Below are 144,179 nucleotides of genomic sequence, written 5' to 3' on the forward strand. Positions count from 1 at the left end.
GAAGAATTAACATGACACAAGCCCAGTTAGAGGCTCTTGTTCAAGCCCAAGTTGCTGCGGCGGTTGCAGCAGCTCAAGCAGGTAGTATACCCTGCAGTATAGACTCACACTAGGATCTTTAGATCCTACGATAACACTCGCATTTAACTTTCTCCTATTCGTACACAATAGGTCAACACGCGCAGCAACCTGTCTGCACTTTAAAGAACTTCATGGACTGTCGTCCAAGTACTTTCAGTGGCACCGAGGGGGCAGTGGGACTCCTCTATTGGTTCGAAAAGCTAGAGTCAGTATTCGAAATGTGCGAGTGCCCTGAGGCTCGCAAGGTCAAGTATGCAACTGGCACCTTGGAGGGAATCGCGTTAACTTGGTGGAACGCGCAAGTACAGATACTCGGGTTGGCAGCTGCTAACGCCACACCCTGGAACGATTTTAAGGAACTTATCAAGAGAAAGTATTGTACGCGTGAAGATATTCACAAGCTAGAAGACGAGCTGTATAATCTGAAAATGGTTGGGTCAGAGATTGAAGCATATACTAAGCGGTCAAACGAGCTGGCCGTGCTGTGTCCAACTATGGTAGACCCTCCATACAAGCGTATCGAGATGTATCTCAAGGGGTTGGCACCAGAAATCCAGAGCCACGTTACCTCGGCTAACCTCGACAACATCCAGGAAATCCAGCGTCTCGCTCACCGTATCACCGATCAGGCAGTGGATCAGAATAAACTGCCTAAGCGTGTCAGCGCTACTGCTACAGTCACTCCTTCAGCTACTCCCGTTACCCTCAGTGACAACAAGAGGAAATGGGAGGGGGATTCAAGCAAGGCATCAGTTTCGGTTCAGTCCCAGAATCAGCAGCGAAAGACTGACAACTATCAAAGCCCTAACCAGCAGTCGTCAAGTAGCCACAGGCAGGGTGGATATCGCGGAAATCTTCCAAAGTGCAACAACTGCAACAGGCACCACAACGGCCAGTGTACCAAGGGTCGTTGTCAAAGATGCCTCAAGATGGGTCACGAGGCCAAAGACTGTAGAAGCCTACGTCCTGCGAACCAAAATCAGCAGCAGCCTCACGCTCAGCCTAACCAACAACAGGGCAACAAGGGATGCTACAATTGTGGTGCTGAAGGCCACATCAAGAGACACTGCCCACAGCTCAACAGGAACCAGAACAACAACAACAACAACAACCAGGGCAACGGCAACAACAACAACGGAGGAAATAACAACGGCAATGAAGCTCGTGGTCATGCATTCATACTAGGTCGAGGCGACGCAGTGAACGATCCCAATGTGGTTATGGGTAAGTTTCTCCTCGACAACATTTATGTTACTGTTTTATTTGATTCGGGTGCGGATACAAGCTATATGTCTGTGAAAATGTGTCAACTGCTAAAACGTGCACCAACACTTCTACCCACCAAACATGTAGTGGAGTTAGCTAACGGTAAAAGTCTAGAAGCCACGCACGTAGTTCAGGGTTGTAATCTTATCCTAGCTGGTCAAGCCTTCTCTATTGATCTCATTCCCATAGTTTTGGGAAGTTTCGACGTCGTGATTGGGATGGATTGGTTATCCCAACACCAGGCAGAAATCTTATGCAGTGAGAAGATCATTCGTATTCCACGTTCTGGTCAAGAACCTCTCGAAGTCCAAGGCGACAAGAGTGGTGCTGTGGTTGGCATCATCTCATTCTTGAAGGCTCAGAAGTGCTTACGTAAAGGTCACACAGCCATTTTGGCTCTTGTTACAGACGCATCAGTAAAGGAAAAGAAATTGGAGGATATTCCAATTGTACGCGATTACCCTCAGGTGTTTCCTGAAGATTTACCCGGTTTACCTCCTCATCGCCAAGTCGAGTTTCAGATTGAGTTAGCTTCTAGAGCAGCACCTATAGCCCGCGCACCGTATCGTTTAGCTCCAACCGAACTGGAAGAGTTCAAAGCAGCTACAAGAGCTCTTGGAAAAGGGCTTTATTCGTCCAAGCTCTTCGCCTTGGGGAGCACCAGTACTTTTCGTAAAGAAGAAGGATGGCACTTTTAGGATGTGCATCGACTACCGTGAACTGAACAAGGTGACAGTGAAGAACCGTTATCCTCTTCCGCGTATAGACGACTTATTCGACCAGTTGCAGGGGTCGAGTTACTACTCCAAGATAGACTTGAGGTCAGGGTATCATCAGCTGAGAGTCCGGGATGAGGACGTCTCCAAAACCGCTTTCAGAACTCGTTACGGTCACTACGAGTTTCTTGTCATGCCATTTGGGTTAACGAATGCGCCTGCCGTATTTATGGATCTTATGAACAGGGTGTGTAAACCCTATCTAGACAAGTTCGTCATCGTTTTCATCGACGACATTCTGATTTACTCCAAGAGTCAGGAGGAGCACGAGCAGCATCTACGATTGATTCTGGAACTCCTTCGAAAGGAACAGCTGTACGCCAAGTTTTCTAAATGCGACTTCTGGCTTCGTGAAGTCCACTTCTTAGGCCATGTGGTGAACCAGGATGGGATTCATGTTGATCCATCCAAGGTAGATTCGATCAAGAACTGGCCTGCACCACGTACACCAACAGAAATACGCCAATTCTTGGGTTTGGCGGGTTACTACAGACGATTTATAAAAGACTTCTCCAAAATCGCACAGCCGCTTACGCTACTGACACAGAAAGGGGTCACCTATCGCTGGGGAGAGCCCCAGGAGACCGCTTTTCAGTACCTAAAGGATAGGCTTTGCAGCGCGCCTATTCTCTCATTGCCTGAGGGCACAGATGACTTCGTGGTTTATTGTGACGCATCGATACAGGGACTTGGGTGCGTATTGATGCAACGGGATAAGGTTATTGCTTACGCTTCACGTCAACTCAAGGTTCACGAACGGAATTACACGATGCACGATTTAGAGCTGGGAGCTGTTGTTTTCGCGCTTAAGATATGGCGACACTACCTGTACGGTACCAGGTGCACGATTTACACCGATCACAGGAGTCTCGAGCATATCCTTAAGCAAAAGGATTTGAACATGCGTCAACGAAGATGGGTCGAACTACTAAACGATTACGAATGCGCTATCAAGTACCATCCAGGCAAAGCCAATGTTGTGGCTGACGCCCTCAGTCGGAAAGACACTCTACCTAGACGCGTACGAGCCTTGCAGCTCACTATTCAGTCCAGTCTTCCTGCACAGATATGAACTGCTCAGATAGAAGCTCTAAAGCCCGAAAACGTCAAGGCTGAAGCCTTACGTGGCTCAAGGCAACGAATGGAACTAAAGGAAGACGGCGCCTACTATGTAACGGGCCGGATTTGGGTCCCTCTCTATGGCGGTTTACGCGAACTTGTAATGGATGAAGCTCACAAGTCTCGCTACTCGGTACATCCAGGGTCAGATAAAATGTACCACGACATCAGAACTACATACTGGTGGCCTAGTATGAAGGCCCACATCGCTACTTACGTCGGCAAGTGTTTGACCTGTGCGAGAGTCAAGGTTGAATATCAGAAGCCAGCTGGTCTACTTCAGCAGCCTAAGATACCTCAATGGAAATGGGAAGAAATTTCCATGGATTTTGTTATAGGCTTACCTAGATCTCAGCGTGGGAACGATACAATATGGGTCATAGTTGATCGACTCACCAAGTCTGCACACTTCCTGCCGATTAAGGAAACGGACAAGTTCTCCACTCTCGCAGACGTCTATCTGAAAGAAGTTGTTTCGAGGCACGGAGTGCCCACCTCTATTATTTCGGATCGCGATGCACGATTCACGTCAGAGCTATGGCAAGCAATGCATAAATCTTTCGGCTCACGATTAGACATGAGCACAGCATATCATCCTCAGACGGATGGGCAGTCTGAGCGAACGATTCAAACACTTGAAGACATGCTTAGGGCATGCGTTATCGATTTCGGCAACGGCTGGGAAAAGCACCTCCCATTGGTGGAGTTTTCATACAATAACAGTTACCATACCAGCATTCAAGCCGCTCCATTCGAGGCATTGTACGGACGTAAATGCCGGTCACCTCTCTGTTGGGCAGAGGTGGGGGATAGTCAGATTACGGGTCCAGAGATTGTAGTGGACGCCACAGAAAAGATTGCACAGATACGACAACGCATGGCGGCAGCACGCGACCGTCAGAAAGCCTACGCGGACAAGCGTAGAAAGCCATTGGAATTTCAGGTCGGGGATCGGGTTTTACTTAAAGTTTCACCCTGGAAGGGTGTGGTTCGTTTTGGCAAACGAGCCAAACTAAACCCGCGGTACGTTGGACCGTTCGAAATCATAGAAAAGGTTGGCAAAGTAGCCTACAAGTTGAACCTACCAGCTGAACTCGGTGCAGTTCACAATGTATTTCACGTGTCGAATCTGAAGAAGTGCCTGTCAGATGAGACCCTCATAGTTCCTTTTAAGGAACTCACTATTGACGAGCGGTTGCAGTTCGTCGAGGAGCCAGTTGAAATCACAGACTGGGATGTTAAGGTCCTCAAAAACAAGAGAATCCCTCTTGTTCGAGTTCGTTGGAACTCCCGTCGTGGCCCAGAGTACACCTGGGAACGCGAAGACCAGATGACAGAAAAGTATCCCCAGTTATTCGGAACCAATACAACTACTGCTGAGGCTGAAGCTACTACCACGGAATTTCAGGACGAAATTCCAGATCAACGGGGGGAGGATGTGACACCCCAGGAAAACCAGTGAACGTTGCAACCTATCTGGCTTCCTCAGTAAGTACGTACCAAATTTCGGGACGAAATTTCTTTCAAGCTGGGGATAATGTGACAACTCGACTTTTCGACTTACACTAGCGCATTAAATGCACGTTGACTTTGACCGTGTAATATTTGACTGATTTGATTTGCAATAATATACGTTGTGTTTGAATGAAACGTACTGTTTGTGTTGAATGTGTTATGCGCTATGTGGAAAAATGTATGTGTTAATAATATCATGTGACATTTGAACCTAGTACCACACACCCGAACTAACTAAGCCTTACACACCGTCATGAATCAACTCGACGAATTTGGAGCATGATCCGTCAACCTAACTGTCACACCCCAACCGATGGCGGAATCATCGGGGCGCGGCACTGAGCGAAACAGATTGTTCAGAAGTTTCCACAACAACTATTATACAATTCAGTTATATAACACGTCCCATACCGTGTCCCAAATAATAACCAGTTATCATAGAAATCAACTAAACAATATGGGAACTGTTCCGACAACTCAAATTCTTAATTATTACAGACCAAATGTAAATATTGTTTTAAGACCTCTAGACGACTACTGTGGATCTTACTGACTACAGGTGCCAGTGCAAGATCTACAGATAATTATGGCCCTGGAACAGGTACGTGGACACTGTCCTAAGGTCACAGGCTCCTAGAAGTTTATTATTGCCTCGCTTCCCTAGCACGCTAGTAGCTTAAACACCTGTCACATACGTTAAAATAAAAGTCAATACATATAATGTAAAGGTGAGTACACAAGTTTGATATAGCATATAGAGTTCGAATAGTTTACGCATAACCAAGCACGTACACAAGGGCAAACGATGCATGTAAATTATCAACATGGGACCATCGATACCAATGACTTCGGGTTGACTGTCCGAGACAGTTCGCAATACATGATTACCACCGTAATCCATGCAGGTAATTGTCCTTAGCAACCCCCGTGTGAACGGGTGCTGAGTCCAAACTATAGTACTACGTTGCTAAAGCAGGTAGATAGCACTCCACGTGTAAACATAATAAACAGCAATCATTTAGACAAGTAATACATGCAAGTAGGTTAGCGTTCAAATAGTTTGAGTTGTTTGTGAATTTGGTAGATTACGTATGTAACACCCAAAAGTGCAGAAAGCAAAAAGGGATCGAGTATACTCACAGTGATTGATTGTGGATTGAAGGGAGCACTGAGAATAGATTAGCCTGAATAGTTCGATAACACAATGATGAGTAACGCGAAAAAGGTAAACAATGTTACTTGGATCGAGTAGGCCATTCGATCGGACAGCAGTTCGATCGAGTGGGCTGTTCGATTGGTTTGAAAAATCCGTTCGAACATCCATTCGATCGGCTGGCTGACCCGATCGGCTGGTTCCTTCAAGTGGATTGTTTCTTCCTTTGATGTGAAGGATGTGTTTGTGTACGATGGTTTGTACTACCTTTCAAGTTGGCCGATCGAACAGCTATTCGATCGGTTAGCCCAACCGATCGGTTAGCACTTCGTTGTTTTCAAGTATGTCACTCGATCGGCTGGCATGTTCGATCGGGTGACATTCCAATGTTTTGAAAAGTCTAAGTGTTGAAGTATAGTATCTCATGATTCGAGCAGTAATGTTTACAATCGAGTGGCTCGATCGATCGAACAGAACCTCGTCAATACTACACTTTTGTGAGTTGGTGGGACTAAGTGGTAGTCGATCGGTTAGCCTAGCCGATCGGCTGGCGTAGTCGATCGAACATCACTTTGTCAATAATACACCTTGAGTTTGAGGGCCTAAGTGCTAGTCGATCGGTTAGCCTAGCCGATCGGCTGGCATAGTCGTTCGGTTGGGCTGTTCGATCGAACAGCCTAGCCGTTCGGCCAGCTTCTCGATTCGGTTAACCTCTCACTTAACACTTGGTTATTCCCGTTAATTGTGGATGCTTTAGAGATATTTTGATTACGAGTTGAACCACAAAGCTGAAGTCCCTACTTGGCCTACTGACTCGAGCAGGAATCACCCAAACCCGGTCAGAGACGGTTTGGAACCTAAGCTTAACGTTTAACCCGGAATCGGTACATCTCTCGGCGGAACCCGAATCTTGAACTCTGTGTTTGTTTAGATTGATTTATAAATCGGTTCAAGCTCGTTTTCACCGGCTTGAGTGTAAAAGAGTTGAAAGATAGGTGAAAACCCATCTTCCAATCCTTTTCCACCGTGAAATGTTAAGATCCTTGGAAGATTTTAGGTTATTGATGTGGAAATCGATTAGATCTAGCTTATTCATGGCTGAATGAAGTCAAAAAAACATGAAGTTCTTGATGAACACCAAGAACACCATGATGACATCACTCAAGAACGCCTAGATCTTGGTGATTTCATGGATGAAATCCAGATTTTGAAAGATAGAAAGATGGAGAATCGATTAATGAACAAGACGTACAAAGATTAGAGTGAAATACTTACAGGTTTGAGAGAAATCTTGGATTTTAGTGAGAAGAAGAGGCTGGTCGGTCAGAGCTTTTCCAAAAGTGGAAAGTATGACAAAGACAGCCCTATTTATAGGCTTCCAAAAGAGGAAAGGTCAGCTGATCGAACAGCATTCCTGATCGAGTAGCTGTCCGATCGAACAGTCCTGTTCGATCGGCTAGCCTGTTCGATCAGGTTGCCCTGTTCGATCGGCTAGCCTGTTCGATCAGGTTGCCCTGTTCGAACGGCTTGCCTGATTTTGAGTGTTTCGCGACGATTTTCGATATTTCGAGTTCGATGAACGATGATTTGAGGATGATAGAATTCCTAATCAAATTACTTTTAGTCCCAACTACTATATCTAACATACAAGCATCCTTACAACTTGTTTCCAAAGTCGGTTTCGATTGAGTTTGATTCACCTTCGAGTCTTGATTGATTTGATTGATTCACCACACACTTTAACATAAAAGTAAACATGCACAAATAACACATAAGGCACACACACACGTATAAAAAGTACTAAAATCCCCACACTTGCGTTTGATGATTGATTTGATTAGCTTGATTATTGATTGACTAGCTTTATTGCGTTGTTACTTCCTATCACTCACAGTCGGTCGTTGATTCTCAGTTCGATTATCGGTCGATTAGTTTAATTATACAACACTTACTCCAAATAATACGAAAATCAAAATGAAACTAAAATGAAATTAATCTTTATTAATCTTTAATTCCAATAACAGTCAACACTTGACTTTGACTTTGACTTTTGGAAAACACGGGGTGTTACACTAACCTCGGCGAAACAGGAGTTCTGTTTCGCCAAAATCATCTTTCTGTTTCGCCAAAACCATCTCAACGAAACACCCTGATTCGCCGGCCCAACAGTTTCGCCAAGCCCAGTAAGGGCCCAAAACACTTAACCGCGTATAAGTTATACGTAATCTCTTCATTTGTCACACTTTAGCAAAAACAGAAAAACCCTAGAGTCCTTTTGTGTGTGACAGCAATTTGGAACTCTCGAAGCCTGCCCTAGCTTTCGATTCACCGTTCCCTTCACTTCGGTTAGCATCTAAACCTTGCATGATCATTTAATTGTTATCCTTGCTAGTTGTTAATCGAAAACATGATTCGTTGATGTATATAATGCCTGATCTCATGTTTGAATCCTTTGCTTATTGATAATGTTGATCATTGTGAACGGAAGCGAAACAAGTAAACACGGTTCGGTTAGTTTAAACACAAAGATCTAAACCTGTTGTCACTTAGGGTTTTGGTATTTTGATCGGATTATTAATTAATATTATGGATTGATTGTAGTGAGGAATCGTGCTCGTATGATACTCGTTATTTAGATAAACTGTTAAGATTGGTAATTGTTGTGATTGGTTGAATATACATGATCTAATGATGGTGATGATCGATGATGGTTGTTGACGGCTATTAGGGTTTTCTGGGTAATACTGTAACTGACTTGCATGATTTTCTGTAACTGATATGTTGACGAAAGTACTGCTTAACGAATCTGAAGGTTTGGCGAATTAGAATGTTGACGTAATAGGATCTTGACGAATGTGAATATTGGATGAAAGAGAACTCTTGACGAAACAAGATGTGTTTCGCCAAGAGTAATTGACGAAATAGAAATTGTAATTCGCCAAAGAATGTTCGACGAAACAGAATGTGTTTCGCCAAATAATATGTTTCGCCAACTTGGATAACCTGCACAGTAATCTGATGTAATCCTGTTAAGTGTTAACTGAGTTAATTAACTGATGTTAAACGCTATGCATGATTTGTGTAATGATGAATAGTGATGTGTACTACTTGATGATCATTGTTGATGCTTATACGTGAACCATATGAATACAAACTGATTGTATACGTGCATACCCTAGGACGTGATTGATTTACTTTGAGCACATACTTAGCATACCGAGCAAACCCAAGGTGAGTTCACACTTTTACTAAGGCATGGGATTCCTGGGTCGTGGGAATGGGATAAAGGTTGCCATTGACTAAGAACGTACATATGCTTTTTCCTAGACTATCACCTACCATGATCCTCGGATGTCAGGACGGTTCCGTAGGTTAGGATAACACCTACGTGGTCATATGCCAATTACTGCCTCGGATGTCAGGCACGCACGTAAAACCTACGTGTACGCATTACTTACTTCTATCCTCGGTACAAAGGATACGTACGTGAAACCCATGTACACCCCCGCGTCTCCTATCCTCGGTTGTGAAGGATACGTGCGTAAAATCTACGTACACCCCATACGCGCTACTGTTCTCGGAAGAAGAACAGGGATGATACGAGTAGTTGATACGAATAGTCTAGTGGTCACATAACATGGGAAGCCCCCACCTGTATAACTTACTATCGGCCCAGTAGAGCCACCCGTTACTTACTGTTACGCACTTACTTACTGTGAACTCGCTCAACTAGTTTGTTGATCATTCTGTTACATGCCTTGCAGATCGTTAGGTACTTGGAGCTTGCACTGGAGAAGCGGGTCATTGTGGTCAAGGATCATGGTTTCTACGTTGAACTATTATGACATTTAAAACTATTAACTAGTGTTGGATTAATTACTATGCTTCCGCTACACTTTGAAACTATGGTTATGTTTTGAACACCTATCGTATTGGATGAATGGTTTACATTTATTTTACTTAATATTAATTACATGTTCAATATGATTGGTGGCTTGATCCTGGTCAGTCACGCCTCCAAGCGGTGGTACTCCGCGTGTGGATTTTGGGGGTGTGACACAAAATGCACCAAATTACTAAGTTACAAAATCAGACCCACTGTCTAGCATATCTAAGACCTATACTATCAGCATGCTTCTCGTGTTTCACTTGAGGTATAGGCTTAGTAAACGGGTCCGCTAGATTTTGATCAGTATCAATTTTCTCTACTACGATGTCTCCTCTTTCCAAAACTTCCCGTATGTAGTGAGATTTTCTGAGAATATGCTTCGTGCTGTGATGCGACCTTGGTTCCTTTGCCTGAGCAATTGCACCTGTATTGTCACAAAATATCTCGATAGGCTTCTGTATGCTTGGTATAACTCCGAGATCAGCAATGAACTTTTTCATCCAAACAGCCTCCTTAGCAGCTTCTGAAGCCGCTATATATTCTGATTCAGTTGTCGACTGGGCCACCACGCTTTGCTTAGAACTCTTCCAAGTTATAGCACCACCATTTAAAGTAAAAAACATAGCCTGTCTGAGATCGTGAATCATCACGATCCGTTTGGAAGCTTGCGTCAGTGTAACACTTTACTCTCATCTCTTCTTCCAAACCACCAAATATCAGAAACATATCCTTAGTTCTTTTTAAGTACTTTAGGATATTTTTCACAGCAATCCAGTGACTTTTACCAGGATTCTGTTGATATCTGCTAGTCAAGCTCAGAGCAAAAGATACGTCCGGTCTAGTACATAACATGGCATACATGATGGAACCGATAGCAGAGGCATATGGAACCTTTTTCATATCCTCTTTATCTTTGTCCAATTTGGGACACTGATGACTATTCAGTACAGTTCCACTTGCCATTGGCAAGAGACCCTTCTTGGAATCTTGCATTGAAAAACGTCGAATAACCTTATCAATATATGTACTTTGACTAAGTCCAAGTAGCCGCTTAGATCTATCTCTATAAATCTTTATTCCTAGAATATAAGCAGCTTCTCCAAGATCCTTCATTGAGAAACATTTACCAAGCCAAGATTTAACGTCCTGCAGCATCGGGATATTGTTTCCAATGAGAAGTATGTCATCTACATACAGGATTGGAAAAGTAATAGAACTCCCACTTGCCTTCTTGTAAACACACGGCTCATCTTTGTCACACCCCCAAATTCCACCTGCGGATAACACCCGCTTCGAGGGCGTGACTGACCAGGATCCAGCCACCAATTATACTGAGCATTTAATTAATAGTAGAAATATTTAATATCCGAAGTAATTAGCAACATTAGAGTTTAGGTTCGGTAATTAGTTTAATCAAAACAGCGGAAGCATAAACCAGAAAAGTTTTAAAGGCAGTTCATTGTTCAAAACAGTTATCCCAACACACGGGTTTGACGAACACTACACATCCCCAAGCAGCAGCTCCTGTATCATGGTTACCTGCAAAGCATGCAGTAAGGAGTCAACAATAATGCTGAGTGAGTTCACTAGTTGTCCAGTTTTAATTACCAAAAACTTGTTTCGCCGGTTAATTTACCCGTTTATACATGCCCTGGGGAGCTACCCCAAAAAGTTAGCGACTAAACTGTTTTTCCAATACCGAACACTAGGTAACCGTTGCGTATCCGCAGGATGCCCCGATGTCAATGTTCTATCATCATTGACGGATTTCTGAGTACATTAGTTCACGACCGTCCCAAAGCAGGGCACGGTGTGAGGCTGGTAAACACCTAAATAGCGCTATCAACTAATAACCCGCTCGCCTAACCCGGCGACTAATCGGTATTTGTAGTAGGGACTTGAGTGATAGAGTTTCGTTTAGTGCCGTTAGTTGCAATCCGTATAACCAGTAATTAACCAAAAGGTTTCCCAATACCCGGGAAGGAAAAGTAAGTTGTGTTCCCAATAACCAGGGAAAGTATGTAAATGGTATCCCCTTTTACCAGGGGATAGGATTGTCCAAAAGGTTTCCCAATACCAGGGAAGGAAAAGTAAGTTTTGTTCCCAATAACCAGGGAAAGTATGTAAATGGTATCCCCTTTTACCAGGGGATAGGGTTGTTAGTCTCGTGTCCCAAACCACCGGGACGCATGCTTTTAAGTTGTGAACTCACCTTGGGTTGCTCGGTAGGTTTAGGTTACTTGGTCAAACACGCTGGTCACCACGTCCTAACATGGTTACCGGTATAGGTCAGATACAAGTATTCACGTAAAACACATACTGGCACGTAACATGCAAAACAATACAAACAGTCATGGGGTTATTGGGCCGGCCCTAACATTCACACATTCAAACAGAACACAGTGACACATAGTCCATTTAACAGATAACCCATGATACACATAATGGCCCAATAACCAAAGTGAGCAGCCCACTCGCAACCAGATGGTCTCGAGTCGTAACCAGGAGATCTCGGCTTGTCACGTTATGGTTGCGAGTCGCAACCGTGCGGTCTCGAATCATCATGCTGTGGTTGCGAGTCGCAACCGTCGTAGTCTCGAGTCGCAATCATGAGGTTTCGAGTTGTCATGCTATGATTGCGAGTCGCAACTATGTGGTCTCGAGTTGTCTTGCCTTGGTTGCGAGTCGCAACGACGCGGTTGCGAGTCGTAAGCTGTCCCTTTCACGTACACGTGATGATGCAGAAGCAACAGTCCGAAATTGTACCATGTATTCAGACCCAGATTAGGAAACAACCAATAACATTTCACTAACACTTTTCCTAATCTGCCCATATACAACAATAGATCAAACATTACCCTTTTTAAAATCTTCAAACCACATTCAAACAAGTTCATCTTACATTCATAGTTTTCTAGGGTTTTCATGTCACATATAACCATATTTTATGAACAAAAATCATATGTTTATAACAAGATTATCATGGCAAGAACAAAGAAACATGCATTACATAGCCGAAATCTTAAGTTCAACATCAACATTTTGCAAGAAACAAAGAAGTATAGTTTGGTTGGCCATGAACTCTCTTAGACTACCATTTTCTAAACATGTTACCAAATATTGTCAAACTTTACAAATCAACCTAAGAATCATGCATAACCATTCTAACCAAGCATTTCTAGTTCATACAACATACATAAATCTCATGCACATAGTAACAACACTAACCGGTTGTGAAGAAGGAGGATGAGCCGAAAGAAGGGAAGAAAATGAGAGAAGGTGAAGTGTCCGAGTGATGGTCTTGACCGAGTGTCTTGTCCGATATGCTCCAAGCTTGAACCGAGATCAAGGAGAAGGAAAGTGGTGTTGTTGGGGTTTTCTAGTGGGAGAGAATAGAAGAGTCTATGTGTGGATTGTTTGGTAACAAATGAGAGAAATGGGGAAAGTTGGGGATTATATACCAAGGGGTCACGAGTTGGGCTAGGGATTTCGGCCCAAATGGTTTCGGCTCAAAGGCCCACTCGAGACCGAGTGGCCCACTCGCAACCGAGTGGTTGCGAGTCATGGTCTCGGGTCGTAGTCTCGGCTCTTATATATTTATATATAATACACATACACAACACATATCATGTACTAAAGTCACGTTTTCATTTAATAATAATCATATATGCACAAAATATTACAAGGTGTTCGTTCGGAAAAACCTCGAGTGTCACATTATCCCCAAGTTTTAAGAACTTTCGTCCCGAAAGTTGAAGCAGCCACTGCCAAGCTAACGTGTTTTAACGGGGTGTCACATCATCCCCCCGTTAGTTTGGAATTTCGTCCCGAAATTCGGTTGTAGCTTCAGTGCTGGGGTTTTCGTTTGGGAATAACTGGGGATACTTGGACTTCATCTGGTCCTCCCGCTCCCAGGTAAACTCTGGGCCGCGACGTGAGTTCCAACGAACTCGAACAAAAGGTATTCTAGTGCTCTTGAGGACCTTAACATCCCGGTCCGTGATTTCGACAGGTTCTTCGACGAATTTCAACTGTTCGTCGATCGTGAGTTCCTTCAGAGGAACTACGTGCGTCTCATCTGACAGACACTTCTTCAGATTCGACACATGGAAAACGTTGTGAACTGCACCGAGTTCTGCTGGTAAGTTCAGTCTGTAGGCCACCTTGCCTATTTTCTCAAGGATTTCGAAGGGTTCAACGTACCGTGGGTTGAGTTTGCCTCGTTTACCAAAACGAACCACACCCTTCCAGGGTGAAACTTTGAGTGATACCCGCTCCCCAACCTGGAGCTCAAGTGGTTTCCTGCCCTTATCGGCGTAGGCCTTCTGACGGTCACGAGCGGCCGCCATGCGTTGTCGTATTTGAGCAATCCGCTCAGTAGTGTCTACCACGTGTTCTGGACCAGTGATTTGACTATCCCCCACCTCTGCCCAACAAAGAGGTGACCGGCATTTACGTCCGTACAATGCCTCAAACGGAGCAGCTTTAATGCTGGTGTGGTAGCTATTATTATACGAGAATTCCACGGGTGGCAGATGCCTTTCCCAGCTGTTGCCAAAGTCGTTTACACAAGCGCGAAGCATGTCTTTTAATGTTTGAATAGTGCGTTCGGACTGCCCGTCCGTCTGTGGGTGATATGCTGTGCTCATATCTAAACGTGAGCCAAAAGACTTGTGCATTGCTTGCCACAGTTCCGAAGTAAAACGTGTATCTCGATCAGCGATGATAGAGGTGGGCACCCCGTGCCTCGAACAACTTCCTTGAGGTATATCTCCACCAGAGTGGAGAATTTATCTGTTTCTTTGATTGCCAAGAAGTGTGCGGATTTCGTGAGTCGATCCACGATCACCCAGATAGTATCGTTTCCGCGCTGTGATCTAGGTAGGCCAGTAACGAAATCCATGGAAATTTGCTCTCATTTCCATTGTGGTATCTCTGGTTGTTGGAGTAGGCCTGAGGGTTTCTGATATTCCGTCTTGACTCGCGCACAAATCAAACACTTGCTGACGTAAGTTGCTATGTGGGCCTTCATGCTAGGCCACCAATACGTAGTCTTAATATCGTGGTACATCTTATCCGAACCAGGGTGTACTGAGTAGCGAGATTTGTGCGCTTCATCCATCGCAAGTTCTCGTAAGTCGCCATAGAGTGGGACCCAAATGCGTCCTGTTACATAATAAGCACCGTCTTCCTTCTGTTCTAAGCGTTGCCTTGACCCGCGTAGGGCTTCAGCTCTAACGTTCTCTGGTTTCAGTGCTTCTATCTGAGCAGCTCGTATTTGCGAAGGTAGACTAGAATGGATCGTGGGTTGTAAAGCTCTTACGCGCTTGGGCGTAGTGTCCTTTCCGACTGAGGGCGTCTGCCACTACATTGGCCTCGCCCGGGTGATACCTGATAGAGCACTCGTAATCATTCAGCAGTCCGACCCATCGTCGCTGTCGCATATTCAGTTCCTTCTGCCTGAATATGTGTTCTAAACTTCTGTGGTCGGTGTAGATGGCGCACTTGGTTCCGTATAGGTAATGCCGTCATAACTTAAGTGCGAAGATCACTGCTCCCAGTGCCAAATCAAGCGTTGTGTAGTTCCTTTCGTGCGCCCTAAGTTGTCGAGAGGCGTAAGCAATAACCTTCTCGCGTTGCATCCGTGTGTAACTGGGATCCTGATTCGAAGCATCATGGTATACCGCTAGATCACCCGTACCCTAGGGTGAAGATGATGCTCAGAGCATTACAAAGTTGGGATTCGAAAGCTGAAGAGACGTCCTCCTGTTTTGGTCTTTCACGAACACAACACCCTGCTGTGCCAACGAGACTTAAGCTGTGCGACCTTCGAAAATCTTGTGATTAAGCTGCGATAGTATCTAGTGGGACCAAGAAACTCCTGTATCCTCGAAGGGATCTTTGATGTTGATCAGTTCCTAACAAAATGGATCTTAGCGAGATCCATGTGTATTCCCACTTCGTTGTTTGATAAAAAGAAAATGTGTACTTCCCGAATCCTGAAGTCATACCTAGGTAGACTTCGCACGTAGACGCTCCTCCCCTAGAAGCTCTACAATGGAATACCAGTGTTGTTCAAGGTGCCCCTTTCTCCTAGAAGCGATTCAAAACGTACTAGATAAACACAGTTGCAGTGTGATCCATAAAGCAGCTGGTGGGTTGTTCACCCCAAAAGGTCACGGAATATTTCATCCGGTGTCTCCTGGAAATGGCCTTATTGCGTTCACTATGCCGTTTTAGGAACATCCTCCCTTTGGACTTCCATCTGATGTTAGTTCGTTCGCTACTCAATCTTCACATAGGAGCATGACCCATGTAACTGGTCAACAGGTTGTCAATACAGGATCGAGACAAACGGTTATGGGCTGTCACCTTGATGAGTTCTTAATAGTCAGTATACACACGAAAAGGCCCATCTTCCCTAGGATAAGTGGGGCTCCCCCAAAGCGAAGAACTAGACCCTACAAAACTCCTGTCCCACGGTTCCTGTAGTTGCTTTGATAGACCTTGCGACCTTCCTGGCGCAAAATGGTAAAAAGTACAAGTAATCAGGGCTGCCTCAGACGTGAGATCAAACTGAGATTCCGCCTAACAAATTTTCGGAAGAAAAACTGAATGTTCCTCGGATAGCACGCCGAGAGAAACAACGAACAACTGGTGGATTCTCGATCCACTTTTCCTTAGCCTTAACATCCGTAGCGGTTGCTAACACAGCGGAGTAATCCCTCTGTAGACGCTTCTGGCCTTCCCAGCTGAAATGGCGCTGACTATTGAACTACTCTGATGCTTTAGAACAAATGCCGATTCTCCACACAAGGTTTTCTCCTCACTGGGTATATTCGCGTGATTCCTGGGTAACCAATTCACACTAACTACTGCGTTGTAACCATCGAGGGTGGTAGAAGGAAGGTCGACATCGGACACTCGTCCCATAAGGTCGTGTTTACACCCTAACAAACTTTTGAGATTCTATATGACTTGCCATCAGTCGATTCCACATCTGGTTCGGTTTTAAGAAGTATCAGGGTCAAGCAGAGTAGAGATGAAGCAAACAACTACCCATACAAGCTACCATGTTGCTACTATGCCTGGCGTCGCCTGCGCCAATCCTAAATGCCCTTCCACGAGCATCATTTCCAATGTTGTTGTTACGGTTGCGAGGATTCCCTATTATCATTCCCCTGGTTGTTGACCTTGATGTTGTCGCGACTGTTGTTTCTGATGTCGTTGCTTGAAATGGTGCGCTACGATCCTTCACTGACAAGTCCATCTTGTCGCGTTTCCGTGCCGCGTCCCAAGGTGTACTTATTGAGCTGGCCGTTACGCATTTCCGCACCATTGTCGATTGTCATCGCTTATGGCCCGACTGATTCGTAAGAGCTGGCTCCTATGAGCCGCTGACTAGGGTCGTTCAAATGCTGAAGCCAGTAAGGTACTACGTTTACCCTCTTGTCCACCGTTCTTGCAAGTTGACTGAGTAATACACGGTATGTTGAGATAGTGTTGCAGAAGTGATCGCACTTCGGGATTTAAGACGTCAACACGTTACGTTCCAGCAAGCGAAGAAAGGTGAGAAGGATATAGACCAATCATTGTCGTTTCAACATCCATCCCGGGGATGTTCGTACAGGCACCTAATGTTCCACACAGTTTGCTAGGCGTTCATATGGGTGTTCAGGTAATACTCGATAGCATCGAGGTTCGAAAGGGGTGCAGTGAGAAGTGAAAAGATCGTGTTCGAGTAAGAGACAATCACTGCTACGGCTCTTATGGACGGTTGTGTTTCTCATCATACAGATAACGAAACGGAACCCCTTTTTCACTTGTTAAGCCTCACTGGGACTTACATCCACCCCACTATATTATTATGTGTGCACCCACAATAATATTGTGATTTGCATGTTCATCTCAGCTCCTCTTAACTCATGTCAAATGGTTCCCCACACTCGAGTAGATTTCAAAGAGTATTAAGTAGTGTAAGTCACGGAGGTTTAGGGAATTACCACCCTATCAATCACATGATACGAGAAAGTGTTCATGAATTCATATTGGTGTGCTAACGTGCAATCACATGCAATATCGTATGTGGGCGTTCACTAGTTAGGCATACTAGTACGTATAGCGAAACAGGAAACATAAAGTAAGCAAACAAGTAAACACTGGTCCGAGCTATGAGGTCAAAAGTGTTGAGCCTTGTACTTGGAGTGTAGTGTCGTCACGAGTCACGGGTTATAGTCTGGTTTTCTCCAAAAAGATTTTCCCCTTTTTAAAACCAAGTTCACTATAACCAATGGCTCTGATACCAATCTGTCACACCCCCAAATTCCACCTGCGGATAACACCCGCTTCGAGGGCGTGACTGACCAGGATCCAGCCACCAATTATACTGAGCATTTAATTAATAGTAGAAATATTTAATATCCGAAGTAATTAGCAACATTAGAGTTTAGGTTCGGTAATTAGTTTAATCAAAACAGCGGAAGCATAAACCAGAAAAGTTTTAAAGGCAGTTCATTGTTCAAAACAGTTATCCCAACACACGGGTTTGACGAACACTACACATCCCCAAGCAGCAGCTCCTGTATCATGGTTACCTGCAAAGCATGCAGTAAGGAGTCAACAATAATGCTGAGTGAGTTCACTAGTTGTCCAGTTTTAATTACCAAAAACTTGTTTCGCCGGTTAATTTACCCGTTTATACATGCCCTGGGGAGCTACCCCAAAAAGTTAGCGACTAAACTGTTTTTCCAATACCGAACACTAGGTAACCGTTGCGTATCCGCAGGATGCCCCGATGTCAATGTTCTATCATCATTGACGGATTTCTGAGTACATTAGTTCACGACCGTCCCAAACCAGGGCACGGTGTGAGGCTGGTAAACACCTAAATAGCGCTATCAACTAATAACCCGCTCGCCTAACCCGGCGACTAATCGGTATTTGTAGTAGGGACTTGAGTGATAGAGTTTCGTTTAGTGCCGTTAGTTGCAATCCGTATAACCAGTAATTAACCAAAAGGTTTCCCAATACCCGGGAAGGAAAAGTAAGTTGTGTTCCCAATAACCAGGGAAAGTATGTAAATGGTATCCCCTTTTACCAGGGGATAGGATTGTCCAAAAGGTTTCCCAATACCAGGGAAGGAAAAGTAAGTTTTGTTCCCAATAACCAGGGAAAGTATGTAAATGGTATCCCCTTTTACCAGGGGATAGGGTTGTTAGTCTCGTGTCCCAAACCACCGGGACGCATGCTTTTAAGTTGTGAACTCACCTTGGGTTGCTCGGTAGGTTTAGGTTACTTGGTCAAACACGCTGGTCACCACGTCCTAACATGGTTACCGGTATAGGTCAGATACAAGTATTCACGTAAAACACATACTGGCACGTAACATGCAAAACAATACAAACAGTCATGGGGTTATTGGGCCGGCCCTAACATTCACACATTCAAACAGAACACAGTGACACATAGTCCATTTAACAGATAACCCATGATACACATAATGGCCCAATAACCAAAGTGAGCAGCCCACTCGCAACCAGATGGTCTCGAGTCGTAACCAGGAGATCTCGGCTTGTCACGTTATGGTTGCGAGTCGCAACCGTGCGGTCTCGAATCATCATGCTGTGGTTGCGAGTCGCAACCGTCGTAGTCTCGAGTCGCAATCATGAGGTTTCGAGTTGTCATGCTATGATTGCGAGTCGCAACTATGTGGTCTCGAGTTGTCTTGCCTTGGTTGCGAGTCGCAACGACGCGGTTGCGAGTCGTAAGCTGTCCCTTTCACGTACACGTGATGATGCAGAAGCAACAGTCCGAAATTGTACCATGTATTCAGACCCAGATTAGGAAACAACCAATAACATTTCACTAACACTTTTCCTAATCTGCCCATATACAACAATAGATCAAACATTACCCTTTTTAAAATCTTCAAACCACATTCAAACAAGTTCATCTTACATTCATAGTTTTCTAGGGTTTTCATGTCACATATAACCATATTTTATGAACAAAAATCATATGTTTATAACAAGATTATCATGGCAAGAACAAAGAAACATGCATTACATAGCCGAAATCTTAAGTTCAACATCAACATTTTGCAAGAAACAAAGAAGTATAGTTTGGTTGGCCATGAACTCTCTTAGACTACCATTTTCTAAACATGTTACCAAATATTGTCAAACTTTACAAATCAACCTAAGAATCATGCATAACCATTCTAACCAAGCATTTCTAGTTCATACAACATACATAAATCTCATGCACATAGTAACAACACTAACCGGTTGTGAAGAAGGAGGATGAGCCGAAAGAAGGGAAGAAAATGAGAGAAGGTGAAGTGTCCGAGTGATGGTCTTGACCGAGTGTCTTGTCCGATATGCTCCAAGCTTGAACCGAGATCAAGGAGAAGGAAAGTGGTGTTGTTGGGGTTTTCTAGTGGGAGAGAATAGAAGAGTCTATGTGTGGATTGTTTGGTAACAAATGAGAGAAATGGGGAAAGTTGGGGATTATATACCAAGGGGTCACGAGTTGGGCTAGGGATTTCGGCCCAAATGGTTTCGGCTCAAAGGCCCACTCGAGACCGAGTGGCCCACTCGCAACCGAGTGGTTGCGAGTCATGGTCTCGGGTCGTAGTCTCGGCTCTTATATATTTATATATAATACACATACACAACACATATCATGTACTAAAGTCACGTTTTCATTTAATAATAATCATATATGCACAAAATATTACAAGGTGTTCGTTCGGAAAAACCTCGAGTGTCACAATCTTCATTTTTGATAAAACCAAAGTGTTTGATTTTCTGATCAAAACGAAGATTCCAGCTTCGAGATGCTTGTTTCAATCCATAAATGGATTTATTCAACTTGCAAACTTTCTTAGGATTCTTAGGTGTAGGTCCCTCTCGGAGGATCGAGAACAAACCTAAACCTTGTTATACAAACTCACTAGCGAGTGCGGAATCCAAGCTAGCGAGCAAACCGGGATGATGCAAGAACAAACACAAGAACACACAAGACTCAACGATTAACACCACTTGTATTAATACGTAGAAAGTTTCCGGTTACAAGCACAATGTTTACAATCAGTTTGCAAACTCTCAAAGTGTGTGTGTGTGTGTTTCGGACAGAATGCTCTCAACTTCCTAACTCTCTGTCTGTGTGCATCTATGTCTCACACTACACTGCATGGGTATATATATACCCAGCCCATGATGTCTGGTCGAAGGATCCGATAGATGGTCCGAAGGATCATCTTTCGGATATAGTGCTTTCGAAGGATCAGCAAGGACCTCGAAGGATTGTCTTTCGAGGTCCATCAATCGAAGCATATCTTTCGAGGTGATCGAAGGATCTGCATTATCCTTCGATCACTCATCCTTCGATGCAGACAAACAACAAGCATATGTTAACTGTTGGCCAAGTCAATCCGGAGGATGGTTGACTTGGTCAACTTACAGACTAACTTAGGACATCGTTTACATACAGACCGAATACAGACAAAGTACAGACACAAGTGCACCAACAAACTCCCCCTTGGCTGTAGCTTTGTCTTTATCTTCTATAGTTGTAGACTCGTCTCGAACTTCGACGGTCTTTGGTCTTCGAGTTCCCAAAACTCTGATGTCCTTTCAAGTCTTCAATGTCGGAGGATCTTCAAAGTCTTCACGTCTTGAAAGCAGAGAGTGTATCAACAAACTACCCGTATCATGTAGGAAGTGTGTTGACAAACTCCCCCTTAACATAAGCTCCCCCGTTAGCTGTGCTCGTGAATGACTTGATCTTTATGAAGTGAGATCCTTGTGGTGTTGATAATGGTCAGCGGCTACTCGATCATCTTCATCCTTTGAGCGCCTTCTCGTCGTGTCTTCATTCCAAGGCTTGTCATCGACCATGTTCTCCTTGCCTTTAGAATCTGCACATGCAAGAAATCTAAACGTGTAATGAGAACAACTGCTTGTAATATAGTATAAACAAATGACACACGAATGACCATGTCACAATCAAACACCGTCCGACAGTTTGAAAGTTTAATAAAATTTTTTAATTTTAGTCTTTAACTTTCAAAACATGCAAGTTTCGACCGTTTATGAAGATTTAGTCAATTCGGTTTTCGTTCAGGTTTCAGGTAACGAAGACTCGAGCTCCAACATCGTACGATCGAAAATAAAGTAGAAAGAAAATCTTTTTGGCTTTTATAAAGTTTATATTAAAAACAGATTTTAGGTGTGTTTTAATATTAAGAAAGACAACAATTTAAAATCCTTTGAGTGTTATCAAACGACATCACCGCTAATGTCGTGCTGATATGCACCAAACGACGAAACTGTTTAAAAGAAAACAATAAAAGTTAAGCAGTAAATAAATATATACAGACAATCTTTTTGCAAGTTTCGAGGGTAAGAGAATCATATCAGTGTACGGTCATGCCAAAACACTCTTGTTGTTCAGTTAGTTAACATTAAGATAAGCATCCTATAACAATTATCGGTATTGTTGTCCACTTAAGCTCAACTTATCAGATGTAATCATGGCGAGGGGATACGTTAAGGTATGATTTATACTTACCGACCGGTGTTCATCCACATCACGACACATTCCCGTATCAAGGTATGCACGAGAGTTCATCTTACCGGTGAGTATACCGATTATCATCTGTTTGACCGTATAAGCTGTGAGATACTCACTTATTTTGATTTGAAAACAAGCCCTATGTGATATAATCACTTATTGATGAGGAACTTGATTTTCATATGCATGAGGGCACAGGTGCAAGTCCGTGAACAGGTCAGTACTTCCGTACAGCAGAGAGACGAACTTGACACCCGGATAGATGTGATATAATCACTTATTGATGAGGAACTTGATTTTCATATGCATGAGGGCACAGGTGCAAGTCCGTGAACAGGTCAGTACTTCCGTACAGCAGAGAGACGAACTTGACACCCGGATAGATGTGATATTTTATCACTTATTTGTTTTGGACATGTGATTGTTTATCACTTATTGAGGTCGAATGCAGTATGTAATATGTACACGTATGTATAGTATCATGGAAGATCTAGACTTGCGTCCCCGTTATCTTTCGGTAAAAGATACAACCATGATACCCAGATGATAAGCAGCATAAAGACCGAATATCTCAGAACCTCGGCAATCTATCAAACGAAATTTCGGTACTAAGACCATATGCCAATGAATGGTTCCCACCTGGTCTTCAGTCGATTAAGATTTATATCACCCTGCACACTTTAAAATGATTGTGAGCCTACCAATACATCTTATATAGAGCTGCTTATCGTTTTGCATTTAAGGTTTAAAGAGGTTTGGATAGACCACTGATGTACTATCATTTTCTCTTTTGCTCGCCAGGAAACTCATTTTTGTTTTTCTATGTTTTTGTGTTTTTGAAATATTTCGATGTTTTTGGATTTTCAGATTTTTGGATTTACTCCCCCTAAAACCAATAAACTAAGATAAATTTAAAAACACACAAAGATATTTACAAAAATGATTTTCCGATGCTGGTTTACTCTTGCTTGACCTTAATGCCATTTACCAATAATAAGAAGTCAAATCTAGATTTGTCAAAAGCTTTGGTAAATAAGTCGGCACGTTGGTCATCGGTGTGGACCTTAACAACATCGATTAGCCTTTTCTCAAAGCAATCACGTATGAAGTGATATTTGATTTCGATGTGTTTGGTCTTTGAATGCTGCACAGGATTTTTAGTGATATCTAAAGCAGCAGAATTATCAACGTAAATAGGAGTAATTAGGAATTCAAAACCGTAGTCCCGCAATTGTTGTTGGATCCAAAGAACTTGTGAGCAACAACTTGAGGCAGCAATGTATTCAGCTTCGCATGTTGATGTAGCGACACACGTCTGCTTCTTGCACTGCCATGTGACTAGGCGATTTCCTAAAAACTGACATCCAGCCGTTGTGGATTTGCCGTCGATTTTACATCCGCCAAAATCAGAATCACTGAATGCGACCAAGTCAAAGTTATTATCCCTAGGATACCACAGACCGGTGTCGGGGTAACCCTTCAAATAACGAAAAATCCTTTTGACAGCTGCAAGATGTGAGGCCTTCGGATTAACTTGATATCTGGCAAGTAGGCACGTTGGGTACATTATATCTGGCCTTGATGCTGTGAGGTACATAAGGGATCCGATCATCGCGCGATAGTATGAAGGGCTAACAGGTTCACCCTTCAAGTCAGGAGTTATTCCGTGATTAGTTGGCAATGGGGTACCAATGGGCGTTGCATCGGACATCTGGAACCGGCTCAAGATGTCACCAACATATTTAGTCTGATGGATGAATATCCCAGACTCCGTTTGTTGCACTTGTAGGCCCAAGAAGAAATTCATTTATCGAGAATATAAAGATCATTAACTCTCGGAGCTGATAAGAGAATCCATTCTTGTGGAATTTTGAATCCAGGTTTCAGCACATAGCAGCCAGCGTCATCAAAAATCACTGAGAACTCTTTATCGCAGATTTGCGACACACTCAGAAGATTGTGATCAATTTGTTTCACATAATTGATCTTATCAAAGCACACGATACCATTGGAGATACTTCCTTCTCCAGTGATGTACCCACCTTTATCACCCGCAAAAGCAACATACCCTCCTCTAATGTTTCTCACGTCGTATAGGAGCCGTAAGTCGCCAGTCATGTGCCTGGATGCTCCACTATCAACAATCCAATGACTATTAATAGTTCCTCCTAGAACATCCTGCACATGTCATTTAAACACATCAGTTGAGAATGGGGACCCAAGCCTTAGTGGTCTTGGGTCGTCCCTTAGCATCACGAAACGTGAGCTCGATCTCTTGATGATTTTTAAGAACAACTGCTCCCCCTGAATTGTCACCCGACTTAGGTAACCAAGTTTGATTTGGCCTGCCAGATTTATTTTTATAAACAATTTTTGAAGTTTCTGGTTTTACAGGTTGTGATACACTTGGTTTCCTTTTAACTGTTTGAACTTCAGGTTTTAAAGCCTTTTCAACAGTTTTTATGTTCTTACGTCGTTGTTTAGTTTCTTGTTCTTTCATTGTTCGTTTATCATGTTTAGGTGAAACTGGTCGACATTGAGGGTGTGCTGTTTCAGGTGGAGCTTTTTCAACAAGTTTCTTCTTTGGAGCATTTGGGCAGTTTCTGATGATGTGCCCAATTTCTCCACATTTGAAACAAGTTCTCCTTTCAACAGACTTAGGAGAACTTGATCGACTACCAGATGTTGAACCTGTAGAACCTGAGGTACTTGCTCTTTCATCACACCCGTTTGTGTGTTGGGTGTAATTGTTATCACTGTTACGTTTCAAAATCTTGACTTGTTGTACAAAATCAGTGTTTGATTTGTTTTCGAAAGGCTCAATTTTATCTGTACCTTTTGATGCTACAAATTTAACATCTTTTCCTTTCTTCATGTAATGAGCTCCTTTTGATTCAACCTTAGCCTTTGGCTTTGGAGCTCGTTGTCGTTGTTTACCCTTAGAAGCAGTAGGTTGTTGAGTGGTTGGAGATTTTTGATTACCAAACTGTTTTCTAATCTCAGCCTTAGGAATTTGATCACATTGTGTTACCACAATTCCCGGAAGTGTTTTTCCTAAAAATTTGTTTGTATTGTCTTCAAAGACTTTGTCAATCAAAGATTTATTTACATTTTTAATTGGAAAAACATGATCTGAGTAGATTTTATTATCTCCAACCAAGGTGTACAACACATTACTGCTTTTAACAGTAGACACACCTGTCTTATTAACCTTGACAGGATCAATCACTTGCTTCTTGAGAGATGGAACAGCAGGAGTATCAGGATCACACAGAATGTGATTCTCAAGAGGAATGACTACTCCTTTCATCTTACCAAGTGATTTATCCTGATCACTTACATCCAACTCCGGTTCATCATCCGATGACTCACAGTCCTCGATGATTGGAGGACTTTGTTTCAAGGATGTTGAAGCTTCCTGTTGCTTTGTGGATGTATTTTCAGAATTTTCCGGTTTGAACCCTAGGCCAGTAGCAAACTCCTCAACATCAAGAGGCACACTGGGTTCATACCGAGGCATTTCTTCCTCATCAGGCATCTTGGTGTAGTTGTTCATCAAGGGGGGCGGACATTTGTTATACCCTATGCCTTTCTGATTTCCCTTTAGTTGTTGAACATCGATGATGTGATCAAGCACAAATTGGGAGTTAGAATAACTATCCAATTTCTGTTTGATCGCATCATGTTCGCATTGGGCAATGGCTAATTGTTTTTTAGTTTCTTCCACAAGGTTAATATATTCATTTATGCTTACTTGCTTGTGGTAAACTACTTTGTTAACCTCGGACACATATTTCTTTAATGTTTCTATTACGGATTTAAATTCTTTTTCATTCCGAGTTAAAGCCATGTTTGCCTCTTTGCATTTCGACAGTTCAATAACCAAATTCTGGTTATGACTATGAAGCTTTTCTGATTCAAGCTTCATCTCTGCACATGATTTACAAATACTAGGAGCAGGAGGTTCAGAAGTTACCTGACTAGTAGAGGCTGAGCCGTTTGCCATAAAGGCAGTTTGAAAAGAAAAAGCTCCATCTTCAGAGAATAGCTTTTCCATTTCCTTTGATGCAGTATCCGCCTTTCTAATCAGAATTGATTTCTGACATTTAAGCTCATCAGCTTCATTCAGAAGATCCTGAATATCTTCACCTTCTTCCTCCTTTTCATCAGGCTCTGAGTGATTATCCCCAGAAACAGAGCCTTCTTCATCCGAACTTCCAGAATAACCAGAACTGTCATTGCTTCCACAAGATTCTTCTTTATGAACATGCTCGATGACCTTAGCATACAGTGCAGTTCCACTTCCTTGATCACCTTCACCAAACTGAACTGACCAGTCACATCCTTCATCAGCTTGAACAGCCAAAGCCCGATTGTGATTTGTAGTTCCAGGCTGTCCCTGATTGTTATTCACTGCCACCATCCTCCGTTCACGGTTTTCTTGTTGGGCATTCACATTCGTCTGGTTTCTGAAAGGGTTGTGATTGCCGTGTTTTGTTGGTCGAGTGCACTCACGTTTAAAGTGCCCTTTCTCGCCACAGTTAAAGCACGTGACGGCATTAATATCAAACCCATACTTCGTGTTTTTCTTTCCTTCCAACGAAGTTCTTCCAGTTCGTGCCATGAAATCTTTTGCCCTTCTAACCGCACTAGCAAAAGCCCATTTAATATCCATCAACTCCATTTCTTCCTTGTCGATCTGATCATAATCTTCATTGGTCATGTTGATGTTTCCAAGCTGACCTGCTACCAAACCACAGTATGCACTGACCATGGTGTTGATAATCTCCATATGTTCCTTAGCAACTTCAATGCTAAGGTGTGAAAGATTTGAGTTGTCGACTCGGATTGTGTGATGACTTTGGGGTTGAGGTTGAGGATTGCTTGTATAGTGAGCTTGCTGTTGTTGTTGTTGAGGTTGTGGTTGTGGTTGTGTTGGAACAGGAATGTAAGACCTCGGATCGAATTGAGGTTGTGGTGGAGCAGCTGTTGACTGAGGAAACGGAAAGGAACTTGAACTTGTATTGGACACAAATGCAGTCTGCAGCTTAGGTTGCTGTTGCTGAGCTGCAGCGGATCTTGCCAAAGCATCGAATCCTGGAAGATACATTTCTGTATTCTGAGGAGCTGGAGCACGTCTTGCTTTCCTAATTTCTTCATCATTTTTATGTTCCAGCTTTTGAATGAACTCATAGATGTTGACTTGATCTAGAGTTCCAGTATGCTTTAACAGTTCAATGAAAGAACTCCACTTTGGAGGTAAGGCGTCAGCAAATCTACTCACCATGTCTTGTTGAGTAGAGACAACTCCATAAGCACACATCTCACTAATCAGATGATAGAAACGTGTGATCATATCATTCAGAGTCTCGTTTTCCAAAAACTGAAAGGATTCAAACTCTTTCTTCAACAAATCATGCCGAGATTTTCGAGCAGCTGCATTGCCTTCTCCTCTAGCAACTAAGGCATCCCACAATGCTTTCGTGGTCTTGCAATATGAGAACTGATGGTAGATGTCTTTGTTGAGTGCTTAAGTAAGTGTGGCAAAGGCCTTTTTCTCCAATTCATAAGCCTTCTTGTCATTTTCAAGCATATTGGCATAACCCTCTGAAGTTGACGCAGCAGTTTCAAGATTAGTATTGAATGCATTGATGAAACACGTCCAAAGATCAGTGCTTTGCCCTTGAACATATGTGTGAAAACGGTTTTTCCATGATGGAAAATCGTTCATATGGTTCAACTTAGGTGGACGATTGTTGCTGCCAGTCTCACTCTCACTAATCAGAAGGTTCTGAAGACTTTGACTTTGATTGGATACCAAAGCCCATTGACTTGGACTGATTGTTGTAGGTGGTAACATACTCTTTGCCCAATCTGCAGCAGTGACTAGCTCTTGATTGGATCGTGAGTCCAAACTCCAATCCCACGGACTAGTACAACTCATTTTGATCAAATATTAAGAGAAAAACCTACACAACCACAAACTGTTAAGTGCAAACAAGTAAGAATTGAAAGATACAATCTGTTCGAAAGATCACGACCTGTTCGAAGGATCAACAATGTTCGTAAGATCACTGTTGAGTTTCGAACAATCACTTCGAAAGATTGACTGTATGAAGGATCCTTATCTTTCGAAAGAAGATTTCGATAGATTCTCCTTATCTTTCGAAGATCGAAGATTGAAAGATCCTTATCTTTCGAACAAAGGTCTCGAAAGATTCACAACGAAGGATCCTGATCTTTCGTACAAAGATCTCGACAGATTCACACTTGAAAGATACTGATCTTTCGAACACTAATACGAAAGATTCTCCTACACGAAGGATCCTTATCTTTCGAAATGAACAGTAACTCGAAGGATGATCTTTCGAAAAGATTCCTTGACTCGAAGGATAACACACTGACTTCGAAGGATGTTCGAAGGATGGCTATCTTTCGAATCTCCTTGATCGAAGGATGATCTATCGAGCTCGAAATGTATCTTTCGAGGTCTGACACACTGACAGAAACGTTGACGGGTTGGTGAAAAGGTGATGGGTTGGTGAAGTACTTTCGGCAGAAAGGATATGGTCTGCCAACAACTTTTCACCAACTTTTTGGACTTTCAAAAAGTTTACCCAAAATGGACACAACCTTATCCAAACCAGTCACCGGAGATATGACCGGAAAAATGGCCGGAAAACACAAAGTTACTTAAAAACAAGTTTTCAAGCTACCCAACCCAACCTTGAACACTCCCAAAGGTTTAGAAACCGTTTTTCAGTTTAAACAAGCAAGAAAACCACCAAAAACGGGTGCTAAACCAAGTGTTCAAACACACCAAGAACTTGAACAAAACCCGGTTTTAAACAAGGTAAAGAGCCAAAGCTCTGATACCACTTGTAGGTCCCTCTCGGAGGATCGAGAACAAACCTAAACCTTGTTATACAAACTCACTAGCGAGTGCGGAATCCAAGCTAGCGAGCAAACCGGGATGATGCAAGAACAAACACAAGAACACACAAGACTCAACGATTAACACCACTTGTATTAATACGTAGAAAGTTTCCGGTTACAAGCACAATGTTTACAATCAGTTTGCAAACTCTCAAAGTGTGTGTGTGTGTGTTTCGGACAGAATGCTCTCAACTTCCTAACTCTCTGTCTGTGTGCATCTATGTCTCACACTACACTGCATGGGTATATATATACCCAACCCATGATGTCTGGTCGAAGGATCCGATAGATGGTCCGAAGGATCATCTTTCGGATATAGTGCTTTCGAAGGATCAGCAAGGACCTCGAAGGATTGTCTTTCGAGGTCCATCAATCGAAGCATATCTTTCGAGGTGATCGAAGGATCTGCATTATCCTTCGATCACTCATCCTTCGATGCAGACAAACAACAAGCATATGTTAACTGTTGGCCAAGTCAATCCGGAGGATGGTTGACTTGGTCAACTTACAGACTAACTTAGGACATCGTTTACATACAGACCGAATACAGACAAAGTACAGACACAAGTGCACCAACATTAGGATCTACAAAACCTTCAGGCTGCTCCATATAGACATCTTCTGTAAGATGTCCATTTAGGAACGCGGTTTTAACATCCATTTGCCATATCTCATAGTCATAATACGCGGCTATGGCAAGTAGAATCCTAATAGACTTAAGCATGGCTACTGGCGAGAAGGTTTCCTCATAATCAACTCCTTGAGTCTGAGTAAATCCTTTAGCAACCAACCGAGCCTTATAGGTTTGCAAATTTCCATCCATGTTTGTTTTCAACTTGAAAACCCATTTACTTCCTACAGTCTGACATTCGGGAGGAAGTTCAACCAAATCCCAGACTTGGTTGTCATACATGGATTGCATCTCGACGCCCATGGCTTCAAGCCATTTTTCAGATTCGTTACCTGAAATCGCAGCTTTGTAGGTTGAGGGCTCTTCTTGATCAATTATCAAGACGTACCTATCAGGTGAATACCGATTAGGTTCATGACGATCCCTCGTACTTTTGCGGACACCTAGTGTTACATCAGATTCCTGAATCCTATCAGGTTCAGGTCCAACAACATTTTGTTGAGAGGCAGATTCGACTATTGGTTGATCAATTTGTGGTTCTCGAATTTCCTCAAGATCCACAAGATTATCTCCAATTCCTCGCCCCATAAGCTCATCCTCTAGGAATGTTCCTCGACGCTTAGTGAAAACTCTATTTTCAGCAGGATTATAGAAATAATAACCAATCGGATATGCATATCCAATGAAAACAACTTTTTCACCGCGAGGATCAAGTTTGTCCGAAGACTCACTGGTAACATAAGCGTTACATCCCCATATGCGAAGGTAAGAGACTTTAGGTCGTTTACCATGCCACATCTCATATAGTGTCTTTTCTACCTTTTTAGTAGGAGTAATATTAACAAGACGTGTAGCAGTTTCAAGAGCATAACTCCAAAAGGAGTGTGGTAAGTTTGTACGACACATCATTGATCGAACCATATCTAATAAGGTTCGATTTCTCCTCTCAGACACACCATTAAGTTGTGGTGTTCCGGGTGGAGTTAGTTGGGATATAATCCCACACTTCTTGAGATGTTCATCAAACTCTTGATTAATGTATTCACCACCTCGATCGGATCGAAGTGCCTTAATCGTTTTCCCTAGTTGATTCTGTACTTCATTTTGGAATTCTTTGAACTTTTCAAAGGTTTCATGTTTAAACTTCATAAGATAAACATATCCGTATCTACTATAATCATCAGTAAATGTAACGAAGTATCTTTCCCCGTTCCTTGACATAGTCCTGAATGGACCACATACATCAGTATGTATGAGTCCTAACAGGTCTTTGGCCCTTTCACTAGTTCCGGTAAAAGGGGCCTTAGTCATCTTGCCACTTAGACAACATTTGCATAAATCATAAGTCTCTTGACCCGTGGATTCTAGAATCCCTGCGGTCTGGAGCTTCCTCATGCGATTGATGTTAATATGGCCAAGACGACAATGCCAACGATATGTTTGATTAAAGCTAGTTTTAACACGTTTAGAGGAAAGAGAGCATACTATATTATTTGATCTATTGTTAGAAGTATCTATTTCATAGACACCATTGTGAGGCTTAGCCTCAAAATAGAACACACCATTTAAAAATGCAGAAATGCTACCATTAACAATATCAAAAGCATAATTAAAACCTTGTTCTCTTAAAGCAGAAACAGAAATAATATTCTTAGTCAAACTAGGAACATAAAAAACATTGTCTAAAGCAATAAACAATCCAGAAGGTAATTCAAGAATAAATTCTCCAACTGCCTTCACAGCAACATTCTGCCCGTTCCCAACGTGTAGCTCTAAGTCACCCTGCTTCAGCTTCCTAATCCTTTTTAGTCCCTGCAAATCATTACAAATGTGAAAACCACATCCAGTGTCAAACACCCAAGATTTGCTCGAAAAGGAAAATAGATCAATAACATGTATACCTGAGGATTCTCCTATCTGCAGCTTCTTAAGCTTCAACTCAGCCAGGTACTTGGGACAATTCCTCTTCCAATGCCCGATCTCATCATAGTGAAAACACTTGGCATCTTTATGAGGCTTTACCTTTGGAGTGGCAACCTTTTTGCCTTTGCCCTTGTCTTGCTTACTCGCCTTGCCTTTTCCCTTGGATGACTTCTTCTTGGTAATTCTTCCTTCCCTGATCGCCAGCACTGGATTGCCCTTAGTTGGGATGTTTGTCTCAGCAGTTTTTAGCATCTGATGCAACTCTGGGATCGTTCTTTCCCACCCATTCATGTTATAGTTCAATACGAACTGATGATATGAATTGGGTAGCGAGTTAAGGATCACATCCGTAGCTAACTCATTACTAAGGGGTGCATTCAGACGCTCCAGTTGATCAACGAAAGACTTCATTTTCAGTACATGAGCACTGACCGAAGTACCTTCCTGCATGCGACATGTAATGAGAGATCTCATCACCTCAAAACGCTCATGACGAGCTTGTTGCTGAAACATGTCTCTCAGCTGCTGACTCATCTCATATGCTCCTAAGTTTTCCAGATTCTTCTGAAGTTCTGGAATCATCATAGCAAGCATAAGACATGTCACATCTTGGGAATCATCAACATGTTTTTCCCATGTCCTACGGGCTGCACCCGTATTAGCAGTAGTGCTTCAGGAATTGGTCCTTCAAGGACATAAGCCTTTTTCTCCGCCCTGCGAACAATTTTCAGGTTGCGGTACCAATCCATGAAGTTAGAATTATCAAGTTTAGCATTTTCAAGGATGGACTTAAGCGAGAATTTGGTGTTATCAGAATTGTTTGTAGACATCTGTAGAATTTAGAAGAAAATTTTATTAGTAATTTTCATGCATTAACCTAATTCAATTTTGACCCAAGATTTGCAAAACTTTAGGAATTAGGATGAGATCCCTTCTCCCCATAACTCAGTGAATGGACTTAGCACTCTTCACTGGCATAAATTGAAGGGTAGGTGACGATCACCAATTGTGTCAGCTACACAATTCTCGGTTTGGGGTCGCATGACGAGTGTTGTCAAGCATTGGTACGTTAACCCCAACTACGCCCACTTTCACAACCGTAGAAGACGAATGCAGGGTAAACACTAACATTCGCTCTCGTGTCGCAAAAGTGATATTTGTCCTCAAATCAGAACTGTAGCCCGGCCCATGTAAGCATGGAAATCGCGGAACTACCCCTAACCAAAACCGTAGGCCTGGATGCAGGGTAAACACTAGCACCAGGGGTTCGGATAGATCAGTTCGGGTGTTCTTAATTTAGGGTGGCGTAGGATATCGATTTTAATTTGGGTTATATTTTAAAATTACCAGTTCGGGTCGTTTTAAAATACTTGTACGGCCTATGGCATGAACATAGGCTATACAATTCCTTTGTAAAAATCAATTTTACGTTTTAATTTGTGACGACTTGAAACACCTTTCAATCACTCGACCGATTAATTTTAAATACCCTATTTAATCTAAGTTGGTCGTGTCGCAAATTTATTTTAATTAATAACTTTTATTAATTATGGTTTTCAAATTAACTTTTAATTTTTTGAAAAACCAATTTTGATTTTTGTATTTTAAAATAAACTGTTTATTTTAATTACCTATCCAATACTTAATAAACCTTTTATTAAAATTGTCGTTTTAATGATCGTGTATTAATTATTAATTTAATGTACGTAAAAAACATCTCATGGCAAAACGCATAATAAAATAAATAAATAAATATGCAATTCCGGGTTCAGAATATGTTCGATTCATTCGAGCCCAAGAATATGAACCGAGCCCATTAAGTGTAGCACAAACCCTTTTGTGCTCCCACTTAATCTTGGATCCAATCCAATAAAAAAAACTTTAATAAAAAGAAAATCTAAATTTGTTTCAAATATTCTAAACGAAAATTCTTAACAATAAAGTTTGTTACATTTTGTCTAATACTTAAAGTTTGATTATATTAAAATCATTATCTTAATATTTCATATTTTCTTTAATTTTAACGTGCGCAGCTTCAAAAACTAATTTAGTACGCGTGTTATAAAAAAATAAGTCTTTACCCGGATTTGCATCGTACGATCATTAAGCTAAACGAAATAGGTTAAGGCCAAGTATTTTGTCAAAGAGGACTTTGACAAGTGTTCATGTTTGGCCTTAATAAAAACTTGCCTATAACTATTATACGTGACAAATTCCTATGCCAAATCTACTCGATTTTAAGCATGCAATCCTATAACTATTTTATAGATCTATAAACACATTAACCTACTTTGATTTGTAAGGTGGCTCTGATACCACTGTTGGAAATTTTCGTGTAACTTTTAGAAAATAATTTTAATCAATTTGTCAAACAAACTAAACGCAGCGAAAACATGTACACGAGGTTCGGTTCTAAACCGATTCCACCAGTGATCTCATTACAATCAAAATAGGTTAAAATAAAATAAAGAATCGTGACATCCAAGAAAGACATCTTGGTTCAACGAACGATCACGCTAGATGATCGTTGACCACGAAATCAGATTTGTTCGTTTGAAACGATTTCAAACGAAACCTTAAATCTAGAGAAAATAAAGTTCAAAGCTTTTGCGTAAACGAAGAAATAAGAAGGTTTGTTTGTACTAGCCAATTAAAACTTCTTGAACTATTGCCTTCTTTATTTTGCCCAAAATAAAATCCCTTGAGAAATTCTGTTCTTGTTTCGTCAGAGTCTTCGGCCAAAAACCACAATAAAATTATGAAAAACTTTTTTTTGCCTTTAAAGACCTTATAGACCCTTTGGAATATATCTCAAAAGAGATATTTATGGAGGTATTAATTGGATGAAGTTATTCAAGATATACATAGTGTTTTACTTTTAAAACTAAACTTAAAGAATTGTAATTTAATAACAAATCTTTTCATCATTATCTTATAATTATATTTAATTATCTAATAATTAATAATATATATATTATAATTAACAAATTAATTATAATATTAATTTGGCTCTCTGTAATTATTCAAAATAATTAGCCATTTCTTTTATTACGCTTATTATTTCGTGATCCGATGATTAACAATTAAAACACCGTTAGTAGTTCGTTGCCCAAAGTGTAACTCTTTGGGTCGTACCCTGACAGCAACCTCGAATTTTAATCAGACAATTGAACATCATATCCAACACGAAATAGAATTCAACATGTACTGAATCAACTATGCATAATAATATCATGTATTAGACGAAACATGTGTAACCATCCCGCCTTATCCACTGAAGTTGTGGAAGATAGAGTTTATAAAGGTCATTACTGCTTCGACTGGTGAGAAGGGTAACAAGACTAAACTAAAAACACATCACTATCATCACAAAATGTTTGTAGAAATAGATTTTTTAAGAACAACCGTTACATATATAAAATACTTTAAAACCGAAAGGACAACGTATGGTTTAAGAGTAGCGGAAGACAAATTGTAGGAAACAATTCATTCCTCCGTCATGCGACCCGGAGTAGGACACACGAATGCCGAATACACGAGAGCGATCCGGTTGAATATTGATGACATCATCAATGCATGATATTATCGAAATAGAGCATATGGATATTGAAAGGTTCTGTTTTAATGCATATATCGAAATAGCTGCTTGAACATGTATTTCGATAATAGACATGTATATTTCGATAATATACCATGTATATTGAAATAGACAAAGTCTATTTGGATAATATACCACGCTATTTCGATGAGTGTAAATGTATTTCGATATGTTTCATTTGAATGTCTTCTGTTTCGATGTAACTCTGCTGGTTTGAGTATAAATACTAGCAGAGGCTCTGTTTCTAACGAGGGAGCACATTTCAGAGAGTTTGTTGAGAGCATATTATTGTAAACCTTGTAATGTTACTCTGCCGAAATCAATACCATTGAGCTTTGAAGTGAAATTCATTTGTTATTAATTGTGCTCTTGCTTGATTTACATACAAACTTGGATTCCGCACTTGTTTATGTGTTCAACAACAAGGAATAGGTTCTCTAAGATCCTCCATAGGGACCTACACATATTTATGAGTTTGAATTTGATTCGGGTTGGGGAGTATGGTAGACTCATCCTTGGTTTGATAATTTAAGGCTTCGATCAAAGCCAGTTTAGATATGTGGTTATCATTGGTGAGGGTAAGTCGGGCCGCTTGTGAGGTACTAGAGATGAGCCCGCTAAAAGTTCAAATTGAGCTTTTAAATAGGCCAAGGCATAAAAATAAGCTTGTTTAATATATAAACCCGCACATGATTTTGCTTATTGAGCTTGAGTGGGCTCACAAAACTAGAGGAGCCTATTATTTATGCAAGTTAGGAGGGGCGTTAATTGTAATTAGGATTGTTATATAAATACATCTCATTACAAAACCTAGAGCAACCTAGACAACCCAAACTGTCTCCCCCTTGCCTTGCGATAACCACCACTATCACCGTCCCACCGTCGACCGCCGCCACTACTCTGCTCCACTCCACCACCAAAACCGGACCGCCCCACGAGGGGTCGCAACTTGTGATGTCACCGCTGCCTGCCACTGCGCTAGACCACCCGCCGCCACTTCTGTTGTATTGGTTCGAGTGTCAAATTGTGTTTTTTTCATGAACTTGTCTTCTAGCGGGACATTTGTTGGTCCTTAGTGCGGGTCTTTCGGTTTTTCGTAAATGGTATAAAAGCCCTAAACCGCCTATGGTTGATTTATGTTCTTCTGTTGGGAGGAGTTCTTGTTTCGTGGAGAAGACTAAGAAAAACAACCTGTTGTTTCCCGATCATTTGCTATCTGCTGAAGCGGAATATCGTGTTATGGCTTACAAATTTGTGATAATTCTGCTACTCATCATATAGTCAACAATTCGGTCTTTTATGAGCGCACAAAATATGTTGAGATGGATTGTTTTTTTTTCGAAAAAGAGTCGAATCTCAAGAAATTTTTACCCCTCTACATTGACACCAAACAACAAATTGTGGAATTACTCACTAAACCTTTGAGAGCTCAGCCACTTCATTATCTACTTGGCAAGTTGGGCGTTCAAGATCTTCACGCTCCAACTTGAGGGGATTAAAGGATATTATTTATTATAGTATATTAAATAATTTGTGTTTATCTCTTTCCTTTTAGCATTATCGTTTCCTTATTTATTGGGACCCTTTTTTGTATTTAAAATTTTAAACCCTATAGTTTAGGGGTGTTCGGTTTTTTTTCCTAGGGTTTTTTGTTCAGAAAAAGTGACCTGATCCCGACCCATATAAAGTTCGGTTGGTTGGTTTCGGGTATTCGGGTTTGGGTTAGTTCGGGTCGGGTTGTCCGGTTTTCAGGTTTATATGTAATTCAAACATCAGTTGACAATATAATATTATAATATTCAATAGTTTCAAAAGTTAATGTTTCATATACTAGATCCTCCAAAGCAAAACACATTTGTAAAGAAAAAGTCAATAAATGTTCAGGTTTTTTTCGGGTTTCATGTTTCGGGTTTTTCCCTAGGAAAAAGTGATCCGATAACCGACCCATAGAAGATTCGGGTTTTTCGGGTTCGCGTGACTTTGAATTCGAGTCGGGTTTTGAATAAAAATGGACAGCCCTACTCCAGTTGAATATCATAAGTTTTTATATATAGATATATTGTTTACTAAAAACAGTTTTATGAGGAACAACATGCCCATCACAGATTCACAGAGTGCACTAGTTCTGTTTGCTGCAACTTCTTTTGATTTTAATATCAAAACATTACAAAAGTAGGTAAAATCTTCTTAAAGAATTAGAAGTGCCTTTTTGAACCAAAATTAGTCCCAAGACTTAAACTCTTTGAAGTGAATCCCTTTTGTAGCGGACCACTTGCTTCCCTTGATAACAGGGCACCCACCTATGCAACAAAAGAGGTAATGCAAATTAATTAAGACAAAATCACGTTATAACTAATACTTTTATTATATAGTATTGATTATTCTACAGGTACTTTGACCAGAAAATGGTCATCTTGACCAATGAGTTTGATAAAATAGCTTTTATCATTAAAGATTTTCAATCAATCTGACTAGTGTCTTTTGGGGTAACAGATTCCAATGTTGGTGTAGCTTATCCCCTCTCTTGTGCTAGAAAGAAATTCAATTTATTGAAAATCTAGCAAAAGAAACCCCATAAAAAAAATTGTTGATCGATGAAGTACCAATAGCTTTGTTATTGGTGTTTACTCGGAGGCTTGTTTGTTTGTTTTGATATATATATATAAATATAAACATTAACTAACCATAAAGACTTGAAAGATCCATAGTTCCATCAGGTTTTATGTTCCAGAAAAGTAAGGCATCCCCCATTTTTGGTTTAACAGATAACCCTCCACCACCTTTTCCATCATGTGTTGTATATTTTCCATTCCAACAAGCTAAAGCACTAATGTTTCCCTTTGCCAAAGGGAATACTTCCTCACCCCCTTCTTCAACATCTGATCTGTAATTCAATGCTAATAGAAATTAATTATGACATGACAGGAACCAAACCAAATCCATGAGATAAATATTGATTAAGAAATCGATTGTTACAGGTATATCACAATTGTAGCCACCGTATGACCCCCGTCCTTGGTGAAATGTTCACCAATAGGATAGTCATGATGAATTACAAATTTCTGACCTACTTCATACCGGAGAACTTCAAATCCTTCGCCATACTCTGAATACGTACATATTTAAATCAATTTATTATCTATTAAAGCCTAACTATAAGCTGGTTGGTTTTCATATAAGGGTGGCTAAACGTACATGGTCTTAATAGTTAATACATGGTCTTCAATTACATACCTACAGGTAAGAAGGTGAGGTCTGCAATCCTTTTCTCAATAGCTCCAATGGTTTCATCTTGTCCTCGCTCAAGATTTGTAATATAACCTGTACGAAACCTGTTTACAAGGCATCAAATCAACTTAAAATGAATTCGCAGGTGTGGGTTTAGCTTAAATGGGTTCAGGCCAGTTCCGAGTTAAACTCGTGAACACCATATAACTTACACTTTGAGAAAAGCATGCGTTTTAAGATCAAAAATAAAATTAAATAAAAATTTGGGTTAAACCATACCTATAGGCCTATAAGGGACCTATACTACACCTATAGGCTTATAAGGGTGTTGTATGGTATCCTATACTATATATCGTATTGCATCGTATCGTACAGTAACATATCGTACATTGTGTAGTATAAGTCTCGTATTGCATCGTATCATACAATAACATACTACACCACACCTATAGGCCTATAAGGGACTTATACTACACCTATAGGCTTATACGCGGTCAATACGTAACCTATACTACACCTATACGATACGATATTTATCATATAAAAATGATTAATGTTGTAAAAAAAAGTTTGTAAGAAATACTTACTTTTTTATTTATCTAAAATAGAAAACATTTTTTATAAAACTTTACTAAAACGATTAATATTGTATAAATGTTTATAAAAAAAACCACCCGTTATATACGCTGCATATAGGCCTACACGCAGCGTATATAAAGGGTCTTTTTTACAATTTTACCCTTGTTTTGGTCTGCATATAGCCCCCAATCTAGGGGTAAAATGGTTTTTTTACTATACGCCACGTATAGCCATGTATGTGGCGTATATGCGGGGTAAGTTTGGTAAAAAAAATACCATTTTACCCTGGATTGGGGGCTATACGCAGCCCAAACCAGGGGTAAAATTGTCTTTTTGACCCTTTATATACGCTGCGTATATAGGCCTATACGCAGCGTATATGAGCAGCCAGACCAGAACTGAACTCAGTCAGACACTAATTTTTATGCAACCCTATACGCTACGTATAGGTCTATACACAGCGTATATAAACCCTAAAGTGTGCAAATAGACACCTTTGGTGTGCCAATAGTTTGAGCCATTTTAAATTTCAAGTGATCCTCACTCTCTTTCATTGTTTGTTAACAAGTTCTATTTCAGGTTGTGTCGTCCGAAGGATCTAAGAATCCATCTGTTGTGATTCCATTTTCTGTTGAACATTGTGCAGAGGTAGCTTTATTTGTACTATGCATAATCTTTCACAGTTGTTAAGCATTATATTGTGATTATAGTTTGTGTCTTATTCAAATTTATCCATATTCAATATTTGCAGAGAGTTATTCCTACCTTGATATTGCTGGAAGACAAGTGGTTGTCTTGGAAAAGGAAAGATTTATGTTTACTTTTTTCGGTTGATTTGGCATGTAAAACTTTAGGCGACGTCATTTTGGTTTCTTCAGTATGTTGGAAATTGGAATGCATTGCAGTGGAGGATTGATTAGCATTCGAATTGGTTTGCATTATGTATGAATAATGAATGCAAAAAACGAGTGTGAATGAAAGGATCAAAAGAAGCAACTTAATGGACAATTCTGGATAATAACGAAATTGTCTTGATACCGGCATAAGTTTTCCAGTAAATACATATATTTACATATGTTAGTGGCAGTTGAATAACGGCAGTTGAAGGATGGCGGGAATAACCGTTTCATGAGACGGTGCCATGGTTACATCAAACCGTTTCAACTAAAGTCACACCTAATCGAATTATAGTATAATACATAATATTAATAAACTACTAAATAATTAAGTTTATTGTCTAATACACTCTCCTAAACTTAATTAGGTCTTGGTGGATATCTGGAGTACACTTTGATTAGCTTCATCCACTGCTTTTGCTGCTTGTTTGAAATCGAACCGACGCCTCTTCTGCATCTTCTTCATTCCATGCCAGTCGTTTCCTGCAAACAAAGCATAATGTTGGATTGTCTCTTCTTCTTGAGCATTGCCTTTGCTTTTACTCCTTTCTCGGCTGTTAGTAGAGGGACCTTCATCACTTCTTATCATTTCCTTTTCTTTAACATTTTCTTGGATCGTTTTGAACTTGTAGTAATACACCAGAACATCCAGATACATTGCAAAAATAATTCTCATTAACTCCCCATCATTGTAATCATAACCCATATCCTTAGCCACCACCGCCCAGAGGTTGTTGGCCGTCACATTCTTATACCCTCCATCATGTTTCACAACCATGTATAAATCAAGCAAATCAATCTTTCTATTATCAGCCGAGTAGGGTGGAATTGGTCTAGTAGATATTCCCAGTTTGATCTTTATGAACCATTCTAACATCTCTTCGAACTTGACCTCTAATTCATGCTTATACTTAAACACGAATTCCCCAACTTCTAACATATCTAATAGTGATTTACAGTTAGTGAAATCATGAAATTCCATTGCTTGAATGATCATGACGTTCCAATCCGGTTCTAGTGATGATAAGTGTAGGTTTTCGAAATAAGAGTTTAGATAATTTGCCTTGTATTCTTCATTTACGGAACTATGACTTATCACCTTTTGTTTTTCTTTCATTCCTAATTCATCTTCCTTCGTTAATCCGGTGATTTCATTCTTAGTATTAGAAACAAGAGCACTAAACATCGAATATATCTTACACTTTTCCCCATTCATTTTAACCGTGTATCCTTGTAACACTAATTGATCCAAACTTAAGACATTACGATCCAATTCAGGAGTATAAAATACACTTTGAATACGTAACGACCCATTCCCAGACTTAACTTCTACAACCCCTACACCCCTGATGAATAGAAAGTTATCTTCCCTAGTTTTTGTTTCTACCCCAACCATATGTTTGATTCGTTTGAAAACGTTCAGATTTCCGGCATAGTGATGTTTAAATACTGTACTTACATACCATATATCTCCACATAAACCGCCTTCGGTACCGGTGACAATCAGTTCCATTGGAAAATCATCTTCTGCATTTTGTCGCCGAATTCCGGTGTTGATGGCTTGTTGGATTAATTGAGTCGCTTCATCATTTTCCTTTACTTTGCACGAAATGATCCGGTGTCCGGGTTCATGGTAGTAATAACAAAGTTTAATGTGTGACTCCTTCCTTTGCTTTTTGATCTTTTCATCGGTGCAGTGCTCACATGGCATTATCGTTGATGTAGATTGCATGATACCATCTTTCTTAACCGTGGCTCTGATACCACTTTGTTGGAAATTGGAATGCATTGTAGCGGAGGATTGATTAACATTCGAATTGGTTTGCATTGTGTGTGAATAATGAATGCAAAAACAGAGTGTGAATGAAAGGATCAAAAGAAGCAACTTAATGGACAATTCTGGATAATAACGAAATTGTCTTGATACCAGCATAAGTTTGTCGGTAAATACATATATATACATATGTTAGTGGCAGTTGAAGGATGGCGGGAATAACCGTTTCATGAGACGGTGCCATGGTTACATCAAACCGTTTCAACTAAAGTCACGCCTAATCGAATTATAGCATAATACATAATATTAATAAACTACTAAATAATTAAGTTTATCGTCTAATACAATAAATATTACAGATTAATTATGGCAACTAAAGGAAATCCACAAGGAAGCTATATATCATTTTCTATATTTATAGTTTATGTTGCTTCTTGATGCTTTTCAACAACTATAGATCAACCATTCAATTATCATTGCAACTAGGTTAGCTGGGTTGGGCTATTAGCTAAGAAATTTACAAAATTGGGTTACTCTTGCTTCTACACTCATGCTAAAATGTTGCAAGATCACAGGAATAGGGTCTTACATGATTTTCACAATGCTTCCTTGCAGGAATTTGTTTGTAGTGGTATACTTTTGATGCTTTTTTTTACATTGCTAAATTTGCTTTTGTAGTTTGTTTTTGTTTGATAAGAGGAGGGATAGTTTGCATAAACGTATTGGTTGTGAACTTGTGATAGGCTTAAGTTTGATATAGATCTCTAGTGGTTATATTGTTGGCTTTGTGTATCTTATCCATAGACCTTTGACAGGCCTGTGCTTTTTGAGTTTACATCACATGGTGAAATAAGCTTTCATTGGGTTCACATGGAGTCAAAGTCAAACATGCTTCTTCACTTGAGGCTTTATTACCATACCCGTCCACCGGATGGGTATAGAACTAGTTTCTACAATAATATTGCAATTGGTCTTAAAATTTAAAAGTAAAAGAGATAACAACTCATACCATTTATCTTCGATCTCACCCTTTATCTTGTCAATAACTGTCGACTTTTTCATATGAGGTTTAGCGATATTAATTACGTGTTCGCACTCGTCTTTCGACTGTCATAGAAAAGGAAACCATTTTAGTTCGATCTGTGTGATTCCACAAAACAAAAAATCCATAACCGGATCTTTGTTCAAACACAAACATAAGCGCCGTGTGTGTTAATTCGTTAAGTGACTTTTTTTAATCTCGAAATGGTAGATGAGTTTGAGCATGTAATATCATGACCAACTTACCATTTTCCAAAAGAAGCTAGCAATAAACACAAAAGAAACTAAAAACAAACGAAACAAAAACAATACTAACCAGGAAATTATGATAGATGACGGCTCTAGGCTCCCATGAGATCATTTCAACCGAACGATCTACTCTGCCATCACTTCTACACTCACCCAAAAGGCCAAAACCAAAGATGTCTGAGTCCAATACAAAATTGATACAGAACAAATCAACAAACTTTAATCTAAACGCAAACTGACCTGCCAGTAATGCGATGAACAACGGAGCTTAGATCATAGTGGATGTTTGGAAAATAACTTGGAATAGAATGAACTTCAAGAACGAGAAGGATCAACATAGAAAACAAACTGATAGTCGACATTGAAAAGATCAGAATCCTAAACAACCAAACAAAGACAAAAGATTTAACTATTTAAAGAGGGGGGGGGGGGTTAGAATAGGAAATAATATAAGGATAAGACAAACTTGCCCAGTAAAATCTCACTCATAGCATTTCGCTACTCGTAGGGCCTGGGGAGGGTGGGACGAGGCCAAACCTTTCATTTATCCCGGAAGATAGAGAAGCTTGAGACCCTAGGCTCTAAAATCTCCTTTTTTTACAACAGTAAACAAAAAGTGTAGCTAAGATAATCAAAACCAAAAACAAGACAATGAACACTAATCATAGTAGAAAACTATCAATAACATAAACTGGTGAGAGAACCATATTAGTAACATAAAGGATAACAAGTTAAAGCTAAGGCTAAAGGCTAAAGCAAATGAAAGTGCTGGAAAAACATGTCAAATACTTGAGAATATGCACCTCCCAAGTGAATCGAGTAATAACCACTCAAGTTTTTTACTCTCGGCTTTAATCAACTTGACTCTCTATTTTCCCAAAACACCTTGTCACTTGGTGTTGAGCCAAGAGCGCTTAAGGAAGACATGAGAGCCAAGTCTATAAAACCGGAGAGTCAATGAAAATTGGATTTGTCGATTAATTGATTTGCGACTTGAGAGTTAGATTTGTTGTTTTTATTTTCCCACAAAATTGACGCATTGGTTTCTAAACGGGGTATTTGTAAACATATCCCCCTACTCTCACACGCTTAGTGGGCCTCCCCCCCCATTAAAAGGTAATAATATCCCTCTCACATGGAGTACGTTCATCCGTTCAGGAAATGAGGGGTACCTTTAACTACCCCTACTAAATTTTGGAGGGTGGGTCCAATTAGTAAATATATGTGTTATATAATAATTATTTCTAGTTCTACATCAATAGTTTGAACTTTGGAGTGGCCGCCCCGGCCCTCAATTGTGCCGCCCTTGAACAATCTCTTGTCTGGTTTGTTATCTTGAATATATTAGTTTAATAACTAATAATATACTATTAATCTGAGCAGAAGGTTTCAATAGATATTGACAAAGCTTTGGTTATAACTTATGCATGACACACTGGTACTTTGTGTATTCAAGATGTTGGTTTATTGGGTTCATGATGTTGCCAATGTTTTTATGTTTACAGAGATCTGCAAAATGATTGCTGAAACCTTGTGACAGTGCTCGAGTGAATTCCTTCGGGCCTTAGTGTTTTTAATTGGTTGCTTACATATATGCGTAACAAGGGCGTAAACTGGAAAGCTGTCCAATCAAAATTCCATCAATGCTAAGCAGTGTCACATATGCATCATCATCATCATAACCGAATCCATTTGTGTCCTTGATATCCCTTGTATTGTTCAAACTTACAGTTTTATATTTACAGCATTGATTGATTACAGGCGGGTTTGACGGCAAACAGTGCCGTCCCAGATGGACCACAAACCCGTAAAAACACGAAAATGGGAATCCCAAATATGGAAATAGTTAAAAAAAATTCACAATCAGTACAACAAAGGAATATATTTTGAATGGATAAACAAGAACATCTCAATATTTTAAAGGACATCAAAATTGGTGGATGTGAAGAAGAAATTACATTGTTGTAAAGGATGAGTGTTGTCGTCAGATGTGAAGACTTTTGAACCAATATTACACCCTGTATTCGTTCACACGGATCCATTTTGTAGAAGACCACTTGTCCCCTTTAATAACCGGGCACCCGCCTACGCAACAAGAAGAGAAAATCCAGATTAATAATGCGATAAACCGATATAAGTCACTTGATATTAACAAAATTAAGAACTGACCATGCAAACTTGAAGGATCTGGAGTTGCATCTGGTGTCATGCTCCAGAAAAGTAATGCATCCCCCATTTTTGGTTTAACAGATAACCCCTTTTTACCGCATTCGGATAGTTCATCCCACCAAGGTACAGCACTAATGTTACCCTTTGCGGAAGGGAACACCGTCTCACCCCCTTCTTCAACATCTGATCTGTAAATGTTTCAAGACGTCAGAAAATACCATAAAAATCCATGAGACACAAAAGCTCAAAACAAAGTAAAGATATCGCTTACAGGTACATGAGAACGGTAGCCATCCGTTGACCGCCATTCCTCGTGTTGTATTCATCGAGAAAGTAGTCATAGTGAGAATCATATTTCTGACCAATTTCATAGTGGAGAACTTGAAGTCCTTCACCATGTTCTAACCAAAAGTGAAATCAATTAATGTTTATGTAAGAATTAAGATCATGTGCTTGTGTGCAAGTAAGTTTCTTTGACAATGCTTACAAAAAATCCATACCTACAGGTAAGAAAGTGAACTCGGAAATCCTTTTCTCAATAGCCCGAACCGTTTCGTCTTGTCCCCTGGTTAGAAATGTTCCGGAACTTGTTCGGACCCTGAATAAGAAGATGTGAACTTGATCTAAAGCAACCCATTGATAGTAAAAAGATTTATTACATAGCAATAACATTAACACCTACCAAAAGAAGTGAAGAAAGTGCATACCTACTATCTTTGCTCTGGCCAGTCTCACTATCAACAACAGTTGACTTTTTCATATGAGGTTTAGCAGTGTTGATTAGATGGTCACACTCTTCTTGTGACTGCCATGAGAAAGGAAACATGAATGAAGATTTTAGTTTTCGTGGCCATCTTACCATTTTCCAAAATTATCACACCTCCAAAAAGAACAAATTGCACTTGTGTTTTGCTATTTTGCATAGAACATTACTCCAGTTTAATGGATTGGGATCATTAAATGGAACAGCAAGGATCTCTTGCATCAAATGGAACTTTGTTGCCCCCCCCCCCCAATGGACACTTGTCAAACACTGGTTGATTGAAAACATTTAAAAGTCAATGACTATTTTCTCAAACTCAATGGTCACTAAATTGTGAAGAGTAATCTGATTGTGTGATTTCCGCTTGACAGTATGAAGTTGTGGTTTAACTAATAATTAAATAAAAGAAAAAAGGAAAGAAAATTGGTGATTGCTTGAGGTGCACATGTGCCCGTCTCTTTTCTCCCTCACGGGCGTTAAGGGGGTAACGCCTCCCCTCTTGGTGCCCCCCTTTCACCCTTGCGTTTTGGTGTTTAACGCCCATCGTTAATGATGTGGTTTTCGAGCTGGTGGGCTTAATGCCCACAACGTTGAGCCTTATACAACTAAAATCAATAGAAATATAAAAATTGACACACTATATAGACACCACTGACATGTCATATAGCTCGTATGACAGGGGGCAAAATGGTCATACTAGTTGTATAATGTGTTAGAATGACACATAATACGAACCATAATGTTTTAAAACAAGCAGTTGGAGTTGTTATCATTTAACTATACGGGCTGTAAGATGTGGTATACCGATACAACCAGGGGCGATGCTTTGAAGGGGCCGGGAGGGGCGCCCGACCCCCCGAACTTTTCGGCCAGTAGTGTTATATATGTAGTTTTCGTATATAAATTTTTGGGTATATACGTTTTTGACCCCCCCGGTTCTATAGAAATTTTTGGGCATATACGTTTTCGACCCCCCCCCCATAAAATATTTCAAGCTTCGCCACTGGATACAACAGTGAGAAAGACATTCCATGTCATACGGTGATGACTCACCAGACATCGGGGTGGTTGTATAGCATGACCGGTGTATCTATCCTTGATGAAAACAATACTAACCAGAAAATTATGATAGATGACGGCTCTAGGCTCCCACGAGATGACTTCAACCCAGTGATCTACTCTACCATCGCTGACCTCACTCCTACATTCACCGAAAATAAATCGTGTCAGATCACGACAACAAATTAATCTAAACGTAAAAATTACAGACCTGGCAGCGTCGGTAACCTGTTGAACAATGGAGCTGAGATCATTGGCTTTGGGATAATTGATTGAATTGGTTGGAATCGAAAGGATTCCGAGAGCGAGAAGGATCAAAATGAAAAACAAACAGATGATCAGCATTGAGAAGATGAACGTTGATGATGAGGATTTACGTGATGGACCCCGAGGGTGTAATCTCCCTTTCGGCCCCATTTCCGAAACCGTAGAATTCTGATCCAACCGAACGGTGAAATGATGTTTGAAAAGATCAAAACGATGAATGTTACCGATAATTTGTATTGATTTTTGATGATGAACTCAGAATAGCAACGGCCAACGGAAAGTCGGGAACGCTGTTCGGTGATGTAATAAATCGGTACGAATGTCCGAGAAAATGGAAAAAAAAATACCTTGTATTTGATTTAGTTTTTAAGAAATTATTAACTCACACTTTAGTATATGTAGGGGAAAACTTAATCACGCGTGTTATAAAAAAAATTACTCACATTATAATTTTCTATCATACGTTAAGGAATATTGTATTTTACATATTCACTATATATATACACACACGTATCATCTAATTTTCTTTTATTTGTCCAACATATCAACGTGTGGCTTTAGGGGTCATATTCTCCATGTGCGTTCCAGCATATCATTATACGTAATTTGGTGATATGTATTTTTTTATGTGTGTCAACTCAATGGAATCAAGGTCGTTCCTGAGAATTCAGAGGCTTTTAGGGTCCTGTGGGCTTTGGGAGTAGAAAAATGTGTCCCTAAACAGACACTTTTGTATAAAAAAAGTCCGAGCCCCCTCAAGTTCAATTAGCTGACTTCCAAAGTTCATTAATCAAAATAGCAAACTTGCCAAGTCCGCTTATTAGGATTGCAACCTTCTGCCATAGTTTACAAGTTGTTTGTACCTTGTTAGAATCAATTGAATTTCGTAGATCAGAATAATAGACTACCTACTTTCACCTTTAAACCATTAAAACACGGAACACTTTTAAAAATCCTAAGGGTGAAGGGAGTGGTCACCAAATAGTGAGTGTTTAAACTATTTTTAATCAATAATGTCATGCCATGTCAAGTCCTCACTCCACTCCTCATTTTGCACTCAATCACTAGCAATGGTCAAACACATGAAGAGTGGTAAACAATTTTTTTTTTAAAAAAGAAGATAAATTTGTGATTGGTTGAAAGGGTTGGACCCACCATTAATTCTCTCACCCTCCCACATCTCTCCTCTTCAAACACTCGATGAATACTCACCAATCTCCCTCACCATTCACCAAAGAGGTGGCAATGGTTCCCCACTTCCCCACGCGGCAAACTCAACTCCCGGCTATCATACCGTCCACCCTAACTCACCTACTAAAAATTCCAAAAAAATAGGGTCACAAATCATAACTCACAACCACCTTATTTATTACTCTTGTCTTTTGACTAGTTCTTATTAATATTTTTATATATCATGTTTATAAAAATATAGAATCGTTTTTTCTATTCATAAGAAAATGACGACCTCAATTGTTATTTGAAAAAGATAATAGTTTAAAGAGTAAATTACAAGTTTTGTCCTTTATATTTACATCATTTTGCAGGCGGTGTGCTTTAACGTAAAAGTTGATAAGTTCTATACTTAATGTTTCAAAATCTTGCACGTTCTGTCTTTTATCCAAACCCAATTAGATTTTTTGGTTAAGTATGGTCATGTGCCTTGCATATGAGGTCATTCTTGACATTTTACCCTTCCAAGGGCAATTTTTTAAAAGAATTTTATTTGGGGACTATTTTATACCAAACTTAAAAAAGTAAACTCTCTTTTCTCTCTTTACCACAAAAACATTTAGGGTTCATACAATGATTCATTTATTTGTTGTTGAGAGCAAACCTGAAAGGGAACAAAAAATGACACAATTTACGACCTGCACAAGAACTACGAAAATAATCTTCGAGTCTCTACAGAGAATGAGGTGTAACAACCCGCACTTTCGCGCTCGTTACTCTCGTTACGCCTAGCACCAGAGATTCGGATCATAATGTGAGCTATATCGCTTACTACGCTACATCGCACACTTTCGCACTACATCGCTTATTTCAACACGCTATATCGCACTTCACAACGCTTACAACGCTTTCACTTACACTACGTGAGTATCTAAACTACTCGCTCTCGCATCAACGCAACGCAAACTCAAAACGCAGTTACTTATTGTCACACCCCGATATTTCCACATATTTCCGGTGGGCCCGGTGGGGAATATCGTGACGTAGTTGACATCATCATAGACAATTAACACAACTATAGCACAGCGGAAGACTTGGAAGTTTAAATACTATTACAACCCATAATGTCCAAAGTTCAAAACAAAAGAATATACAGACGGATTGTAATAAAGATCCACAGGCGGATCATAAAAACAAATACATAAAACTGAATTTAACAGACTTCAGGCATCTAGGGATTTGCAAGATCCTCTTATTATATGCCAAGTTGCTCCAGCCTAGTTTCGAGAGGTACCTGTCACTTAGTCTTTGGAAAATACGTCAGTTTTCATTGGTAAATACAATTAACCGACTCATTTGAAAAGAGTTTATGAAAATTGGTTTAGGCGCACAAGGCACAAAATCTTTTATAACTTGGGATAATTTTTATTAAAATCTTGTATACAGATTTACATGTTTGTCATACAATTGGGGCCGGTTTGGAAGCCGGTCATGATTAACCGACTTACCACTTATAAAACCTACAAAGGAGTTATCCCCAACTTGTGGGTAGTTTAATATTTAGCATTTGCATCTGTCAGGTGTATGCCTACACCCTGTGCATAGGTCGTGGCCATTAATAACTTAAATGAGCCGAGGATATCCAGGACACGGTCGTTAACCCCCAATGTGTCACACCCCAACCAATGGCGGAAACATCGGGATGAGACGAAGTGTGAAGATTGCTCGAGACATCATAACGCTAATAATTGTGACAAGTATTTAAATAATCATTTCATTTCATTTCTAAAGAATCAAGTACAAGGTTTTGAAACAAAGTACAACAACATGAATAATAAAATGATACAATACAAATACAATTCTTTCTAAGTGTGTATCTAAGCATCCTACTAGATTCCATGCATCGTCAACATCCACCTGTAACATGTTAAAATAAAGTTCAATGCAAAAGCAAAGGCGAGTATACAAGTTTGATACGTACATAGCAAAAGATAAGTTTTGAACAATTCCTCATAGCAAGCATGTGATTCAAGAGAAGCCTTTAAATATGGTATGTGTCTAACATATCAAACCAAGGAAACGCAATATGCTCATGACATAACCGAGATAAAGGGGCGGGTCGTTAATCCTATAGCGCTACATATGTCACGGTTTGGCTCGTACGAAGTTAATGATAAATTCAACACATAAGATAAATCCAAGTTTAAAGCATCAAGCCATCACGTATACAAGCATGTTATAGGAATGTTCATGTGTTTAAGCAAAATGTTCTTGTGTAAGTTTGTTGATAGATAAACATGCTACACCCCAAAAGTGGTAAAAGTAAAAAAAGGGAATACGAGTATACTCACAAAGTTTGCATATGTTTTCCGACTATCCAATGTGACAAAGTTGACGAGGTTGGAAGGTTGAATGCGTAAAGGTTTAAGTTCAAGCATGTTTGGAGTCGAGATTCGGAATGAAAGTGACATGAAAATATTATATCAAAATATTCATCTTCACACATAACACTTGTATGACACTTGGTAACCACAAGGGTTATAATGATTTCATGAGTTGAACACCCATAAGAATCATAACAAGGTTTAGGTCCTTAGATGATAACCTACTACTTTGACAAATGAATATGATTTCAACATCAATGATTCGAGTGTACATAGATAGTATTTAGGTTGTATAATATACACATATTATTAAGTCCAAATGTTCAAGTATTCAAGTAAGAGGTAGAATATTACATCTTCATTTAGGTACCTCAAGTTGAGTCATGGGTGTCGTGGATGGGGTAGGAAGACAAGGCTTCCATTTAGGTACCCCTTTGATGTTCACCACTACACTTGATGTAAAAACAACCAAGGAGGGTCATGAACTAAGGTCTTTACATGTATGTAAAGTAAACTAACTAATAGAAATCATCAAATCATGTGAGGATTGTATGTTTGGACAACCCAAGTTGTTCCATAATCACTCATGTATCAAAGATTATGTTTGACATGATTTGTGGGTTGAAACCCTAGACAAAACACCAAGTTTATGTGGTTTAATCCTCTGATTTCAAATGTCTCAACCTTGTTTTTAAGCTTAACCAACCATGGGATAAGTTGTAAGCATTAGGACATAGGCATGAGATGTGTTAGACACAAGTTGCATAGGTTTAAACAAGTTTTGAAGAACATAAAAATCAAACAAAAAGTTTATGGACTATTTCGGGGCATTTCCAGGTCTGATTTCTCCAAGGAGAAGTCTAGGAATCGAACCCCATGATTATCCAAGCAAGTAGGAAAAAGAATCAAGTGAATCGGATAAGAATTGAGTGAGTTATGCTCATTTTCGTGAAGGGGTGTCAATCTGCTCGAACCTTTGCTTTCAGCTACGGTTTGGAGGATGTTTTGAGAGTTTTTAGTGTTGCAAAAGTGGTAGGGAGGCTGGTTATAAGTGGTATTTATAGGGGGAAGGATTAGGGTTTCAATGGGTTGGGCTTTGGAAGTGTTTAGAAGGGGTTACACCTTGAAACTAGCCCACAAAACCCAACTATATGGGGCTGAATTTTGCTGAATTGGGGCTGCCATATTTCTTTATTTTTTTTATTTTTTAAAACATTATAATGAGTAATTTTGTTAATTAAGTTGTGTAATAATATGCAACAATGTTTCCCCTAACTTGTAACAAGGTGAAATATGAAATAAAACATGATTTAACTAGGTAAAAAGTGTAATGTACAAGTATGTAACATGTTTGTAAGTGACAAGTATATGTCACATATTAGATGATTAACCGTTGTATAAATAAGCATATTATTAGGGGTTTTTAGGTATCAACAATATAAGGACAAGCATGGACATGCATCGTGAATAAGTATAAGTATGAATTACAAATAAGGATTCGATGTACAATGAATTCGAACGTATGAACATGTATGAATATGTAGATGGTGAATTTAAAGAAATACGAATGTTATTTATGATCCAAGTCTCGGATTTTACAACGAAAAGACGACTACAATAATACAAGATTTCCAAAAATAGCATTACAAGGCGAGCTTTCTAATTATGGAAAGTATGAAAAAGCAGGGCGTTACACAATGTTTATGTTATCAAACAATACAGATTAAAACGGGTTATGCAGATTTATTAAATCACAATCCGATTAAATGATCTCATACCCAACCAAGCGGTAATAATTTACCGTATCCCAAGCCCGTATAAGGGAAAATAAGTTAAAAGTATTTACCTGAGTTAATTATGCAAAGGATGCTACTCAGCCGTATATTCTTAAGACTTTATTCAAATATCTTACCGAAGCTACTTAATCTGTAAGGAAGGTTTGATTCACCTATTAGGATACTAACGGGTCTTATTTAAGTCAAATACTTAGACCGGTTAGTTTTAAAGATACTTTACGGTTCAAAACGCTAGATTAAGCGGAGACCGGAATGGAATGTAATTTAGACGCAACAAGTATGAATACTTGTATAATATGGGTAAATTAAATACATTCTGGATTTTGAAGTTTGAATGACAAGGTTAAACCCGTTTCGTCTAATTTATACAAACTAGTTACATAAACCGAACCGAACGCGTAAGCATAACGGGTAACCGAATGAACCATATACAAGTCCCATATATTATCATGCTTAAAATATGTTAAGACATCAGTAGGATGTCAACATATATGCCCAAAAAGAATTTAAAATCGAATTAAGCCTCATAAGGGCGTTTTGGTCATTTTAGGATTTATAAAAGACGTTTATAGGTAAACTGATATTCTGGTCAAAAACATTCTGTAAAAATATTTATTTTATGATGTTATAACAGTAGGATATCATACATATGTGTGGTTTACCATTTATGGCCAAATTATGCCCCGGAAGGGTATTTTGGTCATTTCACATATGCATTAAGGACATAATTGGAATTCTGAGCTCATGACTTATACCTACTGTAAAAATATTTAAAATCATTTATAAATTCAGTAGGTAATAAGTCTTGGGTGCTAAATATGGTTTTAAACCATACTATGCACCTAATTAGCGTAAAAATCGATAATTGACGATATTTGCCAAGTTTATGTGATTCTGAGATAAAATATTTTATTTTTCATATTAGATCAGTAGGAAATGGTTTTGCATGTTAATCATATGTAAAACACATTTTATTTGCAAAAAGGGCATTATCGTCAATTATAAAATTTATACAAGAACTCAATGTTAAGGTCAGTATATAATCTGACCCAATATTCCAAAAATCCCTAAAAATAATATCACAACAGTAGGTAATGAGTTTTGAGTCAAATTTATGTTTTAAACATGATTTATACACCAAACGGTATTCTTTTATTGGTCCAACATATCAACGTGTGGCTTTAGGGGTCATATTCTCCATGTGCGTTCCAGCATATCATTATACTTAATTTGGTGATGTGTATTCTTTTTATGTGTTTCAACTCAATAGAACCAAGGTTGTAACACCCCAAAAACGGGCTTGGTAATTTAGAACCCGGTTAAGATAAAGGAATGGGTAAAGTACCGTTAGTAGTAAAAGTGAACCCATAAAATAAAATAATTAGGAATAAACTAGCCTAGTGGTGTCATGTATATAAGTAATAAGATGATAATTTTTTAGTCCCGTATGCAATCAAAACGAAATTGAGGGACCAAAACCGTTAAAATGGAAAGATGGGTTTTATTTATGAAAGTTAACATACACAAAACACACACTTCGTGTGTGTTCTAGATCGAGCAGGAGACTCCCATGGAGCGAAGAACCCTAACTTCATCATTTTCATCAAATTGAAAGGCTAAATGATGCTTAAATCCATGAATAAACACGGATTAATGATCACCTTCACAAGAGGATCGTAAGGTATGTCTTAAAAGTTAGATTGGTGATCTTTCACGAAGTGGGTTATGATGTAAATTGCGAATTTGTATGAAATTGAGAATGGGTGTGTGTTAGAATCATCATATTGAACATGGGTTATGCATGATTTAGGTTAATTTGATGTTTAAGGATGAAACCCATTAGTCATGGTGAAAATGATGACTTGAGTCATCATCCATGTCTAATTCTTGTTGAATGTTGATGTATTATGTGAATAATATGGATTCTTGTTAGATGAATTGAAAGAAATGTGATACTAGTATGTTTGATGTTTATGCATGAATGATTCATGTTGATTAGAAAGTGGAATTTGATGAATTATGTATGAGATTAGGAGATTGTGCCTGAACTAGTTGTACTCTATGTTTAGAAGGTAGTACATACACCAAGGGTATGATGATATTATGAAGAACTTAAGTTTAGATCACTAGTAAGTGATTAATAATGTAGTTATGAAGTGGGTTTTAGATAATGTGATGTAAATTGATGATTTACTTATGTTAATGATGTTTGGAATCAAACATGTGTGTGAATGTTTAAAGAAATCGGATAAGAAATGATAGATTAGCATGTTATAAGGTTGAATGATATATTCCATATAAGATCCGTGTAATGAAAAGGTTGTGATGAATGATGAATAATCTAACTATCTTGAGAATGATATATGATAGTTGATGCTTGATAACCGACATGGAAGCTTGGGAAAGAAGCGGGTCAAATGGAACTTATGTGCACGGGAAGCGTACTCGGATGCCAGGTAAATTAAGCTTACACCCTCCTTGTAGAATACCTATTCATTGTATAGATTATGAATATGATAAGCTTATAAATGAGGTATGAAGTTCCGACAAGTTTTGATACGGGTCGGAACATGTGTTCATGACAAGAAACTAAGTTTGATGGTTAAAAAGGGATAAAAGGGTATTATGGTAATTTTGGTTGTGAATTAACAAAGGAATAAGTTACATGGATGGGATGATAGATAATTAAAATCCCACAAGGATACAATGGATATTTAGATAAAACGGGTCAAATGGTGAAGATATCACCATTTGGCGATATCGACTAATGAATTGTTTTGTCAAGCGTCGTGAATTCACAAAATGAATAGCGAAAGGAAATTCGTTGCTATTAACGAGCAATTTAGCGGATGAAGTATTAAAATGGTTCATAGCTTTGATCCGGGCCAGGTATGTGTAATTAGAGTTATAGTTAAGTAGTGAGATTGGCTAAATATGCAATGAAGTCCTTTGTTGTAAAGGATGGAGCGAAGTTGACAAAAATGCCCTTGATAGGTATATCGGGCGAATGACTTTAAAAGGTTGTTTAGAAACAAGCCATTAGATTAAATGATTACTTTGGACATGTATGAAAGCGAAAAGTATGATCTTTGCGAGTCAAAGTCCTTAAAAATGCGTAAATGCCCTTAACGGGTCAAAATAACATTTAAGTGGAAATGGGTTGGGATGTTGTAAGAAACCCGTGTTTGGAACCTTATATGATAGACGACGTTGAAATTATAAGGTTCATGAGGAATTTAGGTCAAACAATCAAGTTATGTTGATGAATGCATGAACGGGTCAAAATTCGGTAAAAGGGTAATAAGTCGGAGGCTTAAAAGTCATAAATTTCGGTAGTCCAAATATTGGATTTTCACTCCATGTGATGGAGAATTAAATTACGGTCGCGTAGGAAAAAGAATCGGGTAAAACGGACCAAAAACGAGAAAGTTATGCTCGTTTCCGTGAAATCGAGTCGTGCTGGGAATCATACAGCACCAGCTGCAACAGTCTGATGAAATCAGGCCGTAGCGTAGCGCGACGGGGAAGGCCCCCGGCCGTAGCGCTACGCGAGGGGGTGTTAGTTTCGCGAAAATCGTTTATTTTAACCGTTGATGCATTGCGAACCCGTCTGGACCGTTTTTAAACGCGTATAAGCTAAGAATGACTAACTTATTCCTTGTTTTAGGAAATGTAGATATGTATGAAGGTATGTATGAATGTAAGCGGTATGTATGAATGAATGTATGTGTGTGTGTATGCAAGTAGTTATATATGAGCATATGCACGTATGTAGACATGTGTGAAGATATGTATGTATGTATGTAGGTGTGTATGTAGGTAGTATGTGTATATATATATCCAAGTGAGTATGTACGAATGTATGCACGCATGTAGGTTTGTGTGAAGGCATGTAATAGGTATGTATGTAGTCATGTATGTATGTATGTATGTATGTATGTATGTATGTATGTATGTATGTATGTATGTATGTATGTATGTATGTATGTATGTATGTATGTATGTATGTATGTATGTATGTATGTATGTAGTTATGCACGTATGTAGGCACGTATGTATGTATGTAGGTACGTATGTATTTAAGTAGCTATGTGTGAACGGATGCATATATGTAAGTATGTATGAAAGTATATACGCATGTATTCAATGAAATTGAGTATTGACGATGATAATAGCGTGCCTTGTGAACGAAGTGTAACGCAGGTACAACGAGAAAGTCTCGCCACGGATTGTATAATCAGATGGAAAGCTGGAATGTAAAGAGATAATGAAATGAAAAGTCAGCAAGGAGGAATCTTATTTATGTTATAATGTGTGCTAACGTTATGAATGTATGTGGTGAGCGCAGGTTGATCGGGTCACGGAGGATCATCAAGGAATAGAGATCGAGAACCGAGTCACAACATAGATTGTACGGGAACGTCGATGTATGTAATATAGTAAACAGAAGCCATGTTTTTACTTAGTAAATGAGTCGATTGATAATTTTATGTGAAAGAGTTATGTTACAATGAAATTTTAAAGTAAGTCAAGGTATTTATAAGGAAAGAAATTTTATGGCATGAACTTCCGCTGCGACTTTTTGTCAATTACGTGTTAGGGTCTTACAAAGGTCGTTCCTGAGAATTCAGGGGCTTTTAGGGCCCTGTGGGCTTTGGGAGTAGAAAAATGTGTCCCTAAATATAGACTTTATATAAGAAAAAAAAAGTCAGTAATAAGACAATAAATGAGTCAAAACTGAACATATTACATTTATTAACACGTTATCATATGTTTTTTAATAACCCCCAGAAGAGTGGACCCTGTTCGATGACACACCTTGCACATGGTCTAGGCCGGCCTGAAGAGAAATGATACTCTATGTATCTAATTTTCCATGCGGTTAAGTTAGTTGTGTAACAAATAATGAATGGTGTATCTTTATATGTAGTCTCTTAAGCACGTTACTTTAAAACTTAACATTAACGCTTAACATCCCAAAGTAAGTTGTAATGAAAAACAACAGTTTTATTGAATTAAAAGATAAAAGCATTACAATGAAAAACATCCCAATATCTTCTAAATACTTCTATATTCTTCATCATTCCTTCCCCCCTCTCCTAAACATACAAAACACCGTTTAAACAAATAGTCACAAATACCCTTAAGCTTGACTGATATATAAACTAATCACATACCTCTTACATAAACGATAAATCGTTTAAACAAATAGTCACAAATATCCTTAAGCTTGACCAATAAGGGAAACTCCATCCTTGTTCGTCCATTTTGACCTTTCGGGCATGAAAGCCAAGTTTCAGTCCCACTATTCATAATTGGAACATTTAAATTGTGTTTTTAACGGCTAATGATACATAACTCCTACTCATTACTCATTTACACCAAATTATCACCTTTGTTTGGAATTAAACCCAAAACCTCATACTAAGAGGGAGTGTGCTAGCCCCACATTAACATAACGTTTAAATTGTAATTCTCTATAGCTCCATGACATTTTTGGTAACAATGAACATTTTCTCTTCAGTGTTGGCACATATCGGTACTGTATCAAACCGGTATAAATGAAACATCAGTCACAAAACTAATAATTGTTTTACATGTTTTTTTTTATTTTGGTATTTTCAGAACTTACATTGTGGACCGATAAAATTCGCACACTATTCGGTTTATACTTTTACTTGTCGATACCGATCTAATTTTTAGTTAATACCACAAAAACCACCAAAAATTCTGATCAACTCTACAAAATAATTCGACCCCTTTTAACTTTTGCAGTCAAAATTGCACCATAACTTATACAAAAGGGATACCATTAAATAATCACAATCCATACACACATATCTCTACATAAGTATCAACAACAAATAAACATAAACATCATAAAAAAAAAAAAAAACACAAATCCCCAAGAAAAGTGTTCAAGTTTCAGAAGTAATCCTTAAGGCCTTAATCTTAAAGCGATACCTAGGAGCCCGAGGAATGGCCTGACTGGGACCAAACCCAAACTGACCGGTTCCAGTCATCATGGGCGGACCATCATCATAAACATGGCCGACAAGCGCCCCGCAACTATTACAAACAAGTTTGGTTCGTTTCCTCTGAATCCCCCAGTAATTAAGGGTCTCGAAAAAGGGTTTGATCTTGTCTTCTTTGACAAATCGAAACTTAGAAGAATCGATGTCGGCAAACGAGAGGGTGTTCTTGTTGCCGGCCTCGAAGTAGTAATCGGGTGGGAAGAGGTTGGATGTGTGGAGGTTGAGATTTGTGCCGCAAGTGGTGCAGGTGTAGATCGATGCCATTGATGATCTGATGAGATTGGAATGGGGGGTTTGATTGATTGTATTTGAAGATGGTATCGTCAATGACTTTTTGTAATTTCTTGTGGGACGCGTTGAAGAAACTTCTTTGTTTCTAGAATTTTAATATTTTTGTTAAAATAAAATATGTTTTCTTTCTAGAGAAATGCAATGCAAAATCACATTTGTTAACCTTTTTTATGGCTAAAATTTTATTAAAATTAACTAGCATGAAGCTAGATAAAAACAACAATACGATCCTGAACCACAAGACCAGACTTACAAATGTAAGGGAAAACAATAAAACCTAGTGACTATTAAAATTTTATCTACTTTATTATTTATATTATCACTAGGTTAGAAACTAGTGATAATAGGAAACGATGATTTAATTGCAAAGTAAAATAAGAAAATGATGATTTGATTGCAGAGGAAAATAAGGAAGCAGTTAAGGATTTTTAAAAGAAACGAATCGTAGGTCATGGATTAAGCTAGGTTAATAAAATGAGGAACACAATGTTTGAGATCTTGGAATTGTGTCATGTGACACCGGATAATAAGTATAAATATATCACATTTTAAATATGGACGTAATTTATCGGACAAACTTTATTCTATTTTAAAATGATAAATTTGTGTGGCATTATTGATATATTTCATTTTGATTATTGTAAAATTTGAACCAAAATATCATAAGTTATTAAATTGGGACTAAAATCGTGAATGTTAACTTTGGTGCCCAAAGTCTTAATTAAAGAGAATTGAACAGCCCTTTGTGGTAATACTTTAAATCGGTATTTTAGAGAGGCATGCATGCATTCTTGAGGGATAAATATTAGTCTTTAGGCTTTCTTCTACCCTTCTTAGGTGACTAGAACAAAATCAATAAATTATCAAGTTTTCGTTCATCCAATTTATCTATTTCTACGATTTCAAGCAAATATGTGAATCAAGTAAAAACTTCTAGAAACAATGGTTTCTAGGGCAGTCTTTTGCTTAAGATAATATTTTGACCCATTCATTTAACCATGTTGAGTTGTATCTTCTATGTTGGATCCTTTACTCGCCACATCTAATACTTGGTTCTCTCAAACAATGTATATTCCAGCGATCCGATCAGCTCAGCATTTTGAACGCTTCACTTCTACACCTTCGAAAATTAATCAATCATTTGCTGACGAGAATGTATTTCAACACTCTAAATTGTATTGCAGTCTTTTACAAGTTCATTTATGGGTTTCGGATTCCCAAAAATCAAACAGGTTTGTGGGATCTGCCAGCATTAGTCAAAGATCTTTGACTGGCCACAAAAATAGCCATGGGTTTATATCAACTACATCACACTTTGGCTGCAAACATTTATGCACAACGAAAATCGCCTCTACTTAAAAAGAGAGTCGATTTTCAATGTGCATAAATCATAAGAAAATGATTTCCCTATAAGAGAAAGGCAAGCCATGTTAAAAGTTGCATAAAAACCATGACAATTCAAACAAGTATCAGCTAAAATCACCTGCAATATCCTTAACAAACCATAAACTAGATGTCCACAACAACAAACAGTTCAACATCCGTCAAATTCACCCCTCTAGACAAACAAACACAAAAAGCATCTTCCAAATGCACTACGACAACATTTGGAATCACCATTCCGCAACGGCTCATAATATAGCTAGCGACGACCATAGTGCCTTTCAGGACTCCTGTATGGAGGAGACCTTGTTCGCTCCCTCCTTGATCTGCCACCATAATAAGGCGAGCGCCTAGGTGGTGAGTAATCACGCCCGCCACCACCTCTATACGGTGGAGGAGACCTCCTTGGAGGAGGAGAGTAATCACGACCACCACCACCACCTCTATATGGTGGCGGGGACCTCCTTGGCGGAGACCTACGGTATCCATAGTCATCACGTCCACGATACCTGCCGCCTCTGTCACCACGATACCCTAAAAAGGACACCAAACTACATCAATATCACGCCAAATGTATTATTAATAGGTCAAATAAAGTTTGACTTACCGGTGTCCCTAGCGTTTTTCAGTCCTAGGTAATGACCAGGTGTAGGTGTCCTAGGGCGTTTCCTTCGTGACTGAAACAATCAAACAAACAACCTCAATTAAAAGTTCTTTTAACAAGCAAATGGCTTAGAAATCATATAGCAACATAAGCATTATAAACAAGCATATTATGAGTGAGAAAATCATAGTTAAGTTATGATCATTATAGTTTTTAATTCCAAAGGAGAAAATATCTCTAAGGGAAGAAAATAAAAAGAATGCATGTGGCTAGTACCCATCAACTATTAAAGCCTGGCTAATGTTGATAATGACGGTCAATTAGTTGACAGTTGAATAAATTTGCAGTTGATAATGACCGTTGAATTAGTTGATAGTTGAATGTAAGCCGAGGTTGGGTATGTTTAGTTGATCAGATGATGAATGTGAAATGATTGATGCTGTTTTAGCTGGCCATTGAGATCAAGCCGTTTAAGAGTTTGCATTGATGAACTCAACTTTGATTGCTGCCAACATAACTGATCCAATATGTAGCAAGTAAAGTAAACCTTAAAATTAAAACGAAAAAAAGTAAAACATCCTAACTATACTAAAAGTTGTCAGTAACTAATTACGAACCCTCTCAACAGTTATTTGACGATGCTCCAGAACCGACTGATTAAGATGCTTTATGCAGCGGTTGGCATCTTCAACAGTTTCCATTGTTATAAAAGCAAACCCACGAGAGATGCGTGAACGAGGCTCCACAACCAGAAAGCAGTTGGCGACCTAAACAGTGTTATAGTCATTAGTAATTATGTTAGCAAAAAGCATGCTATGTTCATTAAAGTAAACAAACCTTTCCCTCTTTTGAAAAATGATCTTGAAGCTGCTCTTGAGTGACGCGTGTAGATAGGCCAGTTACATAAAGGGTATTTCCAGGATTTTCAATCTCCTCTTCCCTGCCATGGTTGACGGAAGTAACGTAAACAAACATCCATCGTCATAATGAAGCTAATTATCAGTAATTAGAAGATTAAAAAAGCTTAAGAAAAAACTAAAACCATACCGTCCACGGCTTCTGGATCTTGACCTAGATGCAGGTCTACCTCTAGGCCTTGACCATGATCTTGATCTAGAGCGTGACCTGGACCGAGACCTTGATGGTGGTGCTTCATAGGGTGGAGATTGTGAGTACCTGCCATGTGTTGGTATAATGTAAGCAAGTGTTCGTAATTTGCATTTTGATAATTCAATGTGGGAAATTAGTTTGCATGAAGCAAGTTATTACATATAAGGCTCGAAATATAAATACATAATTCATCCACTTTGCATAAAAAAAATTACTTCTACGGTTAGAACATGTTGAGAGTATATGTAAAAACATAAATGTGAAGGTGTTTTGTTTTCTTTTCCCTTAACAAATATTTTTACCAATGAATTAGTGATCCTAAAAGATTTTAACTGTAGTGTAAGTATGGGATTTAATCAGAGTTAAAACAATATGCCCACAAGCACAAATACAATAAAACATGAAAATATGACATTAAAGACTTCATGAAATGGGTGTTTCTTCAACCCCTTTTACTTTGTAAGAGAGGCTCTAGAAATGATTCAAGCTAATACATTCCTATTTATCACTTGTTAATTTGTAAATCAAATCTAGAATCATTACATGAAGAAATGGAGTAATGTAAATTCCATACTAACCTTTACATATTAACTTTTAAATGAAATATACAGATAACAAGTATATAAACAAAACATAAATACAAAATATAAACCAAAAAACAATGTAAAAATTCTACCTAAAAAGAAAGCTATCCCTATGCCAATGTTACTATTCTATGGTAGATAAAAAGATGTTTAAAATAGTTAAGAACAAGAATCTGATTTCACAAATGAGATTAACAAATAGTGCTGCAACAACTGCTTCACAAACCATGGTTCTATACGTCTAATTAATGACAACTCTTGACAAACGGACCACATACATGCAATATAGAAACATATTCATCATAGACATGTCCAGTTGAACACAACATGGGACACAACTAATGGAAACATGACTATAAACTATTAGCTTCAATAAACAATGCTACAAAATTCACACTATTCTGCCAATGTAAAATCAGTCAATTACATAAATTATCAACACAACATACAACACCAAGTCGCCAACTACAAGATGATTCATTGAGGTGTGTCACGGCTTCAAATTCTTACCAATTTATTCAAAAACACCCATCCATAAAGTCAAAAACATTCAAAGCAAAGAATGTATTTTTATCTACAAATCTACAATTACAATTACTCTCATTTTCCACCAACACAAAATATAGCCTTATACCGACTTATTATTCAAATAATAACAACAAATTCAGCTCACAAAGTGTTTACCCCAATTTTACATAATAAAACAACAATCAAAGCGAAAAGTGACAAATCGAAAACCCTAGAACACACAGCTATTTGATATCATCAATAATCGGAGAAAAAAACTGAACAAAATGAAGTTTGGATCTTAGGGTTTACCTTCGTCGAGGTGAATCAGCCTGCAAATAGAAAAATTCAACGGATTAAGATGTGAGATGTAAGCATTTGAATGTACAAACTAACAGATATGATAAGTTGTGAAGAGCATAAATGAAAATGGAGCTCACCATTTGTTTGCAGAGAAAACCCTAGATCGCGAAATTTGATTTTTTATGTTCGTCGAGGGGTTTTGGTCCTTTTGGAGGAAAGTTGGACTGAAAGGGGGTAAGCGTTTGCTCAATTTATAATAGTGGTCACTAACTTTTGTTAAATGACAAAATGACACCCCTTTGAATATGACTTGACATAAAAGACCAGTGTAAAACACCAAAGATTAACCCTTAAATCTAAATCTAGGACGGTAAATGAACCGAACGTTTTGCATGACAAAAAAAAAGAGAAAAATGCAATTTGCGTCCCTGTGGTATGTCCCAAACATCAACCTGAGCCCCTAAATTAAATTTTTGGTTTTTGAGCCCCTGACTTTATGAATTCTTAACAGTTTGAGTCCATGCCGTCAGTGTTCCGTCAGTTTGACTGTTTGACAGTTGTAAAAAGTCCTTTATGCCCTTGACCCTTAACATCTTCTATACTTAATCTCAGTTCATCATGATTCGAACAGTTTCATCACACTTCTCAACCAAATCTGTGAAGAAAATCTCTCCCATCTCCCAACACCGATTATCATCATCATCATCTGCATCTTCCGAACAATACATCTTTATCATCTTCATCTTCATCATCTTTATCAGCTTCCTCAATTTCATCATCTTCATCGATAACAATCCAAGGTAAAATCACATACCTAAATCGCATCGATAACATGATTCTTGTGGGTTTTTGTCTCGGATATCAAAACAAAGGTTTGGTTTTGTTTGATTCTTGTGGGTTTTTGTCTCGGGTATCAAAACAGAGGGTTAACAGAGGGTTATCTTCTATACGGTAAAATCACAAACCTAAATCACATAGATAACATGATTCTTGTGGGTTTTTGTCTCGGATATCAAAACAAAGGTTTGGTTTTGTTTGATTCTTGTGGGTTTTTGTCTCGGGTGTAACACCCCGAAATTATTAATGTTATATTTTAAATTAAATATCAGTAATAAGTTAAGATAAAAGACTAGGAAAAGATAACCTAGTAAGTGGTATCTTAACATAATATGACAAGTATGATTAAATTTCCCTTTTTATAGTTGGTGTATAGTTAAGGGACCAAACTTGTCAATTCTGAAACTCAATTTAATAACTAGTGAAATAACACACCAAACACACACCTAAGTGTGTGCTTGATCGACCAGAACGCAGACAACAAGGGGATTCCCCCTCAAACCCTAATATTCACAAAAATTCACCAATTGAAGGTTCAAATCAAGTCCGAATTGAAATCTGAATATAGATTTGTGATCACCATGACTAAGGGATCGTAAGGTATGCAAAATTTCATGATTTGGTTCTATCTTAAATTTTAGACAAATTCATGAGATTCGAATCTGAGCATGCATGATAGTTGTTTTGATTGAAATAGTGTATAGGGATGAACCCTAGTCGAGTACTTGTTGAAATTTGGCCTAATTCTTGTAAAGTTCATAATCACCATTAGGGGTGATATGGGGATTTTTGTAGAAAAGTATGAGACATTAGGATTATGATGTATCCTAGCGTAATTCAAGTTCTATGAACTAGGTTCAGAAATTATTGATGTGAAAATTATGTGAAATTGCCTAAATTGATGTTTATCATGGCTAAATGATAAATGTTAAACTTAGTTATGAATTGTAAGAAATCATGCACATAAGATGCTTGATAAAATGCCTAAAAGACATTGATCGACACAAATTGTGGTGTTGGTAAAGTAACAAGCTTTAGTCATGAGCCGAATGGTTCTAATGGTAATTGGCTTGTATGTTTTAGGCAACACGAGCGAGGCGTCGGGAAGTCAAGCCGGTGCGGACGCTCGTTTAAAGGGAAAGCTATGAGGTACGTGGTTAACGCTACTATATTATTGATGATTTAGTTTTTCATTTTTGATTGTTTACTAGTTATGAACAATATAGAGTTGTGTTGGTTTGGTTGCTTAAATGAGGGACTTCATAATGGCAAACCAAAACGGGTTAACAATGGTGGGTACAAACCGGGAAACGGGAGTACCTCATCCGTAGCCCATAAACCCATGTGTCGGGTAATGGGAAGAATAATATTAACACGCAAACCGGTAATGGGAGCGTGTGTGTTGAAGCAAGGGATCCAAAATGGGTCATACTTGTTGCAAAGAAATGTCCCGTACTGCGCTTTGATGACTTAAAAGTGCAAAAACTGGAATAAACGGGTCAAAACAGCAAAACAGGAAAATATGCAGAAGCTACCGTAAGTTACGGTAGCCACCGTAACTTACGGTAGAGGGTGAATTGTTACGGTGGTTCTTTACTGATTTACGGTAGAACCATAGATGTCCAGCGACCACCGTAACTTACGGTGACCACCATAAGTTACGGTGGAGTCCAGCCAAATTTTGTTAAGCTTTGTATATTTTCATAAGTTTGAATCCGTTTTAAGCGTGCTTCCGTTTATGCGTAGTTTCTAAGGATTCATGCACTAATATTTGTTAAATTTTACAGCTTCAAGTATGTCAAGCAGGCGGATGATGATCAATTCAAGGCTCGTGAACCGAACACATTCAACAAATTATTCCGCAACTTTTGTCGTAGTTAATCATTAGTAAAACTTTGTATTAGAAGGAATACTTATGTATCCTATTATTGTCTTTTGGAAGGTTGATAAACTAGTATGTACTAAGTTAGGATAAATATAAATGTTTTGTTTTAAATTGATCATGAACATTCTTAGCTATTTGGTAAGAACTAATATGATATAAATTAGAGTGTTACAAGTTGGTACTCAGAGCTAAGGTTAAAGAGAATTGTGTTCGGTTCAAGGCTTGATCAACATCCGGTAAGAATTTATTTAAAGCAAATTAAATTTAAAAAGATTAAAAAGGGTAACGATTTATTGTGTATGGGAGGAGTATAGTGATATACTCGAACCCGGGAAGTACACTTAGTATAAATGATAAGGCAAAGTTATATACTTGGCCGAATAATGAGTACGAAGTCTCATGTAAAGGCATGAGAGTGATTGAACAAGAATTATTTATCGAATCATTTTAACATTTCAGTAAGAAGATGTCGGGAGGTGCTAGTGACAATGTTCTATCCCTCACTACCGACGAGTTGAAAGAGAAGATTGCCGAGGAAGTCGGAAGGGCCATCGAAGTTAGCCTACCAAGATTTGTGGAAAGAATGCAAAACACCTTACTTTCGACTATGGAGGAAAGAATTGGTGAATTAAGAGAAGACCTTACCAGTGATAGAGGCAAGGCTAAAGAAAAGAAAGGTTGTTCTTACAACAAGTTTATGGCGTGTAAGCCCCCGATTTTCAATGGAGAGGTAGATCCAATTGCTTGTCAAAGGTGGATAAGCGATATTGAGGGTGTTTTCGAACGAACGCATTGTGATGAAAGTGATTTCGTGGCTTATGGAACTGGCCAACTTAGAGGCCAAGCCAAGGATTGGTGGGACAACCTCAGAAACGAAAGGGGTGTTGAAGCAATAAGGGCAATGACTTGGGAAGATTTCAAAGCACCATTCCTCAAACATCATAGCCCCAAGGCAGTGATAAAGATAAAGGAGGAATTCATGCAATTGAGGCAAAAGGGTGAAACCGTTGATAAAATTACGGGGATGTTCATGGATAAGCTCAAGTTTTGTGATGACTTGGTCAAAACTGAAGAACAGAAAATTTATTATTATCACACCATGCTTAGGGCTGAATATAGGGAGTTCATGACCCCCTCACATTATGAAAGCCTCACCGATATAATCAATGCGGCGCGGGAACGCGAGATTGAACTAAAAAGGCAAGTTGAAAGAGGTGAGAGAAGGGCCTTGGATGAAAACCCGAGTCCCGCAAAGAAGCCAAAGGTAGCTGAATCTTCGAAGAAGGGAAGTGCAAAAGGAGGTTCTCCGAGTTGCAAAACATGTGGACGCACTCATAAGGGTGAATGCTACTTCAAGAACAAACCTTGTGTGGCATGTGGCAAGATAGGGCATGGGGTTGCAAATTGCCCAGACAAAGTAACGGTGTGCTATAAATGTTACCAACCGGGTCATAAAAAGTCAGAATGTCCGGAATTGGTGGGAAAGAAAGAGAGTGCCGACTCTAGGGATGAAACCCCAAAAGCTAAGGCAAGGTCGTTCCAAATCACTGCTGCTGAAGCAAAAATGGAACCCGACGTGGTTACAGGTATATTTACTGTAAATTCGATCCTTGCACGTGTTTTTTTTATACAGGTGCGAATAAGTCTTTTGTTTCACATAGATTTATTCAAAACCCCTTGTTTACATTAACGAAATTACCTATGCCAATGGAAATAGAAGTAGGTAATAACAAAAGTTTTCTTGTTTGTGATGTATGTTGGGAATGCAAATTGAATATCGATGGCGAGGAATACTCCATTGATGTAACACCCTTAAATTTTTCACTTGATTTTAATAATAAAATATACCAATTATATCAAAATATTGTTTTAGTGACATAACATCCGTTAACGGAGTTCTTAAGTACGTCAACCTTAGTCGACTAGTGTGTAAGTTAAAACATACCAAAAGTAGTTTAACAAGTAGTTACAATTCATACATAAGACTACTGAAGATTTAAAATATTGCGGAAGCTTTCAAAATGTAGTGTTCGGTTCTTCATTATTCGCTCGACCGCCATCCGTAAGATCCATTACGTCACCTATGGTCAAAACCATTAAACCATTAGTTTTGACATTAATAAATAATATATAAACACGAGAACTAACTTCTGATTACGAATAATAAATTACAAGTTTTGACATTAATAAATAATATATAAACATTAGTTTTGGCAACTTAAGTCCCTCCATTTTGAACAACATTTAATTTAGTGGCTTTTAATTTCTACTATAGGTTATTTCTAAACTATTAACCAACTAGGTTAAAATTTCTAGTTGGTGAATTCTCATTTATTTATACTTTATATAATTCTAATATAAAGTTTTATATTTTCGGGGTGTTACAAGTCCACCCCCCTTAAAAGGGTTTCGTCCCCGAAACCGAAGTACGTACCAAATAATGTTGGGTGGAGACGTCGCATCTCCTCTTCGGGCTCCCACGTGGTGTCCGAACCTTTCCTGTGCTCCCATTTGACCCTGACTTGGTTAACCACCTTGTTCCTCAAACTTTTCTCTTTACGATCTAAAATCGCAATTGGTTTTACTGCATAGTTGAGGCTGTTATCCACCTCGATATCATCATAGTGGATGTGAGCAGTTTCGTCGGCCAAACATTTTCGGAGGTGCGACACGTGGAACGTGTTATGAATCCCACTCAACTCCTCGGGTAATTCGAGACGATAAGCTACTTTACCAACCCGTTCAGTGATCCTGAATGGCCCAATAAATCTCGGGCTTAGTTTCCCCCTTTTTCGGAATCTAATTATGCCTTTCCATGGGGAAACTTTCAGCATAACCATGTCTCCAACCTGAAATTCAATTGGCCTATTTCTTTTATCCGCATACGCCTTTTGCCTGTCTTGAGCCGCTTTCAAGTGTGCCCGAACTATGTCAATTTTCTTATTTGTAGTTCGGATTATATCAGTAGGTGTTATCCCTCGTGGACCCACTTCTCCCCAACATACCGGGGTTCGACATTTTCGGCCATATAACAGTTCATACGGGGCCATTTTAATGCTCATGTGATTGCTATTGTTGTATGCAAATTCGACCAAGGGTAGATGGACATCCCAACTACCTCCGAAGTCAATAATGCACGCCCGCAGCATATCTCCCAACGTTTGTATTGTTCTTTCACTCTGCCCATCCGTTTGTGGATGATAAGCAGTGCTAATGAACAATTTAGTCCCCATTTGTTCTTGGAATTCCTGCCAAAATTTCGAAGTAAACCGGGTATCCCTATCAGACACAATGGATACCGGCACCCCATGACGTGCTATTATTTCATTCGTGTAAACCTCTGACATCTTTTCTGACGTATAAGTCTCACGGATCGGAATGAAGTGAGCACTCTTCGTCAATCTATCTACCACTACCCATATGGCATCGAAACCACGGCTCGTTTTAGGCAACTTGGTTAATAGGTCCATTGTAATATGTTCCCATTTCCAAACCGGAATTTCTAACGGTTGGAGTTTGCCGTATGGTTTCTGATGTTCCGCCTTGACTTGTAAACATGTCAAGCATTTTTCTACATGTCTCACTACATCCCTTTTCATTCCGGGCCACCAATAGTTTTGCTTCAAATCATTGTACATCTTGGTCGCTCCCGGATGAATTGAATAACGGGATTTATGAGCTTCATTAAGTAGAAGCGCCTTCACTCCACAGGTATGTGGGACCCATATCCTTCCGGATCGAGTCTTCAACCCGTCATTCCCATCCGACAAATCCTTCAACTGACCTATAATTCTTTCTTTCTTCCAATTCTCTTCTTTCATTGCTTCTAATTGCGCCTCTCGAATACGTTCAAGTATACCCGAGGTCACCACAAGTTGCATCGATCTAACTCGTATTGGGTCGTAGTCCGTTTTTCTGCTCAGAGCGTCCGCCACCACATTAGCCTTTCCAGGGTGATAATGTATTTCACAATCGTAGTCTTTCACCATTTCCAGCCATCGCCTTTGTCGCATATTTAACTCTTTCTGATCGAAAAAGTATTTTAAACTCTTGTGATCGGTGTATATGGTGCACCTTACCCCGTATAGGTAGTGCCTCCATATTTTTAAGGCAAATACCACCGCAGCCAATTCAAGGTCGTGTGTAGGATATTTCTTCTCATGTATTTTCAATTGTCTCGAGGCATAAGCTATAACTTTGCCCCGTTGCATCAAAACGCATCTGAGCCCCGACAGTGAAGCATCCGAATAAACTACCATATCTTCGACCCCGTCCGGCAATGTCAGTACCGGAGCTTGTGTTAACTTCTCTTTTAGCGTCTGAAACGCTCTTTCTTGATTGACACCCTAAATAAACTTCTCTTTCTTTTGGGTTAGCTTTGTTAGCGGTAACGCAATCTTGGAGAAATCTTGAATGAATCTCCTATAGTATCCCGCAAGCCCCAAAAAGCTTCTAATTTCCGAAGGGTTCTTCGGAGGATTCCATTTTGACACAGCCTCAATCTTGGACGGATCCACCAATACTCCGTCGGCACTTATGACGTGGCCAAGAAATTGTACCTCTCGTAACCAAAAGGCACACTTAGAGAACTTCGCATACAGCCTTTCTCGTCTAAGTGTCTCTAACACTTCTCGTAAGTGGTTTGCGTGTTCAGCTTCACTTTTTGAATACACCAAGATATCATCGATAAACACGATGACCGACTTGTCCAACATTGGCTTGCAAACCCGGTTCATGAGGTCCATGAAAGCCGCGGGTGCATTTGTTAGCCCAAATGACATTACGAGGAATTCATAATGTCCGTATCTTGTGCGGAAAGCCGTTTTCGGTACGTCTTCTTCTTTGACCCTTAGTTGGTGATACCCAGATCTAAGGTCAATCTTTGAAAACCAGTTCGCACCTTGCAGTTGGTCGAACAAATCATCTATCCTCGGAAGCGGGTATCGATTCTTTACCGTGAGTTTGTTTAACTCCCGGTAATCGATACACATACGCATGCTTCCGTCTTTCTTTCTGACGAACAACACCGGTGCGCCCCAAGGAGACACACTCGGCCTAATGAACCCCTTATCAAGCAAGTCTTAGATTTGGGACATCAACTCTTGTAACTCCGACGGTGCGAGTCGGTATGGAGCTTTGGCCACGGGTTTTGCACCCGGAATCAATTCGATTCCGAACTCCACTTCCCGTTCAGGCGGTATCCCCGGTAAATCCTCCGGAAATACATCTTGAAAGTCTCTTACTACCGGTACATCTTCAATCTTCCGTGATTCTTTCTCAGGCTCGTTTGCGTATATCATGAACGCCTTGCATCCTCGCTTCATAAGCTTGTGAGCTTTCATCATTGAGCACACTATGGGGTTACCTCCTTTTTCGCCATAAATGGTAACGTGTTTCCCACTCGGAGATGTTAATTTTATCTCTTTGCGGAAACACACGACTTTTGCATGGTGCTGGGCTAGCCAATCCATCCCGACGACTACTTGAAATTCCCCCATTGACATCGGGATTAAGTCTATCAAGTATTCCTCATCGTCGATGCTTAATTTGCAGCCTCGACAGACATCACAAACTATAAAACTTTTATTGTCCCCTACTTCAACCTCTAAGGGCACAGGCAATTTCGTCAATACAAATGAAGGATGTCGAATAAACCCATTCGAAATGAAGGATTTATTCGCACCCGTATCAAACAATACACGTGCTGGAATTGAGTTAATCGTGAATATACCTGAAACCACATCGGGTTCTGTTTTCGCTTCAGCTGCGGTAAGTTGGAAGGACCTAGCCTTTGCTTTGGGGGCTTCTGCTGGAGACTCCTTCGCGTCTTTCTTTCCAACTAAGTCCGGGCATTCGGACTTTTTATGGCCGGGTTGATAGCAATTGTAGCAAACTGATACTTTTCCCGGGCATAGCGAGGCCGTGTGCCCCGTCTTATTACATATGGGGCATGGCTTGTCTTTGAATCGACATTCCCCCTTGTGTCCTTTCCCGCAGACTTTACAATTTGGCGACCCACCCTTAGCATCCACCTTCTTTCCCGATTCTCCCGTTCGGGATTTCTTTGTAGGGCTTGGATTTACATCGTGTGCCCTTCGCTCACCTCTTTCCACTTGTTTCTTTAACTCGATTTCACGTTCCCGGGCGGTGTTGATAATCTCCGTGAGGGTCTCGTATTTTGACGGAGTCATAAATTCCCGGTATTCAGCACTCAGCATGTTGTAATAGTAATATATCTTTTGTTCTTCAGTGGTGACTAACTCGTCACAAAATCTGAGCTTATCCATGAAGATGCCCGTGATCTTATCGATTGTTTCACCCTTTTGTCTCAGCTGGATGAATTCTTCTTTGATTCTGTTAATAACCGCTTTGGGACTGTGGTGTTTAAGGAATGGTACCTTAAACTCGTCCCAAGTCATAACCCTCGCCGCTTCGGCTCCCATTTCCTTCTTCTTGTTATCCCACCAATCCTTGGCTTGATTTCTCAATTGACCCGTTCCGTAAGCGACAAAGTCACCTACGTCACAATGGGTTCGTTCAAACACTCCTTCAACATCGCTTATCCATCTTTGGCAAATTATCGGGTCGACCTCCCCATTATAGATTGGCGGTTTACACGCCATGAATTCTTTGTATGAGCACCCTTTACGTTCTCCAGTTTTGTCTTTCATAAGGTTGACCGTATCCTCCAACCTTTTAACTCGTTCTTCTACGAGTGACAACACCGTACCTTGAATCTTGTCTATAAACCCAGATAGACTGCCTTCAATTGCCTTTCCTACTTCCTCGGCAATTATTTCTTTCATTTGTTCGGTGCTTGTCGGCACCGGATCATTATTGCTCCCTTTCGACATCTTGAAACTGAAATGTTTACATCAAGCGTTAAACATTTCATTTATGACATTGCTTTGTTTGTTTCGGTTTAGCCAAGTTCCTAACTTGCTTTAACCGTTCACATTTAATGCACTTTCCGGGTTTGAGTGTGTTAACACACTCTTCCCATGCATATCAATTCGTTCCTCATTCCTTACATAAGACCTAATCTACTAACATAATAAGTTAATTCTTACCGGACGATCGATCAAGCTTGAACCGAACACTTTGTTGACAACCTTAAGCTCTGATTACCAACTTGTAACACCCTTAAATTTTTCACTTGATTTTAATAATAAAATATTCCAATTATATCAAAATATTGTTTTAGTGACATAACATCCGTTAACGGAGTTCTTAAGTACGTCAACCTTAGTCGACTAGTGTGTAAGTTAAAACATACCAAAAGTAGTTTAACAAGTAGTTACAATTCATACATAAGACTACTGAAGATTTAAAATATTGCGGAAGCTTTCAAAATGTAGTGTTCGGTTCTTCATTATTCGCTCGACCGCCATCCGTAAGATCCATTACGTCACCTATGGTCAAAACCATTAAAACATTAGTTTTGACATTAATAAATAATATATAAACACGAGAACTAACTTCTGATTACGAATAATAAATTACAAGTTTTGCAGGTTCCACCGTAACTTACGGTGTCACCGTAAGTTACGGTAGGTCCTGTGAACTTTTGGTCTGCCGTAAGACAGGGGCAAACCACCGTAAACAATTGACCTCTACCGTAAATTACGGTACCACCGTAATTTACGGTAGTCCCTGGGCATCCATACCTTGTCTAAATTGTTCTTTATGCTCAACCCCAAATTCCGGGTTTCTCTTTTCTAGCATACTTATATTCTATATTCTTGTATTTCTAATATGTTATCAATCAACCAATATCAAAGATCAATCCATTATATCCCGAGACATCAACCATGCCTTATTTTGATTATTCGACCCGTTTGGCTCGTCTAAGGAATCCTCCTTTTTTAGCGACTACCAACGAGTTCTAACCAACTTTGACTTATTATTCAATGTAGCGTCATCTTCGCTTTAATTCAAACAACTCTTATTCTAAAAATTCTATTACGCATCATATGATTATCAAAATCTACTTAATGTAACGGGTCAAGTTACATACCTTCAAAGTAGCCCTTTTTGACGTGGTTCGCCACCCGCTTGTCCGCTTGACGCTCCTGCACCCGTTCCTATTGAGTTCAATTATCATATGTTTAGAACTCTCTTTTCAAATCATAATTCGCATAATACACTAAACATCGTGATTATGCGTTTAAACTTGGAATTTCAGTTCTAAGCCTTCATAGAGGCATTTCAACAAACACTTCTTGAGCAGATTTTTACATAATTATATATCACATCTTTAGTTTATCATTTAGCCATAATTTCACATAAATTCACCATTTTACATGATTGTAAGCTCCTAATTGCTGAATTCATCTCAAAATTACCAAATTACACTAGATTAACAATCTATTTCCTAGTGTTCATTCCAATTCACATAACCCATTAATCACCTATAATGGTGATCATAGTTTCCATCAAAATTCTACATGATTTCAGCCTCTATTTGTCTAGGGTTTGTCTCTAAACACCATAGTTATGCCTAAATCATCATAAGACGAACATGCAACTAAAATCTCAGATTTTTCCCCAATTCATGAGAATTCCAAGCTAAGAGTTTTCATTAAATTTCACATACCTTATAATCCTCTTGCGATGAGGATCACGATTCTAAGCTTGGATTTTCGTTTGGACCAGATTTGCTCCTTCAATTGAGAGTTTAAGCAGGATTTAGGGTTTGAGAAGTGGGGATCGCCCCTTTTCTTGCTCCTGGTCGACCAACACCTCCAAATGGGGTGTTTGGTTTTGTTTTACTAATTTAGTAACACAAATTTTAAACTTTGGCAACTTAAGTCCCTCCATTTTGAACAACATTTAATTTAGTGGCTTTTAATTTCTACTATAGGTTATTTCTAAACTATTAACCAACTAGGTTAAAATTTCTAGTTGGTGAATTCTCATTTATTTATACTTTATATAATTCTAATATAAAGTTTTATATTTTCGGGGTGTTACAATTGATTTAATACCCATGTCCATGGGTGAATTCCAAGTGGTCGTCGGAATGGATTGGCTATCCCGCTACCATGCTAAGGTGATATGCTTACGTAAGGAGATACACCTAACGTCTCCGAGCAGAAGGCGTGTCATCATCTATGGGGAGAAGGCTTGTAACCCCATGATATGCTCGATGGTAGAAGCCCGCAAGTTTATACTACACGGGTGTAAGGCATATTTAACTTACGTACACGACGTCGAAAAAGAAACGCCAAGGATTGAAGACGTACCTGTGGTGCGTGAATTTGAAGATGTCTTTCCCGAGGATCTTCCGGGAATGCCACCAGAGCACGAAATAGAGTTCGGGATTGAACTGACCCCGGGTGCTAAACCAGTTGCTAAGACACCTTATAGATTGGCACCGTCAGAACTGCAAGAATTAATGTCTCAGTTACAAGTTTACTTGAAAAGGGATTCATCCGGCCTAGCGTGTCTCCTTGGGGAGCTCCTGTGCTATTTGTAAGAAGAAGGACGGGAGCATGCGGATGTGTATTGATTACCGGGAGTTAAACAAACTCACGGTAAAGAATCGATACCCACTTCCGAGAATCGACGACTTATTCGATCAATTACAAGGCGCTAGCTGGTTTTCAAAAATCGATTTGAGATCGGGTTACCACCAATTAAGGGTAAAGGAAAATGATGTACCAAAAACGGCATTCCGAACACGATACGGACATTTTGAATTTCTCGTGATGTCTTTCGGATTAACGAATGCGCCCGCGGCTTTCATGGACCTCATGAACCGGGTTTGCAAGCCGATGCTCGATAGATCGGTGATTGTTTTTATAGACGACATCCTCGTTTATTCAAGAAACAAGGCGGAGCACGCTAACCATTTACGAGAAGTATTGGAGGTGTTAAGGCGGGAGAGATTATATGCTAAATTCTCAAAATGCGCCTTCTGGTTACGAGAGGTGCAATTCCTAGGGCACGTCATAAGTGCCGAGGGAATATTGGTGGATCCGTCAAAGGTGGAAGCGGTGTCAAAATGGAGCCCTCCAAAGAATCCATCCGAAATTAGAAGTTTCTTGGGGTTGGCAGGTTACTATCGAAGATTCATTCAGGATTTCTCCAAAATCGCAGCGCCGTTGACCAAATTGACCCGCAAGAATGAGAAGTTCGTCTGTGGAAGCGATCAAGAAAAGGCATTTCAGACATTAAAAGAAAAGTTAACCTGTACACCGGTGTTGACTTTACCGGATGGTACGGAGGATATGGTAGTGTATTCGGATGCATCGCACCTAGGCCTTGGGTGCGTGCTAATGCAAAGGGGAAGGGTGATCGCATATGCCTCTAGGCAACTTAAGCCGCATGAAACAAAGTACCCGACTCATGATCTTGAGTTGGCGGCCGTGGTCTTTGCCTTGAAAATCTGGAGGCATTACTTGTATGGTGTGAAAAGTACTATTTTCACTGACCATAAGAGTTTGAAGTACTTCTTCGATCAGAAGGAGTTAAACATGAGGCAGAGACGTTGGTTAGAAGTGGTGAAAGACTACGACTGCGAGATCCACTATCACCCTGGAAAGGCTAATGTGGTGGCGGATGCCCTTAGCCGAAAGGACGAACGCGCCCCAATTCGAGTACGGTCTATGCAGTTGGTAGTAACTTCAGGTTTGCTTGAGCGTATCCGAGAAGCCTAAACCGAAGCGTTAAAAAAGGAAAATTGGAAGAAAGAGCGTATAAAAGGGATGGTAAAAGACCTTACGGAAGGAAGTAATGGGATGAAATGCCGGAATGATAGGATTTGGGTCCCAAACACATGTGGTGTTAAGAGTCTCCTGCTTGACGAGGCTCATAAGTCTCGCTATTCGATCCATCCTGGGGCGACTAAGATGTATAGAGATTTGAAGCAAAACTATTGGTGGTCGGGGATGAAAAGGGATGTGGCTAAATATGTGGAGAAGTGTTTGACTTGTTTACAAGTCAAAGCGGAGCATCAGAAACCATACGGTAAGTTGCAACCATTAGACATTCCAGTTTGGAAGTGGGAACAAATTACAATGGACCTGCTAACCAAACTGCCCAGAACCAGCCGTGGTTTTGATGCCATTTGGGTAATTGTGGATAGACTAACCAAAAGTGCCCATTTCATCCCTATCCGAGAAACCTATACGTCAGAAAAGATGTCGGAAGTGTACACTAATGAGATAATAGCACGCCACGGAGTGCCGATATCCATCGTGTCCGATAGGGATACCCGGTTCACTTCAAGTTTTTGGTGCGATTTCCAAAAGCAAATGGGAACTAAATTGTTCATTAGCACCGCGTACCATCCTCAAACGGATGGTCAAAGTGAAAGAACAATACAAACATTGGGAGATATGTTACGGGCGTGCATAATTGACTTCGGGGGTAGTTGGGATATTCACCTACCGTTGGTTGAATTTTCTTATAATAACAGTTACCACGCAAGCATCGGTATGGCTCCGTATGAAATGCTATACGGCAGGAAGTGCCGAACACCGGTGTGTTGGGGTGAGGTTGGTCCGCGTGAACTTGCACATAAGGATATAGTCGGACTCACGAATCAAAAGATTGACATAGTCCGAGCCCACCTGAGGGCGGCTCAAAATCGACAAAAGGCGTATGCAGACAAACGAAGAAGACCAATTGAGTTTCAAGTTGGTGATAAAGTGATGCTGAAAGTATCACCATGAAAAGGAATAATCCGGTTTAGAAAAAGGGGAAAGTTAAGCCCAAGGTTTATTGGACCCTTCAAAATCATCGAGCGGGTCGGTAGGGTGGCATACCGTCTCGAACTGCCTGCAGAGTTGAGTGGGATACATAGCACGTTCCATGTATCACATCTCCGGAAATGTCTAGCTGACGAAACCGCGTATATTCACTATGACGACATCGAGGTGGATAATAGTCTCAACTACGCGGTAAGACCAATTGCGATTCTAGACCGTAAGGTGAAAAGCTTGAGAAACAAGATGATTAATCAAGTAAGGGTCAAATGGGAACACCGAAAAGGATCAGACACCATTTGGGAGTCTGAAGAGGAAATGAGGCGACTCTACCCTACACTTTTCGGTACGTGTAAATTTTTATACATAAACAGGTTTCGGGGACGAAACCCTCTTTAAGGAGGGTGGACTTGTAACACCCCGAAATTTTTAATGTTATATTTTAAATTAAATATCAGTAATAAGTTAAGATAAAAGACTAGGAAAAGATAACCTAGTAAGTGGTATCTTAACATAATATGACAAGTATGATTACATTTCCCTTTTTATAGTTGGTGTATAGTTAAGGGACCAAACTTGTCAATTCTGAAACTCAATTTAATAACTAGTGAAATAACACACCAAACACACACCTAAGTGTGTGCTTGATCGACCAGGACGCAGACAACAAGGGGATTCCCCCTCAAACCCTAATATTCACAAAAATTCACCAATTGAAGGTTCAAATCAAGTCCGAATTGAAATCTGAATATAGATTTGTGATCACCTTGACTAAGGGATCGTAAGGTATGCAAAATTTCATGATTTGGTTCTATCTTAAATTTTAGACAAATTCATGAGATTCGAATCTGAGCATGCATGATAGTTGTTTTGATTGAAATAGTGTATAGGGATGAACCCTAGTCGAGTACTTGTTGAAATTTGGCCTAATTCTTGTAAAGTTCATAATCACCATTAGGGGTGATATGGGGATTTTTGTAGAAAAGTATGAGACATTAGGATTATGATGTATCCTAGCGTAATTCAAGTTCTATGAACTAGGTTCAGAAATTATTGATGTGAAAATTATGTGAAATTGCCTAAATTGATGTTTATCATGGCTAAATGATAAATGTTAAACTTAGTTATGAATTGTAAGAAATCATGCACATAAGATGCTTGATAAAATGCCTAAAAGACATTGATCGACACAAATTGTGGTGTTGGTAAAGTAACAAGCTTTAGTCATGAGCCGAATGGTTCTAATGGTAATTGGCTTGTATATTTAGGCAACACGAGCGAGGCGTCGGGAAGTCAAGCCGGTGCGGACGCTCGTTTAAAGGGAAAGCTATGAGGTACGTGGTTAACGCTACTATATTATTGATGATTTAGTTTTTCATTTTTGATTGTTTACTAGTTATGAACAATATAGAGTTGTGTTGGTTTGGTTGCTTAAATGAGGGACTTCATAATGGCAAACCAAAACGGGTTAACAATGGTGGGTACAAACCGGGAAACGGAAGTACCTCATCCGTAGCCCATAAACCCGTGTGTCGGGTAATGGGAAGAATAATATTAACACGCAAACCGGTAATGGGAGCGTGTGTGTTGAAGCAAGGGATCCAAAATGGGTCATACTTGTTGCAAAAAAATGACCCGTACTGCGCTTTGATGACTTAAAAGTGCAAAAACTGGAATAAACGGGTCAAAACAGCAAAACAGGAAAATATGCAGAAGCTACCGTAAGTTACGGTAGCCACCGTAACTTACGGTAGAGGGTGAATTGTTACGGTGGTTCTTTACTGATTTACGGTAGAACCATAGATGTCCAGCGACCACCGTAACTTACGGTGACCACCGTAAGTTACGGTGGAGTCCAGCCAAATTTTGTTAAGCTTTGTATATTTTCATAAGTTTGAATCCGTTTTAAGCGTGCTTCCGTTTATGCGTAGTTTCTAAGGATTCATGCACTAATATTTGTTAAATTTTACAGCTTCAAGTATGTCAAGCAGGCGGATGATGATCAATTCAAGGCTCGTGAACCGAACACATTCAACAAATTATTCCGCAACTTTTGTCGTAGTTAATCATTAGTAAAACTTTGTAATAGAAGGAATACGTATGTATCCTATTATTGTTTTTTGGAAGGTTGATAAACTAGTACGTACTAAGTTAGGATAAATATAAATGTTTTGTTTTAAATTGATCATGAACATTCTTAGCTATTTGGTAAGAACTAATATGATATAAATTAGAGTGTTACATCGGGTATCAAAACAGAGGGTACTAAATGGCTGTGTTTTGGTATCAAAAGGTTTGGTTTTGTTTGATTCTTGTGGGTTCTTGTAGGTTTTTGATTCTTGTGGTTTTGTTTGATTCTTGTGGTTTTGTTTGATTTTTGTTTGAATGTGTTTTGGTTATGAATACGGTACTAAATTCAAAACAGAGGTTTTTGAATGTGTTTTGGTGTTGATTCTTGTGTAGTTATTTAAACACATCAATATTGATACTTGAAATGTGTTTTGGTGTTGATTCTTGTGTAGTTGTTTGAGAACTGTTTAAAAAGAACAGTTTCGGATTGATGTGTTCCTCATTTGAATGTGTAGGTTTTTGATTCTTGTGGTTTTGTTTGATTCTTGTTTGATTCTTGTGGTTTTGTTTGATTTTTGTTTGAATGTGTTTTGGTTATGAATACGGTACTAAATTCAAAACAGAGGTTTTTGAATGTGTTTTGGTGTTGATTCTCATGTAGTTATTTAAACCCAATGTGTTTATATTGGATCAGATTGTGAATACATTGTTCCTCATTTGAATGTGTTTATATTGGATCAGTTTCGGATTGATGTGTTCCTCATTTGAATGTGTTTATATTGGATCAGTTTCGGATTAATGTGTTCCTCATTTGAATGTGTTTATATTGTACAGAATGACTGCGGATGTAAAGATACGCAAAACACCAACTACGAAGGCGAGAACACTTGACAACCTCCTAGAAGATGGTGCGATGCACATAAGGAAGTGATTGATATGAATGTATACAACCCTAGTGTAGGTCTTCGATTTTCCTTGAAATTCCAGAGCTCGCTAATTACGTATCTGCCACTTGGGTTATATTGTAACATATGAATGAATATAACCCCAGTGGCATATATGTAATTAGCGAGCTCTGAAATTTCATATCTACCACTTGGGTTATATTCATTCATATGAATGAATATAACCGCAGTGGCAGATATGTAATTACCTACACTGAGGTTATATTCATTCATATCTGCTACATTCCGAAGTGCACCCGTCAGTAAAGATCCACAATTGCTTGTGGATCTTTGACGTTTTGTCTCTGTATTGTATGTTACGGTCTTTTGTTATCGAGTCTGTAAGTTCCGTCAAGTCTACGAAGTTAGTATGGCGTTTTGTCTCTGTATGTATTAAAACTTTACATTTAATATACAGCTTACGCTTTAATAATTTGTTATATATAGTATACATTTAATTATTATATTGCATTTATTTAAAAATAAAAGAGAATTTAGGCTTTAATAATTTGATATATATAGTATACATTTAATTATTATATTGCATTTATTTAAAAAAAGTTAATTATTAGATTGCATTTATTTAAAAATAAAGAGAAAAATGTTCAAATAAAAGAGTTAATTTGAATTATTAAGAAAAAAACAAAAAATGAATTTAGGGGCTCAGGCTGATATTTCACTCATACCATAGAGACGTAAAGTGTTATTGATATATGTCAAAAGACGGTCTTACCCCTGCCTCAAACAGTCAAACTGACGGCAGGGACTCAAAGTGTTATGACTTCATAAAGTCAGGGGCTCAAAAAACCAAAAATTTAATTTAGGGGCTCAGGTTGATGTTTGGGACATACCACAGGGACGCAAATTGCATTTTTCTAAAAAAAAAAAAAGCTAATAGTTTAGTGAACTAAAAGTTTTTTTTTTGTATGCTTTACATATTTTTTGTGTGTATAGTAGGCAATTTGTAAATATAAGCCGAAGATTGAGAACTTGGGTAAACGTTTAAAGAAGCCATATAATCGATGATCAACAATTGTCAATAAGCTCAATACGTGTAACCAGTATGTAAATCTCCCAACAAAACTTATAAACAAATTTGCAATGTTCTACAGAAAAACCATATAATCAATGATCAACAATTGTGAATTGAAAAATAGTAACAAATCTGAAATGTCATACCACAAAACCAATCTTTACAACAAGAGTATAACATCATTATGGATATTTATCATATGTTTAAAAACATATTTAACTATTTTACACTTTCTCATTTATTTTAGTGAGAAAACCCTTAATGGCATTTCTTGAGTGGATTATACCACATTTTAGAAACTAATTGTACAAACTAATAATAAATACAAGAATCAAATTCTAATGTACAAACTACAACAAAAACCATAAACACTTTTGTTACTGGATACTGGATATTGGATACATACTTGGCCAAGCCCCTATTTGTTAGAGACCTTGGATCCTAGCCTTACCTAAATGCAGTAATGGGCCGACCCTGTGATAAATGTGTCTTAAAAATTGTAGTTCACGTCCTATAGTAAAATATGAACATATGCCTAGATTTATAAGTAACATTGAACATTAGCGCAACATAGTGGGGACTCCGAACTTTTCGCTCAGTAGTGCTCGGTATACAGTTTTCGTATATAATTGTATATACGTTTTCGACCCCCGGTCGGAAATCTCAAGTTTCACTACTGACATTGAAAGCGTAAATTATTTAGCCATCAACATACAAAAAAAAGCAATACAATGTGATTATTTGTTTTATCGTTTTATGTTTTTTATATATTTTATTATTATTACTCGGATATTCTAGTTGTAGAGAAAAAAAAATCTGGAAAAGTAGAAATATACCGGAAAGAGCACCGGTACAGGCAACGGTCAACCGTCACTGCAAGATTCTTCGCCTACCTCAATCATCATGGCAACCTTCACCTGCCTCTTATCTTCACCCCTATTCTCCCATCCAAAACGACATCGTCTCCACCACCACCCTCTTCCTTTCTCCCCATCCCAACTCAAGGTACTCGCATCCCCACATCAACTTAACTGTTTAACAACATCATAAACTTCTAGATTCCAAATAAAATAATAATATTAACACCCATTTAGATCCAATGCTTTGAAGCTACAGCTAGTACATACAGTAGTAGTACATCTTTGAGTTTGATCTGATGGAATGTTAATTAATTTGGATTGTAGAGTGATTGGGGTTATGGGAGGCGAGTGTTGGTTAGGGTGAAGTGCTCGAATGAGCCGAGTGATGATGGTGTGGAAGCTGAGACTGGCTTGCGGTCTTCGGGTTCAGGTATTGGTAGTGGCATTTCGTCATACAGTTGGTGTGCAGGACTTGGAGGGTTGGGGTTTCTTGAAACTAGTTACTTGAGTTACTTAAAGTTCACTGGTTCGGATGCGTTTTGCCCTGTTGGTGGTGGTTCTTGTGGTGATGTTCTCAATAGCAGTTATGCTGCCGTTTTCGGTACTTTCTTTGTTTATATACCTATGCTGTTGTTAACTTGATTTGTAATCATGTTCTGAATGAATTGTTTTGTTTTTTCGAGTATTAAACGGACTTACGGACCTCAACCCATTAAAGTCATATAGTCCATACGAAAACATCAATGTTGTAGTCTGGTTTACACTTCCTTAAATCCGTAAGCGCAAACATACGAAAAATAAATATGCTGCCAAACATGTTAAGTTTTACTATATTGAGCCTGGAATCCCAGAAGATCAACTTAAAATGAAGCATATATTTGAAGATTATTCTTCTGGTTTAGTAGGTATACCTCTTCCCTTTATTGGAATGGTTGCATACGGGGCTGCAGCGTTCCTTGCACTAAAGTTGGCCGCAAAGGACTTGCCTTTCGGGATTGATGAAAGTAATGGCGGATTGATTTTACTTGGGACAACTACCTCAATGGCTACTGCAAGTGCATACTTTTTGTACATTTTAAACACACAATTTGCAGAAGCTTCATGTTCTTACTGTTTAGCATCAGTCCTTTTATCATTCTCATTGTTCTTCACAACTGCTAAGGTACATGTAAATCAGTAAATGTTTTTTTTTTCTTTTGTTAAAGTTGTTGATGAAAAAGGTAAAATGGAATCACTGTTTATTATCGTTTCAGTTATGGAAATATTTGTATTTTGATTATTTATACAGAGTTTGGGGTGGCAAAAGATACGAGAAGAAGTGGGTCTGCAGATATGCATAGCTGGTCTCGTTTTTGCTGCTTTAAGCAACTCATATAGTGCTTCAGCCCTTCCTCCCCCGACACGGTAAATTCATTGCAGATATAGACGACTGTGTCTCTATACCAGCCGTATGACGAGTGACATTCCAGTGTGCCGTTATTAAATTAGTAGTTTTAAAGAATTTATGTAAAATAATCTTTATGCTCAAATTTTCTTTAACCTTTTTTCTGCAGCTTCGGGGAGAAATTTCTTCCATACACTCCAACTGAAATCAAGGCACCATCAAGTCCTTTAGCTCTTAAACTGGCAGCACACTTACGTTCTGTTGGAGCTAAAATGTATGGAGCTTTCTGGTGTTCACACTGTTTAGAGCAGAAAGAGGTACTCCATATACACTTGCTACCTTGTTAGCTGCACTTAAATCTTGTATCGGGTCAAAACATGTAAACTGTTAGTGTTGGTCAAAACGGTGTGGGTTGAATTGGGCTGATCCACAAACGTTTTTGTGTTTTATTTGATTATATATTTATGTGCTGAATATGATTACAGATATTAGACTAATACAATAAGTCCATAATAAACTAATATTTGGTTTAAATAACGGGAATTAGGCGTTTTGTACATTTGAATACGCTTCGAATTATGTTCGACAATTTCTTTCAAGTTATATCTCCTAGCTTAACCCATTTGGCGTGTTAGACGTAGTATATGACCAAAATCAACCCGTTTATAGATCTGTAGGTAAACAGGTAAAAAAATGTTAAATCTAGGTCCAGTCAACAAGGATTTATTGAAAAGTTACTTTGTCTTTTTGCTATTCGCATACTTGATGCTTAATGCTTTTTGTATATCCTCTCTTATTGTAGACATCTTTCTTCATGCAACTTCATGTATTTGTATGAACTACTATTTACATAGTGTTACACTATGCCTACTAGCTGCCACTCGTTATCGTCCCAGTGGTGAAGTTTGAGATTTCCGACCGGGGGGCGGAAGTCACCGGACCTAAAAATTTCTATAAAACCGGGGGGTCGAAAACGTATATACCCAAAAAATTTTATACGAAAACTACATACTCTCCACTACTGAGCGAAAAGTTCAGGGGGTCGGCCGCCCCCTCCCGCCCCTTAAAAAGCTTCGCCCATGTCTGCAAACTGAAGTTAAATAAAGTTCTAGTTTTCTTTGCAGAATTTGCCATAAAGTTCTTTTATCTTTAGTCTGATTAATTAACGTAATTTCTGCTTTCTGGTACTTGTGTAGATGTTTGGACAGGAAGCAGCAAAGATGTTGGATTATGGTGAATGCTACCCAGATGGATTCAAAATTGGAACTCCTCTGAGTCAAGAATGTAAAGAAGTCAAAATACGAGGTTTTCCGATGTGGGTGATCAAGGGTCAGGTATTAGAAGGGATACAAGAGTTTCCAGCTCTTGCAAAAGCGTCAGGATTTGAAGCGGGTGAGTTCAGCGGAGAGCTTGCAGAGCTTGCTAAACTATCTGCTGAGGCCAACATGCAACCATGATGAATTTCCCATTTCTTGTATGTTGTCTCCTATTTCATTTGAAACATCTGGTTTCACATACATGCATACTTACATGGATTTTCCGTAGGATTTTGTTTAGGTGTATTGGGTTATCTACAAAATTTATTATTAAAACAAATCCAGAATATTAAAATTTTTAGCTTTACATGTCTCATGGTTCACAATTTTAGATGTTTATTCTAATTCAATACTTTTTGTTTTTTATATGAATTATAATAATAAAAAAAAAGTTAAAACTTGAGATTGTAGGACTTTCCCCTCAAGAGATGTTTATTCTAATTCAATACTTTTTGTTTTTTATATGAATTATAATAATAAAAAAAAGTTAAAACTTGAGATTGTAGGACTTTCCCCTCAAGAGGGAGTCCTTCCAGAAATTCTCGACGGCCAAGGGAGACCCAAAGCTGAGGAGGGGGTTTGGAAATAGTTTTCAACCAGCAATTGACGCGCCTCGGTTATTACCTCATTAGCTGCGTCATTGCCCCAAGCGCAAAGATGCCTTCAACCTTACCCCAAACCCCTCTTTTATACACCCACGTTCCTGCTTACTCTCATATCCTCCCACCGATGTGGGATCTTCTCAGAGTTTCATTCCTCTTCAAGAATCAAGACTCTGTTCATCTCTTTTTGGTAAATGTATTAGATATCTTGCTTGCTAGTTGTTGAGATTGTTTTTTTATACAAATCTTATTCTTTTATGGCATCATCCAAAGCTGTCAAGTGTCAAATGTGCCCTTTTTGTAGGGTGGGGGAGGTGTGCTATTAACACAGAGATAAAGCTGACTGAATGATTTAACTTTACTCAGAAATTGATAATTATGTCAAGTTTAAATGGGAACTGGTAGAATGTTGTGTGCATGCTAAGCTAGGTTACCAATTGCAAAGATAAGTAAATAGTGGGTACATATTTATGAACTAATGGTGTGCTTATTGGCAGGGTTCTTGGTGCATGACCTAGGTATGGACCATCTTGAAATTAAGTGTGCCAGACATGGCTCATGGGCTTAACAAAGTTAGAAATTCTTTAGTTAGTGCATTGATTACTTGAACCACAAACTAATGATGGAGTTAACGAAGTATAAGCGGATTTATGATCCACAATTTAGCGACCACCAATTAACTAAGGACCTGGCCATCACATTTTATGAAGTTTTAATTTACTAGTGTAAATGTAAAATTAGAATACAACACCCCGCCTCTAGACCTTCGGTTTTTCTTTGTTTACTGTCACAAATTTTGTGACTTGTTACATTCTTGTATATGTAGATGACATTATTATTACATGGAGCTTTTTTTTTTGTTTTTTGTGACCGACTTGATTGCACAGTTAAATTCTCAGTTTACCCTCAACCACTCGGGTTCATTAAGTTATTTCTTGGGTATTCATATTACATTTGCGGGTGATGCTCTGATTGCTCTCTACTTATCGTAACATGGTTATTTGCTTAATCTTCTACAACACACACGCCCCACTTAATGTAAACACCTGTCCAATTCTGTATCTTGTATATAAGTGTGCCTTTGGATGATCTCTTATTATTTCGTATCATTGTCGGGGCTCTTTTGTATATCACTTTGACCCCCACTTAGGTTGCATACTCATTAATAAGGTTTCTCAGTTCCTACAACAGCCTATTGACATACACCAAAATGATATCATATGTATTCCCCTCTATCATCAAGGTACTAGTTCTTATGGCTTAACTATTCGACATTCTTCTAGTCTTTCCCTACATGCCTATGCTATGCCAGTTGGGTTGAGTTACTCCAATGATCAACACTCCACCACACCATGGTTTGTGTTTCACAAGTTGCTTTTAAGACTATGGATTGTAGGACTTTACCCAATTAAGGGAGTCCTTCCAGAAATTCTCGATGGCCAAGGGAGACCCAAAGCCAAGGAGGGGGTTTGGAAATAGTTTTCAACCAGCAATTGACGCGCCTCGGTTATTACCTCATTAGCTGAGTCATTGCCCCAAGCGCAAAGATAACTTAACCATTACCCCCAAACCCTCTTTTATACACCCCATACCCAGCCTTCTTTCATACACCAACGATGTGGGATCACATAACAAACTCCACTTTCTAACCCTCTCAACCTGCTTTTGATTACTTTATTTGACTTCACTTATGCCTCTGCTAATTGCTGGCTAGTTTTACCTCTCATCTTCTTCATGTGAAGCTGGAAACACAGAGAAGATAAACAAAAAGACGAAACAAAGCACCAAGCCGAAATTGTAAATGCATCTTTCCAACAATAATCTTAAATTCCACCAAGCTGAAATCACATATAAGTTGATCAACCCAAGTATCGATACAGCTTTCTATCTTCTCTATCCCTTTCCAAGAACTCCCTTTCGATAAGCGACTCGATTTGTTTCTTTATCACAACAGGATTCGGCAAGAATCTCGACTGCAGATGCTTTGCAACTTCCGTCACGATATTATTATGATCCAATGCCTGTCTTGCTTTCATAATTCTAACAATTGCCGCATCGATATGTGGCTTTCTGTTCTCCTCTACCCGCTGCCTCATTTCTTTCTTTTCAGGTTCTGATTCCTTCTGAGTCACCACCGTACCAATCTTCACTTTATAAAACTTGCTAGAAAACTTTTCGTTAAAGAAAAACTCGTCATCTTCACTTAAGTCTTTGCTCATTGGTTCTTTCCTCAAAACATTGTTTGCCATGTTAATCCACACCCATTGTGTGTCCCGAGGTAATATGTTTTGAACTTATCACACATGGTGAGAGTTTCGGGTGGAAGGTTGCAGATGGCGGTTGATTGAGTCGGCCATGACCCGGTTGTGAGAACGTGTACCTTGAGTGTCGGTCCATCGGCTAACATGGGCCCCATGGAGTCATAGAACCCTTGCATTATGTCTTGAGAGGTCTTCATGTCACTGAACATACGTTCTAGCTTTGAAGTAAACGGATACCCGCATTCGGTTTTTAGGTTTAGTATTAAACTTCTCTCTGCATCTTCATACACGCTTATCCCCGAAAGAAGTCGTTTTGCCAAATGTTGTAATATTTTTCAAACACATCTTTTTCTTGTAGATAACGGAACAGCATCATTACTTTATCTAGGACAGCCTCTACATCAGCTTCACTCATGCCTCTCAATCCTTTTCTAAGCCTGTCATCTACAAACAAGGAGATGAATTCTGGCAACCGCGGATTCGAATTAATAAAATACTCAAACGATGAATTCAAAGCCTTTTGAAAAGTCTTGTCATTGTTAAATGCAAGACTGGTGATTTTATCATGTTTATGTTTTTCTTCCAATAAACGTTGCACAAACGCCACGGGATCTTTAACCCGTTCCGGATCGATGAATAGTTGTTTACATGTTTCCTGAATATGAGAAGTCATTACATGCCGTATCAGTGTTAATCCATTCGGCAATCATCATACTTATCATTCACAATCATATCAACCAAAACCGAAGTTTCCTTGTAATAATTTTCAAATACATCTTTGTCTTGTAGATAAGATAAAAGCATCAGTACTTTATGTAGAACCTCGACATCGTCTTCCTCATGCCTTGGAATCCCTTTCTAAGCTTGTCATCTACAAACAAGAAGATGGATTCCTGGGTCCTTCTGTTTAAATTAATAAAATACTCAAACGAAGAATTCAAAGCGTTTTGAAACGTCTAATCATTGTTAAATGCAAGACTGATGATTTTATCATGTTTATGTTTTTCTTCGGATAAACGTTGCACAAACTCCAGGGGATCTTTAACTTGTTCGGGATTGATAACAAGTTGTTTACCAGTTACCCGAATGTGAGAAGTCATTACATCCTGTATCATTTTTAACCCATTCGGCAGCCTGCGGAAAAAATTGTAAATCCAGGCTAAATCATTGTACTTATCCTCGGTAATCATATTAACCAAACCAGAAACTATGCAGTTCATTTGACTTTCAATCATTTCCTTTTCAACCAAATCTATTATCTTCACTTCACTTTTTGCATCTAAATATTGCGCCACCCGATCAATTTCTTCATCCAAACATTTCTCGGTTTTCTTCAAATACTCCAAACAATCACAACACTCGATTAACTGCTGAGATTCCCCTCGGTAAAAGCTGGTGGAAACCTCAAGAAAAGGCTGTTCAAAGACATATAGGTAGACACAAGGGCCAAGATCACTAACATTTTGATTATGTCTCTCATTAAACCTCTGTTGATAACTTCTCCGTTTCTTTCTTTCTGTACAATTTCAAAAAGTGTGACTTGTAGCCTCGTTTCGATATAGCAGATAATGTTATTAGTCCATGAATTAAGACAGATCTCGTGACTAGGAATATATGTTCTGTCCATGTACATAAATATGTCACGTATCATTTGTAATGCTTTCTTATGTTCCATCCATTTGTTGTTTAATTCTTCTAGAAACAAGGGTCCTTGAGATGCTTCAAGTGATGCAGCTATTTCTATTAAATGTAGTCACATTGTTGATACAAGTCCGGAATATAGCTTTTCTCCATGTTTGTGTAGCACCATATCGAATGCATGCCTGGACATACAGTTGCCATAATATAAGGAGCAAAAAATAATAATGATAAAAAGAAGAAAAGTAAATCGTTTTTCAAGTTATGATCAATAACCTGTAAAGGTCTTGGTGCGAAAGAGTGAGGATGCCCTTATGATTAAAAATCTCGTGAATGGCATGCAATATCTTCCAAGTTTTGTCAGCGTATTCCGGATCCACCACCACCACCACCACCCGATGCTTAGACGCCTCTATCCTCTTCTTTTCTGAACTCATCATGCTCTTGTTATTCACTATTTGATCACACCCTAGCTGTATCAAAACATGTAATTTGAGTAAAGTACGGTGTTAGTCTTAAGGGTTTAGTACCTTCACACAAAGTCGCACAGAGTATTTGAGTTTTCTTAGGACGGCTATCATGGGTATTGGTAATTCCAGTCTTATACCTAGTGGAAAACCGTATTTCGGATCCGGCCTAATACTCGTTGGGCTGATCCTAGTGGCGTAATTAGCCCACTAAATCAGGGGTATCCAAATTTTTTTTTACCAGGCAATCATACAATATTAGAAAAACGACAATAAATAAATAAATAAAATAAAGCAAATGCCTAAGGCCAGGCGGGGTCGATTGTTATTGTTCCTTGATGGGGAGCCATAACGCGTGGAACTATTGATTTTCCCACCACCACTCCTCAACTATAACGCGTGGTAATGTAACGCGTGTAAAATTCAACGGCGTGATGGCCAGATTTTGTGAGAGTAATTGTTGGTTAGGGGAAATTGTTGGGTGTGGTGGTGAGTGATGACCATGGCCACCAAAAAAGGTTGTGAGTGATGGAAAAATGGTTGATGGCATGGCGAAACATGATTGGATATTGTGAGTGATAGAATTCTATCACTAGTGACCACCCCCTCACCCCTAATAGATTTGTCCTCTTATTTTTTTCATAGCTTGAAATCGCTCCATCACATCATTGTCTTTTATGTTATGAAAAAATCTTTTTCAACCGCACAAACCATGCCATTGTTCAAATGAATTATTTTATTATTTGGGCTTTATTAGTTATTACAATTTGGGCTTAATTATCATAAAACTAATTATTTGGGCTTAGTTACTAAAGGTTTTGGGTTTAATGAATAATATCAAGTTTCATAATCTTCTCTTAGGGGTATCCTCATATATGTTTAGGGGTATCTTATGTATAAAACTGAAAAAAAAAGTACACTATGAATGCGAATATGGGGTTGAGCTGTAGCCCGTGCTATGTCTAAGTGTACATTGGTTCCGCCCCTCACTGATCCACAACACTTTTTTTGTCTATTTGATATTTTTATATATCATGTGCTAAATATAATTACAAAACTAGATTGGTATAATAATCTAAATTTAATAAATAACTTCAATTAATATTACATACCATTTTTTCCTTCAATATTTTAATAGTATTATTAATATCTAAATAAATCATTAATATCTCTTAAACTAATATGAAAAAATTAATTCATAAATACAAGAATAAAAAAGAAATTGAAACCACATCGTGTATTATGCAGATAATAAATAAGTATTTAACCATTAACTAAAGTTTACTCTATTAATATATATATATATATATATATATATATATATATATATAGGGAGAAGATCATACGAGAACCACCTCTTATTGTGAGAACCGCGAGAAACAATGTGAACACACAAAAAATGCCTAAAAATAGCTAAAAATCACACAAAAAGATTTTTTTTTGAATTTTTTAATATTTTTTATAAAAAAAAATCGCTACTTTTCGAAGCCAAAAAAAAAAAATTTTTTTGGCTTCGAAAAGTAGCGATTTTAACATGAAAAATATTAAAAAATTCAAAAAAAAATTTTTAGATTTTTTTTTTGATTTTTTTAGGTTTTTTGGGGGTTTAGTTTTTAGCATTTTAGCTTAGGGGGGGGGGTGTTAGGTTTTTGGGGGTGGGGGAGGGGGGTTTAGGTTTTTTTTTTGGGGGGTGGGGGAGGGGGGTTTAGGTTTTTTTTTTTTGGGGGGGGGGGGGGGAGGGGGGGTTAGGTTTTTTTTAGCATTTAGCTTGGGGGGGGGGCTGTTTAGGTTTTTTTTTTTGGTGGGGGGGGGGTTAGGTTTTTTTTGGGGGGTGGGGGGTTTAGGTTTTTTTTGGGAGGGGGTTAAGTTTTTTTTAGCTATTTTAGGTTGTGTTCACATTGGTTCTCAAGGTTCTCACAATAAGGGTGGTTCTCGCATGAGCCCCTCCCTATATATAGGGTAGGGATCAAGAGTGAACCATGTTTAGATAGTGAACAAAAACGAACAGATCCTGGCCGTTGGATGATAAGATCTTGATTATAGGATTTAAATAATTTTTACTTTAATTAAAAGAATAAATTCATATAAAATAACCGTACAAGGGCTTTTTTGTAAATTTTAGTCTCTGAAATTTAAAACTCGTAATCATAGGCTATTCAGTTATAGGTTTTGTGTAGTTTCATCCTAACTAAACCACCTCAACGTCAATCAATAACCTCTATCAACTCAGAAAGAAGAATCATCTCCAACCTCTCTCCCTCAAAGGCGATTTCTGTAAAAAAGGTTTAACATCAAGAAGAATCAGTTAAACAAGGTATCGTTACACAATGTAGTTTTCATTAAACGATTGTGAATGTCCCATCTTTATACACACGAATCTTCACATCTCTTAATCTAGGGTTTAATTGGGTCTATGTAATCAGTCGCTTAGTAGTGTTGTTCTACTGATTTTGTAGTATATTGTTGACATTTGTTCATATGTTTTGGCCGATTGAAGTTTTCTGACAAACTATTATGAATGATTCTTTCCTAATGTCTGAGAATCCTTTTAATCCAAAAGCTAGGGCTTAGTTTGCTGGGACTGGTAAAATGATTAGGTGTGTACTTGTTCAAACATTATCATATACCATTAAGATATGTTGTATTTCAGTTCCGACATGTGTATCTTGATTGAGTCTATATCCATTATTCATCTGGGTATTTTGGGGGATTGCAAAATACAAGCATTGTTTAAAATTTGGGTATATTTTGTTGTCTATAAAGAAACAAGTATTTGTGTATTTGGTCTGATTACATATTGTAACAAACTATTTTTGTTATGTATTTGTGTCAGTTTAGTAGAATCTTTTAGTTCAATGGCATTGTTTTGTACCAAAAAAATGTTGTGAGCTGATGTTCTTAGAAATGGTTTAACCTGTTCGCTTAACTACTATACTAATACACATGTGTAAGTGCTTTGAATACACATGTGTATACACATGGTGGAGATTGTTGGGTACATAGGATAAGATAAGTGTTGGTGACGAAATACACAAATTTTGAATTTGGTTTACACAAACTATACAATCTATCGATTTAATTGGTCTGAAAAAATGGATTTTAACTTGAGGTTTTCAAAATCGTGTAAACCGGTGGCTTAATTGTTATGCTAATACACATGTGTATGTGATGGAAATACACATGTGTTTAAATATTGAGCAGAAATAATAGTACATATATCTTGGTAATGTGATACATTCTTTTTGGTTTGAAACACGAATGTGTAGAGGAATGACATATTCTGTACTACCTATGGCACCCATCTAATACACTTTTGTATACTGGATCTACTACCAAATGTGTGTCTGAGTTATGGGATCATAGACTGTTGGGCTACTATGCTCAATCATGAAGAAGTCAAAAGAAGAGAAGGTACAATGCCGAGGCTGTTTGGTCACACCACCCTTTTTGTAAGAACATTTTATCATTTTAACCAGCTCCAGTTAACGGCTTTTTTACATAATTAGATAATATATCTTATGTATTTATATATTTTTTTTGGGTTTCTAACGCCAGACCGAGGACACGCTGACCAACTCAAGTTATGATGACAACAAACGGTTAGAGATATTTTCTAGTGCCCTGTTGGTTGTGTTGGAGGAAAAGGATGAATTAATGAACTCGAAAGAATACGGGAACCTTATTTTCCCAATTCTTGAAAGTGTGCGTTTTTATTTAGTTTGCTTTGACTTGAAGAATCTGGCAATAACCGTAATCGATAATATGGATCCCTCTGAAAGTCCAGTTAAAGTATTTGACAATGACGATTTTTCCTAAAGTCGACTCCGTTAAAAGTGGTAGGTGATTGTTGATATATATATAATACACATGTGTACCTCGGGTTTAATTCATCAAGTTCTTTTATGTGCAGAAAGATGTCGTCGTCAAGTACCTGAAGCGTGTTCGTCATCCACGTTGTTATGATATTTCAGCTCGGCATCCTGTTCAGTTGGAGATTGGTTGGACAACAATAGGAAACTATGAAGACTATGGAATATACGCAATGCGTCACATGGAAACCTGGATGGGGATCATTGAAGATCGCTGGGACATTGGCTTCCCAACCGAAATGGCTAAAGCAAATACGAAAATTGCACAACTAAGGAGGAAGTATGTGGTGAAATTGATAACATCGATGTCGAACAAACATCGGAAACGTATTTTAGAAGAAGCCTACCAATTTGTCGGCATAAACAGAAAGAAATAGATCAAAAGAATGCTACTAGATTGTATGACGTGTAGTTTAATTATGTTGGTGTTCAAGCAATAACTTTACTTTTGTTTCATTTGTTTTGCTCAACAGACTCGTTACTATGCTTAGTTTCGCTTGGTAATAATCATGTTACGTGGACCGATCATGTATAGTATAACGTCTACTGTCAGCGTAATGTTCGTTTTCTGTATATATAGTTGTTGGTTTTACGGTCGTGCGAATGTGCATTCTTGAAATTACAAGATAATACAGCTCCTTCAAAGTTGGATTAATTAGAATATTATTTCGTACATGTGAGCAACCCAAAAAATTGAAAGTACTGATAGTAATACAAAAACCAAATACACATGAGTTACGGTAGAAATAATAACCTACTGAACTAATAATCGACGAAAATATATATGGTTTGTCAATTGTCATGGAGTATCGAATTGCACATTTGTATTCATATAATTTCAATTGGATCTCAGTTTTTTTTAACTTGTTGTAGTGATGAACGTTTTATCAATATCCACCCCGACCCGATAACGAATCGAACCCACCCGATAACGGGGCATCTTGTAGATTATTACACGAAATAATATCCAACATAAAAGGGTCAGTTCCGACCCATTTTACACTCGGTTTTGCTTACGTATCAGGTCACTACCCCGAACCTAAATCTAATTGAAATCTTCATCTCCAGTAAAGGGTGTTTTCACCTCCAGCATTTGTTCAATACCATCCAACATCATTTTTTGGAACAAACAAATTAAAGTATTGCATCTGTTTAATGGAAAAGTGCAATGTTTAATGATGAAACTGTCAACTATGCTTGTAAATCTCATATACAAAAGCTATACATTGTTGTTTAAGACTTTAGGTTATCGTATGATGTTGGGATTCGACCCGAAATAGTTAGTAAACTATGTGTTTTTGGGACCAGACTGTGTAATTCGATTGTTCATAATTCCCGACACCGAACCGACCCAATACCAAAATGACTACAGTAATAGGAACCGAACAAAAACCTGAATTACTGTATTAGGGTCGGGTTCGGGTACTATTCACTTCGATGATTATCAGGTTTTTTTTCAGGTCGGGTCTCCTGTTGGTCACCGCCGGCTTCTGGACTGCTACTGGTTGGTTCTTTCTGAGTTGTTTTGACATTTTCGTTGGGTATGTTAGGCGCCAAGTTGGAGCATAAACTTATCAGGCGTATTCCGCCATAAATCAGTGAAATTGGCTTTAGTTTCATTCAAAACCTGGCTAGATTGACACATGCTATTTTTTTAAAAAAACTTAAAACTAGGATGACAAAAAGTAGACCCTGATGATTTCTTAGCTAATGCGTAGCGTTTATAAAAATCATTTACAGAAGGCATTTGCAAAATATAGCTATTTCTAGCAACACAAACAACACATACACAGGTACACCTCTAAAAATGTTATCCTACTGGGCTCCAAATACACATCTGCAGGTGTACCATTATAACCTACTGGACTACATGTTAATGTAACCTATAGCATATATCTCAAGTCAATATAGTCCAGGTGAATGTCATAACTTGTAAACATTAATGATTATAAAAACTGATAAAAAACATAATACAGCTATGTGAATGTCATAACTTTTAAGCATTAATGATTATAAAAACTGACAAAAAAACATAATACAGCTATGTATTCACATTACAGCGATTCTGGCTACAAACTTGTATAAACAATAGTTTTAACATAATACCTTGATGTTGTTCTTCTGCTTGTTCAGAGCTCAGAGGAATTAACAAATTGGCTGCACCGCTGCCCATATCGTTCGTATCTTTCATAAGGGTACCCTCTATTAAATATAAAATCTTACGTATTATAAAAACTACACCAAAAACATAATACACCAATGTATTACCATTACCGCGACAGTGGATATTGATTTGTATAAACAATTGTTTAAAAATTATACCTTGATGATTATCTCCTGCTCATTCAGAGCTCTGAGGAATTAACATCTTGGCTGCAACCTTTGGCTGATCGTTCGTATCTATCAAAAGGGTACCCTCTGTCGTAAGTTACAAATCTTAAATGTTTTGAAAATAAAACAAACCATAGTACAACTATCAATTAAACTTACAACGACATTGGACACTGAATTGTATAAACAGTTGTTTCAAAGTTATACCTTGAAGATGACTTTGTGCTCGTTCAGTGCTCTGAGGAATTAACAAAATGGTTGCAACATCGGGATGATGGTTCGTATCTGTCACAAATTATACATCTTAATAATCATAAAAGCTAAACAAAACATAACACAGGTATGTATTCGAAATCCTGTTAATCCAAAAGCTATGGCTTATTTTGCTGGGATAAATAAACAAATTTACGCGCGATATTGGATACAAACTTGTATACACAATTGTTTTAAGATTATACCTTGTTGTTGTTGTCCTCTTCGTACAGAGTTCAGAGTTCTGATGAATTAACCAATTCGTAGAAGCAACATGCTGATCGTTCGTATGTATCATAATTAGTAAATCTTCAGTGGAACAAATTCGTTGCTCAATTGCTTGTTGATGATCTGACGAACCAATTGAATGATGGTTGATGATCTGCAGAACGAACTAGAAGATATGAAGTGTGGACGCAGTTTTTTTTGTTGATGGATTGAATTTGAATTTGATAGACATATTGAAGCGTGGGTGATTATGATCTGATAACTGCCAGAAAATAATTAAAAAGAAAATTATATATAAAACTATAAATGTTAAAAGACGATCCTACCATTGTGTATTAGTTAAGAAGATCTATGGCCAGGATTTGTTCGTTTTTTTCATCAATTGGGAAGTGTTCACAAATGAACCTAACTCTATATATATATATATATATATATATATATATATATATATATATATATATATAGGATCCTGTAAAAAAGGCCTAAAGTATGAGAAGGGTAAGAAAAAATCTCAGCCATTAGATCTTTTGATCTATTAGATCTTTTGATCTAATGGTTGAGATCAATAGGGACCAAATTGTAAAATATTTTCATTAATTTGGACTAATTTGAAATATCCAAAGGCAATATAGTCTTTTAAACCCACTAGAAATTAGGTAATGCACATGTAACTTCCCCCCGTCTGTAACACCCGTTCTTATTATTCAAGGTTTAACGTAAATTTTACGTAAAACAATCATGTAATTAAGATTACATAAACATTTGGAAATATGGGTTTATTAAAACTTTTACAAATCATAAGTTATTCTACGTAACGTGATTAAATTTGTTGTTTAAAATTTACTATGTGTCAAAGTGCGGAAGCGTGTGTCTTTATCGTGTTCGGTTCTTCACTGAGCTTGATCGTCTTCCGGCATCCAAAAGTACCTACATTTCAATAACATGAAATGCTTTAGTCATACGGGGTTTAAATCATGTCCGAACGATGTCCGGGAAACAATTGATTTTTCAATTTGAAAAAAAAAACAAAATATATAAAAATCTCCACCGTAAATTACGGTGGAACCGTAATTTACGGTGGCACCTGGGTTCAAGCTTTTCTACCGTAAAACAGTGGGCCACCACCGTAAATAAATCATCTCCACCGTAAATTACGGTGGGACCGTAAATTACGGTGGACCCTGGGTTCAGCCTTTCCATTTTGCCGTAATTTGACACGAAATCTTCCGTATCTTTCAAACCGCTTATCCCATCTTCACCTACGGTCAAAACCATGTAAATAATTAGTTTTGACACTTTAATAATCGAGTATAAACAAGTTCCGTGCTTAACGTAACAAAACAAGAAATTATTTTTGTTTTGTTTTCAGCCCCTTCACCCGGCCGTGTCAAAAAGTCACCCGGCCGTGTCAGTTAACATATATTTTTCACAGCCCAGCCACCCGGCCGTGTCAAAAAGTCACCCGCCCGTGTCAACTCTGCACGTCTATTTTTCATTAGTTCTTACCGAAACGGACATAACTCTCTCGTTTTTAATCCGTTTTACACGATTCTTTTTCCTACGCGTCCGTAATTTAATTCTCCATCATATGGAGTTAAAATCCGACATCCGGATTAACAAAAATTTAAGACTTTTAAGTCTTCGGCTTATTACCATTTTTACCAAATTTTGACCCGTTCATGAATTCATCTAACAAACTTGATTGTCGCCCTTGTTTCTTTCGTAAACATAATATTATGATTATTTCCTATTGTACAAGGTTCAAATCACGGGTTATTACACATTCTTAACTCGTTTCGCTAATACTTCTATTTTGACCCGTTATGGGTATTTACGCATTTTGGTCTAGAACTTGTGCTTTCTTTTGATACTACAATATTTTCCATGTCTAATTAACTAGAAATATTCCACCACAACTATTTTGTGGTGGATTTAACATATGAACCCCTTTTTCCCAATTTTACCTATCGGTTGGTCATTTTTCCGCAATTAACTATTTCTAGGCGTTCGACCCACAATTGTTTTTTTCCTAGAACTTTTATACACATCTAAGGGTTTCAAACTCATAATATAAGTTTCTAAGCAACCTCTAAGGGTCGTTTACATTGTTTACCTATTAAGGGCTCTTTGGTCACATTTAGTCCTTCATTTTGAAATGAAGGATTTCGGCTAGATGTTAGACCTTCTTGCTCTTTTAACTATAAATTCACGTATGCGTACCTGGCTCGGATCATAGTATTGACCCGTTTACATACTCCTTGCTTTAAATTTTCTAATTAAAGCAACGCAACACATGTTATTTCCTGAAATCACAAAACTCAACAAGCGATCGTCAAATGTTATTGCCAAATGGTGTTATCCACACCATTTGACCCATTTAGTCTAATTGACCATTTGTCCGTGTTGAGATGGTATTTAATTACCATTTCACCCCTTTTACCTATCCCGGTTTTCTTTGAACTTGTTTTACTTAAAACCGTTTTTAATTATTCGTCATTACATGACTAATTTACCATTTTCCCCTCATTCCAACTCTCATTGAATCGCGTCGGAATATCATATACCAACCACTTAGTAGCATTCATATCATTACTTGAAATTAAGTAACTTTGCAAATAATGTAAAGGGGCGTAAGCTCTACTTACCTCGTATCCGAATACGTTTTCTTCTCGTGCTTGATTCGTTTGACCGCTTCTTTTCCAAGCCTCCACCTAGCTCGTTAGGCGACAAACTATCATTATTCACAAGGTGGTTAGATTAGTCATTTCAATTCACGACTATTCCACCTTACGTATTTAGTCAAACAAGGCAGTTACGCGTTTCATTCGTAATCTCAACATATAACATTCACTTAGGCATTTTAACAAACACCTTGCGGGCATAATTTCTCACAATTTATTAACAAGCTCAATACTTGTCATTTAGCCATGGTTAACATCAACTAGGCATGTTTACATAAATTTTCACATTAACAAAAATCTGAATTTACTTCCTAGAACTCAAATTACACTAGAACCACAATTAAAATTCTAGTGTTTAACATGTTCCTACTACACCCACTTATCACCTTCAATGGTGATTGTGAATTCACAAGAAATAAGCATGATTTCAACATGTGATTGACTAGGGTTTTACTCCTAGACATTATATCATCCCTATTCTATCAAATTAACAAACATGCATCATCAAATTTCAGATTTCCCAAATTCATGAGAATTTCAAGTAGAGGATTTTCATGAATTTCACATACCTTATGATCTCCTTTCAATGGGGATCACGAATATATGCTCGATTTTCGTTTTGGACTCGATTTGATCCTACAATTGGTGGTTTTTGATGTGAACTAGGGTTTTGGGGAGCTTGAAGTCGCCCCCTGCCTTCTGATCGAACCCAACAACACAAACAAGTGTTGTGTTTTAATTTTTTTTTTGTTTTATTATTACTAGTTTTCACTTACACAACTTTAGTCCCTCAAGTTTCATTTTTCTTTTGTTTTAACATTTTAACTACTCATAAGTTGTCATTTAACTAGGTTAATGCCAATCCTGGTTAGTTTATTTTACCAATTTTATTTGTAACTAAATACAAATTTAAAAATGTGTATTTTCGGGATGTTACACCCTTCTTATTTTAAATCCACAATCCCTCTTATTAACTAAACCATACATTTCTAGTTAACTTAGCGGGGTTCGGGGATATTTACGACTAAGTTTATTTTAGGTCCCGTTAACTCAGACCTTTTATAAACTTTATTTATCCATAGACCTTTATTTATCTTTTTATTAAATATTAGGTTTATTTACTTAAGATTCCTAATATTCACCGGGTAAATTTTATTACTAATGGTACTTTACCCGTCTTTTGGTATTAACGGAGTATGATTACCAAACCCGTTTTAGGGGTGTTACACCGTCTTTTTTAAACCTCGATAACTTTTTATACGTAACTTTTTTTTTTAAAATTACACCATAATAACGAGCGTTTTTTTATCTTTAATATGAGTACCATATTGATATACTTATATAGAGAAAAAATATGTTTCGATCAGATGTTTAGTCAATGAATGGTGTTATATACTTGCTGAATGGTGTTATATACTTGCTGAATGGTTTATATACTTACTGAATGGTGTTATATACTTGCTGAATGGTGTTATATACTTACTGAGTGGTGTTATATACTTGCTGAATGCTGAATGGTGTTATATACTTGCTGAATGGTGTTATATACTTCCTATAATTAAGGTGACAGTTATGGGAAGTTTTAATTAATTGAATTAATGATAAAATTACTTGTTTACCATTTTCAATTAATTTAGATCTAATACCTGAGATTCTTTCTTACCTTTCTCACACTTTTGGTCTTTTTTACAATAACCCTAAAAGAGTTTATTCAAGATAAATTATATTTATATTTGTTTAATATATTATTATAGAGTAGGGTTCGCACGGAAAGTGTGTTTTTCCTAGAAAGTCTAGGAAGCGATCTGGTCCATCCGATTGGTGTGTTTAAGGGTTGAGATTAAATCAGTGGCAATCTTGTAATATTTGAGTTTAATTAATTGATTGTTTTAAATGAGTAGGGGCAATTTTGTCAAATGGCCGTTTTTTTTAATCAATCAAAAAAACTGTCAGGCAATCACAACTCCTATTTTTAAGCGAATTTCCTTATCTCTCTCAACCCACATTCGGAAACCCCCAAAATCATACCAATTATACCTAAAATCATGGATGAAGATTTCCCCTCTTTCTCTTTCTCTTTCTCTTTCTCTCTCCCTCTCTAAACCCACCTCCAAAAACCGCTGTCGGCCACCCCTTCATCAAATCATCATCATCTTTAACAACAAATCCTTATCATTACCTAAAACACCCCCCCCACCCTCTACCGTTGATGGAGCCACCACCGACTACAGCCGGCACCACCACTCCGCCTCCCCTGAAACAATACACGACTAGCCGGAGACGTGGTTCTAACAAGATCTGAAAGACTGAGAAGAAAATATAACGGGACCAGGGCTTACCGGAGAAGAAAACGCGACCCAAGCGACCAGAAATCTGCTTGCTGTTAAAACACAACGTCAAGAAATCTGCTTGCTGTTAAAACACAATGTCCAGCAATCTGCTTGTTGTTAAAACACAGCGTCAAGGAAAACTGCTTGCTGTTAAAACACAATGTCAAGAAATCTGCTTGCTGTTAAAACACAATGTCAAAAATCCTCCAGGAATCTGCTTGCTGTTAAAACACAGCGTCAAGAAATCTGCTTGCTGTTAAAACACAACATCAAGAAATCTGCTTGCCGTTAAAACACAATGACCAGCAATCTGCTTGCTGTTAAAACACAGCGTCAAGAGTGTTAAAATGCAAAAGAACTGTTAAAACACATTCAGAGTGTTAAAACACAACCTGATTATATATTGACTTCAGAGTGTTAAAACACACTGACTTCAACCTCTCTGACTTCAGAGTGTTAAAACACATTCAGAGTGTTAAAATGCAAAAGAACTGTTAAAACACAACCTGATTATATATTAACTTCAGAGTGTTAAAACACACTGACTTCAGCCTCTCTGACTAGTAAAACACATCACCAAAAACCTTCTGATAGTTTTCCAGATAAACACATTGACCTCCATATTTGAATTCGAAAACAACAAAAATTCCGAAAATCAAAGAATGTTAGTTAATGAAAAATAAATTCCAAAAATAAAATTAAAATGTGAAATTACATAGTTTCCCTTTTAGTTAAAATAACTCAATGCCACATGTCCAATTCTCATTGCTTCCTAGACTTTCTAGGAAAAATAGACTTTCCACCCAACTCCTACTCATTATTATATATAGTTACAGTGATTTTTGTCCTTTTGTAAAAAAAAAAATTCATCTTTCCTTCTTTCCTTCTTTTGTCTTTTTTTTTTCTTTTTTAAATTCAATTGAACCTGATGTTGTACATGTAACAAAACGAACGCTCTAACACTGACCAAACAATGTCAGTTTGGAATACACATTCGTATTTATTGTTTCGATCTATGTAAACATCTCTCAGTATTTTTTTGGTCGTATCATGACTTTTTTTGTTTCTCTTTCGGTAAGTGTCAATATACTAATGAACCGAACCAATTTCAAACGAGTTCCTGCCATTGACGTTATTTTTACTATTGCGTCTACGATTCGATTAAAAACTAATGTTTTGGTTGAGATAACACGATTTTTGGAGTTCATATGCATTTAAATACACTTCGGATAGGGCAACTCCTATCCAGTTAAATCTCTTTAGCTGAACCGATTTGGTGCATTGGACGTAGAACATGTATAGATAACCCAAATTGACCTGTTTATATATAACATGTCTCATGGTTTTCATTTCTAGATATATAACTGGATTTATTACCTTGTATATATAAGTTATTGAATTAATATTTTACTCATTATTTTTATTGTTATTTATAATAAATAATAAAAATATAATATATATAAAAGTTAAAACTAGAGATTGTAGGGCTTTACCTCGAAAGGGAGCCCTTCCAGAAATTCTCGACGGCCAAGGGAGACCCAAAGCCGAGGAGGGGGTTTGGAAATAGTTTTCAACCAGCAATTGACGCGCCTCGGTTGTTACCTCATTAGCTGCGTCATTGCCTCAAGCGCAAAGATACTTTCCCTCTTACCAGGGGCAGACCTATTAAGAAAGCACGGGTTCCCAGGAACCCATTCGGTTTTTAATTTTTAGTGTAAGTGTCACACCCCAACCAATGGCGGAAACATCGGGATGAGACGAAGTGTGAAGATTGCTCGAGACATCATAACGCTAATAATTGTGACAAGTATTTAAATAATCCTATTTCATTTCATAAAATAAATTGTCAACATTACATGAAATTCAAAGACAACAAGTTTAACAAAAATAACATGACAACATAACAAAATTGATACAACATATTAAACCTAAACGTCTATATGAGTATCTAGGCATCAACGCTACTTCTTTTCATAGCATCGTCATCATCAACCTGTAACATGTTTAAATAATTCAATGCAAAAGCAAAGGCGAGTATACAAGTTTAAGCATAAGTATAGGTATAAGTGTAAAAGTTTAAAACGAATCCACATGGCAACTTAGTCTATACGAGATCAACCTAGCGTGGCATGCAATATTTCTAGCCAACCTCTGTTTACGCAAGAAAGTTTAATTAATTCAACATGACCCAAGTTTAAGGGGGGCGGTGCGTTACTCCTATAGCGTTATACATGTCGAAGGGAGGCTCGTGAGAGCTAATGACTAAAACATATCACATAAGTATGGTCCACGTAAGCATCAAGTATCATAACATAGTATTCATGTATAAGGATTGTTTTGTGCATTGCATAAAGAGATACGTTTAAGTGTAGTTTAATAGTAAAACATGTTACACCCCAAAAAGTGGTAAACATAAAAAGGGGTTGCGAGTATACTCACAAAGTTTGCATATGCTTTCCGATTATCCAATGTGACAAAGTTGACGAGGTTGGAAGGTTGAATGCGCAAGGGTTTAAGTTTAAGCATGTTTAGAGTCGAGATTCGGAATGAAAGTGACATGAAAATATTATATCAAAATATTCATCTTCCCACATAACACTTGTATGACACTTGGTAACCACAAGGGTTATAATGATTTTATGAGTTGAACACCCATAAGAATCATATCAAGGTTTAGGTCCTTAGATGATAACCTACTATTTTGACAAATGAATATGATTTCAACATCAAAGATTCGAGTGTACATAGATAGTATTTAGGTCGTATATTATACACATATTATTAAGTCCAAATGTTCAAGTATTCAAGTAAGAGGTAGAAGATTACATCTTCATTTAGGTACCTCAAGTTGGGTCATGGGTGTCATGGATGGGGTAGGAAGACAAGGCTTCCATTTAGGTACCCCTTTGATGTTCACCACTACACTTGATGTAAAAACAACCAAGGAGGGTCATGAACTAAGGTCACTACAAGTATGTAAAGTAAACTAACCAATAGAAATCATCAAATCACGTGAGGATTGTATGTTTGGGACAACCCAAGTTGTTCCATAATCACTCATGTATCAAAGGCTATGTTTGACATGATTTGTGGGTTAAAACCCTAGGCAAAACACCAAGTTTATGAGGTTTAATCCTCTGATTTTAAATATCTCAACCTTGTTTTTAAGCTTAACCAACCATGGGATAAGTTGTAAGCATTAGAACATAGGCATGAGATGTGTTAGACACAAGTTGCATAGGTTTAAACAAGTTTTTAATGAACATAAAAACAAATAGAAAGTTTATGGACTATTTCGGGGCATTTCCAGGTCTGACTTCTCCAAGGAGAAGTCTAGGAATCGAACCCCATGATTATCCAAGCAAGTAGGAAAAAGAATCAAGTGATTTCGTTAAGAAATGAGCAAGTTATGCTCACTTTTGTAAAGATGTAACTGTCCGAATTTCTGAAGTTTGCAAGAACTTGAGAGTGTTTGAGAGAGATTTTGATGTTGTGAAAGTGTAAAAATGCTTGGAGAGGATGGGTATTTATAGGGGAATGAGTTAGGGTTGATTGGAGGAGGTTGGAGGTGGATTAGAGGCCATTGGAGGAGGAGAAAACTTGGGATTTCGTGCATTACCGCGACCATTTCAAACCTGCTGCCCGCCAGACCCCCTTACGGACCGTAAGGGGAAGGCTTTGCGGTCCGTAAAGCCTGGCCAGGAAGCACATTTTTTTGTTTTGTGTTTTCTTGATTTGTAACATGTTCCAAGGTTGTATGTTACGGGTTTTGGGACTTATTTAGGTATTTTAAGTTTATGTAACATGTTCTAAAAGTTGCATAAGTGTAGGTTGAGTACGTTTAAGTACCAAATCAACATGTGTGCATAGCATAAAGTATGTATGACACAAGTTTTATTTACGAAGCAAGTTCCGTGTTTTACAACGATTACGATGAAAGAATGGTTATAAGAACACAAGGTTTCCAAAGATAGAATTTCACGCAAGGTTTCTAAATGTAGGAAGTTTGAAAACGCAGGGCGTTACAGTAAATATACATAAAAAACTGAAAAGGAACCCATAAGTAAAATATAATGGGAACCCACAAACAAAAAAGCCTTGGTTCTCCACTGGTTATGTCTGCGGTATTCTCCCCAAGACACCTGGGTTCGAATCCCGTATGAGGCACAATTAATATTTTTTGTTCCGTCAGCTACTGTTCTGTTTGGCATATGCTTGTTTGTTTACAGGAAAAGAAAGCAGAAGAAGAATGGTAATGTTTCTGCTATATCCGAAAATCTTAATCTTTCCAAAATGTGGATTACCTACAACGTTAGATCTTTTTATCTATAGGAGTAAATAGGGTTGTGTTGTTATGCTTCGAGAAAACAACTTTGGCAGTGACAAAAAGAAGGAAGATTGGGAATTGCCATTGTTTTTTGTTATGCTTCGACAAAATATTTTTTCAGATGATTGTAAGCTTGGTGAAGGTGGGGTTTTGGGCCTGTCTACAAGGTAATATTACACATAAGATGGGCAACCACTTCCAAATCATGTTTCATTTACGAAGATCTATTTTTTTTTAAATGGAAACTACAATCTTACAATAAATGGTATGAGTTTTTGATGTCCAATTGACTTTAACCAGTTTGACTTGTTCAACCAATTATGTGATGAACCTTACCTGATTCGAACTGTCGAACCGACCCGAAATTTTTTAGGTTCAGTCATATGACATTTGAGTATCTAAAAAAGTGAACCCAGTGAAAAAAAATCCTGAATCCGCCACCGCCTCTTACCACAAACCCCTCTTTTATACACCCCACACCCTGCCCCCTTTCATACCCTCCTCTGATGTGGGATCAATCACAATTCACAAACTCCACTTTCTAACCCTAACACCATCTCAAATTCTCAATACTATGAAACCTCAACAGCTTGAACAACTGATGTTCAGATGATGATGAAGTTAACAAACTAACACTTCTGTTGTAAGAATAAGCAATCTGAACTAAAATTTGCCAATAATGAATGGGTTTTTTTTCTTTCTTTTACTTTAACATCTCCATAATATGTTCAAGATTGTTCTTTGTTTGAAAATATGAAGTGATAATTTGTTAGCAACTAGAAACCAATAAACAGAAAAGACCCTGGTCTTGTAGTTACTGCAGAATTGTTTGGCAGCAAGTATCCTGTTTGCGTGTTGCGGTGTTGGGCACCTTACACATACATTTCCAGTTGATATAAGTGTTTCTTGTTGTTTTCTTTTTTCGGAAAATCTATGTGGTGACATTTGTTCATTCACTCCAATGTTGGTAGAAGTTGAAATTTTGATTTTTAAAGAAAAAGTCGTCATCTTCACTTTATAAAACTTTACTAGAAAACTTTTCGTTAAAGAAAAACTCATCTTCAGTTACACCTTTGCTCATTGGTTCTTTCCTCAAAACATTCTTCCCCTTTGCACTGGCTAGAGACTGCAAACATCGTTTCAGTTCAATCGGAGGAATCCCGACTGCATGTTTAGTTTCTTTGTAACTCAATCTATCTGCGTAGTTGAAAAGCATCAGAACACACATTTGATGTGTGGAAACGTTCAGCTCATGTTTTTAGCCTCCTGGAAAAGTGGCTTCGACATTTGCAGAACCTAGATTTGTTTGTCATGTTAATCTGCGCCTGTTGTGCAGTGGCGGATCTATAAAATTACTTAAGGGGCAACGTTTCAAAAAATTTTTTTAACGTACTTCATAGTTCATACAATGTAAACGAAACAACGATAGTAGCGCGGTAATAAATAAATTTAAACACGTACCTAAATGAGTTCTCCTCTTCGGTTTTTGAAAGCTTGAAACCGGGCCATGACATCCTCTTCTTTTACTTTACAAAAACTTTCTTTTTCGACCGCACAAATTAGAGCGTTGTTCAAATACTCATCACCCATACGATTGCGTAAATCCGTCTTGATAAGCTTCATTTTAGAAAAACATCTTTCAACGGTTACGGTTGCAACCGGTAAAACCAGTGCTAGCTTCAATGTTCGATAAACCAAAGGAAAAGTTTCATTTTTTCCGGTTTCCACCATTACACGAGCAAGGTCACTCAATCCAGTTAAATTTGCAAATTTATCATCTTCCTTTAAAGTGTGATAAAATGTCGAAAGATCACCCGTAAGAACCCCTCTTTCTTCTTTATTAAAGTCATTCGGATACATTTCAGAAAACTTCACTATCTTTGATATGTCAAATTTAGCAAACGAATTACAAGGATTTAAACCCGACATATTTTCTATCACACTAGTTGAGACCTCACTAAATCGGCTTCCAAGTTCTTGAAGTTGCATATCCAAAACCGTATTAAAAACCTCAACTTCAAAATGATGTCGGTTAGTAATGACATACTTTCGGTTTCTTTGATTACCATAACTTTCCGCCATGTCTAACATCTTAATGTTGTTTTTTTTTCACAAAAAGATGTTACGTTTGCCAACATATTTTCAAACCCATTTTGTCTTAAATGATTTAAAGCTCGTTTTGTCCCACTTATCAAATGAGATGCTTCTAACAAGTCTTGACTCTTTTTTTGAAGATGTTTTTGTAAAACCCGTGAGGATCTCTCAATGATATCAAACTCTAACTTGTGAAAGCGCGGAAATCAATCACAAGCCGATTCAAGAATATAAACTAATAAACAAGATGAAAACAATAATCAAAACACAAACCGATATCTTGCATTCAAAGACTCGCTATGACTGATACAAGAGATCGCTAGGAACTCGGTTCCTTCCTTGATGTCGCCCCCAACTGTTCTCCAAAAACAACAACCTCAAACAATGAGGTAAATGTTGTTTAAATACAAAACCAACTGGGCCGAAATCTAAGCCCATGCGACACCCACTATACTAGCCCAAACCTTACATAATTAACCCAAGACATAAGAAATAAACAAGTACATAATCAACCCCCAAACTATGCTAACCTACATGAGTAAACCTTCGGGTTCCAACAATCTCCCCCTAGGTTTATGCATGAAGGTTCTTCTAACTTCAATTGCCTTGATCACCACCACTTATACGATCTTTATATCCACCGAATCCCTTCTTTTGAATATGCAGAACAGACGCTACAGCAGACGTCCAACCCTTAGCAATTTCTTCATATTTCTCTGTAACTCTGATTTGATTGCTTGCCAATACTTCCAGATCTTCAACTGCAAGATTCAACAAGTCAATCTGATCTACCAAACAATAACTTGCATTTCCATCACAAACTATCACCGCTTGCCCAAGACGTTCATCGTATGCCCAAAAGTGTAATGTTTTCAGTGCTCCTTTGGGTATCTTTCTCACTAACGGGATTGTCTTCTCTTTATCTGTAGCTGGCCAATGCACAATCTTCATACGTTTGTTTATGTAAGGATCTCTAATCCCTTTAGCTGGTCTAACAATGGAATCTGCCGTACGCATCGAGGGAAAACCTTTAGCTACCTCCCTCTTCAACCTCTCAAAGAATGCATATCCAGGACCACCAGGCTTATCATCCACATAAGGTGCATTAGACAAGTCTGTCAAATCCACCTTAGTGAAAGACTGAAACTGTCCTGAACGTTTGTACCACTCGACAGGTCCAACTTTTCTTTTTATCCACCATCTCTTACGATCATGGTCATATCCCCAGCTAACTACACCAGAACGATTTCCAACTTTATCATAGAGAGTTTCACCAACATCCATTAAATGATGAGTTGCATGAGCATCTTCATCATCTGGATTCACATTCTTGTTCTTCAAGATCACTAACTCTCTTTTCTTTTTCATCCTCTCTGCCTTCTCTCTGTCTGCAACTGAATCTGTAACTCTTGTGAAATATTTCTCCATTGCAGCACTTCTTTCAGCATCATCTTTTGCAATAGCTTTTCTTCTGTTTTCAACATCAGTTGGATCAGAAAATTCTTGCCCAAACTTCTTTTCCAACTTTCCTCGTAAATCATAAACAATGTTGAACAACAAGCTAACGTCTCCTTGAAGTTGTTCAATCTGTTGATCTTTCTTTACAATAGTGTCTTCAAGTTGAATAATCTTTGCATCTTTATGAATCGAATCTTGCTCAAGCACAACCATTCGTTTCTTCATATCTCTCATGCTGATAAATTCATCTTCATCACTTGAATCACTATCAAATGGCATTCTTAGTGGTTCTTCAGGCCTTTTACCACTAAAACTGCCAGGTTCTTCATGAACAATTCCAGAAGGTCCAGCATCAACAATTCCAGAGGGCCCAGCTTCATTGTGAACTTCAACATTAGGCCCAGTTTCATTTTGAACTTCAACATCCATCGTAGCTATATCATCTCCTTGAGTATTCACGTCAAAATCAAACATATTCTCTGCAGTGGTGGTAGTATCGCTAACATTCTTTTCAAAATCGAAGTCATACAAACCTTCGTCATCATCAGCAATGTTTACGGATTGATCTTTTCCTTGTTCAACAAACATTCCAGGTCTAGGATCCCTCCTTTTCCTTTTTAATGGAATGGAATCAGAATCCCTTGGGCTTTCAACAGGCTCTTCAGTTGACACTGACAGATCGGAAGGAGGATTTCCCATCTTGTCAGTTACTGACTTTATTAGCATAGCCAAATTTTCAGCAGTAATCACTGGCTCAACCGTAGGAACAACATCAGCATTAACTTCAGGAGGAAGTTCTATGTCATCATCAGAGTTACACATTATCTCAACACCTTCATCGTCAGAGTTAATTGTAATACGCTCTGGCTCAGGCTCATCTTCAACTCTCCTTGGAATATCATGTTCTTCAGCAACAATAGCACGTGCAGATACATTACGCTCTGGAACAGATCGTGCCATCACTGGATTCTCACCAACATCTTCTGTTTCTGCAAACTGACCAAATTTCTCCAACTCAATCAAACCTTCAAACTTTTTCTCAGTTCCTTTCTTTGTAGTGAGAGCACCAAAACATGAAGGACCCGTAGGCTTTAATTCCAACATGTTACCAGATCTCTTCAATTCCGGATAACGCTCATTCAAAATCATTTGCACAAATCTTGGATACATAAGAAACTTATCCTTCCGAAGCCCAATTGCATTTCTCTTCATTGCTTCCAAGATATATCTAGAATAATTAAACGGCTCATTTGTAATTACACATATCAAAGCAGCAGACTGGGTGATATTCAACTGATCAATTCCCCCTCTATTTTCTGTCATGCACAAAAGGAACATGTGCAGTAATAGACGCCAGTAAGGATGCACAAACTTCTTTACCAGGGGAGGAAACTTTCCTTCATAACTTAAACGAGGTAGAATTGCTTCCACTGTTCCAGCAGGAAGTTCTATAGGATCTGTTTCCTGATCATTAAACCTTAACACATCTCTAATCATCTGCTCGGTCACTATAACTTTCGTCTCTTGAATCTCAGCAACTATAGCTCCCTTTCCTTCAACGATTTCAACATTAGCAGTCTTCCAAAAGTCTCGAATAAGGCTTTCATAAACAACTGGATTCTCACGAAGAGCATGAACAATCCGGCATGTATTTAGGCCTTTCATCAACGACGTATACAGCTGCTTGTGCTTCACTGGTGGAGGTGCTAAATATCCAACTTGATTATGAGAAGATATAAACTTTAAATCCATTTTCTGCACACAACACACCTCAAATAAGTTTCCAACTTTCGAATATAACAGTGATAAAAATAAAAACCAAAACAAACACTGTTACTGTTCACTCGAGACCATGAGTCGCAACTAAAAGGTCTCGAGTCGAAACCAGTTGTCTGCGAGTCGCAACCATGAGTCGCAACCAACAGATTTCGAGTCGCAATCATGAGTCGCAACTGACAAACATTGAGTCGCAACCATGAGTTGCAATCTTGATGTTGCGACTCGTAACCACTGGTTTCGAGTCCTAAGTGTTCTTGATTGCGAGTCAACATCTTCAAAACTTCATCGGAAACATCATCGGAATCTTCAAATCCTCATCGGAATCTTCAAAACTTCATCGGAATATTCAACAAACATTCATAATTTCCTGCAAAACTTGAATGATGACGTCACAATACCTTGATGATTAACGAGATAGATTGCGAGTCGCAACCGGAAACAAGTCGGAATCTTGATGATCACCGGAATCTTGAGAGAAAAAGAGAGAATTGATTGCGAGTGTACAAGGGTTATGACTCGTAACCTCCCTTTTATACTCAACTGTTATCATGGGCCCATGTCTTATGGGCTTGGGCCTTATGGACTTGGGCTCAAACAGATTTATCAATAAAATTTTTAAACCCATTTCAAAATCTGATTTAATAAAAACTATCCATTAAACCTTTTGAGCAATGTTTGCAAAATAAAAACCTAAAAAACAAAGATAAATAATAAAATATTATTTACAAAAAAAATAAATCCGGAAATTTGCATAGATACTCAGGGATCAAATCACAAGGTTTCGGGCTTGACTTCACTTATCAACACTGATCTACTACAGGATGTTCTAGACAACTGCCAGTATATTTGTCCTCTTAAACTCATCTCCCTAGACCTTTTCCATATAACTGCCTGTACCTCATTTTATCATGTTTTGATATTTTAACCATGAACACCCAAACAAATACTAATCAAATCCCGGAAATATAAACAGCACACTCTATCATGCAAGTATCTTCCCTACCACATATTTCACAAGTCCAATCCAGATTTCTGAAATCTTAACTGAGATTAGATTGAGAAGAGAACAGAATAGATCTTAAGCAGAGATGGTGTAATATACAAATCAAATGAGTTTTCTCAATTTGATATAGGTTTCATGGGTTCCTTTTGGGCACTTGAGGGCCTCTTTCGGGTGTTAATTGATCTACAGATCGACAACGTACAGCTAGGTCAGCATGTATCTGGATGCAGCAGAAGCTGTAGTTGCCTAGCACCTCCAGGTCAGCATGTATCTGGATGCAGCAGAGGAGGTACACGACTTTTTCCGATAAGATTTCAGAATCAGATCAAAATTGTGTGTATCGGGAAAAACATACAGACATTCAAATAGACATGAGCTAATTCCAGGTGATTTTCTTTTCTGAGGTCATGTACTAGTTTAGTTCTGAACAGAAACACCTAATGTTTCCAATCTTAAGGATAGAGCCTACCAACACATCATACTAGAGTCAAACTTTTTCGATACTGGTCTTACATGAGTCAGCCCTCGACCATAATGTGAAAATTCATTTCATTTCCCAGTCCAGCCACACTTCTTTTTGTATTTTTCAATTTTTTAATGTTTTTGTATTTTTTGATTTTTATAATTTTTTTTTATTTTTCGATTTTTCTCCCCCTAAATTTGAGCATAAATAAAAAACTACCTAAGAATAGAAAACTTTATGAACAAATTTACCTACGAAAATAAAACAAAAACATGCTCAATCAGTAAAACGGATCATTTTTAGAAAATCCACAAGCACTCTGAATTTCGAGCTGCTGACAGGTTTGGTGAACAAATCGGCAGCATTTGCATCTGTGTCGATTTGTTCAAGAGTAATAAGACCTCTGTCAAAACAATCTCGAATAAAATGAACTTTAATATCAATGTGCTTGGTTTTGGAGTGAAAGACAGGATTTCGAACAATTTGTATTGCAGCATCATTATCGCAGTAAATAGTAGTGTTAAGATAAGTCAAACCATAATCCTGCAATTGATGTTGCATCCACACCACTTGAGAGCAAGAAGCAGAAGCAGCAACATACTCGGCTTCAGCTGTAGATATCGCCACTGTTTGTTGTTTCTTGCATTGCCAAGAAATGAGCCGATCACCCAAAAATTGGCATCCCGCAGATGTAGATTTCCTGTCACTGTCAGTACCTCCAAAATTGCTGTCAGAGAAAGCAAACAAGTCAAAATTGGAATCCCTCGGATACCACAGGCCAAACCGAGGTCGGCCTTTAAGATACCGAAAGATCCTTTTAACAGCAGTAAGGTGAGAAGTTTTAGGATTAGCCTGATAGCGTGCACAGTTGCAAACAACAAACATAATGTCCGGACGGCTAGCTGTGAGATACATCAATGACCCGATCATGGACCTATATTGACGTTGATTGACAGACTCTCCTTCTTCATCTTCAGTCAATAGTGGTCTCTCTGCCATAGGTGTTTCAGCAGGCTTTGCGTCCGTGAATTTGAATTTTGCCAGCACATCATCCACATACTTCCCTTGATGAATAAGAATTCCTTGTGAACTCTGCTTGACTTGTAGACCCAAAAACAGTGTCATTTCCCCCAGAGCACTCATTTCAAACTTCTTCTTCATAACTCTCTCGAACTCCTTGCAAAGATCCTCACTTGTAGATCCGAAAATGATATCATCAACATAGATTTGAACCAAGATTTGATCACTTCCTACCTTCTTGATAAACAGAGTCTGGTCTATGGTGCCACGCGTATACCCATGAGCCAAAAGATGCTCTGTTAAGGTAGCATACCAAGCTCGAGGAGCCTGGTGTAACCCGTACAATGCCTTGTCTAGCTTGTAAGCGTACTCAGGATGGTCTGGATGCACAAACCCTGGTGGCTGCTCGACAAAAATTTCTTCCTTCACATCTCCATAGAGAAACGCGGTCTTGACATCCATCTGATAAACAGTGAATCCCATGTATGATGCGTAAGCTAAAAAGATCCGGATGGCTTCAAGTCGTGCAACCGGAGCATACACTTCATCATAATCCAGTCCTTCAATTTGTCTAAATCCCTGAACCACCAGCCTTGCATTGTTTCGAACGATGACTCCTGCAGACTGCTTGTTTCGAAATACCCATCTAGTTCCAAGCTTACGTTTTCCTGTTGGCAACTTGACGAGCTTCCATACTCCAAGTTTTTCAAACTGGTTCAGCTCTTCGTGCATAGCATCTACCCAGCCAGGTTCCTGCAAAGCTATATCAATGGTTTTAGGTTCGATTTGAGAAAGATAACAAGAATATAAGCAAGTGTTAATGGTTCCTGATTGACTCCTGGTCAAAATTCCTGCATTTACAGGACCAATCACATTCTCGATTGGGTGATTGCGTTGAACGCTCGTAGGTATGGCCAAATCAGGTACAATCTCCTCTTCAGTGGTGGTGTTGCTAGACTCCTCCTCATTAGGTGCTGTAGTAGTATGAACTACAGGAGAAGTGACAATACAATCCTCAGGAATTGGTTCAGGAAACAATGCACAGTCACTATTTGATGCACCCTCAGGGGATCGATTGACCATCGGAGTTGGTGTAGGATGTTGCGTAAACACCATTCCCGGTGGATCAATGGTATGATGCCTCACGTTGTCTTGCATCTGTTCTTCGTCTTCCATATCTTCAAACGACAATGGTTGTTTGGGAATAGACACACCTGCAACTGAAACATCACTTGACAAAATGTTAAATGATTTAAACAGAGCAGAATAATCGTATAACTAATCTGGACCAACTCTAGCGTCCGTAGCATTCTCTTCAAGCCATTCAATGTTGCACGACTCGACGACTTTTTTAGATACTTTGTTGTATACCCTATAAGCAGAGCCTTTAGAATATCCAACAAAGTAACATTCGTCACCTTTGACTTCAAACTTTCCGTTGGAGTCCATTAGTAATAATACACATGGACAACCAAAGATACGAAAGTGTGAAACCGAAGGTTTATGTCCTTCCAGAATCTCATAAGGGGTTTTCAAGTGACGTTTGTTTACTAAAGCATGATTCTGGATATAACAAGCCGTGCTAACAGCCTCGGCCCAAAAGAAGCTAGGAAGCTTTGAATCAGCCAGCATAGTACGTGCAGCCTCAATGAGAGTACGATTCCTTCTTTCAGCTACTCCATTTTGTTGTGGAGTTCGAGGCGCACTGAACTGACGATCGATTCCCTTATCAATACAGAAAGTATCCAAAGTAACGTTCTTGAATTCTGTCCCATTGTCTGATCGAATAACCTTCACCTTAGTACTCGCTTGATTTTCAGCCAAAGTAATGAATTGTTTTACCAAGACAGCAGTTTCATTTTTGTGGCGGAGAAAATACACCCAAGTGTAGCGAGAGTAATCATCGACGATTACCAGACAGTAAGCTTTCTTCCCAATACTCAGCACATTCACTGGACCAAAAAGATCCATGTGAAGTAGTTCGAGTACAGCTTTTGTCGAGGGTACTGGTTTAGTCTTATGAGGTTTTCGATGAGCTTTCCCTTTCGCACAAGCAACACATTTCTCCACCAACATGAAGTCCTTGATTGGAAGATCACGTACCAGTTGACCTTTAGCTAGATGGTTCAGATTTTTCATATTCACATGCCCAAGTCGACGATGCCATAGCAGACCATCATGCTCCGAAATTTTTGAAAATAGACAAGTGATCTCTTCACACGGTTTCTTGTTCATATCAATGACGTAAGCATTTCCCTTTCTTTCAGCTGTCATTAAGAACCAGTCTTCTGGAATTACAATCCCAGGCTTAAGAACATTACATCCCTTCTTCGTGAAATGAACTGAATTCCCTCGATCACAGATCTGCGAAATACTTAACAGATTGTGTTTCAGTTCTGGAACATAATTAACATTTTCAAAGCTTAAGACACCGTTTCGAACAGTTCCTTTTAACGTGATTCTACCTGACTCTCCTCCCGCAAATGAGACATATCCACCATTAAACTCTTTGACATTTACCAGTTGGGATAGGTCTCCTGTCATGTGCCTGGAACAGCCACTATCCATGTACCAGAGGCGCACGGTAGTCCTCCACAGCTGTTCCTGCACGATTAGCGGGATTAGTTAGATTTAGGAACCCAGCTCATAGTGGATCTGGGTTTTCCTTGTGCATCGATATACGTCACCCTCTGCCAAACTAAATTATCTTTATTCAGAAATTTTGAAACATTCCTTTTGGCGACATTTTGATGATATGATTTCATTGAATTGGATTGCATGCCATTAGCTTTAGGTTTCCAAAACTGTCTTGACCAGTTAGAATTGAAACTTTCAAAAGCGTTACCAAAAGAATTACTTCGATTACGCTGAAAATTTGTTTGTCTATTCTGATATTGATTATAGCGTTTGGCTGCATTCCAATCCTGATCAGAAGGTCTAGTCCTATGATGATAGTTGTTCTTCATCGTCTTAGTCCTTGCAGACATCATGGACTCCGAACAGTGATATCGGTTAGACGTAACCTTCTGATTTCGCCCTGATGTTTTCTTATTCGGTGTCCTTGGGAGTTTACCACAATTTCTGGCAATGTGACCAGCAATGCCACAGTTAAAACATGTTTGACGTTTCACATTTTGAATATTCTTGACATTTTGACTCTGTTTGCTTGATTTCGTGTGATTCGATGTTTTAGTTTTCTGAACATGTTTGACTTGTGGTTTTTCTTTAGACAAATTTTCTTCTAATGATTTCTCTTTTAGATCAGCATCCTTTTCATTGTTACTTAATCTTGATTCCGAATTTGAACATGTACGAGTTTCATCCAAATGCGTTTTATCAAGGCATTTATCATCTGAAACTGATTCAGGTTCACTTCCCGAACAAGAAGAAGTCTCAACAACATGCTCTTCCTCAATGCATTTGTCATGTGAAACTGATTCAGGTTCCTTTTCTGAGCCTGAAGAAGTTTCATCAACGTGCATTTCCTCAGAGCATTGATCTTGTGACATAGATTCAGGTTCATTATTTAACACAGTTTCCAATGGGGTCCCACTAGATTCAACATTAGGGACACCCACTGAGACAGATTCAGAAGAAGAATCAGGATACTCTTGATTTTCTTGAGAAGTCGTTTCAGTGGTTTCACTGAATGCATCCTGAGGGACCTCACCTGTAACATTTTCACAAGCTGAAACATTAGAGATGTTAGGATCACAAGCATTAGCTGAAAAACAATCACCACACTTATTGTTCAAATCATCCACACAAACATTATCCGTTTTGCCCAAAACAACAGGCTCACAAGACGAAACATAAGCTGAAAACGACGCAAACAAAGAACTAGTAAAAGCAATGTCAGACTCAGTTGGTTCAGAATAATGTTCAAAATATGGTTTAGAAACATTTGAAATAACGACTGGTTCACTCCCATGAACATCACCACACTTTACTTCAGAGCTATCATCTGCACATGACGATGAAACGTTAGGATCAATTGTGCCTTTAGGAACAAAATTCAATGGTGACTTTTGTGGCTCAACATGTCTGTTATGAACAGACGATTTGTTGTTATTTGAACCATAAGTCATTTTACTTTCGTTCAACATCTCCTCCTCAGTCATTGGTAAATAAGTGTAATTATCATTGTACGGAGGAGGAGTCTGATTATAACCCAATCCCGACCCTTTCTTTTTAGAATATGCTAATTGTTGATCACACAGATTTTTGACTAATTTACTGGAGGAATCGAATTTTTTAATGTTTAACTGATTAATTTGGTATTTATCCCTAACATTCTCCAGTTCTTTAGTCACCTCACACAGTTTTTCTTTGACTATGATGAGTTGGGCCGTAGCTACACTAACATCGTCCTTGAGTTGAACGATGTCCTTACGCTGAGCTTCGATTTTCTCTTTGAAAAGTTTTTCGTTTTTCGTTAAAGTGAAATTTTTCCGTTTAATTTCATTATAGTCTTCGATTAGCTCAGCGTTGTGAATTCTATAAGCCTCAACTCGTTCCCTACATTCAGGAGTGCAGAAAACAGAAATTACCTCTTCTTTCGTGAGACCTTTGACAGGTGCTGACAGGATTTGAGTCATGAATGCAAAATCATCAGCTGCAGTCTCTTCCTCTGGCTTTGGGCTATGTTCGCTTGAAGTCATGAAAGCAATGTTGGATGTAGCAGTTTGATTCTCTGGAGCTGATATGTTCAGACGCTCAATTTCTGAAGACCAATCAAAGTTGATGTTGGGCTGCACCACCAGTGCTTGTGCTAATCCTTGCGACTGTGCACTTCCAGAAGCGGCAGCATCTGCTATACTTGTAGTGGTCACAAGAGCTCTTTCTCGATTAGGAGTTGCAGGTTGAGCAGGAGTTGTAGGAGTTTGATCTCTGTTTACAAGTGGCTTCGGGCAGTTTCGAGCATAGTGTCCTTCCTCATGACAGTTGAAACAACGAAGATTGAAGGGTACTTTAGCAGCTCCATTCCATGCATTTCCCCACCTGTTTTTACCTGTTCTTTTCACAAACTTTTGGGCTCTGAAGGCTGCCATTGCCATCTGCCAGGTGATATCCATTTCTTCAACATCATCTGGATGAACCTGTGTCAGATCATCAGGACTCCACTTTGGTGGATCAAGCTTTCCTGCAATGAAAGCATTCAGACAGTTGATCACTGAAGCTGCTATATCCAGTTTTTCCTTTGATTGATTTGCGAAGAAGGCCATCATTTCGTTGTTTGCAGCGGAGGCAGAGGTAGGAGCAACAGTAGAGACATTTCCAGCATTTTGAATTGAAGCAGGAGAAGTTGGAGAAACGACTTGATTTGAGGATCCAGATGAGTGCACCTTTGCTGAAGTTGGAGAAGCGGATGAAGTATTGCGAAACATCTGAAAGCCTCCTTGAGACAATAAGGCTGTGTTGCTGTTGTTGTTGGAGGAGGCGGGAGCAATGGAGAAACCAGCAGCTAGCATACTGTTCTTGTAATTTGTTTCTCTTTGCTTATCATCCAGTTCGCATGCCTTAATGTGAGAGATCATCTCTGACAGAGTGCATCTAGCTAGGTCTTTTGTCTTCTTGATCATAGCAACATGATGATCCCAACTCTTTGGTAGTGCATTGAGAAGTTGTCGATTTGAGGATGCATTTGTTGTATGAATTTCTTCCATTTGCATTTGAGTGACTAGCTTCACGAATCTCTGAATCTGATTGTCTATCGTTTCACCATAAATATGGTTGAAATTGTTGAAGTTTTGTTGCAGCAAATTTCTTCGGCTCTCTTTCATGTCTTCGTTTCCTTCATATACCTCGATCAGAGAATCCCACAATTCTTTGGCAGATTTGCAGGTGCGAAAACCAATAGCAATATCAGGACCCAAACCCATGGTTAAGTAGGAGAGAGCTCGATCATCTTCTTCAACAATGAGCAAATCATCTTCAGTGTACTGATCTCGAGGCTTCTTTATTTTGACATCTGGTTCTGTGGGGCTTTCCATCATAATCTCCCTAGGTCCTCTCAAAATGCTTCGCCACAGCTTGTAATCCTTAACCTTCAGATGCTGTTCAAAGCGCCACTTCCACTCGGGAAAATCATTAGCATCAGTTAACCTAGGAATGCGTGTTGTAGTTCCAAGCTTTGAGTCCAATTCTTGTTGTTGATTAAGGGCGGTCAATTCACTGTTGTTAGACGACATGTTTAATTAATCAGTTAATTAATTAATTAATTTTTGTTTTAAGTCCAAAAGTCAACAGTCCAAATGTCCGTAAATCAGTGTCGTTGCGAGTCGTAACAGCTGGGGTTGCGAGTCAAATCTACTGTGGTTGCGAGTCGTAACTGCTGAGGTTGCGAGTCGTAACTAAAACAGAATGAGCCGAAACCGAGGTTGCGAGTCGTAACAGCTTTGGTTGCGAGTGGAGACTGAAATGATGGTTGCGAGTCGCAACTGAAACAGGATGAACCGAAACCGTGGTGAATGCGAGTCGAAACCAAAACGTGATGAACCGCAACAGTGATGGTTGCGAGTCGTAACCAGAACGTGATGAGCCGCAACTAGATGGTTGCGAGTCGAAACCTGCAAAAGAATAAACGATAAGATCTGTTTACTCGCAATCCCGATTTTTCAGCACTTCCAAAATTCAAAGATATTGTAATCTTTGAATCTGTTGACCACCAACTTCCCGCAAATTCAGCAAACACCTTTTTCAGAAATCAACAAACCAAAATCAGTATACTTTTTGATAAATCGGTCATGAACAGTTTGAATATATCACTGCAAAAACACGCAACAAAATAGATCAGTAGCACAAACGATTCTTGAATCCGAATGATATTGTAACACCTCGAAAAAATTTCGTCCAATAATGTCTTGACACGTGTCATAAGGTTCCGTTATGTGAAAACATACTTTAGAGGGACTAAAAGTGACAAACGGTGAAAACTATGGAACGTAAGGGTCCAAAGTGTCAACAATGGATAAATAGACTCTATGATAACCCTACATAATGTTTATAACCTTAAACGGATGGTTCATGGATCATACGACGCGGAAATTGCACAAAAGTGAAGTATTGCAAACTATAGGGGCCAAAAGTGTCAACATGTTTAATTTATACCTCTGAGTGAACTTTTGGCAGACCCGAAGCTTTGTATAGCTAAAATATACTCACTAGAATATGTGGTAAAAATTTCATGAAGTTTCGTCAACGTATGAGAAAGTTATGGCCAAAACCGTACTCAAAGGACTAAAAGCGTCAACGTCGAATTTCATGGCTTTTCGGTTGAGCGCAAAGTTATCCGAGGACATTACCATGTTGGTAAAAGTCCTAAGGTCCTTAGAAACCAAGTTTGGGGGTTTACGGGTCGAGAAAAGTAGCCGAAACATCGCGTACAAGTTCAGGGGTCAAAGCTGTCAATGTTTGAAACTTGTTTGGCTGAACCAGGGGTCAGGCGACCCGCCTGGGAAAGCCCAAGCGGGCCGCGTGGGTTGCCCAGCGACAGAAACTTCGAAAATGGTTAGTTTGGGTCCGATTTTGGGTGGTAAACAGCTCAATTGCACCTCCAATTGCTCCAATCAGAAGCCTTGCATGCCTACATCAACAGTAAACCTCAAAAACTCTGCTTTAAATCCGAATTCATCTCATTTCTTGGCATTTACAATTGTGAACAAGAACACCAAGACTTGCAAGAGCTATCAAAGCTTCTCTGGAGATAATCTGATCATCAAGGCCGACTTCTAGTGTCCACTAAACATCTCTAGGACCTTTGTAAGCTTTCAATTCGTTCTTTAATCTGTTCTTGTTGTGTTTATTGCTAAAAGTCAAACTGGGTGTTCATAACCTTTGACTTTCTGATTAAACAAATTTCTTTCAGTCATTTCTCGAATCGAAACTTGTTATAGATTGGTATTTATGTGGGAAACAAACCCTCTAAAGGATACAAACTGATTCCCACTACATGCATGCTAAATGTCGAGTCAAACCTATTTCTAAAAAGTCAACAGAAGCAATTTTTGAGAAAAATAACATGATTAACGATATAGATGACATGCAACCTGATTGATCATTAAAAATGACTTGTAATATATATAAGAATGTGGTTTAATCATCATCAACTCGACAATCTATAGTATAGACACGAATCGGAACCGAAAGTCTTATAAAACGATTATTTCGTAGGCTATCGATTCGGATTCATACATGCATGTTCGAGATCTGTATTGAAAGGCATTTTTGACCATTTTTATTTTGGTTAAACTTTCTGGAATTTTTGTTATTAAAGTCTATGCTTAGCCTATTCGAATGCATGTTTCCGATTTTTGCATAAAGTTGACTATCTTGCCCTTTTTGATTTAAAACGGGATTTTTGGAAAAGTAAAAGAGTAGAGATCTTTATTTTGATTATATAAACTTGCACCGAAAATTTCGGATCAGTTGGTGGTCCAGATTGTGAGTTACGGCCATTAGCGTAAAACTATATTATAAATTTACATAAACGGTCCTTTTCGCGTAGAACCCGTTTCTGGCCACGTTTTGATGCAAAACTTTTTACCAACAGAAGTAATATAATATTCTGGGAATTTTGATGATTTTTAATTAATTTTTGGCTGAACGGATCCTAGATCGCCTAGTCATTTCGGCTTATGTCGGTTTTGACCGTTTAAGCCATAAAATGAGTTTTACACATCCTTTTGACCCGAAACCTTTTTCTACTGATTTTATATGACGAATAAATTATTTTAAGTATTCTGGAAATATAAAAATCTCAGATTTTATTTGAAAACCCGAAAACGCCCTTAAATCGCATATTTAGCGTTTTAAGCGCATAGTAAGCGTTATACTTGTTTTAAACATATAAGACATATACCTACTGATGTGTTTAGCATATTTTCATATAAAAACAGTAAGTATAAGTATATGAACTCAGATTTCCAGTTTTGGCATTTTTAGCCCTTGTGAAATTACTAAATTGCCCCTACGGTGCATAGTTTGGTTTTAAATGATAAATTTGATTTATGGGTCATACCCTACTGATATAATATGTTATATTAAGTATATTTACTGTATGAACCAGACCCGAAACCCAGATTTCTAATTTCACCCTTTTATTATCTTTTAAATGACCAAAATGCCCTTCTAAGGCATAAATTGGGTTTAAAATTATTCCGGGCAATATAGAACATAACTTACTGATATAATATCATATTTTAAGCATATTATCTCAGGGAACTTGCATTTGAATCAATGGTCTACCCGTATCGCCCTTTTCGCGTTCGGTTCGGTTTACGTAACTAGTTTGCGTAAATTGACCGAAACGGGTCAAACGATATCATTTTTATTTCAAAATCCAGAATGTATTTAGTATACCCATATTATACAAGTATTCAAACTTGTCGGGTCTAAATCACATTCTATCCGGTCTTTCGCTTAATCGTGCGTAAACCGTATCATTCTTAAGACTAACCGGTCAAAGCTTAGGCTTAAATAAAAGACCCGTTAGGAATCTAATAGGTTAATTATAAACCTTTGTTCCAGATTAGGAAGCCCGGTAAAAGCTACCACCACTTATCATTTGTGACTTATACTTGCTCAGGTAAATACATTTGACTTATTTTCCCTATACGGGCTTGGGGTACGGTATTTAAAATACCGCTTGATCGGGCGCACAAGTCCTGCGCCCTATGGGTGTACAGTCTTGAATAGCTTGTGTGATTTCGTTTAAACAGTCTTGTCTTACTTAAAGGCTTTGGGGGGTTATTGACCGTGTCCCGGATATCCTTGGCATTATCTTACGAGATGGCCACGACCAGAGCACGGGGTGTAGGCGTACACCCGTCGTGTATAACTCTTTAATGTGGTGTGTCAATTAAATCTCTAGCCCGGACAGTAGATCCCGGGCCACCAGAGATATAAGTGCATGTAATTCGTTCACAAGTTTATATTATATAATTATCCCAAGTTAATAAAAATATTTATGCCTTGTGCATTTAAATCAATTTTCAATCATTTTCAAAATGAGTCAGTCGATCTGTATTTACCAGTGTAAACTGACGTATTTTTCCCAAAAGGTTAAGTGCAGGTACTATACGAAAATAGGCTGGCTGTTTCCTAAGAGCGTCCACTATAGTCTCGCAAGCTCGGACGACAAATATCTGTTGAACTATTTTATCTTGTTTGTTTTTGATCCGCCTGTGGATCCGTTTCAACTACTGTGATATTTATTATTGCAATTTATTTAAAAGTTGAAATGTATCTATTCTGCTTCCGCTGTGCATTATTATATTGTGTTGATTGTCTATGACGATGCCAACTACGTCACTGTACCCCACACCGGGCCCACCGGTGACACGTGGAAATCGGGGTGTGACAGATATCAAAACCGAGCCCTTGAAAGGCTTCAATGGCTCTGATACCAATTGTAAAACCCGTGAGGATCTCTCAATGATATCAAACTCTAACTTGTGAAAGCGCGGAAATCAATCACAAGCCGATTCAAGAATATAAACTAATAAACAAGATGAAAACAATAATCAAAACACAAACCGATATCTTGCATTCAAAGACTCGCTATGACTGATACAAGAGATCGCTAGGAACTCGGTTCCTTCCTTGATGTCGCCCCCAACTGTTCTCCAAAAACAATAACCTCAAACAATGAGGTAAATGTTGTTTAAATACAAAACCAACTGGGCCGAAATCTAAGCCCATGCGACACCCACTATACTAGCCCAAACCTTACATAATTAACCCAAAACATAAGAAATAAACAAGTACATAATCAACCCCCAAACTATGCTAACCTACATGAATAAACCTTCGGGTTCCAACAGTTTTGATAGAGCATTTGTGAGGCCTAAGATATCGTTCAACAAGTGTATGTAAAACACAAATTCAAGACTCTCAAAATATGATAGAATACCTGACGCATTGGATCGTTGTTGAAAGGTCTCTCCATCTTGTTTAATAAAAGTAAGTACCTCAACAACTTCCGGAAATAATTTCAACAAACTTATGATGGTTCTATGATGAGAACCCCATCGTGTGTCTCCGGGTCGGGCAAGGGAAACCTCTTGGTTTAATCCTTTTCCTGTTTTAATTTCACCCGCTAGAATTTCGTTTTCCACTCTCTCTTTTTTTGCCTCCAACATCATATCTTTTCTTTTGCAAGAAGCACCAACCGTATTAACAACCATGCCAAGAGTTTCGTAAAATTCTTTAACACCATCATGCTTTTTTGCTACAGCCACAATCACTAACTGAAGTTGATGAGCAAAGCAATGTATGTAATGTGCCGATGGATTGTCTTTCAGAATTAAAGCTTTTAATCCATTAAACTCTCCCCGCATGTTGCTTGCACCATCATAACCTTGACCCCTGATCTGTTTAAACAAAAAACAAACAATAAAATACAATGATACGACATATAATCTTTATTATAGTTTATGTAATGAAATTATGAAACATATAACTTACTTGATCTATGCTTAAATGGTTATCGGCTAATAAAGACACAATGGCTTCTTTAAGAGTTAAAGAATATGTATTCCTCACATGAGCAACTCCAATTAAACTCTCTTTAACAACTCCGACCTTATCGACATATCTCACAACTACGTCCATTTGTTCCTTTAAAGACACGTCGCTAGACTCATCTACTAACAACCCAAAGACATCGTCTTTAATTTCTTCACAAATCATTTTGGTTACTTCTTTCGCATAGCAATCGACAATCTCTTTTTGAATCGATGGAGCTGTCAACTTATTATTCTTCTTGGCCTTCCCTAAAGTGTACTTACCAATATCCGGGTTGTTCACACTAATCAACTTTAAAACCAAAAGAAATATACCTTTATAAAGAGACTTTTCAGATTCGTCATGACCACGAAACGGTAAACTATTTTCTAAACAAAATCCAGCACTACGAACAGACCCCATTAATCAATACCGATTTCCAATCCTTCTTTCCTTGTTACGCCTTTTTTCATTCGCATCATAGGATCGCTTTTGGTTCAAGAGATTTTCACATTTTTGCACCGCCTTATTATGTATACTATTAACTAACCCAACATGTTCTTTTAAGACACCCGGTTTACTCCAATTACAAAAGCCTCCACTTACAAAAGTCTCTCTTCCACCTTTATTACCAACACTTTCATTAAACAAGTAACAATATAAACAATATGCTTTTTCTTGTTTAGTGCTATACTCCAACCAATGATATTTATCAAACCATTTAACATTAAAACGTCTTCGGCCACTAGAATAGTTTGTCCATTTAAAGTCATGACCTCGTGGTTGAAAAGCCTTTTTAACAAGATACGCTCTTCTTATGTCGTCTATTTGATTTGGATGATAACTAGTAATAGGCGGTCTATCGGAGGGATCCGAAGGAATATCATTCAAATCGATTTTGTTTCGTGTTGAAGGACTTGAAGCCAAAGTAATAATTGGACTTGGAGTTGGTCCGATATCTTCATTTTCTTGCATATCAATATCATTGGATTATTTGGGTATGGGGTTGGGACTTGGGCTATGATAATTGGGCTTTATAAGCATTGGATAATTAGTTAAGTAGAATAAAAATTTTTGGGCTTACAAAGGGGTAACATAAAATTTATTAAGGGGCAACGAAATCCGAAAAACGCAAAAAATTTTTTTTTTTTTACACTATCGCGGCCGAGCCAAGGGGCAACGCGGGCTACCCCTTAATATAGGGTATGTCCGCCCCTGCTGTTGTGTCTCCCAAGGTAATCTGTTTTGAACCTATCGCACACAGTGAGGATTTCGGGTGGAAGGTTGCAGGTGGTGGTTGATTGACTCGCCCATGACCCGGTTGTGAGAACACGTACCTTGAGCGTCGGTTCATCAGCTAACATATGCCCCATGGAGTCATAGAATCCTTGCATTATGTCTTGAATTGTATGTCCGGTCCAAATCATCATACTTATATTTTTAAAAACTAATGAAACGAACACGTTTTGATATTACGACTATATTTTTTGGATTTTTATTCCGTTTGTCAGAGCGAGTGCTTCAAAACAAACAACGTTTCCACCCGGTGCAAGGTACGGGTTTGATCCCACTAGTTTGTATATATTTTTAACTTTATATATATATTGTTTAGAAAAAGATATATCTAAGTGGCCTAGTTATTTAACAAAAATAAAATATCAAAGTTGGAATGGGCCATTAAAGTTGGAAGTCCAGTGGCGGACACAGAAAGTATTTGTCGGGGATGCGGATGAGGTGTCCAACTATATTTTCAAGGGGTGCAGTCGGGTTTTTTTTACCTAAAATATACACTAATTTTTTTTTTCAAGGGGTGCGGCTGCCCACCCTGGCCAAAGGGTAGGTCCACCCCTGGTTGGAACCACGGCCCATGGGCCATTCAATCCAATAAGACAAATACTCATCCTAACCTAAAACGAATGGTCCACACTCACTCGTCAACCATCCATCTGCGGTCTGTAGAAACTCGACACCGTATACTCGCTCAATATTCAAATATTCCCTCCACTGTCAGATCATATTCCCTCTCTCTCATCTAGGGATGGCAATGGGTCGGGTTCGGGTCGGGTATTGGCAATCCCATACCCATACCCGGTTGTAAAATCATGTCCCATACCCGACCCAATACCCGTCGGGTATATGTCGGGTAATTACCCGTCGGGTACCGGGTATACCCGCGGGTATCGGGTATACCCATTAGTTTGTTAAAAAATTTACATTGGGATTTCCAAATACATTTTTACTATTATAATTATTATATAATTTTATTTATGTAACAACTATTATAAATTAAAATATACATTACATACATATAAGTTTTAGCATAAATTAATAATAACTTTATAATATTTATATACTTATATGTATATACTTCACAACATACAAAATATAAATACTATCATCAAATACATATGCTAAAAGAAAATTTATTAAATCATTAATAGATAAGGGTTAATGGAAAATAAAAATATAAATTAAAAACTTCGGGTATATGATCGGGTATATAGTTCGGGTAAACGGGTATGTGGTTTCGGGTAATCGGGTCGGGTATCACCTAATCCCATACCCGACCCATACCCACGAAAATTTTTAAAATTAAACCCATACCCGGCCCAATACCCGTCAGGTATCGGGTATACCCGTCCCATTTGTGTCGGATTTCGGGTATACCCGTCGGGCTCGGATATTTTTGCCATCCCTACTCTCATCTCCTTTGATTCCAATCTCTCACCATCCCATATATAAATAATAACAATCATCATCTTAGGCTATACGGTATGGGGGTCGGCCCCGGGCCGTCGCGGGTCGGCGACGGTCCAAACACCGTGCCGCCCCCATCCCGTCCCGTCCCCAACGTCTCTTTTCCGCCGGTCTCGACGAAGCAAAAAGTGGGCCCCCCAAATTTAAATATGACCGTTAATAAAAAAAAAAATTAAATTTCCATTTTTTGAATAAAGCCAAACGGCTACTTTTTTAAAATATATAAATTAAACCCCCATTTTCACTATCAAACACCAAATTAACTTCCACAATTCACCATTTTCTCCTATAATTTTTACACTCTCTTCCACTACACTCTCAACCTTCTTCCACATAATTTTCATGGATCCGTTCAACAACCCCGATACTCCCAACACGCCTTCGAACAACCCGAATACTCCCACTAATCCGACCCAACCAAATGTTTTTTCGGTTCCGGGGTATTATCCAACGCTAGAACCGAACCAATTCTCCCAATTTTCATCGAACGCTTTTGCGTCATTCCAACAATCGCCCAACCAATTCACTCAAATCTCCCAAAACCAAGCTCTTCAACAAATGATGATGCGGGGTGCTTGGAACTTTCCACCCCAACCGATCCCGACACCCCCCGTTCAACCCCAACCGATCCCGACACCCCCCGTTCAATCCGAACCCGAAGATGATGTGGAGATTGTGCCCGAAACCCAACCGCCAAAAGGGAAAGGAAAAAGAAACAAAGGGAAACAAGTAGCGGGTGATGAAGCGTCGAAACCGAAGGCGATTAAATGGACCCCAATCGAAGAAGAAGCATTAGCCAAGGCTTTCATTGGCACTTCCGACAACCCGGTAAAAGGTTCGTATTTTTTTAAAGTTTACATTTTAAGTTTTATATTTTTTTTTGGTTTAAATTTAATATTTTTTAAGTTTAGTTTTTAATTTTTTTAACAGTAGGTTATGTTTAGTTTAGTTTTTTAGTTTAGGTTTTTTAATTTTTTAACAGTTAGTTTTTTAATTTTTAGTTTATTTTTTAGTTTAGGTTTTTTAATTTTTTAATTCATAACAGTAAGTAATTTTTTTTATTATTTTATATGTTTTGTTTATTTAATTTTATTTGTTCGTTTTTTTATAGGTAACAATCAACCGGGTGACGGGTTTTGGTCCAAAGTATTGACCAAGTTTCTCGCCATGATGGACCAAGGCCCGTATAGAGATATCGACTCGGTTTCCTCGAAGTGGCGAAAGTTGAACACGACCGTTAATCGGTTTTGCGCGGAGTATAACAAATTATACACAAGTGACCGTCGTAGCGGGTGGAACGACGAAGATGTGTTCAAAATGGCATTGGAAAAGTATAAACAAAATCATGGTTCCAACTTTCCTCACGTTCGCGCGTGGATGGTTCTAAAAAACGACCCAAAATGGGCGCCCATTCCTAACGAGGTGGCGATGGCGAAACGCCAAAAAACATCGGAAACGGGTAGTTTAAGCGCCGGTGGGTCGGACGCGAGGTGTCACATTAACTTAAATGATGACGCCGACTATGACGAAGACGAGTATAACGTACGTGAACCCGACCGTCCACCGGGCCGAGACAAAACAAAAAAGGAGCGGGCCAAGGGAAAAGGAAAGGAAACGGTGGACCCGAACATGGTTGAGTTTATGGAACACCTAAAAGTGTACAACGACATATCGGCCCAAAAGTCGAAGACGAAGGAGCGGGCCGTCGAAGAAAAAAGCCGTGCATCGGACGAGAAGTTAAAAGAAAAGGTCCGATTGTCGAATGAGAAAATCCGAATCTCCGATGAAAAAATTCGGCTTAAGGAATGGGAAATAATGATGATTAATGTCGAGAACGAACCCGAGCCGAGACGTTCGATGTTGAAAAAACTACAAGACGACATCATGAAAAAGCATCAAATTATTTAACTTTATGTTTATTTTTATTAAGTCTTTTTTTTTAAGTTTATGTTTTTTTTAATATTTATGTAATGTGGGTTTAATATTAATGAAAATATTTTATTAGTATATTTGTCAAATGTTAAAAAAAAATAAAATAATAAAAAAAATAAAAAAAACATGGTGAGGACTATGACTAGGATCATCCTACCATGCCTTGTAGTTTTGGAGGATGGAGCATCTTAGTGAGGATTGTGACGTGTCGCCTACGTGGCGGACCATCCTCCAAGGATGGTCCATCACCATACCATGTAGTCTTATCTTCACCTAAATTTCACCATCATCATCATGGCTCAACAACCTCCACCCGACCACATAAAACTCATTCACAACCTTAACCTCTTCAAAATCAAAAGCAGAGACAAACGCGGCCGCAAGATCTTAAAAATCATAGGAAAACACTTCCCAGGTAAATTTGTGTGTTATTTGTTAAATGACGTCAGATTAACGATTTTTGACGTAATGTTTTGCTGATATTTTTTACAGCTAAGAGTTTAAATGCTGATTTGTTGAAGAAGTATTTGGAAGTGAAAGTTTTTCCCAAACTGGAACGGCCTTTTGTAGTGGTGTACGTTCACACTGACGTTTGTAAGAGCGAGAATTTTCCCGGGTTTTCTGTTCTCCGAACGGTTTACGATGCGATTCCGATTAATGTGAAACAGAATTTGGAATCGGTTTATTTTGTTCATCCCGATTTACAGTCTAGAGTTTTTCTTGCTACATTTGGAAGATTTATCTTCAGTGGAGGGTACGTCATGCTTTTTCCGTTAATAGTTTAAATTCTTTTCAGAACAAATTTATAATCTGTTTATGCAAAGCTTAACTATGTGTGCAGGTTATATGCAAAGCTTAAATTTGTGAGCAGATTATCGTATCTGTGGGATCATGTCAAGAGGAACGAGATCGAGATTCCAGAATTCGTTTACGATCATGACGATGATCTGGAGTACCGTCCGATGATGGATTACGGGATAGAGAGTGACCACCCTAGAGTTTATGATGCACCCCCGGTGTCGACGTACTCCATGAGGTGCATCTCTTAGAATTAGTTATGCAAAACATATGCTTTCAACTTAATGAAAAAGCAAAAAAGCAGCATGTAGGCCTGTAAACAAATCCTGAATCATTTGGCTAGAAGTTCATTTATGTTTGTTTATTTGATAAAAAGATGAACATGGACAAAATGTGTTGTTCTTTGATCAAATGACTGAACATGAACACATGTCTTGCTCATTCGTTTATTTTTGATTGTTTACATATTTATTCAAATTTATTTATTCTTTATAAATAGTAGCTAATTTAATAAAATGGTTTAGGTTTTCAACTACTATGCATTGATTTGGCATGTGTGCATAAAAGAAATACCATTAATTTAAGGGTGAATAACCATGAATAAGTTAACAATTAAATAGATTAAACACCCACAGTTTAAATTCAGTCCAAGATACTGATATGAATTTAAACTGTTACTGATTTTAGGAAGAAACCAGCTCTGTGTACCCCGTAATTCGTCCATACAACATATGGATGATCAAGCTGGGTGGACGAAACTTGCAAGGAATTTTTTAAATAATTTCATGCATTTTTTTTTATCGAAGTGAAATTACCAAAACAGTCCCTGATGTTTCATCAGTGTATTGTGTTCACCCACAACCATTGTTTAACAACAATACAAATATACTCTCATATCTGTTTTGTACATTAAAACTGACTCTGCTTTATAATGATTTCCCTGGCTTCACTAGTACATGCACCATTCAAAAAGACCAATATACCCTTTCTTGATCAAGTGACCAAAGATTTCTCCCTTTAAGCGACACAAGGCTTCTATGGTTGACCGACTCATGCTGCATGCAATGCTATATACTCTTTTCAACATGAAAGGTTAGAGCGGGTCATATTGAAGAAACAATTTATAGCGTTCGGCTATCTATAATAAAAGTCATCTGTGCTGTTGAACAACTAAAACCGAACCACTAATATCAAATTCACTGGAAGCCAAGAAGTCACCTACTACACCGAGCTCGGGGCATTCTTCCCACTCACTGATTCCCGTAGTTAAAAGGCAGTCACCTCTGCGACCCTTACCTACTATAAACATCGAGTAGGTTTCTGCCATTTCTCTTAATACCATTCCTGTTTCAGCCCCGTTATGTACATATTTTTCAACAAATCTCACTTTCCCTGACGTCACATACCTGTAAAAACAAGTATGAGATTTTGACGTAAGTAAAAACATAAAATAGTTAAATTAATTTATGAGTGAATTTCAGTGATTGTCCTTTATCTTTATACCCATTATAAGACGCTGTCCTTTATGTTCAAAATTGACGAGTTTTGTCCTTTATGTTTTCATATCATACACGTTTTGTCCTTTAGACCTAATCCAGTTAGGTTTTCCAGTTAAATTTGGTCATGTGCTTTGCACATGAGGGCATTTTTGTCAATTCAAAGGTTGCAGAAGCTTTGAGCTGTAAATCTGCCGTTGAACTTAGCTTTGAATTGATAAAAATGCCCTCAGGTGTAAAGCATATGACCAAATTTAACTGAAAAAACTAACTGGGTTAGGTCTAAAGGACAAAACGTGTATGATATGAAAACATAAAGGACAAAACTCATCAATTTTGAACATAAAGGATAGCGCCTGAAAATGAGTATAAAGATAAAGGACAATCATTGAAATTCACTCTTAATTTATCATACCTGTGATAAAAATTTGCTAAGGCCGAACTATCTGCCTCATCAACTTCTATTTGCTGATCCTGTATAGTCACTACAACATCATCCTCTTTTCGGGAAACATTAATTCCTTCATTAGGAGCTTTCGCTAATGTCGGTAGAAACCTAAATATAGTAACACTAGAATGATGATGTGTACTAAGACGTTTACTGAACCCTAACGCCTCACGGTCATCGGGCCCACCAAAAAACAAAATCGCAATCTGCTGCAAGGATTCAGAACCAGCAGCCTGCGTACCCGATGTAGTATGACCACGGTCAACAAGAATAGCCACCGAACATTGAGCATTTCTCAACACTTTTTGATTAGTACTCCTAATACCATCTTTATCGTTTTCAAATTTCCCATCAATTCTTTGATGCTTATGAAATGGAAGAACAATAAACGATGTCCGGATATCATCGGCAAAACGGCAAACGTCTTGATACATGGTTGAAAATGGTGCTACGGTTTTAACTTGATGAATCATCATTTTTGTTTCTTCGATGTACATATCAACAGCTTCGTTTATTTCCACTGCGTCATTACTATCGTCAACTTCATCATCACTAAACTCATCTTCTTCTTGATCATAAAAGGATGAGTTTTTTTTAGTTTTTTCAGGAAGCTCGATTAAATGCATTAGATATGGAGAAATGGGAACGTTGTCTGATCCCCTTAGAGATACAACGAATTTTACCATACAATCGACAGGGTGACGACTATGCACGCACGTGAGTAATTTTAGTTCTTTATCAGGACTGTGATATTCCATTGGTATGTGTTTGGCGCCGATTGTATCGCTTTCTCTTCTCACTAGGAAACTGATTAGTGGAGCTGTGATTAGGGAACTAATCACTACAGCTGAAACCATTAAATTGTAAAATATTGAACTGTTCAAAACCTGCATTAGCACAAAAAAAAATTGACTATCAAGCATACAATACAAACATAAGAAAACCACTAGATCAAGATAAAAAGAGTAAAATGCCATTTTCGCCCCTGAGATTCAGCCAGTTTTTCGATTTTCGTCCAAAGGTTTGTTTTTCCGCATCGGGATCCAAAAAGTTTGAAATTTTGCCATTTTCATCTGGCTCGTCAACTTCATCCATTTTTCTCTGTTAAGTCAATGGTATTTCCATCATTTTTGTTAACTAAAAGGGCAATTCGGTCTTTTTCACTTTATGTAAAAAGACCGAATTGCCCTTTAAGTTAACAAAAAAGACGGAAATATCTCTGACTTAACGGAGAAAAATGGATGGAGTTAACAAGCCAGATGAAAATGACAAGATTTCAAACCTTTTGGATCCAGATGCGGAAAAACAAACCTTTGGACGAAAGTCGCAAAACTAGTCAAACCTGAGGGACGAAAATGACATTTTACTCTAAAAAGAACTTACCTTGTTCTGCATAGCTGTGGTCAAAGTCAAAATATCCACATGTCCCTTCATGTTCATCAAAAAAGCAAGAAGGACACCCTCATTTAGCGGTGTCTTTAAATACCAACATGCGGCAAGGGTCCCGACAATCTTGCCACCAATACTCAACACAATAACCATTAAAACAATTGCAACTCGTTTCAACTCATTCAAATAACTTGTATCTGCTTTGAACCCTGAGTAGCCAAAATAAATTGGGAAAATGAAATTGCGGACCGTATATGTGAGAATGGCTAATAACGTTCGAGCTGATTTCCCGCCCCGTGGGAATGTGGACCCCATTAGGAAACAAGCTATTATGCTGCTAAATCCCATAGTTTCTAGTGTCATTGCAGCAACAAGAATAACCGAACAAAGTAACATTACTTCTACAGCTTGAAGATTCTTTTCATCTCTGTTTCGTTTATTAAGCCAGTGAACTAAATGCGTTGTGAAAATAATAATTCCCACAAGAAGTAAAAGTGAACAAAAAGCCATGAGTGCCCAACCGTTAACTGTTCGCTTCTGTTTCTCACCGGATATTAAGACCAAAATTAAAACAGCATACATGTCACCAATTAAAGAAGAAGATATAGCTAGTCTTCCAATATCCGAGGTCGCAAACTTCAAATCAGCAGCCAAACGGAAGACGATTGGCGATGCAGTGTTGGCTAAAACCACGGTGATGACTAATGCTAATGTGAAGCGTGATCCACGCGATCCTGTTTCTTCGTATACAAATAAAGAAATGGCGGATGCAAATATTGTGCACATTAAACAACCACCGCAAGCGATGATGATTACTGGACGTAAGTTTCTCATTAAGTAAGAGATATCCATTTCGAGGCCTAAGAGAAACATGATGCTTATTCGGCAGTATAATGCCATACTTTCGTAGAAATCGACAGCAAAATTCTGAAAGAAGAAGACGTGTATTGATGGAGCTCTTGATAAACCTGACGGACCTAGCACAAACCCTGCCTGTGGTAAAAAATAAGAACCCAAATAAAGATTGGAAACAGTATAATAGTTTAACATTATGCCGAATTAATCAATAAGATGCAACGCCCTAGACAATCCCACATTGTAGACAAGAGAGATGTGTTCGTAAGAAATGCATTGACTTAGATAGCACCAATGCCTTTTGGGTTGACTGTGGATTAGGGAACTCCACATCTAGTTGTGCTTGGGTGGGAACTGAGCAATCAGTATGGGACTGAGTGTGTGATTCGTTTTAGCAGTTTTCACGGGTTTGGGAGGGGTATGGGATTAGGTGATACCCACTTGATTACCGAATAATCGAATATGTTAATACATCATATAATTTTATAGAGTAGAATAATAAAAATGTTAAAGTTTTTAGAAACTTGAAGTTATTACAATTACAGTATAAAATTATTAGACACTTAGTTGAATATTTTCAAGTTGCTTTTTGAGGTGATTTTAAGATCAGGTTTCCGGTTATGGGCATCATTACGGGTAATTTTTAACCATAAGTCCATAAACGGGTATGCCCGCGAACCCAATGGATATTGAGTAATGGGTACCTAACAAGTATGAAACGGGTCACGGTATTCTAATTGAAGATAGGACCAAGATTACCAAATACCCCCATCCCATTGCCATTCCTAATCCCAGGATAGGTAACCTCTTAAGAAGTCTTTACTACGGCAACCAAAAGCAATAATATGTGTATATGGATCTTGAGCTGAACCTTCTTACTACAGACACCTCACTGTTGAAACCAACCCCAAATCACATTATTCAATTAGCGCAGAAAATGCAAAACAACAGGTACAAACAAATTAAAATTCTGTAATTTTCAAAATCAGACTATATTTTACTACAAGCAATAAGACCAAAACATCACCAATCCAAGGTAAGGCATTGGCATTCGTATATTGAAAACAGAATATATGTTTAAATTCAACGTATTAGAAGACGTACAGCATAAATAATAAACAGAAAGAATACATGGATGGAATTGAGAATGTGTGATGGAAGAGGTGACATACGTACGAGGATCTGGGCAAGGGGGGCGGGCTGGCCCAATGGTTTGAGGAAGATCTGAAAAACATGGGAGAGAACCAAAATGGCGGAGACCTGAGTGGTCATCGTCAATGCTGGGTTCATCATGTCGTTTTCTGGGCATGATAACTCTGACGTTTCATCCATGCTATTTCAAAGATCCAATTCCTTGTTTTTCAATTTGTTTTTTTTATCCCAGAAACAATGAAGAAAAAATGATTTGCAGATGAATTTGGAAGGGAGAGAAAGATCATCAAGCAAATTTCCCACTTTTTCGTCGACAGCGTCTATTCTTTTTCTTTTCTTTTTTTTTTTCCCGGTAAAATAACATATATAAAACTAGTCTCAAGTCCCTCGTCGTGCGGGGCCGGGACGTAAATCCGTGCTACTCGAGTTGCGGGGCTGGGCCGTAAAACTGTACTAAGTAGCAGCCAAATAACAACCAAAACCAGAAAAATGCGTATAAAACATGAATTTTCAATACCAAATGACTCGCATGACTTAAAAAGTAGACAAATTCGACACGTTTAGAAAGTCAATAGGGTAAAAAAAACCCGAAGGACTGAACATGACCATCAAATATCGTGCTAAGCAGCAATCGAACGACGACAAAATACAGAAATAAAAAGTTAACAAAAAGTTATCAAAAAACAAAACACGTTTAACTTTTATGACAAATTACCCTTATTCTTAAAGAGAAAGATCGGTAGCTAGCCACCGGCCAAAACACAATAATACCCTTTCTTCAACAGAAAAGTCTTAGGCTTTAGACAAGTGTGTGGCCAGGGTTCTTTTATTCTTTTTTCTTTCAGATCTTTCTTTCATTCTGCTCTCACTATCTCGATATTTCTTACTCTCACTATCTTGCAACCATTGTTGCTGTCAATATCTCTCAACGGCTTGGTGTTTAGGTTAGTATCAAATTACTTTTCTTATCTTTCGTTTTCTATATTCATGCTTTGCAAAGTAAAGTTTAGTGTTCTCCTGTATCAACAAAAATGGAAGATATCATCAATTAATCATTAGATATCATCAATTAATCATTATACAAGCCTGAACCCTAATTTTTCTTAACAAAAATTGTTCTTATTCAGCCAAAAATGCAAACGCACAATCTGAATGTGGGTTATAAAAAAGATTTTTGTAAAGATTCTTGGAAGATTTGAAAAAAAAAACCTTGATACAACATAAAACACTGTTTCTTTATGGAATCAAAGATTTAGGAGAAAAAATAGGTTTTAGAGAGAATGTGACGGAGTTTAAGACATCGTCGGAGTGGTGGTGACGATTTCAACGACTGGGTTAAGGAAGGTGGAGGATATATCGACATCTCCACCAGGAGGTAGTGGGTGGCGGTGGCGCGGCGGCATCCACATTTCTGTTGTGGTGGCGGGCTGGTGGCAATTTAATGGTGATGGACCGGTGGTGTTGCGTTGGGCTGGTGATGTAGATAGAGTGGGGTGAGAGGTATTTCACGGACAAAGACATAATGTTTGGAAGCTTTTGCTTCAAAATTATCACATGAGAGAGTTGAGTGTATGGATTTTAGGAATAATAAGAATCGGATTTCAAATGTTTTTATGAATTAGAATTAAGTAGTAGGGTACCCGTGCGATGCGGCAGGGGCGACACTTTACATTGTGGCATTCATTTCTGGTAGTTTATTATTCTTTTAATATTTATGATAATATTCTTGTGGTGGATATATGTCATATAAAAATAAAAAACAATAATTGACTCGTAAGTACGTTTTACACCTTTAACTTTAATTGTTAAATTTCGTTTTTATATATATAAAAAATTATATTTTATAAATTTTAAAAACCGTTTTTAGAAAAAATAAAAGATGTTAAGAATTTATATCTTTATAAACTTATCATAGTAAGTTCAGTTTTTAGTTTAGCTTTAAAGTTTATTACTTTATTATTTTTTTAATTAAGAAATACAAATTATTAGATTAATATCCAAGAATAACTGCAATATTTTATAATTTCAGCTTGACTATTGTAACACCCCAACCGATGACGGAATCATCGGGGCGTGGCACTAGGCGAATCAGATTGCTCAAGAAAATCCATAACAACTAGATTGCGACAGTATTTAATGCGTTCATCATCCCATACTAACAAACAATACATTCACATAAGTTATCACGGATTTCTTGTCCTCTCGAACAGTACAAATCCGACATCATAGATTTTAGGTGAGTTTCTAGACTTCCTAGCTTGATTTGATGTAGACTGCGACTAAACCTGCAACATACGTTAAAACAACGTCAATACAAAAGTATTGGCGAGTATACAAGTTTTGATAGTGTAGCGTAAATAGTTAAAAAGTGCTGCGAATTACCAAATACATAAACGAGATACCTCAACATACATGCATACAAGACAGATACTACCAGCTAAGTCTCTCGAGTTGCGATTGCGATTGCTATTCATCCTAACTAGACCCCGTCGGGTTCTATAGTACTATACTAGTTAAGGCGGGACCTTGCGAGTATAAGTCCTAACACATATGTAACTAGCATCACGTGTAAATATGCATAACAGTTATTCGCAAGTGATAAACAGTTTGATTGATTAATTCGTTTTGATAGATTTGATTTGATAGAAACGTATGTTACACCCAAAATGCGATAAAAAGGGCACGAGTATACTCACAGTTGGGGTTCAGCAAGTAACACAACTTGGTTGGATTGAAGGGAGCGCGTTTGAGATTAGCCTGATTACAGATTGATAGCGTAAGCGTCGAATAGTGCGTTAAACGGTGGCAAGTGAGCCAAGTGTCGAATGGTAATCCGATCGGATGGCGATTCGATCGGGCGGCAATCCGATTGGTAGGACACTTTAGTGAGAACAAGTTCACAGCAGTTTGTCACTCGATCGGATTGCAATCCGATCGGGTGACAATCCATACTGAACATGTTTGAAAATTGTTTAAGTCCCAAACGTCACACGATCGGACGGTCACTCGATCGGATGGCAATCCGATCGGGTGGTAATCCATTTCAACGTTCAGATCCTTTGAATAGTTTGAGAAATAGTTTAGGTATGGAACCAAGTGCAGCCCGATCGGACAGCCGGTCGATCGGGCGGCAATCCGATCAGGTGGTAACCTGATCGGACGGCAATCCGTTCCGACGGTCTGATCGTCCTAACACTTGATTTGGTTTGAAGTGTTGTAGCTTTGAATGAGACGTTGTGATAATCGTGCTAAACAACAGAAACCCCATCAAGACTCAAGTGACCCGATCGAACAGGAATCACCCTAGTCCGATCAGTCCATTGTTCGAGACAGTTGTTCATGCTTAACTCGAAATCGGTAGTCTCTTCGATAGGACTCAAATCTTGAGCTGACACATCACTAAGAAAGAGTAGAATATCAGAACGAGCTCTGATTCTATCGGTTTTGAGTGCATTGAGTGTAAAAGAGTGGAAAGAAAGTTAGAAAAACCATCTTTTAATCCTTTTAACCATGAATATGTGTAAATCTATGCGGAAACATTGTTGATTCTTGTGGAAATCCTTCAGATCTGAGTTGTTCTTGGTGGAATGAGGCCAAGACTTGAAGTTCATAAGAACTCCATGATGACATCATCCTAGAACACCTCAAATCCATTGATTTCACGGTTAAAAGTTAAGATTCAAAAGAGAAATTGATGAAGAAGTGCGTGTAGATCATAGAAGTACAAGATTTGAGGTAGATACTTACAAGAATCGCGAGGAATCGAGAGAAATAGAGCCAAAAGTGCGCTGGTCAAACGAGAGCTGTCACATCACTGTTCAAGTGATGTGACAAGTGTTATTTATAGGTGAAGTGGAGTGAAGGAGATGGAGTGTCATGGATCGGGTGGCAATCCGATTGGGTGGCAGTACGATCGGGTGGCAGTACGATCGGGTGGCAATCCGATCGAGTGGCCACTCGATCGATCAGCCACTCGATCGGTGGTCTCTGGCGAATTGCGTTTCGATGTTTCGTTTTGTTCATTAAGCCTTGCGATAGTTTGGTTACACATCTTCATACATACATTCATATATTTATTATAATTAGTCACAAAGGGTCGTATAAATATTCATATTTCAAGGTCTGTGTTGCAATAATCGAGTTGCGCATTTCGAATATGCGTTGTGTTGCGACACATCACGGCTATCGAGGAGGGTAGAATAGGTCCTCACTCGATGTCATCATGGGTGTTAGTACGTGCGATGTGATGTGTCATAGCGATAAAGTATGCGTAATATGCGAAAATACTGTGAAATAACGATGTATGCGATATAGCTACATTATGATCCGAATCTCTGGTGCTAGGCGTAACGAGTATAACGAGTAGTAACAACGCACGAACATGCGGATTGTTACAACTATATCTAACTGCAATATCTAACATGCTAAACTTATGCCTCTGAATGACCTCACACAATGTTCGTATTCTTGAATGAGTAAATTATCGGGCGTAAGAAGCCGTCTGTAAAAGAAATCAAAAGTTTTCAAGACAAAGGGGTTACACATGTCAACATGTTAATTCTTACCTCTGAGTGACCTTTTAACGAACTCGGAGCTTCGTAATGTTTGATTATACTCTCAAGAATACCTGATAATGAATTCACGAGGTTTTGGTACCATTATATGGTTAAATCTGCAAAATTCCAAGAAGAGGGGTTGAAAGTGTCAATACGATAATTCTACTCCCGGGAGACCTTTGTAATGAACTCGGAGCTTAAAGGTACTTGATTATACTTCCAAGAATACTTAAAACCCATATCGAGGAGCCCATAGTGCTAATTATGTGAGAAATGGAAGTTACATAAGTGCAGGGACTAAACTTGTCAACAATTAAACAAGTTTTGATTTTGATCTGCCCCGCGTGTCGCGCCAGACCCTCCTGCACCTGGCGCGTGTCGCGACGGAGACCAAAAATCAGCAGGTTTGGACAGCTGCCAGCATGCAGCCTTGCTCCCTACACAAACCATGTCTGCAATCCGATTTCGAAACCAGCAGCATGCAAACGGATTTTTAAAACCTCTTGGACACATGGAGACATCTTAGAGCACCCTAGAACACTTGGATTGATCTTGGATCACCTCCTTCAACTATAAATAGGAGCTTCAAGTTCCTCTTTACTTGCTCATTCACAAATTAAATCTTTCTCACTCTATTCTAAGGTTCCTGATACAAAAGGAAGCTCTCTCTAGTTCAAAGTTCAAGCTAGGACCCTTTGTAAGTGTCCTTAGCCACCTTAGTCCAGTTTTTGTTTGTTTAAAGACCGAAAGTCAAAGTTGCCGCAAAACGGCTTTGACCTTCGGTTTAGACCTAAATGGTCCAGCCATTGTTCAAGGCAAATATGGCTACGTGATCATAATTAGGCAGGTGTTAATCCCTAAAAAGGGCACCTCCTAATTATCACGTTTACTTAGTTAATTGTCGGGTCAAAGTAATTAAATAAAAAGTCAAACTAGTCAGATTTTTAAATAAAAATATAATATGATAATGTAGAGGATATAAATCACGTTTTGTCACTTTAATAACTTGGTAAATATTATTAGAACATGTCTAGACATGTTCAACCCGACAATTCTAAGTTTAAGCTCGGTTCGCAACCGAAAGTCGTAAAAGCTTTACTTTTGCTTTGACTTTCAGTTCTGACCTGATTAAGCTTAATTCCTCTATATTTTAAGTTTCCATAATGACCATATAATGTTGTTTGGAAATTCTGAATTTTATGCATGTTTCCGTTATTATTCTTATTGTTGACCAATATGCCCTTATGGTCTAAAAGTGATATTTTTGAATAAATGAACACACAAATGGGTTAGGTACTGATTTGTAAACATGTCTAAAATATTTTGACACTACATTCTGGTCTCAAATTGATGTTATGCAATTTATCGAAATAATGCTTTTAAAAGGACTAAAGTACCCTTAAGCATGTAAATCAAGTTTAAAACATAAATTTGACCCTAAACTCACTACCTACTGTTGTGATATTATTTTTAAGGATTTTTGGAATTATTTTTAAGGATTTTGGAATATTAGTTCAGATTATATACTGACCATAACATTGAGTTCTTGTATAAATTCTATAATTGACGATAATGCTCTTTTTGCAAATAAAATGTGTTTTACATATGATTAACATGCAAAACCTTTTCCTACTGATCTAATATGAAAAATAAACTATTTTGACCATCCAAGGCTGGCCAAAATCTCAGAATCACATAAACTTTGCAAATATCGCCAATTATCGACTTTTACGCTAATTAAGTGCACAGTATGGTTTAAAACTATATTTAGCACCCAAGACTTGTTACCTACTGAATTTATAAATAATTTTTAATATTTTTACAGTATGTATAAGTCATGAACTCAGACTTCCAATTATGTCCTTAAAAGCATATGTGAAATGACCAAAATGCCCTTTCGGGGCATAGTTTGGCCATAAATGGTAAACCACACATATGTATGATATCCTACTATTATAACACCATAAAATAAATATTCTTACTGAATGTTTTTGACCAGAACATCAGTTTACCTATAAACCTCTTTTATAAACCCTAAAATGACCAAAACGCCATTATGAGGCTTAATTCGGTTTTAACTCCTTTTGGGCATATATGTTGACATCTGTCACACCCCGATATTTCCATGTATTACCGGTGGGCCCGGTGGGGAGTATCGTGACGTAGTTGATATCATCATAGTCAAACAACACAATTTAAATGCACAGCGGAAGCAAAAGATAAATATATTACAATCCGATATAAAGTAATATCAAAGTATTACAAACGGAAAGTAAAGGATCCACAGGCGGATCGAAAATAAAATGAAACATTGTTCAACAGACTTTAGGCATCTAAGCTTGCGAGACTCTTTATTGATGCTAGGAGTAGCCAGCCTATTCCGATTAGTACCTGCACTTAGCCTTTTTGGAAAATACGTCAGTTTTCACGGGTAAATACAATTTAACTGACTCATTTTGAAAATGTTTTAGAAAATTGATTTGAGTGCAAACGGCACAAAACTTTTTATAACTTGGGATAATTATTTGAATATAAACTTGTAAAAGATTTACATGTTCTTATGCGTTCAGTAGTCCGGGTTGACACCGGGTTAAAGATCAATAGACACACCACATGGTATAGTCCCGCAGCGGTTAAACCCAAAACCGGCGGTTATACCTTAATATTAATTTATGCACTAACGGGTGTACGCCTACACCCACAAGCTTAGGTCGTGGCCATTTCGTAAAATGATGCCAAGGATATCCGAGACATGGTCATTAACCCCCCAAAGGATTTAAGCAAACAAAACAA

The 144,179-nt window shown here is 38.4% G+C and overlaps 11 protein-coding genes, 3 long non-coding RNA genes, 3 other non-coding genes and 1 pseudogene across 20 annotated transcripts; 7 read left to right on the forward strand and 11 right to left on the reverse strand.

The window, feature by feature from the left end:
* Positions 1-37,522: 37,522 nt before the first annotated feature.
* Positions 37,523-44,203, reverse strand: LOC110905761 (probable prolyl 4-hydroxylase 10). Of its 2 annotated transcripts, XM_035982662.1 has the most exons (8): positions 43,701-44,203; positions 43,471-43,608; positions 43,298-43,373; positions 42,950-43,047; positions 38,698-38,795; positions 38,440-38,569; positions 38,148-38,347; positions 37,523-37,763 (listed from the first exon to the last, which is right to left on the reverse strand). In XM_035982662.1, exons 2-8 carry the CDS (start codon positions 43,590-43,592, stop codon positions 37,684-37,686), a joined length of 804 nt encoding a protein of 267 aa, XP_035838555.1. In that variant the 5' UTR covers positions 43,593-43,608; positions 43,701-44,203; the 3' UTR covers positions 37,523-37,683. The 2 variants fall into 2 exon arrangements, with proteins under 2 accessions (XP_035838555.1, XP_022006971.1); XM_022151279.2 differs by lacking the exon at positions 43,701-44,203 and having other exon boundaries at positions 43,471-43,674.
* An 839-nt stretch (positions 44,204-45,042) lies between these two features.
* Positions 45,043-47,959, reverse strand: LOC110909052 (probable prolyl 4-hydroxylase 10). The gene is made up of 7 exons (XM_022154066.2): positions 47,433-47,959; positions 47,279-47,363; positions 46,107-46,204; positions 45,900-45,997; positions 45,671-45,800; positions 45,400-45,587; positions 45,043-45,315 (listed from the first exon to the last, which is right to left on the reverse strand). The coding sequence occupies exons 1-7, from the start codon at positions 47,636-47,638 to the stop codon at positions 45,242-45,244; spliced, it is 879 nt and encodes a 292-aa protein (XP_022009758.1). The 5' UTR covers positions 47,639-47,959; the 3' UTR covers positions 45,043-45,241.
* Positions 47,960-54,391: 6,432 nt separating this feature from the next.
* On the forward strand, positions 54,392-57,366 carry LOC110905762. Its single transcript, XR_002573396.1, has 3 exons — positions 54,392-54,519; positions 55,209-55,294; positions 57,187-57,366. It is a non-coding gene; the product is annotated as an uncharacterized LOC110905762 (long non-coding RNA).
* Positions 57,367-58,619: 1,253 nt separating this feature from the next.
* LOC110909053 (uncharacterized protein At4g08330, chloroplastic) lies at positions 58,620-59,236 on the reverse strand. Its single transcript, XM_022154067.2, has one exon. It carries the CDS (start codon positions 59,135-59,137, stop codon positions 58,757-58,759), a length of 381 nt encoding a protein of 126 aa, XP_022009759.1. The 5' UTR covers positions 59,138-59,236; the 3' UTR covers positions 58,620-58,756.
* A 1,352-nt stretch (positions 59,237-60,588) lies between these two features.
* Positions 60,589-63,916, reverse strand: LOC110909054 (serine/arginine-rich splicing factor SR45a). Its single transcript, XM_022154068.2, has 7 exons — positions 63,793-63,916; positions 63,665-63,684; positions 62,199-62,327; positions 61,989-62,091; positions 61,769-61,918; positions 61,155-61,224; positions 60,589-61,081 (listed from the first exon to the last, which is right to left on the reverse strand). Exons 1-7 carry the CDS (start codon positions 63,793-63,795, stop codon positions 60,807-60,809), a joined length of 750 nt encoding a protein of 249 aa, XP_022009760.1. The 5' UTR covers positions 63,796-63,916; the 3' UTR covers positions 60,589-60,806.
* A 1,038-nt stretch (positions 63,917-64,954) lies between these two features.
* LOC110905764 lies at positions 64,955-66,425 on the forward strand. Its single transcript, XR_002573398.1, has 3 exons — positions 64,955-65,092; positions 65,576-65,641; positions 66,280-66,425. It is a non-coding gene; the product is annotated as an uncharacterized LOC110905764 (long non-coding RNA).
* Positions 66,426-66,843: 418 nt separating this feature from the next.
* LOC110907163 lies at positions 66,844-68,258 on the forward strand. The gene is made up of 2 exons (XM_022152185.1): positions 66,844-67,963; positions 68,251-68,258. Exons 1-2 carry the CDS (start codon positions 66,844-66,846, stop codon positions 68,256-68,258), a joined length of 1,128 nt encoding a protein of 375 aa, XP_022007877.1.
* A 10,483-nt stretch (positions 68,259-78,741) lies between these two features.
* LOC110905763 lies at positions 78,742-80,268 on the forward strand. Its single transcript, XR_002573397.1, has 3 exons — positions 78,742-78,874; positions 79,357-79,422; positions 80,061-80,268. It is a non-coding gene; the product is annotated as an uncharacterized LOC110905763 (long non-coding RNA).
* A 2,659-nt stretch (positions 80,269-82,927) lies between these two features.
* LOC110909055 (thiol-disulfide oxidoreductase LTO1) lies at positions 82,928-86,004 on the forward strand. Of its 2 annotated transcripts, none has more exons than XM_022154069.2 (6): positions 82,928-83,140; positions 83,320-83,596; positions 83,898-84,157; positions 84,284-84,399; positions 84,549-84,696; positions 85,576-86,004. In XM_022154069.2, exons 1-6 carry the CDS (start codon positions 83,039-83,041, stop codon positions 85,834-85,836), a joined length of 1,164 nt encoding a protein of 387 aa, XP_022009761.1. In that variant the 5' UTR covers positions 82,928-83,038; the 3' UTR covers positions 85,837-86,004. The 2 variants fall into 2 exon arrangements, with proteins under 2 accessions (XP_022009761.1, XP_022009762.1); XM_022154070.2 differs by having other exon boundaries at positions 83,901-84,157.
* Positions 86,005-86,201: 197 nt separating this feature from the next.
* Positions 86,202-86,354, reverse strand: LOC118486834. The gene has a single exon (XR_004880002.1). It is a non-coding gene; the product is annotated as a U4 spliceosomal RNA (small nuclear RNA).
* Positions 86,355-87,693: 1,339 nt separating this feature from the next.
* Positions 87,694-87,846, reverse strand: LOC118486836. The gene has a single exon (XR_004880004.1). It is a non-coding gene; the product is annotated as a U4 spliceosomal RNA (small nuclear RNA).
* Positions 87,847-88,156: 310 nt separating this feature from the next.
* On the reverse strand, positions 88,157-90,633 carry LOC110907164 (annotated as a pseudogene).
* A 13,206-nt stretch (positions 90,634-103,839) lies between these two features.
* Positions 103,840-103,991, reverse strand: LOC118486831. Its single transcript, XR_004879998.1, has one exon. It is a non-coding gene; the product is annotated as a U4 spliceosomal RNA (small nuclear RNA).
* Positions 103,992-108,142: 4,151 nt separating this feature from the next.
* LOC110907165 lies at positions 108,143-108,763 on the reverse strand. Its single transcript, XM_022152187.1, has one exon. The coding sequence runs from the start codon at positions 108,761-108,763 to the stop codon at positions 108,143-108,145; it is 621 nt and encodes a 206-aa protein (XP_022007879.1).
* A 16,528-nt stretch (positions 108,764-125,291) lies between these two features.
* On the reverse strand, positions 125,292-126,426 carry LOC110907166 (zinc finger MYM-type protein 1-like). Its single transcript, XM_022152188.1, has 2 exons — positions 125,965-126,426; positions 125,292-125,870 (listed from the first exon to the last, which is right to left on the reverse strand). Exons 1-2 carry the CDS (start codon positions 126,424-126,426, stop codon positions 125,292-125,294), a joined length of 1,041 nt encoding a protein of 346 aa, XP_022007880.1.
* Positions 126,427-128,921: 2,495 nt separating this feature from the next.
* LOC110909057 (glutathione S-transferase T3-like) lies at positions 128,922-130,696 on the forward strand. Its single transcript, XM_022154072.2, has 2 exons — positions 128,922-129,595; positions 129,872-130,696. Exons 1-2 carry the CDS (start codon positions 129,103-129,105, stop codon positions 130,666-130,668), a joined length of 1,290 nt encoding a protein of 429 aa, XP_022009764.1. The 5' UTR covers positions 128,922-129,102; the 3' UTR covers positions 130,669-130,696.
* Positions 130,697-130,959: 263 nt separating this feature from the next.
* On the forward strand, positions 130,960-131,959 carry LOC110905765 (ganglioside-induced differentiation-associated protein 2). Its single transcript, XM_022151280.1, has 3 exons — positions 130,960-131,107; positions 131,185-131,446; positions 131,534-131,959. Exons 1-3 carry the CDS (start codon positions 130,987-130,989, stop codon positions 131,739-131,741), a joined length of 591 nt encoding a protein of 196 aa, XP_022006972.1. The 5' UTR covers positions 130,960-130,986; the 3' UTR covers positions 131,742-131,959.
* Positions 131,960-132,574: 615 nt separating this feature from the next.
* LOC110909058 (cation/H(+) antiporter 1) lies at positions 132,575-137,136 on the reverse strand. Of its 2 annotated transcripts, none has more exons than XM_022154073.2 (4): positions 136,855-137,136; positions 134,818-135,816; positions 133,402-134,321; positions 132,575-132,896 (listed from the first exon to the last, which is right to left on the reverse strand). In XM_022154073.2, exons 1-4 carry the CDS (start codon positions 137,008-137,010, stop codon positions 132,641-132,643), a joined length of 2,331 nt encoding a protein of 776 aa, XP_022009765.1. In that variant the 5' UTR covers positions 137,011-137,136; the 3' UTR covers positions 132,575-132,640. The 2 variants fall into 2 exon arrangements, with proteins under 2 accessions (XP_022009765.1, XP_022009766.1); XM_022154074.2 differs by having other exon boundaries at positions 136,851-137,016.
* Between the last annotated feature and the right edge of the window lie 7,043 nt (positions 137,137-144,179).

The sequence above is a fragment of the Helianthus annuus genome, chromosome 14, assembly GCF_002127325.2.
Source record: "Helianthus annuus cultivar XRQ/B chromosome 14, HanXRQr2.0-SUNRISE, whole genome shotgun sequence".
Lineage (NCBI taxonomy): Eukaryota > Viridiplantae > Streptophyta > Magnoliopsida > Asterales > Asteraceae > Helianthus > Helianthus annuus.

What these genes read in the sequence shown, in the direction of transcription:
- LOC110909053 (XM_022154067.2), bottom strand. Translation starts at nt 59,137, where the DNA reads ATGGCATCGATCTACACCTGCACCACTTGCGGCACAAATCTCAACCTC.
- LOC110909058 (XM_022154073.2), bottom strand. Translation starts at nt 137,010, where the DNA reads ATGGATGAAACGTCAGAGTTATCATGCCCAGAAAACGACATGATGAAC. An exon ending in CCCCCCTTGCCCAGATCCTC is followed by an intron (nt 135,817 to 136,854) that starts GTACGTATGTCA and finishes TTTTTACCACAG; the next exon opens with GCAGGGTTTGTGCTAGGTCC. An exon ending in TTAGCAAATTTTTATCACAG is followed by an intron (nt 132,897 to 133,401) that starts GTATGATAAATT and finishes TTGTTTTTACAG; the next exon opens with GTATGTGACGTCAGGGAAAG.
- LOC110907165 (XM_022152187.1), bottom strand. Translation starts at nt 108,763, where the DNA reads ATGGCGGAAAGTTATGGTAATCAAAGAAACCGAAAGTATGTCATTACT.
- LOC110907166 (XM_022152188.1), bottom strand. Translation starts at nt 126,426, where the DNA reads ATGGGGTCTGTTCGTAGTGCTGGATTTTGTTTAGAAAATAGTTTACCG. An exon ending in ACCATTTAAGCATAGATCAA is followed by an intron (nt 125,871 to 125,964) that starts GTAAGTTATATG and finishes TTGTTTAAACAG; the next exon opens with ATCAGGGGTCAAGGTTATGA.
- LOC110907163 (XM_022152185.1), top strand. Translation starts at nt 66,844, where the DNA reads ATGTCGGGAGGTGCTAGTGACAATGTTCTATCCCTCACTACCGACGAG.
- LOC110909054 (XM_022154068.2), bottom strand. An exon ending in AGATCCAGAAGCCGTGGACG is followed by an intron (nt 62,092 to 62,198) that starts GTATGGTTTTAG and finishes CAACCATGGCAG; the next exon opens with GGAAGAGGAGATTGAAAATC. An exon ending in GAAAAACGCTAGGGACACCG is followed by an intron (nt 61,082 to 61,154) that starts GTAAGTCAAACT and finishes TGTCCTTTTTAG; the next exon opens with GGTATCGTGGTGACAGAGGC.
- LOC110909052 (XM_022154066.2), bottom strand. Translation starts at nt 47,638, where the DNA reads ATGGGGCCGAAAGGGAGATTACACCCTCGGGGTCCATCACGTAAATCC. An exon ending in CAGGTTACCGACGCTGCCAG is followed by an intron (nt 47,364 to 47,432) that starts GTCTGTAATTTT and finishes CGGTGAATGTAG; the next exon opens with GAGTGAGGTCAGCGATGGTA. An exon ending in AGATCCTTCAAGTTTGCATG is followed by an intron (nt 45,316 to 45,399) that starts GTCAGTTCTTAA and finishes CTTGTTGCGTAG; the next exon opens with GCGGGTGCCCGGTTATTAAA.
- LOC110909055 (XM_022154069.2), top strand. Translation starts at nt 83,039, where the DNA reads ATGGCAACCTTCACCTGCCTCTTATCTTCACCCCTATTCTCCCATCCA. An exon ending in TCTCCCCATCCCAACTCAAG is followed by an intron (nt 83,141 to 83,319) that starts GTACTCGCATCC and finishes TTTGGATTGTAG; the next exon opens with AGTGATTGGGGTTATGGGAG. An exon ending in TGTTCTTCACAACTGCTAAG is followed by an intron (nt 84,158 to 84,283) that starts GTACATGTAAAT and finishes TTATTTATACAG; the next exon opens with AGTTTGGGGTGGCAAAAGAT.
- LOC110909057 (XM_022154072.2), top strand. Translation starts at nt 129,103, where the DNA reads ATGGATCCGTTCAACAACCCCGATACTCCCAACACGCCTTCGAACAAC. An exon ending in TTCCGACAACCCGGTAAAAG is followed by an intron (nt 129,596 to 129,871) that starts GTTCGTATTTTT and finishes GTTTTTTTATAG; the next exon opens with GTAACAATCAACCGGGTGAC.
- LOC110905761 (XM_035982662.1), bottom strand. Translation starts at nt 43,592, where the DNA reads ATGTCGACTATCAGTTTGTTTTCTATGTTGATCCTTCTCGTTCTTGAA. An exon ending in TCATCTATCATAATTTCCTG is followed by an intron (nt 43,048 to 43,297) that starts GTTAGTATTGTT and finishes TTTCTATGACAG; the next exon opens with TCGAAAGACGAGTGCGAACA. An exon ending in GGATCTTTCAAGTCTTTATG is followed by an intron (nt 37,764 to 38,147) that starts GTTAGTTAATGT and finishes TTTGTTGCATAG; the next exon opens with GTGGGTGCCCTGTTATCAAG.
- LOC110905765 (XM_022151280.1), top strand. Translation starts at nt 130,987, where the DNA reads ATGGCTCAACAACCTCCACCCGACCACATAAAACTCATTCACAACCTT. An exon ending in CATAGGAAAACACTTCCCAG is followed by an intron (nt 131,108 to 131,184) that starts GTAAATTTGTGT and finishes TATTTTTTACAG; the next exon opens with CTAAGAGTTTAAATGCTGAT. An exon ending in AGATTTATCTTCAGTGGAGG is followed by an intron (nt 131,447 to 131,533) that starts GTACGTCATGCT and finishes CTATGTGTGCAG; the next exon opens with GTTATATGCAAAGCTTAAAT.